At 35.3% G+C, this 112,650-nt stretch overlaps 6 protein-coding genes across 8 annotated transcripts; all 6 read right to left on the bottom strand.

Annotated features, from left to right (window-relative positions):
* Positions 1–7,728: 7,728 nt before the first annotated feature.
* On the bottom strand, positions 7,729–12,194 carry LOC108992258 (transcription factor SPATULA-like). Of its 3 annotated transcripts, none has more exons than XM_018966755.2 (6): positions 11,425–12,189; positions 11,079–11,177; positions 10,902–10,967; positions 10,725–10,790; positions 8,185–8,490; positions 7,729–8,080 (listed from the first exon to the last, which is right to left on the bottom strand). In XM_018966755.2, exons 1-6 carry the CDS (start codon positions 11,878–11,880, stop codon positions 8,000–8,002), a joined length of 1,074 nt encoding a protein of 357 aa, XP_018822300.1. In that variant the 5' UTR covers positions 11,881–12,189; the 3' UTR covers positions 7,729–7,999. The 3 variants fall into 3 exon arrangements, with proteins under 3 accessions (XP_018822300.1, XP_018822302.1, XP_035547039.1); XM_018966757.2 differs by having other exon boundaries at positions 7,747–8,080; positions 10,731–10,790; positions 11,425–12,192; XM_035691146.1 differs by having other exon boundaries at positions 7,747–8,080; positions 10,902–11,174; positions 11,425–12,194.
* An 18,497-nt stretch (positions 12,195–30,691) lies between these two features.
* LOC108992256 (probable E3 ubiquitin-protein ligase RHG1A) lies at positions 30,692–34,312 on the bottom strand. The gene is made up of 5 exons (XM_035690645.1): positions 32,603–34,312; positions 31,506–31,556; positions 31,135–31,233; positions 30,904–31,044; positions 30,692–30,823 (listed from the first exon to the last, which is right to left on the bottom strand). The coding sequence occupies exons 1-5, from the start codon at positions 34,310–34,312 to the stop codon at positions 30,692–30,694; spliced, it is 2,133 nt and encodes a 710-aa protein (XP_035546538.1).
* A 16,534-nt stretch (positions 34,313–50,846) lies between these two features.
* LOC108992263 (NAC domain-containing protein 72-like) lies at positions 50,847–54,821 on the bottom strand. The gene is made up of 4 exons (XM_018966765.2): positions 54,224–54,821; positions 52,801–53,106; positions 51,317–52,061; positions 50,847–51,235 (listed from the first exon to the last, which is right to left on the bottom strand). Exons 1-3 carry the CDS (start codon positions 54,734–54,736, stop codon positions 51,945–51,947), a joined length of 936 nt encoding a protein of 311 aa, XP_018822310.1. The 5' UTR covers positions 54,737–54,821; the 3' UTR covers positions 50,847–51,235; positions 51,317–51,944.
* A 2,424-nt stretch (positions 54,822–57,245) lies between these two features.
* LOC108992261 (uncharacterized acetyltransferase At3g50280-like) lies at positions 57,246–58,771 on the bottom strand. Its single transcript, XM_018966762.2, has one exon. It carries the CDS (start codon positions 58,769–58,771, stop codon positions 57,281–57,283), a length of 1,491 nt encoding a protein of 496 aa, XP_018822307.1. The 3' UTR covers positions 57,246–57,280.
* A 3,324-nt stretch (positions 58,772–62,095) lies between these two features.
* LOC108992262 (polyadenylate-binding protein 2-like) lies at positions 62,096–71,140 on the bottom strand. The gene is made up of 9 exons (XM_018966763.2): positions 70,381–71,140; positions 69,544–69,662; positions 68,496–69,152; positions 68,324–68,401; positions 68,165–68,254; positions 63,621–63,758; positions 63,008–63,184; positions 62,713–62,916; positions 62,096–62,604 (listed from the first exon to the last, which is right to left on the bottom strand). Exons 1-9 carry the CDS (start codon positions 70,631–70,633, stop codon positions 62,353–62,355), a joined length of 1,968 nt encoding a protein of 655 aa, XP_018822308.1. The 5' UTR covers positions 70,634–71,140; the 3' UTR covers positions 62,096–62,352.
* Positions 71,141–99,030: 27,890 nt separating this feature from the next.
* Positions 99,031–100,519, bottom strand: LOC109017948 (WUSCHEL-related homeobox 4-like). The gene is made up of 3 exons (XM_019000128.2): positions 100,217–100,519; positions 99,527–99,808; positions 99,031–99,412 (listed from the first exon to the last, which is right to left on the bottom strand). The coding sequence occupies exons 1-3, from the start codon at positions 100,451–100,453 to the stop codon at positions 99,254–99,256; spliced, it is 678 nt and encodes a 225-aa protein (XP_018855673.1). The 5' UTR covers positions 100,454–100,519; the 3' UTR covers positions 99,031–99,253.
* Positions 100,520–112,650: the final 12,131 nt, after the last annotated feature.

Here is a 112,650-nt window from a genome sequence, read left to right as displayed (position 1 = left end):
ACTGAGTTTCTATCCCTTATCACCCTCAAACAAATGAACAAGCAAAATTGGCAAACAGAGAGATCAAAATTATTTTGGAGAAAACTATCAATTCTAATAGGAAAGACTGGTCAGTTAAACTTCTTGATGTTTTGTGGGCTTATATGACATCTTTTAAAACTAATCTAGGGATGTACCATTATCGATTACTTTTTGGTAAAACTTGTCATTTACCTGTTGATATTCAGCATCAAGCTCTTTGGGGTATAAAATATGTTAACATGTCACTAGATGAAGCTTCATGGTTGAGAAAATTGTAAATTAATGAATTGAATAAAGCTCATTGGGATGCCTATGACAACGCTCAGCTGGCAAAGGAACGCATGAAAGTTCTACATGATCAGAAAATTTATCCCAAGCATTTCACACTTGGCCAGGAAGCTCTTCTTTACAACTCTCGTTTACATATTTTTCCTGCTAAATTAAAATCTCGAAGGAGTGGGCCGTACATTGTAAAGAAGGTTTATCCTCACAGGGCGGTAGACATTGTCAATCTAAAGAATGACAATAGCTTCACTGTCAATGAACAACGTCTAAAGCCGTTTATGACTGCCTTTGATCCAAACGAAGAGATCTTGCTTGTGCAAGATTCCAGAGAAGTGTTTTGATCTTTTTCCCTCTTACAACTTTGTTTAATTACATTTTGTCTTTTATATTTATTTGTTGTTTTGCTTTAATTTTATATCCAATGTTTGATTGTTTGTTTTGCTTATTTATTCTTGTGGACTTTATTTTCTTTCGTTTGATTCATTGAGGATCATGTCTCTCACCAATTTAGTGGTAGCATGTGTGCACAGATTTTAAAAAAGAATTGCATTAATGTGATGCGCATTGATACACATATGATTGACACACACTCTATTTCTAGTATTTTGTGAAACATGAGCATCTTTGTGGAGTAGTTGAACGGAATTATTTTGTGAATATTTATTTTCAAACTTGAGCACAGAGCATGATTTTTTATGCATCATATTTTGTTGATATGTAGCTTGAAACACCGGAATGCTATACTCATTAAGATGAGACTTGGTGAGACTTTTGTAGAACGAATGACAAGTTTTGAATGACATCTTGCACATGCTTATATTTGTAGGGGGTTTGCTATGCATCTGCCTACACCCCGGCACACACTTCACATATATTTTTTTTTTTTTTTACACTCAATGCATTGAGTGTGTGCCGGTGTAGGCAGATGCAAAAATTTTTCCTATTTGTAGTGTTCCTCAATTTACTGTTCACTGATTTAACATAGGAGAAGTAAACTGCAGGACTACCGAGCCTTTTTCCAATTAAAAAAAAAACAAAGAAATGAGAAAAAAAAGAAAGAAAGAAAGAAAGAAAATATATATGAAAGCGATTTATGGAGTTTTTCTAAGTAAATAGCTATAAACAGTTACCCAAGACTTTGAGGGTTGAGTGTTCAACTTTTATAAACAAAGCTGACGTGAAACTTGCTAGTCCCTTGGGTTTTGAGGTAGTTATAATCAGCAATGATTAATCTTACAGTTGAAAAATCCTATAACAAATCATGGCTAGTAATGAGGAACACACAACCAGTTTAACTCCACACACACATTTGAGTTTTGAGACATTTGCCTTAATTCTATGTAAAAGATTGTTGAGATAGTCTTGGTGGGTATAGCCCCTGGGGGTTGAGTAGCAACGTGTCACTTTTGTGAGAATTCAGAATTTTGTTTGATTGCTTTTGTTTGGATTTCGATCTTTATGCAATATTCATTTCAATTAATTTTTACTATTTTGTTCAAGGATTAGCAAAATGCTAGTTGGGGGTATGATTGAGTTGGATTATTGCATATTTTATACATCTAGAACCAATATATTTTATTTATTTCATTACATTATTATTAGTTTTAGATGAGAAAATGGTTAAGATGCATAAATCTAATTTTTTATTTAAATTAATTTATAACATTGTTAATGCTTAATTTTTATAACTTGTGATTTAATTGGGCAATATTTATTTACATGTACAACATATTTTTTATATTCTATTCTTCATTTTTATTTTATTTTGTTTTATTTTTTTCTGATTTTTATTTTATTTTCTTTTTCAGGCCAATAAATGCAAAACATGAGAAAATATTAAAGTAAAAATAAGTAGAATTTTTTTTTTGGTTTTGGGTTTCTCAAAAAGCAACACATGCACACTGGGCAACACACTGGAAAGGAAAAAGAAACAAAACTCACGCACGCTGCATGGAAAATGAAGAAAATGAAGGGCTTTTTCGGAAAAGAACCTAAGGACACAACATGATTTTATTTCTTTACTTTCACTTTGGTTGGGGGATGTAAAAAAAATAGGGAGTTTTGAATTTTTTGATTTTCATTTGGACGCAACACGCATGTAGAGTAACGCTGCGGCTTGAAGAACTACTTTTGGGTCTAATTGCCGCTCCAACCTTCTCATTCATTGCTTGCCACCTATATCTCCATTCATTTGATTTTTTTTTTATTCCCTACTTTTTATTTAATTTCAATTTAAAGTTTATAGAGTATTTTTTAGATTTTTAGCTTAAAAGTTTGGACAATTTATTTGCTATTTATTTTACTTTATATCGTTATTTTTCTTGCTTTTTTAAGTTTTCATTTAACAGTGATTACAATTATTATGTATTAATTTTGAGAATTTATGATTTGAATATAAGGATGAATCTTAGAATCTTGATTTTGGGACTTTTCAATTTTTAACTCGTATTTTGTTAATTATTTTCTAATCTAATTTAATTCTTACTTTAGTTTTATTAATCTCTTAGTTTCATTGCATATTAGATTAATTAAAGCTTAGTTAGGACTTAAATAATTTCAATTTTATTGTTTAATTTTCAGATTAATTAAGATTGTTTAGCTTAGTTGATTCATTAATTGTTAATTTCAATTTGTTAGTCTTTTACATTTCATTTCGATACTCAAAAAACTAAAAACATAAATCTAGTCCATAACTAGTTTCCTTTTCATTTCTGTTGCACTCTACCGCTCATTGCACATATCACCATTTTTATTTTCTCTTTGTGAATATTTTTACTGCCTTTTACACGAGTTTGATTTTAAACAACTTTTTCCGAGAAGACGATCAATGAATTTTATTTTTAATTATTACATGACACCCTTCTGAACTTGTGATAGTCTTTGTGTTACTCATTTTTTAGTGAGTCAACCATCTCAACATCCAAACAGAGTCTTAGTTAATATACTTATTATCTAGCTAAACAAACATAAACATGAAAAATCCAAAATCCAATAAAACATTTTAACTAAAATTATTTAACTATTATTCACAAACTATTTTATTACTATTCACAGATTTCTTATCTCATCTCATTCCCTAAACTAGACCTAAAGAAAACCTAGATGAGAGGCCGACCAATAAACCCATCGTGATCAAACTAATTTGAGAAAGAGATGGAGAGGAAGAAGCGATGGTGATGACACTGATGACAGAGACAAAAATCAGAAGACACCAAAACCATATATGCATGCGAATGTACCAAACTTCCATGTAGTTTGATCTCCACAATCCAAACTTGCTGTGTGGTGATTTTTCTTGCATTGGCTGATTTGGTTGATTTTATATTGTATTGATAATTTGAATTATTGAACAGAAAACTTTAATTGTCAAAAAAGTATTTATTTATGCATTTCTAGTTGTATTTGAGATCTGGTCCACTAAATTTTTAAAAATAAATTACAATGAAAACTTAAATTTATCAAAAAAATAACTAAAATAAAAAAAATTAAAACTTATATTAAAGATATACAAGTAAAACAAATAAATAAAAACTAAAATATAACATAAATTATGCTAAAAAAAATAAATGTAATTGATTTGTAACTTCAATCCGTATTACAAGTAATAAAGTTTTAACTAAAATAATTTTTCTCGTCAGTTATTATTCACTACACACACCTCACACTCTATAAAAGTATAGAAAAAAAGTTATTAAATGTGAAATATAAAGATTAATAATGGCTGATACGTACATGACAAAACCCTTTTAACTATCCAAAAAGAAGTATCAAATTCTCGCAAAGCAATTCATGAAAGAGATTATTAACACACACCTAAGAATCATAGCGTTCATGACGAGCCACATGGGAAATGTGATGATATGTCTCAATCAGCCGAAAAGATGAGAAAAGAAAGAAAATGAAAGGTTTGATTACACATAGAATGTTACATATAAATTTTCTAGCTTGTCATTGTTAGCATATTTGTCAACGTTTGAGGAACCTCATTGATTGTTAGGTTTAATTGGTAGCGAATGAAAAGCACCAAATGAGTTGATGAAATCATAAATACGACAATTACGTTTGATAACAGATGCTACCCGCGGCCACATGACTCCTAGCCATCGAATCATCTCAGCAATTGGATTTGTCTCTAATGCATTTGTATTTTTTTAATTTTTTTTAGAAATATGTTTTAAACATCTTGAAAGTGGTTATCTCTTATAGTATTGGCATTGAATTAGCTAAATATATTTTCATCTTTAAATTTAACAAATATCATTCATATTTACTCCACATTAAATTAGTTAAATTATTTTTATCCAAACTATAAGTTATAGTAAATCTATTCTTCCTTTCAAATATGAAAAGAATTATAGCAAATCTAAAAATATTTTTTTAGATTATTATATTATAGATATGAGATTTTTTATTCATATGAGATTTTACCATCTATATACATATGAGATTATTAGATTATAGATTATTAGATTGTGAAAATAAAAATGAATATGATTTGTTGGAAGTTATTGAAGATTATGAAAATAAAATAAAAATGAATTAAAAATATAAATAATAATAAATAATAATATTTTATTATTATAGAAACTGTTATGACTAATTCAATGTAGATTTCAAGTTTTGAATGATTAGCTAAAGGTAAAAAAGTTACATATTAGTTAAAATTTGAAGAATAAGATGACCAATTCAATGCTAATTCTCTTAGTGGTGCAATAATTCAAGATTTACAATAATCTGATTTATTATTTGGAAAATTTGGTTTTAGATGTACAACAGATGGTGCAAAGATTTCATAATTGCACAATAGAGCATGTTTACATATTTTCAAATGGTCGAGTTCACACACATATGCAAGATATGTTGATCATTTAATGGTTTGGTGGGAGTTTGTTCCCCTTATATTTAGCAAGTCATTTGGACTGAAAAGTCTATGTAATTTTTCAATTTATGATGAAATGAAATTATGTTTTTCCTATAAAAAATAGATCATTTAGAAAAAAAATTAAAAAAAATACAAATTACTTGAGCGGTAAAATTGAAGGGTCAAACTCAGGCAGCATAGTATAATTTTTCATCATTTTGCCCCTTGCAAAGTTACCACTAGTTCAAATTAGTTTTTTGTGTGTTTTTTTTATTTTTAATTTTTAAAATGTTAAAGAAAAAAAAGACACAAATACACTAGTGGTAACATTTTTAACCATTTAAAAAAAAAAAAAACACAAATACCTTAGTGGTGACTTTGAGAGGACAAAAAAAATGAGGCTAACTAGTATTATTCTTTTTGAAATTTATAAATTTTGGCATGATTAGAGAATTAATTCGATTATTCGATACTTTCTTTTGGTTTATTTTTACAATGCAATTAAAGAATATATAAAATTTAAACCTTTCATAATTATAAAATAAGTTGCTTATTTTGAATTTATTCACGAGTCCTTGAAAATTTAAATCTTTTAAATTTATAATATATTTTTAATTGATGAAGAAAATGAGCAAATATTTTGAAGGATTAGATTATATCGAGATGATTGAAATAAGCTAGTTAAAATAAATTTATAAATTGACATTATTTTATATGATATGTTAGATTATCTATTTTATAATAAAAATAATTTTACAATTTAACGTACAACGTCAAGTCATCTTTAATTTATAAATTTACTTTTATAATTTTTTATTTTAACTAAAGCAATTCTCGTTATTAGACAAACACATTTAACTATTGTAATTAACTTAGAATTGAATAATTTTATAACAAACATCTGGTCTGATACAAAACTAAATAGTCCGACAAATTGTCCTTCCTGATTATTTTGCGGCATGTTGTGTTGTGCCCTTACCAGCAGCACACGTGACAATGACAAGCACCAACAGCAATAAATTGAAGCACGTGATCATTGTCAGCTAAACTTATCGATTGCTCTCATTTTACAAAATTGAGTACCATCAACTTTGGATTCTTACAACTGGTTTTTTTTTTTTTTTCAAGAACTAAATAGAGCATATAAATCCTACATTATCCATGTATAAATAATATAAAAATTAAATAATGTGTATATCTCTTTCGTAATTATAGAAAATATTTAAGATAAATAATTATGAAAATGTTAGTTAGTTTGTTGGTTTGGAGGTGAGACAAAATATAAAATTTTTATCTTATCTCATCTCATCTCATCATTATAACAATAAGTGTGTATGCAGTACATATATATGATGTAATATATATTATATTATGTAAACCCATTAGTTTTAGGCCTTGTTTGGATTAAAAAAATATTCTGAATTTATCTCATCTTATCTCATTTTATCTAATCAGTACAACTTTCTCAAACTTTTAAATAATAAATAATAAATAATTCCACTTTTTTTTTAAATCTCAAAATAAAAATTATATTAAAAAATTATATTTTAACAATATTTTATTCAACTATTAACTTTAATCTCATTTTATCTCAACTCAACTTACTATTCAATCCTCTCCTGATTTTCTTTTTGCCGCTAACTACAATGACCTCTATAATTAATTTTGGTTTTTCAGTTTGAAAATGGACAAAGGAAATACTTGGCTTTAAAATATACTTAAAAAAAAAGGCATTTGATGTTTTAAAACTTTTTTTTTTTTTTTAAATAATACCCAATAAACAAGTTGAACCGAGTACCCAACTTGAGATCTATTTGAGTTCAAGTTGAACTCGAATTTGGTTTCAATAAAATCATGCCGAGCTTGAACAAGTACTACTTGTTGATTACAACCTTCTTAAACTGATAGAAATAAATAGATATAATTATTTGTATTATAATTTTAATATTTTCTTCACATGTTGACTAGACTCTAATTCAATAAATAAATCTAACACGTGAAATATTTAATTAGATGAGATAGAGTGTAGAGTTAAAATTTGAATTCAAAACCTCTACTTTGATACTATGTAAAATCATCACTTGTTTCAAAAACTTAAACTGATGTGAAGAAATAAATTTAATTATTTATATTATATTTTTAACGATATCAATTTTGATAGTTTGAGATGTAAAGCATAGAACACCTTATGATTGGGAAAACCATATGTTGTCTTAAAAGGATCTAGTAAGCACCACTCGAAATCGACTCTCATTCTAGCATAGAGAAATTTTAGATGAGAAAAGAAAAGAGGAAAAGAAACAAAGATGAAATTTGAGATGAGAAAAGAAAGAGGAAAAGAAACAAAGATAACGTAAATTAAGTAGTTTGACTATATGTAATTTGGTTTGGCATCTTAGGTTTTTTATGTCTGAATTTTGGCCTTCTTTGATTATGAATATCTGTAACCTCCAGGTGTCTAGTTATAATTACGGTTTTCCTCCGCCATAAGTGAGTGCTATTAATAAAATTGGAGTACCGTCCTCTTTTTTTTTTTTTTAAAAAAAGTAGTTCAGAATATATATCTGTAATGCACAAACCTCAAGCCAATATGTCGTTTTTATTCACCTCTATTCTATTACACGTATCCATTGTAGGCGTATACAGGAATTGCATTGAGACAAATATATAAGACAAAACCAAAGTAAATATAATATAGTGCAGAAACAGTTATAGCCCATGGATACAAAAACCATGAAACCTACAGTATATTCCCATAATTAATTCAATTAGAGTTGTTTGAGATGGATGCAGCAATTTTTTACATCCTACCTCTTTGAGGACAGTTCATGGTTAAGACATGTTTGATGCAGAGATCTTTTCAATCACACTGGTATCTGATTCTAGCTGTAGTGTTCTATCATCATCAATTTCCTTCAAATTGCAAAATGATTAACATTAAAAAAAAAAAAAAAAAAAAACAAAGGAATTAATCTGAAAACTCTGATAATGTAGTTAGCTCTTCATGGTAGAGTTACCTTGGAATATGAAAGATTTAGCGGTTCACAGTGTGCCTGGGATGATTCTTCAAAACCAAATGAGGTTTCTAAAGTGGTGGCGTTTTTCCCTGAAGATATAACATATGGCTGACTGGGGAGGGTGCATTGGTTGCCAAGATTGTAAACAGATTGCCTCCAGCTTTCTTCATTCCCAGGAAATGTTCCCATTCCACTGCTTGAATTCAGATATCCATTTCCTTCACCAAAGCTGATTCCCGTCCGAGGCTGCTGTACTCCTGGTAAGCACATCGGGTGCAAACTCAATCCGTTTCTCATTGATAGCATCTGTAAAAAAAACCACAAGAGAGAGGTATATTGAATTGTTGTGAAAAACATAACAATCTCTAAAGTACCCAAACGTAACCAACTTATGCGTTGGTCCCAGAGAGGGCAAAAACACAAGGTAATATACACACAGTAGTTTCACAGAAACCACAGAGATTGTAAAAGTGAGCCATTCAAATCTGAAGACATTGACCAAATAATCATCATTTTTCTTTCTCTATGTTTTCTTTTTCTTTTTCCTTTCTTTTCTTTATCAATCATCATCAGACAACAGAACTATTATAAAAAGTTTGTGCATCACTACTAAGAAGTACTTTGATTCAAGGTTGAGTATAAACAGGAGAAAGGAAGGTCAACAAGAGAACAAGTTCCAGACAGACACTAAGGCCGCGTTTGGATTCGAAACTCACCTCAATTCACCTCAACTCATTTCATCATTACAACTTTTCCAAATTCTCACACAAAATATAATAAACAATTCAACTTTTTCAAATCCGAAAACAATAATAATATTAAAAATAATATTCTAACAAAATTTTATTCAATTCATCTAAAACTATCTCAACTCATCTCTGAATTCAAATAGGGCATAAGGAAAAAAAACAGAGAGAAAAAAGTGATGGTTTAATGCAGGAGATAGTTTTCATTAAGAGCTGAACAGTGAACAATTTTTTGAGTAATCAACTGCAAACAGGCCTTGCGGTTATTATTAATTTATGATAAAATTTTGAGATCACCAGCAATAATATATTTGAAGTTTGCAAGGTAACATTGTCAACCCACTGGATATAGTGCTTAGCTAGCTGGAACACATTGAAAAAACTTTAAAGAAATTTTTTTACAGGTAAAAAACTTTCAAGAAAATTCTATGCAATTGGCACAGTAAAAGCACTATATATTGGATAAAAGAAGCACGAGGAAAATTGCACAAGACCTTTTTGGCCTTTCTCCTGGGCTTTGGCCCCAGGGATTATTGCACAAGATCTTTTTGGTTTATTTCCAGCTTTTCCCCCTTTCTGTAGAAGTGTGGAAACTGGTATGGGAATGTTGTTAGGGATTGTCACCCCTATACCTCAATCTTTTTGTTTCTAATAATATTACTACTATGATTATGGGGAAAAAAAACACTTCATAAAATCTACATTGCTATAAGGGTGACTCTTTGCTTTAATCAGTCATTATGCAAAATTATCATCTCATGCATAAATCACATCCACAGATCATATTTCTTGCCTGTTGAATACTTGGAAGGGGAAAGCAAGGGGTGCATGAAAAATGTGCAAACATGATACAGATTCATGTACGAGCAAGTCATGTACATGCAAAAAATAAATTTTGTACATACAAGAATTTCCTTTTACTGGTAGTTTAAGAATTGGTTAGTGGTTGACTGGTTATACAGGACTGCCTGTTTCTAATGGCAAGAAAGTCATCCCATGAGATTCAAGAGGAAAACTCTTTCCTATCTGAGTTCAACAAGCTCATAGATTTTTCTTCATGATTCCTACATTGATCAATTTGTTTAGTACCTATAAATTTAAATTTAAGAGTAACACAAACTAGAGTCTCTTGCATGAAACATTGGTGAGACAACAATGGGGCTCCTCATGGTGTGTTTTCTATTTTCTTCAGCCCAAACAAGTTCACCAAATGAAACTTGTCCATCATTATGACCTCTGTACGTCATAATGACTGTACCATTGCCTCTCATAACTTTATAATTCTCCCGTGTCCTCACCATGACCTTGTAAATTGAAGCGCCTTGTCCAACATTGGTTAGAATCTGTTGAAATTCCTTAACCACAATTGTTGTAGTGTAACAATAGAAAACAATAAATGATGGGTAATTAAGATCAAGAGAAGGCCTTGTACAATTGTAATCTGATCCGATGATGGTCCAAATTTGCCAAATCTCAAGCTTTGTAGAGCATAAAAAAATCCGGTCCTACGGGATGTCACGAAAATGATTGTAACTAGTTTGCATGTTCCACAGTTCCTAGCTGGAACTGTCCTTGAACAAAAAATTCTTCTACTTGCATCCCCAATGGTTGTACATGCAAGCTAGATGCTCTTCTTCAATTAACCCCATATAATATAAGAATAGGCATTTTATCATTTTAAATTGGGACCTTAAGATGGGGAAAAAAACCTTTTGCAAACAACAAAAAGGAAACAAGCCAAAGTTATCAGTTGACATAAACCCAAAAGACCATTGACTGAAAGAGAAAACTCACCTGTACCTGAACCTGAAGCTGCTTCAAATAATCGATCGCTTCATCCAGCATTGAAGCCTTATCAGTCTATCACAAAAAATTGAAAACAAAAGTACTGAAGCAACTTTATGAAAAGTCCAGCTCAAATAGTAGAAGAAGAAGAAGAAGAAGAAGAAGAAGAAGATAGATTTAATGTACCTTATTAGAATTTGGAATTAGGTTCTGTAAGGCTTTCATTTTCTCATTAATCTTACTCCTCCTCCTCTGCCGACCAATCAATGAAATTAACACGAACACAGAAATCATAGTTCCGCATGGAAGATTGTAAATTAACGCATTTCTACGCACAAAAAGATTGTAAGATTGTGGGCCAACCTTTTCTGATAAATTATGGACTTCAGCAGCTCTGCTCCTCTTCGATGAAGAACGAAGTGGGACTGGCTTGGCTTTTACTTCTGATCCGCCCGCAACCTTCTAAGTTGGACATCAAGAATCCACTTACTCTTAATTTCCCAAAATTAGAAAGAAAAATTAAAACTTTCAATACTTAGTCTTAATTATCTAAAACCAGAAATAATTCATTGCACTCTGCTGGCCTAAAATTTAAATTTGAACTCTTTGAAGCCAGAGAAAATAATTGATTAACCATTCGAGGAATTCAATTTCTTTTCTTTTTCAAGATTTTCCCAACAACCAAACAGAAGTCGGAAAATTAAAATACCTCACTATCACAACTAAACTCGCAGAGATTATTCTCAAACGAAACTCTCCTTTCCTTCGCATTAGAATCCACAACGCCAGCCGAAGAAAACGTCTTTTCATCGCTCACTTTCGCGTCGGCAATGAAATAACCGCCGGGATTGGAGATATTGACGCCGTACGAAGATTCAACAGCGGCACCCGAGTTTCGGTCTCGGACTCGGCTCTCCGACTCCGACTCGTACCGGTTAGCCGATCGAATGAACCCCCGACAATTCTCCCCGGAGAAAAATCCTCCGGCGGCCGACGTGGCCTCCGGTGGTTGTGGTAGTTGCGGTAAATGGTGTAAATGCCCGTACTTGGTCTTCGAAGAAGAGAACGAATTGTGGTGCAAGAACTGGTCGAGAAAGGTAGACACAGACATTTCTTCGGACACCGGGGCACCACCCGTAACCGAAGATGGGGCTGCTTCGTACATATCAGCCAGGGGAAAGGAAGAAGAATAACCGGGGGCTACGTTTCTTGTCCGCGTCTTCCTTGGGTGACAGAAAAACTGTCTCTGATCATACGTACCCTTTTGGCTTTATTCTGAACTTTTTCTTCTCTCTTTCTTAGCTCCATTTAAGAGGGTTTAAGCTTCTCTAATGGAGGTTTTTGAATCTTGATTACTCTCCCGCCCTAATCACCATAACAAGAAAGATTGCATGTGGGTTTTTTTATTGGATTTTCTGTCACTCTTTTTCAATGAATGAACGCCTGTACTTCGTCAGCACGAGGTGTAGAAGTCAAAGAAATCGTATTCTTCACCGCCTCATCCAACCTAACCTCTACCATAGCCTGCATGCAGACTTTATGGAGCTACAGAAGGTGCAAATCCCGAGGCTACTTTCGTTGTCGTGTTGCCAATATACTCCAATAAGGTCGATCCACACGCCGCATGGGCCATGTACGCGGTTGAATTTTCGAGTAACTTTTCTCTTTCTAAAAATGAATTTTACGAAATTGAGAACATACAATTTCTTAACTCTGTTTTCAAATTTTCTTCGGGCAATGATCCACGATTCGTTTGTTTTTATTTTTATCATGTTATTATTATGATTTTTTTAAATTTTTATATAAAATATAATAAATAATTTAATTTTTTTAAAATTTAATTTAATTTTTTTAAATATAATAATATTTAATTTAATTTTTAACTTTCATTTCAATTTATCGAATCTTAATTCAAAAAACAAACGAGACTAAGAGCAGGTTTGAGGGTGAGATGAGAATTTTATATTTTATTTTTAAGTTTAAAATATTATATTTTAATATTATTATTATTTTAGAATTTAAAAAATGTGTATTGAGATTTGAAAAAATTAAATTATTTATTATATTTTGTATGGAGATTTGAAAAAAGTATAATGATGAGATGAGATGAGATGAGAATTTTGTATTTTGTTTTGATTATCAAACCTGCCCTAAATGTTGTACAATCTTTTTTAAAAGAGTTAGAATCATCATTAAAAAATTATTATTATTATTTTTATATAGATCTTATATTTACTTAATTTTTATAAAAAAAAATTATTTTACACTTGCACACTCTACAACTATAAATATCATTTATCTTTTCTTCTTGTTTAAAAGCACTAGTAGTAGACTAAACTTAGCCAAATTTTGACCAAGTTTAGGTAGGTTGCACAAAAATCCACTATAATTGACTCAATAAATAAACAGTAATTTCACCTCAAAATTTATCAATAGTAATTGACTCAATCTTCTTGTTCCTCCCGCGCAAGAAGAAAAGATAAAGAAAAATTCATCTTACTCCCGTGCAAGAAGAGAAAGATGAAGGAACACCAGCTTCAGTTGATGGGCTTCAAGAAATATAACCATTAAAAAAATATAGTCGTTGAAAATAAAGTTGTTGGTAAAAATACTGCAGAAAAAATATATCTATTATGAATATATGACTATTAAAAAAATATGACCGTTAAAAAAACATATCAGTTGAAAGAATATGACCATTGTAAAAAAAATACCGTCAGAAACTTATATCCGTTAGAAATAATATGAATGTTAGAAAATTAATGTGTATTTTTTTAATAACAAATAAATATTCAAATTATAATTAGAATTAAAATAAATAAAAAGGTCAAAATTAATATTTTAATAAAATAATAATAAATTTAAAGAGTCTATTATTTGATATTGTTAAAAAATAATTAGTTAAATTTATAAAAGTGAATTGTCTAACCAAATTTTGGCAAAACTTTGCTGAATCTCAGCTCTCCAAACTTTCTCTCACAACGAAAAATTTACAACTCCTAGTCATTCTTGCTCTGTGCTGCAAAATTCATGTCTTGTGTTCTCATTATTATTATTCTTGTTACTTATAACTTGTATTTAGCTTCTTGCTCATAGTAAAAAAATCTTAAGACTATAATATTTATATGGACAATTATACTATGTCAATCCAAAATTAGTCAATATTTTATTTTGGACATCCTATGTTAACCAAAAAAAAAAAATCATTTTTTGTTGATATTTGTATTGAGGATCTACGAATTTCATGCTTGTATTTTACTCCGGGTAGTTATCTAATTGGGTCTTGCCACCAGTACCGGGAGAAGGAGCTGATAGTTTGGAAGGCCGATAAGTCCAAATGTAATTTTTTATTTTTTGTTTTTATTTCAATCATTTTTTATATATCTTTAAATATTTAAAAAAAATAAAAAAATAAATTTATTAATAATCACTTTTTTATAGGATTCTAATCGAGCCGAGCCGAGCCGAGCCGGTCTTGTCTTTGATTTGCCGAACTCTGCTCGACTCAAAATACTCGAACTCGAGATTTTTTTTTTATTCTTTGTTCGAGCTCGACTTAATAAGTTAAACTTTCAACTTGAACTCGAGCTCGAGCTCGAGCTCGAGCTCGAGCTTGTCCCACAAACGAGTTCAAGTTGAGCCGAGTTCGAGCTCGAGCTCGAATTGTTTTTTTTTTAATAAGATTTAATAATTAATAAATTAAATAAATAAAAAATAAAAGATCTAATATTAAATTTATACAACTAACAAGTGAAACCTCTATTGAATTATAAAATTTAAAAAAAATTATAAATAATTAATATATACCTAGTTGATATTTATCCAAAATAACAATATATTACAATATATTATATGCTCATATATATTATAAATACATACACTTAATATGATAGTATATATCTATTTCATATATGGTTTCCACACACTAGTATATGAAATTATTAAATTTTATCAACTAATTATTATACAAATTATAAAATATACCTATGAACGAAATATATTCACTACATAGACATAAGTAATTATATTACATATTATATATTTAATTATAAAAGTGGTGATAATTATATATTATTAGCTAATACTTATATATATGCATATATACATTGGTGTATCGTGTATGTATATATTTATCAATATATGAAAGGGTTTTAATCAAATTGAGTTAATGAGTCGATTCGAGTATAAACAAGCGGGCCATAACAAGCCTTACTCAAGTTGAATCGAGTAGGTATCTGCTTGCACGAATGATCTTTTTTTTTTTTTTTTTTTTTTTCACGAGTTGAATTTGATTTGAGTTTAACAGAGGGGGGTATCAAACAGACTGATTCATTTACAGCTCTACTTCATTAATTATTAAGTAAAAAAATGTAAAAGATTAAAAAAAAAAGTCCATTTTGTTGGTAGGGATTCTTTGTTCAAGTTCAACTAGCATTTTCCTATCTAATTTTAGCATATTACAACAAAAAAACAATCTGAATGCACCTAACACTAGGAACCCAAAGAAGTTTTGACAAGAGAAATGAAATTTTGGCAAGAGAAATATTTTAGCCATAAAAGAATGTTAGAAAAATAAATTCACAAACTGACATGGATTAATGTAATATGTAATTAGATTGTAACAAAATTTTTTATTATAAAATAAATCTAACATATATATCGTCATGTTAATTTTTTAATATATTTTTTGTGGTTGTAGCAATACTTGATTGACAATGCTGGAAAGACATGCAAAATTTAATACGTAAAATAAGTTTTGTTACAAGTCATTGTATCCAATGCAACACTTGTTTTGAGATTTATTATAATTATATAAGAAAAAAAAGACTACAAAACTCGTATTTTTTTCATTTTATAAATTGACGTGGAAGTTTCTACATTATTATTGATATGTTGTATATGTTAATAAATAATCTTACAAATAGAATTTTTTTACATAAGCAGGAGTAGTAATTAGACAGATCAGTAAAAGGGTATATACATTAATCTCATAAATATATATATATATATATATATATATATATTTATATTTATGTCCACAGAAGAGTTTTAGATGGATGCACTTGAGGGCTGAGGGAACCAAGTTTTGGGGGAGGGCTTCGACTATATTAACATTAATGGTAATTCAAAGCAAGAATAGAATTCGATAAGGTTTGCCTCCTCCCATGACTATGATAATAAGCTTTTTATATTTGATTTGGGTGCATGCATGCAACCGGAGACTAAGGGCTCGTTTGTTTTCAGAGATGAGATGAGATGAGATGAGATGAGTTGAGTTGAGATTAAAGTTAAAAAGTTGAATAAAATATTGTTAGAATATATTTTTTAATATTATTGTTGTTTTGGGATTTGAAAAAGTTGAATTGTTTATTTTATTTTGTGTGGAGATTTGGGAAAGTTGTAATGATGAGGTGAGATGAGATGAGATGTTTTTGGAAAACAAACAAGGCCTTAGCTTCTGAGTTCTGGGGGCAATATTACTAAGTCTTGTCTCATCAGTACTGTTCCATATATATAAATATAATTTAATTTACTTTTGACCAATCATATTAAATGAATGAGTATATTAGTGCATAAAATCACTTATAATTAGATTTTTCTTTTATATATATATATTTGTTAGGTATTTTGGAGCAATAGTACTATTGTGAGGAGGAATTAATGATGATCTGGTGATCTTGATAAGTAAAAAGGTGGTAGGAATGAATGGTAGTACTGTAAGTGGGTGAGGAAGTCTTCATGTAATCAATCATGCACATTTCCAGCTTGTCCAACATTGATTACAATCCTCCAAAACTCCTCAATCACAACTGTTGTAGTGCCATGCATGCACATGAATAGAAAACAATAAATATTGATGATGGGTACGTAATAATTAAGCTGATCAGGAAATGGCCTTCATGTGCAATTATAATCTGGACCAATGATGGTTTGAAGTTATGATTCATTAAGGCTTCGTACAACTTAAGAAATTCATGACATAATCAGATCTAGATCTGGGGTTATATCATATAAAAAGATTAAACCTGTGTCAAATGCTTAATTGCACCGGAAAAACCTGACCTGTTAATTCTTTCATGGCCATTAATGGAGAAGAAACTTGACGTTTATAATTTCCACTCTCTTCTTGAATTGGGCTTGATCTGCAGCTGTCAGGATGGCACTCTTTATAGCTGCAGGACGACTCCAATATTCTGGGTCATGTACACCTTTCAAAAGAGCAGCAACACCAGCAACGCGAGGACATACAACACCAGCATCGATGCCCCATGCATTAACCTATAATCAGGACTATATATAAAGATAATCGTCCTTGATAAGACTGGCCTACTGGTGATTTTGGCGGCCAAGCGCCTAAAACGAGTGACCCAGGTGCCATTACATCTGGATTCAAGATACTTGGAAAGCCTCGAGAATTAAGGACCCAGCCTTGAAGCATAACTAGCCACATGCAACTGGTGCAGGCTTTGTCCCCAGAATAGTATCATGTTGGAATATCATGCATTGACCCCAGGATTAGAGTTTACATATTCAAGCAGAAAGGGTGCATCATTTGTGCTAATTAATACAAGACAAGCACAAGAAATTCCTCCCGCCTTGAATAAATGTTGGTCATTATCTGCAATTAAGACAGCTCCCTGCATGCATGTTAATTTGACTCAATCATAAAAAAACATTTGCATGTCAAGATTTCCAATGTCGCATACCATAATGCCTTTAGGGATGTCGGTTAATAGCACGCGATCATCAAAGATAATTCGAGAAGCTCCTATCATACACCAAAGGCAAAATTTTGTAAAGAGGTGTTACTTGGATATAACTAGGCTGGTTTGTGATCCAACAATTCCTAATCTATTCTCAAGCATCAATGACCCAGTAAAGATAGGATCAACGGAGTCTGCTGTGACAATCAATACTCAAAACCCATGGAAATCCATTAATGTGTAAAGTCAAGGCCTATGGCTTCATTTCTTGCTGAAGTTGTAACCAACGTGTAAACCCTTCTTTGTAGCATTAAATGAAGCTGTTGCTAATAAATCTTGTTCTAGTAGTAAATCATCCATGCCAAAGGATGTGCTAATTAATTATATTAACACAATCAACAGGCTAGGGTGTTAAGGACGTGTTTCAACCAATAAAGTAACCTCAAATTTGCCTATCCATGCCATGACCCTTATAAAAGTGGGCGTTTGAACACCGGACATGGCATTGAGTGACAACTCGGCATCCTCTTCTCCTTCACTAGGTTCGGCCTCCTCATTTTCAAATTCTTGGCTTGAAGATTTTTCATGTTCATCATCTTTAATCATAACAAAGGCTTTACCTAATTTACAAGAGTGCTCCTTACTCCACTTGTCTCCACGTTTGAAGCACAATCCCTTCTTAATCCTCTATTGAACCTCCTCTCTAGAGAGTTTCTTAACCTCATAAGGCTTAGGCTTAGAAACTTCCCCCTCAACTTTACTCTTCCAAGGTGATTTGGTTTGCAAAGGTTTTGAAACTTTACTTCCCACATCCTTGGAATACTTTCTCTCTATGGTGTTGCTTTCTTCAAGGATTTTGGCCATCCTCATGACCTCTTGGATTCTTGTAGGTTGCTTCAACTTGATTTCATTGGCTACCCAAGGCTTCAACCTATCAATGAATGTACCCACAAGTGCCTCTTCGGACCACCCTCTTACTAAGGTTTGCAATTGCCGAAACTCTTCAATATAGTGATGAACATTGCCTTCTTGCTTCAATTTGGCAAGTTGCTCATGATGATTAATGGTGGGCGATAGGCCAAATTGTAACAAAAATTCTTTTTCAAATGCAGTCTATCCCAATCTCTTCTCATCCTTCTCATTTTGGTTATGGATTCACCTCCACCATTTGCTAGCTTTTCCTTCCAAGTAAAAACATGCCGTAGACACCCTCTCTATTCTCGGCACCTCATAAGTGTGGAAGTAGTGATCCACCTTGTCAAACCATTCATAAGGATCTCTCCCATTAAATTTGAGAAAGTCCACTTTAGGTCTTTTGAGTCCCCAATCATAAGCCCGGTTTCCCCTTCTTTCCTCATGGAAATCATCATCCTGTCTTCTTCCATGGTTGCCTCCATTTCTCTCATAAAGATTGTGTCTTCTATCACCACGGTTATGATGGCCCCAAGGCCTCTCTTCCTCATAAGCATATTTGGCCTCATGGCCATCTTCATATCTTGGCTCTTCATACCTCACATCTTGATGTCTTCCTCTAATGCTCAGGCTTCTATGGTGACTTCCACCTTGAATCCATCTCTCAATCGCAACATTATCATGTTCAACATGTCCACCTCTTCTCAACTCAACTCTCGATGACTCTTGCATTGACTGAGACACACTTGTTTCAACACCATCTACAAAAGCATCTTGCCTTTGTCCATTAGTCTTATACCGTGGGGCTTGGCCTTCAACAATTCTTCTTTTAATCCTTTCAATGCTCTCATGTGTTTCTCTTATCATAGTCTCCATAGCTCTTCTATGCTCTTCACTATCTCGCGTATTGACATTCATAGCCATCCTTAGTTCGGTCATAATGGTGTTGACCTCACTAAGAATGTCCATGACCTTGGCATTGTGCTTTTCAAGCACTTCAATTCATTCCCGGTTGGAACTCTTGTTCAACTCGGCTTCTTGATTGGACCCGGGCATGGTACTTGCAAACTACACTCTTGAATCACTTGCAAGCTAACTTGCAAACTAAATTTTTCTGGTTGATGAAGCTTGGACAGCAACTTGCAACCACTTGGACAGTAGAATGGCCTCAAAAAGTCCAACCTTGAGTTGTCCACCTTCGTGGGTGGGAAACCCCTCTTGCACACTCACGGTCCAACCTTGGATAGCAACTTGCAACTACTTGGACAGTAGAATGGCCTCAAAAAGTCCAACGTTGATTTGTCCACCTTCGTGGGTGGGCAACCCCTCTTGCACACTCACGGTCCAACCTTGGATCCTCCACCTTTAATGGTGGTCGATCCCTTCAATAACACTACTCCGTCCTCCACCTCAACCCCCAAACTTCGTATTTCACAATTAATAATAAAAATAAATGGGATCCAATGAGGGACTCCCCCAACCAACTTACAAAGTCTTTGGGTTAACGTGTCGTTTACCACTTTGAGAAGTTAACTTCTCAAAAATCACCAAGCAAGAATCCTCTCAACGAAAGCACCAATTAATGTTAGGGACTTCACTATGAACTTCATGTCTAGGTTCTCCTTGTGATGACCGAATGCCCGTTCCTCTCTTGCTTGATTCTCAAACAGTGGTTGCCAAGATGTCAAATTTGTTATGGTGAGGTTAGATGTTTAGGCTAGAATTGGGGTATGGAATGTTGGAAAGATGATGGAGTGTATGGGTTCCAATGGATGAAGGAGGCGCACGACAATGGTAGGGAATTAGGGTTGGCACCACTTAGGGTTTAGGTTTAGGGTTTGGAAGATGGATGATGGAGGCTAGGGTTTTGGAATTACGGTTTAGTGATTGGGAGGCTAGGGTTGGACGGATTTGATAGTTGAGCGATTTTAGGAAAGTTTCCTAAAATCTTGGGATTCAAATGGTGAAGTATATGGCTGGCTATAGGGAATAGTAAGGTGCAATTAGGGTTTCTAGAATATAGGAACACTAATATGGAAATAGTGGGTGGCGGCTAGGGTTAGTTCAAATTAGGCAAGTAGTAGCCGAATTTGAATTGGAACCAAAAAGGAAAGTGTGTTTTGGCTAGGGTAAAATGGATGAAGCAAATAATTTATGGAAAGTTGACAAACACTTGGGTTGGTCGAAAATAGGGTTTGGATGGATTGGAAGAGCAATGGAATGATGAACACTAAGATCACAAAGATGAACACTCAAGAATAAAGAAAGAATAGTTAAGAATTTGAATGAACAAAGATAACAATTCAACCAATGATTCATGGATTGCACACTAGTTGAATAAACCTCATATATTGATAATGACACAACTTGGATTCACGAATTGCACCAAGTTGCAAGAACAAGATAAATGAATTATACCTATTCAATGAATTGCAATGTGTAATCCTCTCTTTGGGATTCACAAATTTCATCCAAAAAGTCCAAGTGCAAAGACACTGTTTATGATCTCTCAAACAATAATCCTCTCTCTAGGGTATTTGCCAAAAGATTCTAAAGCAAGTAAATGATGCCCTATTTATAAGCAATACAAATTGAAAACCCCCAATAGATCCATTGAAAATAAATAAATAAAAGAAATAATGATAGTGGCATGGACCAAGCTGGCCGTGGCATGCATGGGCCCATGGTGGGCTAGGATGGTGCATGGTGGTCTATGGGTTGGTCCATGGCTAGGTGGCACAACATGGCTTGTTGATGGGCATGGCATGGTGCCATGTATGGGCTTGCTGATGGTGAGCCATGTGTGCGTGTTGCATGGCCCAGGTTGGTGGCCTGGGCATTGGCTCTGCATGGCCCAAGCTGGTGGCTTAGGCGTTGAGACTGCAAGGCATGGGCTGGAGCCATGCGTTGGATGGCATGCTACTAGCCTTGCATGCAAGGCACGGCTGGAGCCGTGCGCTGGATGGCCTGTGAGGGCATGTCACTAATCTCGCTAGTGTGCGGCAGGTGGGCTGGGGCATGTCTGCTGTGCGGAGCAAGGACGCGCGCATGAGTGTTGTGCAACGCTGGGGGCACGCGCATGACCCTGCTGCACCTGGGCATGCACAGGGCCACTCGGCGCAAGGGAATGCGTAGGGGCATGCGCATGCCAGGGCCACTAATCTCGCTAGTCCGCATGCTAGGCGCCCCTTGCTTGCCATGGCACGAGCCAACACATGCTTGTAGGCTGGCCAAGGGGTGTGTCCTCGTCATGACCAAGGCATGGATAGCATGTCTAGAGGTATCTTTACGTGGGGGGGTCTAATATTTCTCCCCGTGTGGCTGTCACACGCCGCAGCGCCATAATGCATCTGTTGGCTACACACACCGCACCAATAGATTATCCACCTCAAGATCTTCCAGATTTTCCCCACCCCATATCACAATCACCGACGCATGGTCTCCACGCGCCACCCCAAGTATGAGTGGAGAAACTTGGCCCACCGCAGTCTAGTCCATCCGATGTCAGTCTTCCTACTATGTTTCTGCTTTCCCTAACCGATGATTTTGAGGAAGAGAATACGAGTCTCTTCAAGAAACATCTCCAGACATCAAACCACAGTGTACCTTCAACTCCCACTGCCTCTAGCGATGGTTTCATAGTTCGCACAACTGTGGGAATTGCAAAAAACCTTCATTTAATACGACACCCGCTTTGCAGGGTATGGATGGGACCAAGTATTTGGTCCTAAAATCTCTTTTTTTTTTTTTTCTTTTTTTTACTTTTGCGCTATGATTGTTGTAATAGGGTGTTTGTTAGGGAACCCCACTCTCTCATCTTGTATCTCGTCTTCCTTATCTGAATGATATATTTGTTTGCTTAGGAAAAAAAAAAAAAAAGAATTGCACAAGGAGGAAATTGAAATCTCGTCTAGCCTCACTCAGAAGTTCCCTTCCACCTGGTTGAAACTTTTGTAGTCATTTGATCATCATTGAAACTCTCACTCTCTGACCATACTCCACCTTCAAAGACACCAATAATGACATTCATCTTTTCCAAATTTTGAAATAGACCATAGGCTAACAAGAGGAATTCACGATAATTATGAGTGGTATCAAGCTTTATAGTCTTGTTTCTGTAAACTGAAATGAAGGTTGGAGACATATTTAGAGACTCTAGTTCATCTAGAGAGAGGAGCATTCAAACCATGAAGAACATGATGATAGGTATATATATAAGTACTAGTGAGGTCACTCGAGAATGAAAAGATGTAGTCCTAAAAAAAAGGTACTAGTGAGGAGGATAAATGGCCACCTAATGCTAAAGGATTTGGAGTGTGGAGGGAATCAAAATCAATGGAGTGGTACCGCCAATTATAAGAAGAGTAATGATACACCTATAATTTTTTTACAACTCATTTTAAATCAACCAATATAATTGTAACACTTCATTAAAAAATAGGTAATGATACACCTACAACTTTCTTACAATTATTTTACAATTCATTTTAAATCAACTAATGTAATTGTGTCACTTCATTAAAAAGTTATTTCAAATTTACATAACTAACAAGCTTCATTTTAAGTATAGATGTAAAATAGTTGTAGACTAGTTGACGGTAACAAAGACCAGCTTGTTCATTATATGGGCTATATCAAGATGGAATTTATTGAAAAATCTAAATGATCTTCCTCTACAATATATATGGTTCACGTTTTAATTGATTCTTCTCTGTATTTATTATTATATGCAGGTACACTTTCAAAAAAGCTAGGCCTTGAGAAGCTATATATTCGGCTCCTTATAAGAATTTAGGATTCGTTTGAATAGTGAGATGAGATGGGATGGTTTTAGATGAGTTGAGTAAAATATTATTAGAATATTATTTTTTAATATTATTATTGTTTTGAGATTTGAAAATTTTGAATTGTTTATTATGTTTTGTATGGAAATTTGAAAAGATTGTAATGATGAGAAAATGTGAGATAATTTATGAATCCAAACGAGGTCGTCTCATGAATTAATTAGTTTTGTTCTTCTATAGAAACATGATAGAACTAAAACAAATTAGAACTTCTTCATTCTTGTGTTTGGCAAGAAATGTTGAAAATCGAAAGATAAATTAAAAGGTTTTTTTTTATAGTTATTTTAAGATTAAAAAAAAATCATGAGAAGAGTGTTTTGTATTAAATTTGTCACTATGCATAAAATAATATTACTATTTTTATGACTTTATAACTTAACGGTATTGATCTTCTAAAATAAAATTAAGATAAAAATAAAAATAAAAAAATAACTTAACGGTATTGATCTTCTAAAATAAAATTAAGATATTAAAAAAAATAAAAAAATAAAAATAAAACTCATTGTTCCACCAAAGATGTAAGAGAACACAAAGAATTGCTACACTTAAACTCCACAATGAGAGAGCATTTTTTTTAGAACATAAAATCAGCATCTTGTTCAACCTTCAAATACTTCAATAAATGCTTAAACACACTTGATTGCAACAACTACCATATTTAAGACTTAAAACAAGTATTGAAGATGAAATAAATGCAAAAATCAATCGATCCCAAATGATATTGATTGAAAATTACATCCCACATAGGAAACATATTTTTGAGGTATTCTGTTAATAGTAATGAAAAAGTAATGAAAAAATAATAATAGAATATTAGATAATAATGAATAATAGTGCAAAATAAAAATAACATAATGAATAGTAGTGAAGTATTGTCAAAATATCTAAGAATACCTAAGTACTCAAATTAGGTAAAGCTATTCCATCAATTTCTTTTGACTACCCATGTAGATGATTGATCATCAGCTTGCCACTTCTTGCAAAGTCACATCATGCCACATCATCATACATGCTACATCATTCTGCTCCTTTTTAATCATGAAATTCTTCCAGTTGTGCTTCAGTCCCTTGTGGATGACTCATTCAGTCTATATCATCACTTGTTCCATGAAAAGATGATTGGGGAGGTCTCCCTGTCGAAATCAAGATCAACCGCTTCATCCAAGCAAGGCATGTACATGCTAGAAAAGCTTGCTCTGTCCCCTTTGCCTCTTGAATTGCTACTCAATATCCAGACCTTTATCTTAGATAGTTCTTAACCTCACTCCAAGTCTTAATACTAAACATGATGGTACGCATTGCTTCCTCTTGTTTGCAGTTGCGGCAAGAGACATGACCAGGCTCTTGCACAACCAAATTGATCATGGACAATGCCCCTAGACATGATATTGGCCTTGCTAAATCAACCAAGGAATCTGGAGAGCATTTAGGCCAAAATATGTTGCATCTAGCCATGGTGATCCCTACATAGTGTTTAGTTTGAGAGAGAGAGAGAGAGAGAGAGAGAGAGCTAGCTTTGAAGGAATTGTTAACTTGTCCATCAGTCAGGCTCTACAAAATGGTGCCATAAATATTTAACAAAAACTCTGCAAAATGGCGAGTCTTCCAAATCAGACTACTCTGAGATGGCCACCACCTGTCCTAAATGAACAAGACATTAAAATGTGATGTGATCATCTACATTCTGTAACACCAATTGTAATGGATCAAACTAGAAAATAATGGAAAGCAACAACTCTGATGGAAAATTCATATGTATTCAGTAGAAAAGGATAATGCTCTCTTCGAGGGAAAGCTTCTCCATAGATGAAACAGAATAACAAATTGAATATCAGGTTCTGGATGCTTCGTTAGATAGTTACTATGCTAGATATAGTAGTGCTATTGTAAAGACAAAATTGACCCTTACATTACTCGGTTACAAACTAAAGGAAATAAAAGAGCATACGAAAATAAAAGAGTATAAGTAAATCATGGATAAAGCCATGGGCCCATTCGAAGCCCACATAAGTCACCTTCATCATTCACTAGCCTTACCCCTTGCTTAAGGCCCACTGCCCTCATGTCAGCCCACTCCAACTCGTGTCTTAACTTAAGGAGAGAACCTTCTGGAAGAACTAAACCCTAAAGTTGTCGACATCTCTAACTCAACACTTCAACAATGTTGTTCTCCCCCTTTCCATCCGGCGTGTAACAACTCTCCTCCCTATCAAAACACCTTGCCAACAAGGTGTGGGTAATCGGTGCAAAGTTGCGTGTATGGTTCCCAGGAAGCCTTATCTTTAGTCTGACCATTCTAGCAAACCAAGAACTTGACCATGGTAAGTTTCGAACCTTCTTCAATCTACGATTGATAACTTCTTTTGGTTTCGATTTCAAGATGCCATCTTTGTCAGTGGGTGGAAGGGTGGGGATGATACTAACTTGGTTTCCTAACTTCTTTTTCAATTGTGAGACATGGAAGACGTCATGCAGTTAGGCCGATGGGGGTAATCGAAGACGATAAGCTACTTCTCCAATTTGCTGCACCACCTAAAAAGGCTCATAAAAATGCGGTGAGAGTTTCAAGTTTTGATGACGGCAAAGTGATGATTGTCTATATGGTTGGAGTTTTAGGTAAGCCCAGTCTCTGATTTGAAAATGTTGTTCCTTTCTATCTTTGTCTACGTATTTCCTCATTCTCTCCTGGGATCTGACCAAGTTTTGTTTCAACCGGGCCCAAAGTTGGTTTCTTTCACGCAAGGTAGTCTCAACCTCCTTTAATCTCACTATGCCTACTATGTAGCTTGTTAGCTTAGGTGGTGTGTAACCATACAGGGCCTAGAAAGGTGTTATTTTACTCGAGGCATGCTGGCTCGAGTTATAGCACTATTCTGCCAAGGCCACCCAGTTAGACCACTCCTTAGGTCGATCACAGACATAGGATCTCAAGTAGTTCTCCACCCATTTGTTAATAGCTTCGGTTTGCCCATTTGTTTGCGGATGGTAAGCCGTGTTGAATGTTAACTTAACCCCTTGTAAGGACAGTAGTTCTTGCCAGAATCTGCTAGTGAAAGTTGGGTCTCGATCTGAGGTGATTGAGTTGGGCATCCCATGAAGTTTAAAAATGTGTTTGAGGAAGAGGTGGGAGATAGTTTTAGCAGTACATAGATGAGAAATTGGTATAAAATGAGAGTATTTAGTGAACCTGTCAACTACTACCCATGGGCATTAAAACCACTTGAGTTGGGCAAGCCTTCAACAAAGTCCATGGTGATGTCAGCCCATAGTTTTGAAGGAACTGGAAGAGGTTGGAGAAGCCCATTGGGAAGTGTGTTATCCTTCTTGACAGTTTGGCAAATATCGCACTCTTTCAAGAAATTTCTCACATTAGATTTCTGGTCAGGCCAGTAAAAATCCCTCTTAACCCTATACAAGGTTTTGTCAAAGACCAAGTGGCCCCCTAGGAGACTACCATGTAGTAAATCTAGTAGCTTGTGTATGAAGGAGGGGTTGGCAAGGATGTAAACTCTGTCCGTATAAAATAGAATGTCACTCTTCATTGTGTAAGGGGGTTGCAGTTGCCCCTACTTGTGTTTCTCCCAAAGAGCCTTAATTCTGTCATTGCTAGTGTATAAGACCTTTATCTCATTCATCCAGTCTCAGTTTGGGAAAGAAATAAGACACACCGTCACCTCAGGTTCCCTCTCTTGCCTAGATAAGGCATCAGCTACTAGGTTCTCCTTACCCGTTTTGTACTCAACTACGAAGTCGTACCCCGTGAGCTTAGCAATCCATTTATGCTGCATAATTGTCCCAACTCTTTGTTCAAGCAAGAACTTCAAACTTTGGTGATCCGTTTTGATAACAAACGACTGGCCTAGAAGGTAATGGCGCCACTTTTGAACAGCAAAAACTAAGGCCAAAAATTCTTTTTCATATGTAGAGAGTCATGGGGATCTCCCTTTCAAAGCTTGACCAAAAAATGCAAGGGTTCTCCCTTCTTGCATAAGTACTACACCAATGGCCTCACCCAAAGTGTCACACTCGATAACAAAGGGTTTTTGAAAGTTTGGTGGGGCTAGAACTAAAGGTTCAGTCATGGTTGTTTTGAACTTATCAAAGGTTGCCTGAGCTTCCTCATCCCACGTGAAACTGTCTTTTTTAGTAAATTGGTCAGTGTTGCAGCTATAGCACCATAGCCTCTCACAAATCTCTGGTAGTAACCTGTAAGGCCTAAAAAACCTCTCAAGACTTTAAGGGACTTAGGTGGTGGCTAACTCAACATAACCTTTATCTTTTCAGAATCTGTCCGTACTTCCTGGCCAGAAATTAAATGTCCCAAGTATGCAATTTCTAAGCAGCCAAAATCACATTTACTCAACTTAGCATAAAGCTGGTTGTCCCTTAGAATGTCAAAAGTGAGTTGTAGGTGGTGTAGGTGGGCTTCCTTGTCCCTGCTATAGATAAAAATATCATTAAAAAAAAACCAAAATAAACTTCCGTAAATGAGGTTTAAAAACCTGGTTCATTAAACTCTAGAAGGTTGATGGTGCGTTGGTTAAGCCGAACGGCATAACCAAAAATTCATAGTGCCCCTCGTGTGTACGAAATGCGATTTTAGGGATGTCTACAAGTTTCACCCTTATTTGATGATATCTTGACCTTAAGTCGAGTTTAGAAAACACTTTGGCCCATGTAATTCATCCATTAATTCCTCCACCACCAGAATTGGATATTTGTCCTTCACTGTGACATGATTGAGGGCACGATAGTCCACAGATAAATGCCATCTGCCATCTGCCTTCCTTACCAGCAAAACATGTGAGGAATAAGGGCTTTGGCTAGGTCTGATCACACCTGATTCTAGTAGCTCCTTTATGATTTTTTCGATTTCATCTTTCTGAAAATACGAGTAGCGATATGACCTAATAGAAATTGGTTGAGTTCCTAGTTGGAAGGTGATATTGTGGTCATGAGATCTGGTTGGAGGAAGGCCATAAGGGAGGGCAAAGATGTCAGGGTACAAGTCAAGTAGGTGTTGTATGGGTTTAGGGATAATGGTAGATGGTTGGGTTTGAGGGATTTGTTCAATGAGCTGCAGTAGTACCCTTTTGTTTTCCAGAGCAGTAGCTCTATTAAATGGCCCTTCTTCCATTAAAGTGTTGCCTCGCAGCCCCTTTAAAACAAACACAATATCCTGATATGTAAGCTACATTCTGAGGTTATGAAAATTCCATAGGATCGACCCTAGCCCCTGTAACCACTACACACTAAGCACAACATCGCACCCTGCTTGCACTAACAAGTACATGTCAGTAGAAAATCTCTTGTTTTGGACAACCATTTGGACATTTTTAATTCTGCCCTCACTTTGAACTTGGTCCTCATTTGCAACTTTCACTTTAACCTTATCATCAGTCAGCACATGTAAGGATATTTTGGATAGTATAGAAGGATCCAGGAAGTTGTGAGTGCTTCCTGAATCAATGAGAATGGTTACTGGTTGGTTGCCAATTTTGCTCACAACTCGCATAGTCTTGGGATTCAAGGACCCGATAATAGCACGCAAAGTAATTTCTGGATTTTCACCAGCAACTGAAATTTGTTGTGTCTAGCTGGCCCCCTTCCTTATTAGTGCTCATGTCAATTACATCATAATTCTCCTCTATCTCCTCAATTAAATACAGCTTTGGGCTTGAACACTTATAAAGTTTAGAGTCACAAGAATAACACAGGCCTTTAGCCTTGCACTCTCTCATCTCTTGTTGGCTAACTTTATGGACTGTGACTATGGCTTTGGGTTGGTTTGAGAGGGTATTTGTAGTAGGAGGCTGTGAGTAGGATTTAATGTAGGCTGAATCATTAGTCTGTGTGGTTGTGTTGTAGGGATGGCTACGGTATAAAGGCTTTTTCTGGAGATAATTTTTTCCTCTTGAATTTTTGCAAGTCCATAAGCTGTGATTAGATCAATGAGGGTAAACATTTTGACTGTTAGCCTTATATCATCCCTAAGGCCACTGAGAAAGCAGCTAAGCTTGTAATTCTTAGATAACCCACACAACCTGTTGGATAAGACTTCAAAATCAGCTTTGTAATCTTCAACACTACTCTTCTGTCTCAACTTTACCAATTATTCCATAGGATCATCATAAGTGGTTGGGCCAAATCTAACTATTAATGCATTAACAAAGGCATCCCAAGTAATTAATCCCCCATATTGTTCCAAGTCCTGGAACCACACTAGTGCCTTTCTTTTCGTGTAGTGAAACTAAACACAATTTATTTTGAGGAGGAACATTATGATAGGTAAGAAAATGATTTACTTTAAATGGCCAACCATGGGGTTGTCCCCGTAAAAAACTGGAAAGTCCAAACGAATGGATCTAGGATGTATGTCTACACCATGGGTTACGACTTGGGCATTACTATGTTCCTGCTGATCATTGTATTGCTAGTGACTAGAAGAATCTCCTAACAAAGTTGTTTTAACACTATGCAGGTCTTCTGCCAGAGTGGAAAATTGTTTCATCATCGTCTCCATTTGGCATCTCATAGCTAACATTTCCACTTCGATTGTATTAAATTGGCTGTTAAAGTTTTTGATAAGCTGGTCTATAATTTTTTTCTGGGCATTGAGTCCTTCCTAGAGATCTTTCATGCGGGTGTTTTCAACCAGGGTAATAGGACAGGAAAGGGGCTCTGGATACCACTTGTAATGGATCAAACTAGAAAATAATGGAAAACAACAAATCTAATAGAAAATTCATTTGTATTTAGTAGAAAATGATAATGCTCTCTTCAAGGGGAAGCTCTTCCATAGATGAAACAAAATAACAAATTGAATATCAAGTTCTAGATGCTTAGATGGTTACAAAGCTAGATATAGTAGTGCTATTGTAAAGACATAATTGACCCTTACATTACTCGATTACTACAAACTAAAGGAAATAAAATAGTATAAGTAAATCATGGATCAAGCCCTAGGCCCATTCGAAGCCCATAAAAGTCACCTTCATCATTCATTGGCCTTACCCCTTGCTTAAGGCCCACCGCCCTCACGTCGGCTCACTCCAACTCGTGTCTTAACTTGAGGAGAAAACCTTCTGGAAGAACCAAACCCTAAGACTGCCGAAATCTCTAACTCAACACTTTGACAATGCTGTTCTCCACCTTTCCATTCGGAGTGTAACACCAATTGGCTGAATCTTTAATAAACACTGTAAAGTAAATCCTTTGTTGATAAATGGGAAAAGTTTGAAACTAGTTGTACTTATTCACTTCGCATATCCGCGGCCGCCTCCACAAGGAGATAATTAAGATAGCTTGGCTTGAATGAAACTAGAGATAATTTCACACTGGCTCTTGGGAGAGTTGTGCCAAGGACCAGGTTCAGATTGGCAAGAACAAGGAATGGTGAAGCAGCCAATAAGCATCCGAGTATTTGATTCACTAACCCAAATAGGCAACATACATAATGTCATGGATACCTCTGATAAATACGAGAATAAATAGCCAAAAACTGATTGGTCGCCTCTCATTTAGTCAGGGCTGTTGTTTTACAAATGGGGCACAAATTCTTGTGCATCAGCCATTGTTTTATACAGTCAACATGAAAATCATGGCCACATTCTGGAGTTCCAAGATCATCTCCCTCACTGTATTCCTCCTGCAGATCATGGAACAATAGTTCAGGCTAAGAAAAGAAGACCAAGAAGGCTCGAACGAGTCAAATGGATGGATCATTACCTGACAGATACAACATGGTTCTGCCTCAAGCTGAGACCCGACAACAATAGAATATTTCCGCCGTCTCAGACGACCTGATATTGTTTCTTCACTCAATCCTGTGCTCACATTTCCAATGCGCTCTTCCAGAGCCAATAACTCCTGTAAATCCAATAAATGTTATATTACAACAACAACAACAATCAATATAAGCGGGTAAACAGAGTCTATATCAGTTTTTTGTATACTTACCTCATAAGACATGTTATCAACATCTAGTCGCATATCCCTATGCCGATCATGAATATCAGCCACTCCAAAAAACATTGACTGATCAAGGATCATGACATCCTGACAAAAATGTAGAAGCATATGTCAGCCACCATCATTGGGTAGCAAATCACAAATGACATAACAAAATATTTATGTACAGTTCTTTCTGGTGAATAACGAAAAATGTAAGGAACACAAGGTCGTGTACATGGACCCCTAATGTGAACAGTGTGCATAGATCCCGTGTCCCTAGCACCACTTGTGAATAAAATGCCCTCCTAGGCCTTTCTAGAATTCTCTTTATGAGATCGTGGGGTGCTCGGTGAATACACTGAAGGTAGAAACCTAACCTCAAATCGCAAGTTCTCGCCCCTACGCATGAGACCCAAGACATTGCGAATCTGCTCCAAGAAAAATACAAAGAAAGTAAGCTTCAAATGAACACTAGTTTGCCCTGATGACATGAAAGTTTAGAATCAAATAGTTTTAAACAAAAAACCACCATTAAATTATTTTATTTTATTTTTTTTTAAGCTTTAACCAAACTATTCGACGAACAACCTTGACTCAAGTAACTGGACGTGAGAACATTCAGAAAGCAAAGATGTTACTATTCACCAGAAATGTGGGCCCCATACAATTCAGTCAAAACAGAGTTCTTTTCAATAGAAAAGTTCCATGCATTTCTAGGGTGAAAACCATTAAAAGATCAGCTTGCTTGGCTGTAACGAGAATTAGGAATGACATTGCACTTTTAGGAATCAACAAAATCTAGTTTTACCCCAAAAACAAAATCTGATAGAGAGATGAAGGCATCATTGGTTGCATTTATGTAAAACCTGAATCATAGATTCACAATAAGTTTAAACAATTATCACACTTATTAAAGCAGAATGCACAACCCATTTTGGAGTACTGATGAAACACAAATCCATTTGATCTGATGAATGTTGCCATAGGCACAAGAGAATAGGATGTCATTAAAACTTGACAAAGAATATAGCTTTTTGAAAATTGAATAGATGAAATAAGTTAAAAGATGAAACTGAAAAAAAGATTGAGAAGGATGATGTTTGCTACTACAATTTACACCAAACTTGCAGGAGTTGAATAAAATACATGACCGTCCCAATCATAATGATCATCATTGTGTTAAAATCAGCTCAGGTAATCATCTTACGAGAGCACTTGTGATGATTTGGAGCGAATTATTAATGATTTTTTTTCTCATTAAATTTCCCATCCATGCATATAAAGATAGAATGGTAAAGAGGTTAATACAATAAATAATAGTTAATAGAAGTGGTAACCCGCATGTGTCCCAATCCCAAACATTTGTTGTTTAAAAAAATACGGGTGTGGTTGGTACCAGACTTCAAATGATACAGTCAATATTTAAATCTCAATCAAACATCATATAATAAAAAGCATGAATTCTAGGACAGACCTCAGATACAAGTCTGCTACTTCCTTCACCAGCCACAGCATTTGCTCGCAATAAATAGGGGATTCCAGGTCCACCATCACCTTGTCTCTCCACCCACAATGCTGACCTTGGGTGTGACTGGTGATGACCCTGGTTACCAGGTCCAGATGAAAACCCCATTTCTTGTGAGGAAACAGGACCTGAACGCAGTGGGGAATAGTTACTGCTTTGTCCTCCATGCTCAGAACCAGTAGAAGAAAACAGTGACCGGTGAACATATTTAGATAACCTTCGTGGATATTGTGGAGGATTCAGTTGAGAAACTAAAGTAGGTGCAGACGATGGATGGACACCTAAACTGAGGTCAGTCTGAGACGTAGATGCAACATTTCCAGGAATTCGCAAGTTTCCACCAGTTGAACTTCTATGTGCTGGATTTCGTACCAAATTTCTTGGTTCAGGAGCCGGCACAAACATTGGATGTTCTAAAAGGTTTCTCACCATGCTTCTTGAGCCTGTTTCATTATGCGGTACAACATCTCTATCTCCAGAAACATTAGAGCTTGTGGAACTAGCAGTTCCTGAGCTATGTCCTCCATTCCACCTAAAACCTTGCACATTTCGTGGAAATTCAGGAAGATGGATCAATAGTGGTTGACTGTGAGGAATCATATTATCTGCAGCAGGTGTTGACCGCAAGTCCAAAGAATAATCAACTGGAAGAAGTCTTGGTGGCAGTTGGGAAGATGATATACTGGAATGCCTGACAGCCCTCTCTGTAGGGATTAAAGTAGGGGGAATAGAATCTGGTTGAATTGAAGGATTTATCCTCACACGAGATGTTCTATGGGAACTTCCCGCTGAACTTGGATCAGGAATGCAACCAGAAGCAACTTCTGTTGCGCCGAGCCTGACTCTTGGGGTCACCTGTTCTGATGGAGCAGATACACTTAAACTCCTGCTCAAACTAAAATGAGAAGGAACAGGAGACCATGCACTATTTTCTGTACACTGAAAGTAGCTAGAACTTCCAGATACAGAAGACTGTCCAACATTTGCTTCAAGAGATTTTCTTTTACAGGACACACGCTGACCCTCCAATGAACAACCTGATCTGCCATTATTCTCTACCACTAAAACTCCACCAGTTCGTGAAGGAAGTAAATGATGATCAGAACCACTAGCAGGTGGAATGCACTGATTTTCTAATCTGCTAGACTTGGAAACATTAGGACATCCCGAGACTCGGCGACTGTCACCACCATGACTCACAGAACCTGTGTTTAAGTTGAGATTCTGAGTAAGCACATCAGAATTGGAACTTTGCACATACAGATGGTTTGAATTGGCATTTTCAGAAGAAAATGCATTAGACGGTTCATAGCTCCGTTCTTCCAACCTTAGACCAGCCCCAGGACATGCATTTCCTGAAGATGACCATCCAAGCTCTGCTTTCTGCTCATCACACCTAACCTCACTCTGGGTGTTGTTAGAACTAGGCTCACCCAAACTCCATCCATTCAACACCGGTCGTTCACGGTTCAAGGAATTCAAATATGCAACATTAATATCACCAGGTGATAGTACATAGTCCTGTATTTGGTTTCCGGCAGGATTCCGCATATTATTCCAGCATATCTGCTGATTTATAGCAGCATTACTTGATGCAGATCCATGGTCAAATTCCAACGTCTCAGGCAATGCATCAAGTCTCCCTCTTTGCCCTTGCATTTGGACCGATAACAATTTTGTAATAAGTAAAAATCTTGAAGAAATTTCCAACGTAAATTGTAAGCCAGGTACACTTTTTACACCTGAAACAATAAAGGAACAAATATCATTGGATTTGGAAGTCAGAAAGCTCTAAACAAATTTACCAATTAGCACTATACTCTATGCACTTGTGTATACTTTGTTATTGGTGATTGTGGAGGGGCCTGAGAATTTTTAATATAAATAAATAAAATTCCATTCAAAATGTGTTGCCAGCTTGACCTAAAGGGAAGGTGCAGATTGAGTCATGATCTTATCATGAAAATGTCGTATCTTTAGTTAAATCTGGCAGGTTGAAGTGTGATTTAGGTAGAGTAATTCTGTGGTCATGGAAATGCCCTGATTTGGTCCTCATAGAAGTCTAATCTACTGTAGTCTCAAGCAAGGAGAAGCAGATTGATTAGCATTGCCATTCACAGAAACCTTGAAACCAGTTCCTGTAATTTATCTTGCACTAGAAACTTTATGCTCAGCTGCCCAGTGTATATTATAACATTATTTCCATTTCAAGTCTTCAGACTTCTGTGTTCAACGGAAGAACGATATTCTAAATTAGTGGTCATTTTAACAACATAAAGTGTTTCAAAGCCAAGTATTAATGATTTCCAATCTTGTGAAAATTTTGGCTGCATTGGTGAAGTTTCTTCAAACTTGAGAATCAGGAAGATCCTTATCTCACTTAATATTAGAAGGAATAGAAGGACTCATCCTCACCTTCCTGTACAATCCTATAGATATAATGGCCTCATCAAGTTTCTCAGATATTAAGAAACACTATCAATGAAACTAGATTTAGGCCACAACAAAAACAGCCACGCAATCCCCAACACAAAGCAACTCTGAAAATCTGAAATTCGTATTATTGGACTCAAAGGGTGTAGAATCATCTAAACATCAGTTGCAATTCCACAGGTCAACATATTGTTCACAAATACTGCAAGCCTAAGTACCCAAAACATAGAAGGCTATTAAATAACCCTAGAACAATACCAAACAGAATCAAAGCAACATTAATTGAATAGGGATGAGAAAGAAATCAACAGTTTGCCGAGTATATCCGACACTCACAATCACAGCCACCCAAAACCTCTACTTGTAAAACAAATAATCATGAAGCACCCAAACGAGACCACATTTCACCAAAGGAACTGATCAAAATCACGTATAAGCAGACACCCACCAGGGTAAAGACTTAATTCAACGAAAAAAAAGAAAAAGAAATCGCGTGAAAGTTGCACAATTGCAAACAAGGCACGCACGAAAGCATTCTAAACAAACTTCAGTTACCATTTTTTTTTTCCTGTTTTCAAATTTTGGCGTAACACAACCATACACACTGAATCAGCATCCTACAAATAAAAGTAAAGACATAATGTGAAGAATGAATAAGAAAAAGAAAACAGCTCTTAGACAAATGATTTGAAAAAGCAAAAGGCAGATTAAGACCATAATTAAAAGAAGGAAAAAAAAAACAGATTTCACACTCAGAACCATCTGGGTATGGAGCTAAAATAGCATTAAAACCATAAAAAAACAAAACTTAAAATTTTGCTTTACAAAAAAACCCAAAAACATGACGGAGATTTCAAAAATAACAATCAGAACCCGATCTTGTGACCGACCGATCAATCAAAAACGGTGCAAAAATAAAGGGAAAATCCAAGGAAAAAAAAAACTTACCCAGCAGATGGATCTATTCATAAATCTTGGGCCAAAAAACACAGAACTAACCCAGAAAAGATAATCAAAGAAAGCTATATCCCTGTTCGGCTGCCTCTTTAATTTTCTCACACTTTCACGAGGAAAAAAAAACCAAGGAAAGAAAGAGATGAGGCGAGAAAACCAAACCCAGGAAGGTAGAAACGGAAGAAGAAGAAAGAGAAGGAGAGAGGTCTTAAAGGCGAAGGATTTGAGACAGAAACAAAATGTGAAGAGAGAAAGAGGTAGAGATTAAAGATGACAGTAATCTATAATTTACGAAACAACCCAAAGGAGAGAGAGAGAGAGAAAGAGAGAGAGAGAGAGAGAGCGGAGACATACACAGAGCAGTTTCCTAACGTAGAATTGAATAGAGGATAATAAATAGAAAAAACAGGCGAAAAAAAAAACATAAAAGCAAACCAACAACTGGTTAGAGGCAAAAGTTATAGCACCAGTTATTCGGGTGTACGCAATATATTACCAAATGGTTCTTCATTTCCTCGTGACATTTCCTCTCTCTCTCTCTCGCTTTCTTTCATCTTTAATTATAAAAACAAACAAAACCAAAGAAAATTAATCAACTGACCCGGCTCCCAATGCGCGCGCCATAGGCAGGCAGGCAGCCAGGCTGCCCCAGCCTCTCTCTCTCTCTCTCTCTCTCTCTCTCTCGGGTGTTGTTGCTGCTAAACTTTTGTTATGTTATGCTGTTTCCATCTCGTTCACGCCAAGCACCTGTCCTCTCCCACCCTCCCCAGTCCCCATCACATGCCCCGCTCTTTCCTCTCCCTTCCCTCCCACCCTCCTTTTTTGAAGACTCCCCCCTCCCCTGTGACTTTGAGCTGTCTTGAGTTGTGAGTCGTGACCATAATTAAATCCATTGCATTCATGTTCTATAATTATACACACCCGGCATGATTAATAGGGTAGTGATATGCTTACAATTTATTTATTATCTATTTACTGTTTATAATATATATATATATATTTTAAGATCCTTAATTATTAAAAAAATATATATAATTTTATCATTAATCATTTCCTTAACCATTATGTAAAATAAAAACTTTTTAAAAAATCAAATAAAAAAAATAGTAAATAAATAGTAAGAGGATTGTAACCCTCTCATTTCTTGATTAATATCATAACATAGACACGATGAGGGTGAACATCGTAATATCATATCATAACATATATGTATATACAATCATTACGTCTTTAAGATATTTTTAGATTACTTCACAACTATTAAAATAATTTATTACTATTCATAAACTATTTCACTATTATTTATAAATAATTTGAAATACTCTTAACACACAAACGGATTCTTAAGTTTGTTGTCATCATTTTCTTATCTTCCTTCCGAACGTTAACATCATTACAATAAGATATTAAGATTTTTATATAAGTTGTTCACATCCTCCTCTTGTATGCTTGTGTATAATGCTTGTGTAAGACTTTTATCTGGCTGCTTGTATGATTTTTGTATTTACCAATAGGTTTTGGTTGAATAAAAACCTCGTGGGCATAATTAATTTATAGGTCAATGACCTAAAAAATGAATGATCATGGGGCCAGGGAGGAATGACTTGACCATTCTATGTGTATTGAAGAGAGTGGATTATCAAGAATTGGGTATGGTGGGTGACTTTGGTGCTCATATTTTTTTTATTTTTTCAAGTATTATGCTTTGCAGTCTCTACGTGTTGGTACAAAAGCAGCTGACATCGTTTAACTTTGCTTAAAAGAGGTGTGAATTCATGGACCTAATGTCTCTCCTTCATCAGTATCTATCCCTTCAGCTTCTGCCTCGTTATCTCTCTCTCTTTTCCATCCCTTACCCTTCATATCTCAATCGTGGGCCTCTTATTCTTTATATTTATCATCATTTTTGTCCGCTCCTCTCTCTTCTTTTTTCTCACCTTTCCAAGATGGTTGCTGCGTATTTTAGTCCATAAAAAAAAATTAAAAAAAAAAAAAAAGGGACTCCCCATCCTCCCTCTATTTGGATTGTTGTTTATGTAACCCATTGCCTAACATAGCTTATTCTTTAACTAATAAAAGGGCCATAAGATAAGGGTGGTGATTCCTCCACCAAAGAGAATATTTAGAAGTTTTTCATTCTCTTGACAAATGAAGAAAATCAGACACCCTAATGGGTTTTAGCCACGGAAGATACCACGGCTCAACCTATAAAAAATATATATTTATATACTTTTTAGGTGTTCCAATCATGTACCAAGTGGAAAACAAGTTGCAATTTGACTCTTTGCATCACATAAAATAGCTAGCTAGCCACGAGTAAACATGTCACAAGGTAGTGGGCTGTCTTGACCAAATGGGTGAGTACTGAGTAGGTTTCCAGTTAGAGAAATACAGATCATCATGTTCATTTTAAATTTATCGTCTCCAGTCATATTAATATCATTTAGATGAACAATCACTTAAATTATCTTTCTAAATGTTGGGCGTAGTGATTGAATGAATGAATTTATTCTAAGAGAGCACAGCTGATCATGACCCCTCACCTTACATGCAATGCATGGATTGAGAGATCACCCACTTGTATCAATAGGTGGGTGAGCATATGGGGAAGGCCGTGGAGGTTGTACCTATGAAAATGATCATGCATGCATGCACACATAAAAAGGGGTCATCACTAATTTAAAGCCACACACATATATACATGATACATGAAAGGGTGATGGAGAAAGGTTTAGTACTGCATGCTAAAAGGGTATATAAATCTGTAACATTATAATTACAGGCAGAATGATCATGATAAAAAGTTTTGGAAGGATCAAGATTGCCTTTTACCCACCACCATGCACCACGTACAGGTTGGTATCACAACGTTTCTAGACTCGAGTTTAATTTCCTTCCTCGTACTTCAAATTGCAAGACGATGAATGTTAAAGAAGATTAGTCTTGATCCCATGGAATGCGCATGGTAACCTAGAAAAAAAATAAAATGCAAACGATTTGTATAGTTTTAAAGTGTGTAAATCTCGGACTCTCATGTGTTTACCTTTGAAAAAAGTGGATAAATTTAAAATTATATTAAAAAATCTATTTAATTTTTAACTTTGTATTTAAAAAAAAAATGAAATATGTAGAACTTGTATATTCTAAAACTATATTTAGTATTATTTTTTTTATATATATTATGATCTATAACTCTGCTCTGTATATTTTTGTTTAGAATTTGAAAAAGTTAAATTATTTTTTGTGTTTTGTTTAGAAGTCTGAGATAGTTGTAACGATTAGGTAATAATTAGATAAAAAATTTAAAAATTTAAAATTGAAAAGTGTTTGTGTTTATGATGTTTGTATATTGAGATGAGATGAAAGTATCTTACTATCCAAACCAGGCCTAAGAGCTACCCCGCTAGGTAATTAAAAATCTCTTTGCAACCATACTTAATAATGAAAGTTATTTATTTTCCTATATACAACCACCTTGCATGAGAGGAGGATTTCCTTCTCATTAAGTCATGTAGGAGGTCCATTTTTCCTTCATAGAGTGGTCGTGAATCACCACACTAGGTGGAGGGAACCTCCTCCCTTTCCACGAGTTGATCGTAAATAAACTTAAGACAAAAATATACCCCTTGGGATGCTATCATCGAATGAAGGATACCTCCTACCTCCACCCATCCATGAGGTGGCCACGAGCCACCTCAATAGGTGAGGGAGTTGCCCTTGCCACAACGGGGGCAAAGTCTCCCCCATGGATGAGTATCATTCATTATGGGTTGCTTTTTTTTTTTTTTTTTGAGTTCTCATTTTTATTATATTATTTTTGGTTGATTTTTTTTTTACTTACCATCAATGGATGATAAGTTTTTTTTTAAAGGAAATATCTTCTTCATTCAAAAACCAACTCATAACAAATGAATAATACATGAAGGAGCCTCCTTCATGACTACAATTACATCAAAATCAGAAAGAGAAAGAGGATTTCGAGTTAGAGTGTGTGCGACAATGTTAATATCCCTCTTGACATGATGTACAGACCAATGGGCAAAGAATTGTAACTGGACCTTGATATCACTGAAAAGTAATCCTGCTTTTGACCAAGACTCATCTTCCCTTTGAATTGCTTGGACAATCTGAAGTGAATCTCCTAAAATGATCTTGGTGAGTCCCAGTTGTAGACCAAACTTGACAGCTTCAAAAGCTCTGACGGCTTCTGCCAACAGAGGATTAGGGAACAAAGACACGCTTTGTCTCATAACTGCAGAAACCAACCCATTTTCATCCCTTACAATGATACCTACTCCCACCTTACAATTTAACTTGTCCACAGCTGCATCCCAGTTTATCTTGAAATAATTCTTATGAGGGGAAGTCCAGCTTTGAACCCCTATATTGATATAACTAGGCTGCCCAGGTTTCTGGGAATGTAGTTCCTTCATCATCTGCAAATCCTCACTTGACGGCTTCATTACCACGTTTGGGTGCTTGAACTCATTTTGGAATACCACCATGCTCCTTCTATACCATATTCTCTTTGAAACCACTACAATCTCTTCCATGATCTCAATATATGAATTGATGCACAGGTCTACAATCAAATCTAGGAAAAGCCTCTCTAAGTGAGGACTTTTTTGTAGCTTTGTAGAGTACTGACCCCAAATGTCTTAGCTACAGGACAACTCCACAGGGCATGAGTAACTGATTCCACCTCCTTGAGACATATTGGACATTATGGCTTCTCCACCACTTTCCTCTCATACAGATTCAACATAGTAGGCAAACCCTCTTTACATGCTCTCTACAAAAATTGTTTTTCTGTTGGAAAAACCTTCATCTTCCAAATAGTTGACCAAATTTTGCTTTTCCCTGTACTGCTAGATGGTTGCCCCTTCAGTTGATCCACCAACTTAATGTGTAAATGGTAGGCACTTCTAACTGTGAACTTGCCATCTGCAGAACCTTACCAAACCAGTCTATCATATTTATTGCAACTGCTTACAGGCATCCTTTTTATGGCATTAGCTTCCTCTTGTACGAAAATATCATCAATAAGAGATGTTCTACAATGCTTGGTAACAAACAGGGTCAACAAAGTCATTCACTTTAGCATTAGCTTCTAATACTTTGACAGCATTATTGATCTTGTGATTATAAGCATTGGAAAGCCATTTATCCTTCCACATATGAACATCACTGTCATTTCCTATTCTCCAAAAGGTACATTTTTCCAATAGAGGTCTAGCAGCCAAAATGCTTCTCCAAATGTAGGATGGTTGACTACCTAGATTAGCCTCCAAAAAATCAACCTTGGGAAAATATTTCCATTTCAACACTTGAGAAGCTAGTGAAAGAGGATACTGCAGTAATCTCCGCCCTTGCTTGGCTAGCATGGCCATGTTAAAACTCATTAAATCTCTAAACCCTAAACCTCCAGCAGTCTTAGCTTTGCCCATTGTATTCCAAGAAATCCAATATATTCTCCTCTCTTACTCTTGCTGATCTCACCAGTAATCTTGCATTGCTTTGTTAATACTCCTGAGCAAGATACAAGGGAGCTTGAAAACTTCCATGCTAAAGGTAGGAAGAGCTTGCACCATGGCTTTAATAAGAATTTCATTGCCTGCTAGAGAAATAGTTTTAACTTTGTTGCTGCTCAGTCTACTTCTGACTTTGTCTAAGATATTCTTGAATGAATTTACTCAGGACCTATCAATCATAGCAGGTAATCCGAGATATTTCTCATAAGGCACAAAAGATCTAACTCCAGCAATATTGAGGATCATTTCTTGGACCTGTCTTCGAATATTTCTATTGAACTGAATAGAAGTTTTCTCCTTGTTCAATTTCTGACCCGAGGCCCTTTCATAGAGGTTGAGAATGTGAATCAATCTACTCCATTTGAAAGCATTAGCTTTATAGAACAACAAACTGTCGTCTACAAAGAAAAGGTAAGTGATGCTAAACTTTCCACAAGCAATAGGAACCCTTGAGATAGATCTTTGCCTTTCTGCATGAGTCAATCTTGAGCTTAACACCTCAGCACATGAGATGAAAAGGTAAGGGGATAAAGGGTCCCCATGCCTAATGTCTCTTGAGGGTTTGAATTCTTGTTGAGGCATTCCATTAAAAATAAGAGAGTAAGAAACAGAATTAATACATTGCATCACTAATCTCACCCAACTCTAAGCAAATTCCATCTTCAGCATGATAGCTTCAAGAAACTCCCACTCAATTTTATCATAGGCCTTACTCATATTGAGTTTCAAGGCCATATGACCCTCCTTTGCAGATAACGTACTACTCATGAAATGCAAAGCCTTAAAGGTCACAATAATATTGTCAGAAATTAATCTACCAGGCACAAAAGCAAATTGGGTTTGAGAGATAATACAAGGAAGAATTTTTTTTCAACCTGTTTGCAATGGTTTTAGAGATAATATTGTAGAGGACATTACACATGCTGTTGGGTCTAAAATCCGTCACTTTAGAAGGAGATTTAATCTTGGGGATTAGAAAAATGTATGTTTCATTAAGCTTAGCAATCCTGCCATTAGAATTCAACACATACAATATCGCTTCACATACCTCATTGTGAATAGTCTTCCAGTGTTGCTGATAATAAATAGGTGGGAATTCATCAGGGCCAGGTGAGCTAAGGGAATTCATTTGAAAAACAGCCTCCTCTGCTTCTTCAGTGGTGAACTTCTTCAAGAGTTTTTTTATCCATATCTTCAGTCACACTGGCTTGTAGAGTCCTTAGACACTCATCAATACCTTCTAGATGAGAAGTAGAGAAGAGGTCATAGAAGTAATGTTGAAACTGGTCAACCATAGCTTCTGTCGATGTGAACTCTTGGTCACATTAATTTCTTATCCTCTTGATTGTGTTGGTCTTCCTACGTTGATTTGCACACTGGTGGAAGAACCTTGTGTTTTTGTCTCCTTCTCTCAACCATTTCTGTTTAGCCCTTTGTTTCCATGTAATATCCTCATCTTCAAGAAGCTTGTCAACCTCCATTTGTAGAGACTTAATTATGAGAGTTAGGTCGCTCTTATTAGACTTCTGAAAATCATAAATATGTTTCATTTTAGTGTTTATGATTCTCTTAGACTGCACAAAACTGACTCTAATCCATTCCTTTAATTCATTCTTGCATTTTATTAGGCTATCAGTAGTTCTCTGCAACTTATTAGAGCACAAACCTAGTCTATGCCAAATATCGTCTACCAATTTGAAGCACTCCTCCCTTTCTGCCCACTTAGCTTCATGTCTAAAAAGTCTCTCACCCCTGACAACCTATTGTGAAGTAGTGGCCATAGTGATCATGAGTGGTCTATGATCAGAGCATTGGGCAGCTTCTGATCTCAGTATAGTATTAGGAAACATATCACCGAGTTGCCTAGAGCTTTGTCTAGTATTTCCTTTGTGAACTGAGGTCCTTCACGATTAGTGCACCAGGTGAATTTGTCTCCATTATAGCCTAGGTCACTCAAGCCATAGTCATTCATAGCAAGTCTAAACTCCTCCATTTGACTATATGGTCTCAAGGTAGCCCCATATTTCTCCTGCTAGTGCAGTATTTCATTAAAATCCCCAATGCAAATCAAAGCCATCCCTACTGGTGGTTTCAGTGCCCTTAATAACTCCCAACTACCTAGCCTTTTACTAGTTATGGGATGACCATAAAACCAATAAGCATCCATTCCATACTCTCACCCTTAACATAAACTTTTAGGGATATATGATAGTGAGAGTATGAAACTAGAGTAACATTCAAATCATCATGCCATAGAAATTCAATTCCTCCCTTGAGTCCTTGACTAGCCAGCATAAAACTATGCTCTAGGCCTAAGCCTTTGCTCACTTTTTCAACTTTGCTTCTATTACATTTTGTTTCAATAAGAAAAAAAACTACTTTTGGGAGCTTATCCTTCACCATATGGTGAAGCTCACGAACTATCTGAGGGTTCTCAAGCCCCCGACAGTTCCAATTTAGGTAATTCATAGTTGTTGGTGGCGCTGCTTAGCAACCACCACCAAGTCTTGTTGTTGAGCTAAGTCACTCTTCATAGCTAGAGTCTACTGCTTCTTGAAAGAGCTATCTTCCATTATTTCTTGGTTGACCATACCTCCATCCCTTTTGAGAGAATTGTTAGTACTAAACCCTTCATTAGAATCTTTGAGGGCTTTATTGAAGAATTTGTCACGGACTCTCATCTTCCACTTAGCCTACTTCATGTATTGGGCTAGATCCTATAAATGGTGTCCTAAAAATTGATCCAAAGATCTGGCTTGGCTAGCAATAGACCCCACTGAGGAGGAAAGATTTCCATCTACTATACTATCCATCTTAGACACCCCTATCATCTCCTTAATTGGCTCTCCCAGATTGACCTGCTTATCCCTTTTAGAAACTTCCTTAAAATAAGTTGGAACCTCAGATATAGGTCTAATAGAGGAAAGAATTACATCATCGCCCACTGCATTAGGGAACTTTCCAAAACTCTCTTCTTTCCTTCCTAGCCTCCCCATCACTTCCTGCCTAGCAGGGGTATCTTCTTTTATTCAAAAATTGATCCTGAGAATCAGTGTTCACCTCATCCTCCTTTACTTGCTGACCTTGAAATTCTACCTTAGCCTTAGTGCTTTCCTTTTTAGGCTCCCCACAAGAGTCTTGCTACTGCTGCCAGCCTTGTTGTGGTGGTTGATGAGCATCACCATTGTACCTTCTGTTGAATTGGTTACTATTCTTGACCTAATTCGCATGTAACCATGGACCAAATTGGTTCATTCCCTCAGCTTTGGAATCATCACGACTGGGACCTTGGCATTGCCCCACATGTTCGATGACCCCACATTGAAAGCAAAACGTAGGGAGTCTTTTGAACTTGAAAGGAATCCAAAGGTGATTCTGATCCATAGTTAAAAGTCACTCTTTTGATAATGGTTTGGCAATATCGATCTCCACCTTAATACGTAATAAATTGCCCCAACCGAGACCATTCTCATCTGTCTCCATTTCCAACACCTTTCCTGCACCATATGCATGTTGTACACTTGAATCCAAAAAGTTTTATGAGAGAACGAGATATCTTTCAGTGGAGTTTTACCATCAAATTCTTTCAGACTAACCAACATTCTATCAAACGACCACTGCCTACCATTCAACACTTTATTTTTGTCTTTGACATATTGGAACTCTACCAGAAACTTGTTATCCCCCACATCCTTGAACTGCATCCATCCTTCTGGTCTCCATAACCTTGTCATTGTAGTTCTAAACGCCTCTATGTTGATCGTTTTGTCTACTATTATCAGGGCTAGCAAACAAAACTTGCCTTTAAACAACTATTTCTCTAGTGCCCGTTGATCAATCACGACCGCGTACTCCTCTTGTTCTATGAGGCTGAAACCAGGCCACAGTCTTTGTAACTCACCCTCCATGCACCCTCTTTAGACCAAGTCTAAGAGACAAACCTTTACAAAAGTAAAGGCACCACCTCGCCCTCAAGAAGGAAAGGACCCACCTATGGAAGATAAGTTTAGTTTAGTCACATAACCAACATTCAATGCAAAAAGTTGAGAATTTGGATAAGAAAGAAATGTATAATTTCCCAAAAAAATTTCAATTATTTGTTGAAAAAATCCAGGGCCTTTAGATTTTACATTAAGCAAGAGAAAAAGAGGAAGGTAGACTAGTGCAGAAAGGTCCAGTTGCAATATTCAATATGAGGACAGGAAGTAGCATTTTCCATACAGGAAAGTACTTAAGAAATGCAGGTTTCTGTAATTGTGGCTTAAATTTCAAAGCTATGCACAGGAAACGGTGCAAGCTATCAAAGTCCGTTCAATGTTGGGAACTTCATATATTCATTGCTTTCTTAATTGCAATTACTGCTCTCACCAAACCATCCTCTTCCGATTTTATTTGGTTATCATTAGCATTTTTATTGCCTGGTCATGGTGTCATGCCAGAAAGGTAAAAGCCTCCAACATTGCCGGATTAAGATTAAGATTACTGCATTTTAAAATTGAGGTGATTTGAGATGATTTTTAAATAATAATAATTTATAAATAATAATAAAATGTTTATAAATAACTCACTACTATTACATGCTTAAATTATCAAACACAACTTAAATTACATGCTTTCACCTTGCAAAAATGCAGCATTACTTCATTTGGTAATGCTTTGGTTTTTTTCTTTTTTTAATATATCTTTTAGCAATTTATTAATACAATTACCATTTATTTTGGTAATCAAATTCTTTTTCATCAATAAAAAATCATTAAAATAAATCAATCATATAAGAAGATGATGGCAAATAATATTTATTGTTTCTCCATGGTATAAATGTTTTGGATAACATTAAATGAATAATAAATCATGTAAGGCTCACTTGATATATCTATCTCTCTTACTTAAAGTTCTCAAGTTTGGACAAAAATTTAAGAGGATTTTAATCCTAAACACCTCAAATAAAAAGCACGTTACAATTAAAAACGATTGGGTACATGAAATAAAACATAAAATTAGGGTATTGTTCTTTAGCGAAGCTAGAGGGGAATTCATGTTGTATTAGATAATAAGGAATAAATATTGATAGAAATTATTATTGAAAGTATATATTTTACACATATGATGTGGTATTATCTAGACCATATATCTCTTCAAATGAGTGTTAATAATAATCAACTAAAAACAGTCATACAGTGAATATAAAATATACATTATTATAATAATTTATCTCTAATATTATTCTTTTTTAATGTCTCGTAAGTGGACAAATGAGCTCACGTTTATTAATGTGTGTCACAAGCGTCAATGGTGAGGGTTGTTTCTAGAAATTCTGATGCCGAGAAGTCAATTGGTACGATCTATGTACTATTTATAGATGTATGGTGGCACTTTGGCCACTTGAATGGTTGAATTAGGTGTAGATCTACCATTTTTTAACTTAAAAGTAGGAAAAATAACAAATAAAATATAAAAAGGTTTACATGAAAGTTAAAATCCCATGGGAGTTTGATTGAATAATTCTATTTAAAAATCTTCACATCACACATTATCTATACGAGTAATTGATTTTAGAGGGACAAAAGTTCTTGTTTACTTGTGCTAAAAAGAGATGTAAGAAAACACAAGATTTTGATAAAAATAAAATTATATTTATTATCCTTTTTTTATCATAACCCTCTTTAACATTTTTAAGTGTTATATGTGTTTAGTTGTTGAAATCAACTCAATTCATATAAAATCAATTATTAATATAATCTATTATTTTTTTAACTTTTTATAAAAAATAAAAAAATAAAACTCATCTCAATTTAATTCATATATTCAAACACATATGTCAACTTATTTATATTTAAATACATCTCAATAGAATTTAAAAAATATTATTATTTACATATAAATTCAGATCATATAAAATTATCTCAACATTCAATAGCAATCTAAAACGACATTTTAAAGTTTTAGGAGAGCTAGATTGGCAAAGAAGCAAACAAAAGCAAAAATCACAAATGGACAAACAATCAAGTCCAGAACATCTATCTATCCTGCAACGTAAAAAGTGGGGAGGAGCCATTTTAAGGAGATGGAAGAAAAACGTGGAGAAAATAGAGAGAGTTTGAAAATACATCTAAACTCCTCTTAACATCCAAACATATTTAAATTCATTTTAAGTAAACTTTACAAAATTCACTCTATCACTTCAATCTATTATTATTTATAAAGAACTTAACTTAACTAAACATATAAACACAGCCTTGATTAAAACAAGGTTGTTGTTGCTGCGTCGTGTAGAATGGATGAATGGTACGTCCATCACTACGAATAGAAATATAAAAAGGGGTTACGTAGGTGACTAAACTTTCGGATCCTACCCTACCCGCCACAGTACCCATCACCCCCCAAGTTTGACCTGATTAAAGTTTAAACACATCATCTTCGACCTACGTTTATCCCTAGGATAAATTATATTGAGTAATGATATTTGATGCAAAACTAGCCGTGCATTTAATAATAATTTATTTTTATAAAAAAAAAAAATTATATATAACGTTATTCTATCACTAGACAATAGACAATAGTTTGCTAATTGAAGAAAAGAAGGACAAGTTTATAAGCTGAAGCCTAAAATCCATTTAAAAGTTTGACAAGTTCAGTCGTCTTGCCACCCATATTCAGTCCGCTTTACCAGAAAGAACAAAGTGCACAAGGAAAAGTCCAAATCCCATGAAAGATCTGGGAAACTCTTGCTCATAACTCGATAACCCAAACAGCATCCTTCCCATCTTTCATGCCCCCATGTAAATAGAGCCAGAGGAAACTGTCCCCCATGCCTCTAAACTTGCATTACTTTACACATGAAGCAGCAGAATTAATTAAAATCACATCCTCAATCCGAAGCAATCACTATAAATTGACTCTTTTCTTCTTTTTTCAGATCGTAGCTGTGAACTAAATATGTATGCCTAAAAACAAGCCAACAGAAGCACATAAACACCACCTCTCAGCCTCGAAGTTTGCTTTAGTACCCTGACCCTCTACAGCAAATAGGCTTCCACATCAAGCTTAACTTTTATGTTACCATATCTGCAAAGGCTCACCCACACTGGTCGTAGCATGTCCAGGCCATTAAGGTTGTTTGGAAATAATTTTTTATCTCATCTCATTTCCTTTCCAAACAATTACTTAAACACAAACACTTTCAAATTAATTATTATAACTTTTTCAAACTAATTATTATACTTTCATAAACTTCTAAACAAAACACAAAAAATAATTCAATTTTTTCAAATCGTAAAACAAAAATAATATTTAAAAAAATCATATTATAATAATATTTTAATTTTATAATATTTTTTATTCAACTTTTTCTATCTCATTTATCAAAATCCAATAAATATTTAACTCAAACTATCTCACTAATATTCACAAAATTCTTATCCCATTCCTCTAGCATCCCCTTAAGGCTCCATTTGCCACACTTATAATTTTTTGTTATACAGATGAGATGAGATGAGATAAAAGTTAAATAAAATATTGTTAGAATATAACTTTTTAATATTATTTTTATTTTGAGATTTAAAAAAAAAATAAATTTTTTATTATATTTTGTGTGAAAATTTAAAAAAATTATAATGATTGGATGAGATAAGATGAAATTATTTATATAACCAAACAAGGCCTTAGACACGAAACTCCTCCCAGTTGACCCTACCACGGAATAATACAAGCTAGGGGATTCCCTGATCATAATAATACGGACTCCTCGTGAACCAAGAGATTAGAGCCTAGAGGCATCATCTCTCTCCCTCTCTGGCTGTGGACTACAAACAAAACATTCCTATCCGATTCAATAACCCACAATCTTCCCCAATGGGCATCCTGCGCTTAATTATGTAGGACCTAAACCCTCCCCACCCCAGCAAGGGAGAAAAGAAGAAAAAAACTAGACTCTTGGTGGATGGTAGGATCCTATTTTGTAATAGGACTCAATTCACCATCCACCCAAAAAATGATAAAACAATCTCACGATAAATTAGAACCAGAGCATTTGATCTATTATGACAACAAACACAACAGCAGAAGTAAGACCTCTGCCCCAATCTGCATAATGTAATAGAAGGAAAATACATACAATACAAAGCCTTGCTCAAAACTAGCCGATTTTATGGTTTACCTAGGTTCTAAGAAAGAATTTGAGTGGGAAATGTTGGTATGTAACAACATTCCGAGTGATAAAATAAGGAAAGTCCTCAGTTTCAAAATGACTGCTGGTTAGTAGCTACACCAAGCAACGACTCCATCAAATTTCCCTACCAATTCAACCATAAGCCAAATATTCATCAACATGTTTCTTACACTTGATTCCCCGTAAAAAGAGGCATCTAAACAGTAAACACCATCCAAAGAAAATCCAAATATGATCTCACAAAGAAAATACCAATCACAGCGGAAAGGTTTAGAAATTTCCTTTCTTATAAAAGACAATATAATTAAAATTGAACTTGAACAAAACAGCAAGAACCGTATTGCAAAATGAAGAAATCAACAAATAGGGTCAAGCATTAAACTTGCAACTACTATCATTTGAACGTTTGTTAAATTTCTGCCACCAACAGCACTAAGGATGCATTTGGTTTCCAAACTCAGCTGAACTCAATTGAGTTCAGTCTAACTTTAAACTGAGAAACACTCAATTTTCAAATTACTAAACTCATCCCAACTCAAAACCTTCTTACACGTGAGACCCACAATCTTTTTCAACTTAAAACATCTTTATACGTGGGACCCACAACAGTTTTCAATTTCCCATAAAAAGTACTAAACTCATTTTAACATCCAAACACACTTTAAACTCAGTTTAGATGAGTCTCACATAACTCGTTCCACTACTCAACTCACTACTATTCATTAAAAACTCAGCTCAGCTCAGCACAACATCCAAACGCAGCCTAAGAGAACATACCGATTAAGGAATAAAATTACACAAAATTCAAACCAAGACACTTTATCAAACAGGTTAAATTACCCACTTTCACATTCTCCTAAAGATAATGCTCCTCAACCATCACATAAATTGAAAACTTTTACTATTTAACTCTTGTCGGCTTAGTAACGACGAATACAATCATGTGTACTCGGGTATTTCCAAGCTTAACATATTCAATTATGTGATAAAGAAAGAGATAATATAATACCAATTTATAATTACACATTTTCCATACCACATAAAATTTCACAAGGACCTCCACAGAAAGCAATGCAAGAAACTGGAGTTAGTACACTACAAAGCACAATTCAAGCGATTAACACCCCCATCAATATATCGAAATATTTTTAAAAAATCCAGAATTTTATAGTGCTAACTCTTTGGCAATTAAAGTTACAAAACAGAAATAGAGAAGGAAAAGGAAAAGATACCTTGCTGAGAAAGGCTTTGGAGAGGTTACTTAATTAATATGAAACAAAAAGAGAAGGCTCTGGATAGGTGGTGGAAAATTAAAGTTTACCACCATTGCAAATGATAAAAAACAACCTCCATCATCAAGGGAACAACAGCAGCATTATCAAGTCAGGTGACGCAGTTGACACTCATATAACTTACTTTAAACTTACCCTTCTTGAGCATAATGTCTTTCAGTACTCCACTGGAGAAAACTGCTTTCTATCAGGCACAAGAACAAATCTGCAAGACCAAAGAAAAGTTGATGAATGTTTACTTAAATGAAATTGGAAAGATAATTGCAAATAATAACATGGTCGCTACCTTCGAAGGCCACATCTTCCTGCAGTGAAATTTGCCTCAACTTCAAATTTGACGTACAATAACGTACTAACTTATCGTACTAACTACCTTAAAAGGCCAAGTGATCCTGCCGTGAAATGTATGCCTTAACCCTTAACTTCAAAGTTGATGTCAATAACACACTAACTGCCTTAAAGGCCAAGTCATCCTGCTGTGAAATATATGCCTCAACTTCAAAGTTGACTACAATAACATACTAACTGCCTTAAAAGGCCAAGTCATCCTGCCGTGAAATATGCCCTTATCTTCAAAGTTGACGTACAGTAACACACTAAATATCTTAAAAAAGGCCAAGTCATCCTGCCGTGAAATATGCCTGAACTTCAAAGTTGATGTACAAAACATACTAACTACCTTTAAAGGCCACGTCATCCTGCTGTGTCATATCTCCCAACTTCAATGTTGACATACAATTTTCTAATTTATTGTTACTCAAATGGTTTTCTAATATTTAAACCTTCTCATCTTGTATGGAGTATATAAACCCATTCCTGAAACAATTGTTTCCAGCAATAGCCTGAGCATTCCAATAAGTATTCGCATATCTTTGTAATCAGCTGATTCAATGCCAAATGAATCAATTACAGACTTACGGCACAAGATCGGCTAACTCAATGAAATCTTCCTCTAAAATGGAACGTACTTGCTGGTCAGTCAGACCTTCAAAACACTCTGCACTACTTCCAGGAGGCACGGATGAGCTCATCTGCAAGCAGGCCACAACACAAAAGGTAATGTAACAAACTTGAAAGGAAATACACTTCTATTTATTTCCAGATGTAGACTATACATGCCAAAAAAATAAAAAATAAATCTTATACGTATCTTATATATACCTACAGTATAATTCTTCTACTGCAAAGTAGAAGTCTCAGATAACCTCAGAAGTATATGTTTTGCTCACTCTTGGAGTAAGATCCACTAAAACATTTAAAGGTAAAAAGTGCAAGAAAAAAGAGGTGGATTGAGTATAATTTCTGAATAGTAAAACGGATACAGTTGACTAAACTTTGCTTTTGTCCTGCAAGCATCCCACACATATCAGCAGCATGTGTGGTGGTAAGAGAAGCTATGCCTATCATCATGTTCAAATTGCTAATAAAATATTACAGGTATTTAGGAAAAATTTTAAGCTATTTAAAACTGTATGTTACTTTTATTTATGAATGAATTTGCAGATTATTGCTTTGTGCTAGACGTACTTCGTTAAAGGAAAAACAGTGGGAAATGTTTTGTATAAGAATCTTACAACATCTTGCAATAAACATGGATGACCCTAAATTATATAATGTTAGAGCAAACATGTGCAGCAGATGAACATAGAATCCAGCATAGATACCAAACCGGCATGCAAAGCATATAGCGAAATAAAATGACTCATACTGAAGATGTATTCTTTTCCATGCATGAGCACAAGAGAGATGTTTACTATTTAGATATGTTACCTGCTCCCTAGGCTGCGCCCCTGAAGGAAGTGGAAACCTGTCAACAGCAACCGGCCCAGGCATGACCAGATCATCTAGCTCACTAACTGATCGCATTGGATATTTTGGTATCTCTTGGTTCCTGTTAACATGGTTGTCATCATGCATTTTAGGTTCAAGAGTATCAGGTGTAAGATATCCGTCATGCTGAATGCCAATGTGACGCACTGCCGAAACACTCTCCTCGGCACAAGAGCTTAAGCCATTTTCTGATATGCTATTTCCAGCACGAGATTGGGCAAATACTCGACAAAGGACAAAGGAGGCCTGCAGATGGATAATAGTTAAAGTGTTACGAAGGAAACATAAGAGCACTTGATAACACTGACCAACACTGCCTACCTTGATCTCCAAAACCCAATCTAGAATGAAAAAGCACCATTATCTCAATGAGTACTTGAATATTATCATAGAAAACTTGAAGGAAACAATGCTTCATTGATTGGCAAAAAGTGTCGTGAGTGTGTTGATCAGCATAAGATACAATGCCTCATGTCATCTAAGGTAGAAATGCTGTCTCTTGATTACTAGAACACGATATCTATCTGGGGTGATGTATGGAATATATGACAATGGTGGAGTGTTGAGTATTTCTATTGATTGGCCATGTTATTTAGGCTTGAGTTGGCCATCCAATTGCACTGACTTGAATTATCAGGAGGATGCATGATATATATTATATAGAAAAGACAGACAATCAAACCTATTTCTTGATTCAATAGAAGCTCAAAGAGATGAATATGGACCCAAGTAGGTTTGATTACGCTTACACCTATTCTTAAGCCCAACAGAAATGTAATGACGTTAAGGATCCATATGTTTACAGTATTTACTTTCTTTTTTGATAAGTCAATTTTGTTAAGAACGCAAAGGGCTGCTACCCAAGTACGTAGAGTGTATACAGGAGGTGCACCTAAGTACAAAGCATAGGAAACAGAAAACAAAATCTAAATAAGATATACATTTCAGTTCATCACTCATGGATCTTTCCAGAATCAACTAGAAAGAAATAACATTTGATTAAAAACTTGAATTACACTCTTTAATCATACTAAACCTAAATTCCTTGTTTACTGACAAAAAAAAAAAAAAAAATATCATACTAAACCAAAATTATAGATGGAAACGTAAGGGCAACCATCCTTTATTGCTTCGAAGTTAAAGTACCCACAATTAATAAACAATAAATACTACCAATTTCCAGAAAAAGCCTAAAAATTCAATAACCAATTCATACCAAGACATGAAAACAAAGAAGCAAACATCATTCGTTCATTCGCGTCGAAAATTTTCCACCCAAAATACCAAAACAAAAAAGCAATAGAAAATTAAAGAAAATTGAAATTACACCTCTTAGTTAGCAATAAGAACGTTCCTAAAGTACCTTAAGATGGTCAATTAGCGCATACTCGTGCATGACCCAATCGGTCCTCGTCGCGGTCTTCGGCAAATGCCCCAGATAAAATACGAAGCTCGATCTGGTCCCGACGACCACTTCCCCTCCAGGGCCCACCACGGCCCTCACCATTCCCCTTTTCCAGAACCCACTCTTCGTCTTCCGTCTCCCCCCTCTGCTCTCCTTTACATTCCTCGCCGCGTAACAGTACCAGTGCCTCTTCCTCGCCCCAAAACCGTAAGAAAAGCACGCCGCGTCAGGTAGATCGAACGGGTCGTACTTGTAGAGTTCCAGCTCTCTGATCAAATCGTAACCCTTGGAACCGCCATCATCGTCGTCGTTGTTCTTGTTGGTCAGGTAGTAGCAGAGCAGCTGTTGCTGGGAGGGGTTGAAACCGGAACCAGGGTGTTGCAAGAAAGACATCGCTCCGGGGTTTTGAGGATCACCCAATGGATTGCGTAGCAGAATCGAAATGAGAGGGTTGAGGAGGTTTTTGTACATGGCAATGGCACATAGAACGCGTGCGGCTCAAGCTACTCGGACGGTATGTAGTCCCCCGCGCGCGCAATAGCGTGGTACTGAGTGTAAGATCACTTGCAATCATTTAGACATTTTATTATCGGATAATGTTATTTTTTCTTCTATAAATAATTATTTTTTCTTAAGAAAAATATTAATAGAGTCCTTCAAACTTAGCATTCAATGTTCATGTATTTTTTATTTATTTATTTATTTTTATTTAATGATTAAGGAAGTGATTATTAATAAAATTATGTATTTTTTTCATTTTTTTCTTAATAATTAAAAATATTAAAAAAATACTTAAAATAAAATCAAAACAAAAAGAGCAGAAAATTTAAAATACAAAACCCATTTGTACTACGTTGATAATCTACATGCTGATATTTTATTCATCTATATATAAAAAAAACTTTTATATTTCTCACTATCATTTTATTTCACTTTTATTTCTATATATTCCTCATTAGCCACACTATTTTCCTTTTGAAAATATAAAAAACACTCATGATCATAGTTTCTAAAGCATGATAAAAGCTACAATATTATGAGAATATTGTACTTTGAAAGAGAGAAAAAATAGTCACGATAATATTAGGATCTTTGTAAAAAAATGCTTTATAAAACATGACAAAGAGTAAATAGTTCAAAAAAATTAGGGTTTTGTTTTTAATTAAAAAATATTTTTATCTATGTTGTTTTTGTTATTATGAGCATGGAGAGATTCATTACAATTATATATATATATTGAAGATATTTAAAAATATGGAAACATACGAGGATATTTCAAATTATTGAAAGAACAAAAAATATTTAAATTAAATGGAAATAGAATAGACAAGCTGACATAGAATACATTTCAAAATTCATTAGTATAATTTTTTTTTGTTAGCTATTTTAGATAGGAATTTACTTATGCCATTGGAAATGTAAGGTGTCTACTTATTTTTATTTTTATTTTTAAATGTATTATAGCCATAAATAGAGTATACAAAAATAAACTTACCACCAGTACATTTTTCCTAATATAGTTAAAAAAATTACTACTAGTGAATTTGTGTGTGTTTTTTTAAATGTTTGAAAAATGTTTAAAAAAAACCACAGAATGAACTAGAGATATAGTCCAGCGGATTTATACGTTTGATCTACTTTACAATAAAAATAATATTATAATCTAACATATCACATCAAGTTACGTTAATTTGTGAGTATACTTTTGTACGGCTAAAGTTAGCATTATTTCTCCTTAACAAAAAAAATCAAGCTTTTTTTAGAAGGTTTTGCTATATACATCAGCTACTATTCATTCTCACACCTCACACTTGATAGTTTTTTTTTTTTTTTTTTTTTAGGATGTGGGGTGTGGGATAGTAAAAAGTAGTTGATGAAAATAATTATTCTTTTTTAGAACACTTTTAACTGCAATCTCTCCACGACAACCATGCTCAGGACCATTTTTCTGATCTTGTGACTCAGATATATGCCTACTATCGATTGCAAAGGTTTTCATGATCAAAGTCCCTTATCCCTTACATCTTAGCAACCCCAAGACTTATCCATCCTAGTCTTTTCTCATGTTCAAATCAATAATTTGCTAAATATTACTTCACCAACTTTCTCATACTAATGCTTAATTTCATTTACAGCATTACTGACCCATCTCATGTATTTTTATATTCATATCCACCTCTGATGGTCTCATATATTTGTCTCAAGCTCAATGAGTTCAAAATACATTAGAGAGCGTTGGCATGCAAGACAGTAATGTTCATCATCCAAGCATGTGATCAGGTAGTACTAGAGGAAAACATACAAGTTATGAGAGTTATGAACCTAAATTAAGTACCAAATAAAAGACAGAAATAATGTTTACACGGGCTAAACACAGGGAAATGCAAAAAAAGAAGAAGAAGAAGACGACTTGTATGAGAGTTATGAACCTAAATTAAGTACCAAATAAAAGACAGAAATAATGTTTACACGGGCTGAAGAAGAACAAGAAGAAGAAGAACAAGAAGAAGAAGAACAAGAAGAAGAAGCAGAAGGAGAACAAGAAGAAGAAGGAGAAGAACAAGAACAAGAAGAACAAGAAGAAGAACAAGAAGAAAGCACTGTTAATTGAATAAGAAAAGTGTTATAGTACAAAGAGATTCTATAAAAGTAAATCTACAAACTGACATGATTTGTTACAATACGTTAGATCTACTTTACAATAAAATTAGTTTTTCAATTTAACATCACGATAAACAGTGCAATTTTCTTGCCTTTATTGTGGCTATAAGTGGCTAATAATAAAAATATATCTAATGAGATATTCTTGGTAGTAATATTTCAGTGAGTAATGCTAAAAACAAGATCCAAATGTACAAGTCAAGTGCAAGATTCTCAATTTCCTTTGGGATGAAACTGTAGCAATATATCCAAGCAAGAAGATACAATACTTTGTTTTCATGATTTGCTTTGTTTCCCATTGGATGAATATTGCAGGATCCTCAAAAGGGTTAGAGCTTCGCAAACTAAATGCAGCTAATCATGAGGCACAGAGACGGCATCCATGAACTCAAAATTAGACTCGAGAGAACTCATTGTCTCTGGCGCAAGGCACACCTCCAAATCTATGCTTCCCCCACCTTCATCTCCTGGGTATGATGACAATTTCCCATCAAACTTGTTTCCATTCCCACCTCTTATTGCCACTGCTTTCCCCATTCCAAACTCGGTCCCATACATGTTGAATCTGGGTGAACTCCCAATCAGTAAACTGTATCGATCAAAATATCGAGAAAGTTGTGAAACAGTAGGAGACTGCAGCCAGTTTTGAAGCCACCCCCGCACCACCTTGTCGGTGTGGTTATCCACGGCCTGGTGCAGCTGCCACGCCGCCCACCCATGATTGCGTTCAAGCAACTCGCCTGCCGTGGCTACGCCGGCCACTATATGAATGGAGTTCCCGAAGTAGTCCTGAGACCAGGGCGGATCCATTCTTGATCTGTTGTTAATCATCAGCTTGCAACTTGTTATCTGATCTTGTGGAAGACGGCGTGCACGCGTTATGCAGCTCCAGACAAGTGCCGACAAGGACTGGAAGGAAGAGATGTTTTCGGATTTGCACTCAGCGTTGGCTTTTGCTTTGAGTTTGGCTATTGATTCTGATGAGAAATGGAAAATTCTCTCTCTTAGTTCTGGGGCTTGATATCTGCTGATGAACTCATCTTGGTGGGTGAAAGGGAGGTTGATGATTGGACCATAACCATCAGGAAACCATCGTTTATGGATTGGGGGGCGTGAAATCGAAATATCGTCATCAGCCTGAAAGATCTCAGACCAGGTGTTCAAAAAGTGCCAGAAAGAGTTTCCATCTGCAATGGAATGGTTCATGGAACACCCTATAAAGATGCCATCTTTTAGCTCTGTCACTTGAATAGAAAGCAAAGGCAAGGTATGGCCATCAAAGTTGACAGCTTTATCAAGGTCAAAAAACGATTGAACAGTACTGGATGGCACATCAATGGGTGAAAGAATGTCAGATACTTTCACATCTACTGCTGCATGGATGAATTTAGCTCCAGGGCTGTGGTTGCAGTCGACGAAAATCAAGCATGAAGGCTGGCTTCCATTCATTTCTGTCACAAGGCGGCCGGAAAGTGGGTAGAAATGGACAAGGGTAAGGGAAAGGGAGCGCTTAAGCCTGTCCAAGACAGTTTTGAGGAAACCTTCTCGGCCATCTGCTGCCGGAGGCTTTCTGAAGAGAAGTCCCCTCTGGATGTAGTGTGCAGAAAGCATGGTGAGATCCCATGGAGCCAGGTACAAAGGCTGCTTGGACTCCTCTGAAGCATGCTTTGGTTTGATAAAGAACTCTGAGATCTGTCGAACTTTGGGTTCAATCTCCCGATCAGTGTGTTCTTTTGAATAACTCCTCTGCTTTATGCAGTTGAAGCAATGAAGATTTCTGGGCAAGAATCGGTTATCACTTGAATATTGTTTCAGAAGCTGGATGGGTAAGAATCGATGCTTCATGGCAAACACGTAAAAGCGGTAAGCTCTTAATTTGCTCGATCGTCTTCTCAATTAATTGCTTAAACTCTCATCGATCGGAGCTGCCATTTATATCCTTTTGGAAGCATTCCATTATTATGTAAACATCACCACATGTTCTTAAGGAAACGAAAGATCATCGACAAAGGTCATAGTGCTTAATTCCAATAAACAAAATCCCACACCTACGCTTGACGTGTGGGGTTTTATTTTTTCATTTTTTCATTTTCTTTATTTTTTTTATTTTTTTTATTTTTCTTTCTCTTCCCCACACACACATATATGTATGAATGTCTTTCGATGTTAAATTAAATTAAGTTGAATTAATTTTTTTTTTATGAATAGTAATAAATTGAGATAGTGGAGTAAGCTTTGTAGAATCTACTTAAGATGAGTTTATGTATTTAGATGTTAAGATGAGTTTAGATGTATTTACTAGAAGTTGAAAAAGATTGTGGATCCTGGATGTAAATAAGTGTTGAATTGGAAAAGGTTACAAGTCCCTATAAAGAAGTTTTGAGTTGAGATAAGTTTAGTAATTTGAGGGTGGATTTGGAGTTCAGATGAGATGAGATGAGATGAGATGTTTTGTTGAAAGTTAAATAAAATATTATTAAATATTATTTTTATTTAAAAATTTAAAAAAATTAAGTTGTTTATTATATTTTTGTATGAAAATTTAAAAAAGTTATAATGATGAGATAGATGAGATGAGATAAGATAAATTTGTATATCCAAACCCACTCTGAGAGTCAGATATTTAGATGTTAGATTTAATTTAAAATTAGACCGAACTGAATTAATCTTAATTGAATCTAACAACTAAACGAGACCTAAAATTCCCACACGTCAGGTGTGAGGTATGGGGTGAGCAACCGTTGCTGATCAGAGTTCTTGGTCAAAAACATTGTGCGCCGGCGGCTGCCATGCATTACCAATGGACTGAACCTAGCCGAATATTGTGCGCCATCAATGTTTGATATCAAAAGAAAATCAAATATTCTAATCATTTATACTCTCAGTTTCCGTAACAAAATAAAGCACAAAAACCTTTTTTTTTTAGTTAGTGTCTCGTAAATAAACACAAAGTTATTGCATGTGATCACTAATCTTCCGGTACACCATCAAAGAATATCTATTATTTCATCCAAATATTAAAATTGAGAGAAAAAAAAACTCATAGTTATGATATAAACACATTATTATATGAGTAATATTATTATACCCTTTAATTTATACCATTCATTATCCCCTTGACGTGGCATTGTGGTACCACGTGACATATTAAAAATTTTAAAAAAATATGGCGTCAAGTAAAAAAGTTATGTCACGTGATCATACAACGATGAAAAGATGACGAATAAAATGACAACGTGGATTGAATTGATATGATATAAAAATAGACATTCATTATTGTACTCAAGATCTACAGCTCTCTTTCAAAAAGTCTTTGTAACCAGTTGACATGAAATGATGTAAACATTATGAAATAATAAGATAAGCACCCCTCTATATTTGTTACAATCTTGGGGGTCACAAGGCGGCCTGCAAGAGGGTAGAAATGGACAAGGGAGTCTTGACGATTGCAGTCATCTTTGTCATCAGCTGATGGAGGAGGCTTTGTAAAGAGAAGACCTTTCTGAATGTAGTGTGCAGATGGCATGGCTAATTAAATCCCATGGCGTCAAGTAAAATGGTTTCTTCAACTGATCTTCTAAAGCATGCTAATTTGGCTTGATGACGAACTCTGAGAGATTTGTCAAACTTGGGGAAGATCCGACATCGATCGGGAAATTGTGAAAGGAATTCTTTGAGAGAGGCCTTGATCTTGAGTTGAGTGCCTTCTCTGCAGCTTCATATATGGCTTCATGCATATGCCTTGCATAGCTAATCCACTTCCCTCATTATTAAAAGAAAAATTTTATTTATAAGTCGGTGTGAATAACAAACTTAGTAAAATGTTTATACTTTATATGACTTAATTTGATTTGAAAGAAAAATTTTAAAATTTGAATTTTATAAATCAGATCTTACTATTTAAATGATGTGGATGGTGTACTCTACACACCGGCTTGATAATAGAATAACCCTGTTTGGTTTCACAAATGGTCTTAATCCATCTCATCTCAACATTCAAACATTTAAACACAAACACCTTTCAATTTCAAATTTTTAACTTTTTTATACAATTATTATCTGAGAATTATAATTTTCCCAAACTTCCAAATAAAACACAAAAAACAATTCAACTTTTTCAAATCTCAAAATAAAAATTATATTCTAACAATATTTTAATTTTATAGTATTTTATTCAATTTTTTTTCTCATTTTCCAGAATATAAAACATCTTAACTCGAATCATTTCATTACTATTCACAAATTATTGCACTATTATTACATATTTCATATTATCTGTGTAACCAAACGAGACCTCAACTCTTACGTACCATAAAGGATAATACTTTTTTTGAATGCTTCTTGGTACAACTTTTATGGAAATTTTCAAAGAGCTTTACTATTCATCATCTCCACATACCACACCACACTTTTTTTTTATTATTTTTATTTTTTAAAATTTGTTTTTAGTTTTATTCTTCTTAAACTTATTGAATTCTTTTACTCATCATCCATATACTACATATTTGATAAGATTAAAAAAAAAAGTGTGATATATAGTGTATAGAGATGATGAATATAATTTTTCATTTTCAAACTCTTCTTGTTACATGCCGTAATATCATGTCAGAGATTAACATAACATGAATAAGCTAGCTACATGTCTTGAGTGCCACGTAAACTTTGAGAAATTAAAAAAAAAATGTAATATTAACAAAACTCAAGAAATTGCAAATTATAAGATAACATCCGGATTGACATTGATGCAAATTGCATCTAGAATTAAATCAAAAGGATAGAAGGAACACAAAATTAGAACAAAACGAAACATGAGTTTTGAGCCATCCCTGCAAAAACACAAGATTTAAAATTTTGACATTGATAAAGAACTGCTTTTGATGTCGTATCCAGATACGATAGAATGATAACAATTTTGAAGAATTATAAATAAGAAGAATCTCAAGTGAGTTTTGAAAATATACTCTCATTTTCCGATTGATAAAACTTCCAATTCTAAACTGCTAACAAATACTTTATACTTTCAACTACTTAGCACCGAAGAATTGCATATCAAGATAATTCTTTTTTGTTCATGCTACTTAAGATCTAAGTATATTGTTCTTGATTGCAGCAGCCCTAAGTAATGAAGACAATAAAATATTAGCCAAAACAAAAGGAGGAAGTGGGCAATGAGATGGTAACAATAGCTTAAGCTTAAAGTCAAAATCATTCAAATTTTGTTTCCAAAACACAAGCTGATGTAGGAAGATAAGAATCCTACACAATATAGAAATGCGAAGCATAGCCAAACTCCAACTTTAAAATCTAAATAGAAGTAATAATGCCAGGAACAGAATCCAGGTGCCCCCTATTAAAAAAAAAAATGAAGTCAATTCAAATGGTTGAAACCACACATCAAATGTGCCGCCCCCTTCCAATCGACCAGCTCAAGAGACAAGATTGTCATTCAGAGACAATCCAGCTAGCTGATCAGCAGGACTGTTGGCCTGCTGCTGTGCAGCATTTACAACATTCCTCAGGACGTCCATGGCCTCCGCTACTTTTGCCTTCAAAGCCTCTGGCGACTCTAGCAGATGAAGGACCTCAGTCTGGTCCATTTCCAGGAGCATACCGGTAACCTTGGCTGCTGACTCATGCTCCAGCTGATCCACTAGAGGGTATAACGCTTCACCCAGCATCTGCCCACCCATAAGAGAGAGAGAGAGAGAGAGAGAGAGAGCAGTTAAATTCAAAACTTCAAGAGTACTGCAAACTAAAAGTAAAAAAGAACTAAGGTCAGGACCCACCGTCCTCTGTTGTTCAGGCGTAGCATTTGCAAGAGCCGTAGCTAAAGCCTGAATAGGCATAGGCTGTCCAAGCGTAGCGTCTCGCATTGGCCCACCACCAATGTCATAAGGAACTGAGAGCATGCCTCCAGCCAAACCAGACATTGGAACATCTGGCATGTTGCGACCAGGTGGATAACGATAGACACGTCCCCTAGGAAGCATCTGGGCAACAAAACACAACCATTTTCAACGAGGCATGTGCAGGAACCAGAACATAAATGAAAACCATAAGAAAATTCGAATTTCAACCAACCTGCTGCTGCATCAGTGGCACAGGTTGTTGCGTATGCTGCACAGGACCAGCTCCACGCCGGCCTCCTGGACGCGGGCCCTGCTGACCCTGTTGGACTAGTGGAACATAGAAATTTGGCATTGGAGCCCCTCCAGGCCTCATTCCAGGAACTAGTTGCTGCTGGTAACCAAATCCAGCCTGTGAAATATTTTTGCCAATCTTAATGAAGTTTTTGTTACAAGAAAAATGAAATATTATTGCCAAAAGAATCATTATCACCACTCAGAATAGCTGATGAAACACAATCAATAAACAGATACTGATATAAATATTACTGCAACTAATAGAACAGTCATAATATATTTACATTTGACTTCCAGAAACAAAAAATTATGCTCCGGAGATAAATCCATTAAATAATGTCAAATGGAGACAATTGACAACAAACACTGCGAGAGAGGAATATCAAACAATACTAAAATTGAATCTTTATATCAACCAAATAGTTCTAACAAGTGACAAATGATCAAACAATTATGAAGAAATGGTTACCATCATTTTGGATAAGTAAAACAACATATACAAAAACCTAGTTGAACTAATAAATATGCAACGGATTATAAAGTGTACTTACTTGTGGAGGAATTATAGCTGGGGGTGCTTGCCCGTACAAAAACTGTTGACCAAGACCTGGAGCGCCAGGAGGGAAAATTGGCATACGTGGACCAACAGATGGTGCCATTGCAACAGGCCTCATCTGTGAAAATTGTGCCTGAACAAATGAAATAAAACAAGTTCATTTACACATTAAGTTTAAAAAGGGAAGGGGGAGAGATGCATAGAAGTTCATTGAGAACCACACGTCTTAGTAAAGACTAGCAGAAGGTACATGAAACATTTATCAGCATTAATGTCTATGGTCTTTCTTTTCTTACATATTTTTAATTGTTTAGGTCCAATCATACCTTAACTACTACCAATCTTTAGGCTCAAACCTAAATTGACATGGAATCATTATATCCTCATGTTTCGTAAAGGATACATTCGAATTAATTCCATCAAATCTTGAGTTTTGGCTCATCTGTCTATCCATTTTTTTTTTATTGGCACCGGGAGTCTAGGAACAGCGTCTCGATTAATCCCGGAGGTACACAGGCCCTTGGCAAGGAGTTTCCCGCAAGTGCACCTCCGGTAATTTACGGAAAAAATCTCTCAGTCTGATGGCCCCTAGAGATTGTTTACAGATTTGAACCTTAGACCTGGGAGGAGCATACCCCTAAACCCAAGGCCTTTATCACTTGAGCCAACCCTTAAGGATTTCTATCCACAATTACTTAAAATTATAATAAACATGAAATCTCTTTTTCATAATAACATCCAAAGACATTCTATGATCAACAAAGAAATATCTCCACAAAATCCTTTCCTACTATCAAAAGATATATTTAATCTCTGTTACAACCAAAGCTTATTGTGTTGAACCCTAGCTTGCATCCTTTCTTCCTGAGACCTCAAAATCATATATATGTATCCAGAAATTGTCACAATCATAGCCTACTTGCAATCATAATCTATTTGCAACCTTTAATGCATATAGACTTGGCCTATTAGCTTTAGGGGCTATTGAGATCACAGATTTCCGACCTATTAGCTTAGTGAATGGAGTATACAAGATTATCTCAAAAGTGCTTGCTAATCGCTTAAGAGAGGTGTTAGGTAAGATTGTGTCTAAGCCTCAAAATGCTTTTGTGAAGTGTAGACAGATCCTAGATGCGGTTCTAATTGCCAATGAATGCTTGGATAGTAGACTGAAGGCTGACAGCCCAGGAATTATGTGTAAGTTGGATATGGAAAAGGTGTATGACCACGTTAATTGGGATTTCCTGTTATATTTACTGGGTAGGTGTGGTTTTGGTGAAAGGTGGAGGTCTTGGATTAGCTGGTGTATATCTACGGTACGTTTCTCTGTATTGATCAATGGCAGCCCAGAAGATTTCTTTCAGAGTCCTCGTGGTTTGAGACAAGAGGATCCCCTATCTCCCCTACTTTTTGTTATTGTTATGGAGGCACTAAGCAGAATGATCTTGGCGTTGTTGGATAATGGGTTCATTAGTGGTTTCCAAGTTGGCTCTCCGAGCAGGGGTAGCACCACTATCTCTCATTTGTTGTTTGCGGATGATACGCTTATTATGTGCAAAGTTGATCGAGACCAGGTGCGGGCTGTGAAGGCATGTTTGCTTTGTTTTGAAGTAGTGTCTGGTCTAAAAGTGAATTATGATAAATCTAAGTTGGTGCCGATTGGAGAGGTTCAGAATATTAGGGAATTGGCTAACACGTTAGGATGCAAGATAACATCTCTTCCTATGACTTATTTGGGACTACCATTAGGAATAGCTTTGAGGGCATGCTCAATATAGGATATAGTGATTGAAAAAATGGAGAGGAGACTGGCAGGATGGAAGAGAATGGGGTTGAATTACTTTGATTAAAAGTACACTTTCTAATCTACCCACTTATTTCTTATCTTTATTTCCTATACCAGCAGGTGTGGCGGGTCGTCTTGAAAAGCTACAAAGAGACTTTCTATGGGGCGGATTTGGAGAAGAGTTTAAATTTCATCTTGTCAAATGGGAGAAAGTGTGCCGTCCTATCTCTAGTGGCAGTTTGAGCATTAGAAACTTACGGTTGTTTAATTGGGCGTTACTTGGCAAATGGCTCTGGCGATATATCAAGGAACCCGAAGCCCTATGGAAAATTGTGATCAATAATAAATATGGTGGTGTAAGGGAGGGTTGGTGTACTAGAGAAGTTAGAGGGGCCCATGGAAGGGGGCTATGGAAGCATATTAGAAAAGGGTGGGAGGTCTTTCAGCGGCACACTAGGTTTCAATTGGGTACAAGTGCCAGAATCAGATTTTGGAAGGATGCTTGGTCGGCGACAGTGCTCTCCAAGATTTGTTTCCTATACTTTTCCTGATAGCAAGTGCCAAAGATGTCACAGTGGCGTAGGTTATGGAAATCGCTGGAGGGGGAATTCACTGGAATATTAATTTCAACAGGGCGGCACAGGATTGGGAGATGGAGCTTTTAGCAGATTTTTACAGTCTCATGTACTCTTGTCGTCCAAATATCTAGCATGAAGATGATTTGTGGTGGATTCCTACAAGGAGAGGTGTTTTCACTGTTCGTTCCTTTTATAAGGTCCTTACACAAGGGTCGGAGATACAGTTTCCATGGAAAAGGCTCTGGCGAAACAAGGCTCCTCCCAAAGCTTCTTTCTTTGTGTGGACAGCGTCATTAGGCAAGATCCTTATTACAGATAATCTGAGAGAGAGAAGGATAATCATTGTAGATTTGTGTTATGTGTAAAGGAGGGAGTGAGTCAATGAACCATTTGCTTTTGCATTGTGAGGTAGCCAGGACTCTCTGGAATGAGGTGTTTAAAAGGATGGATTTAGCATGGGTTATGCCGGAATCCGTGGTGGATATATTGGCGTGTTGGACCTGTATCCGAGGTATACATCAGATCAAAATGATTTGGAAGATGATTCCTACTTGCATTATGTGATGCTTGTGACAGGAGCAAAATGAGAGGACGTTTGAAGATAAGGAGAGATCTATGGCAGAGCTAAAAATTTTCTTTTTTAGGACTCTATATACTTGGGCCATTGCTGTGGACTTTAATGACATAGATCTTCATGTTTTCTTAGATGCTAATGTGCCTTTGTAGATAGAGCATAATACTTTGTAATTGGCAGTTGTTGCCCATTCTTGTTAATAATACTTATTTTACTTATAAAAAAAAATGCATATAGACTTGGCCTCTTATCACAAAAAAATTATGTCGTTGACCTCTCATTTTTTTTTGGATAAATAAATCTTCAGTAAGGCAAAACCTAACGTATGATTGACTTCTTTACAACATGACTGTAATTTTGTGTCGTCATTCCTTAACTAGGCATACTAGCACCAAAGACTATAACTCACATTAAAGTTCTATTTTAAGGCCTATGGTACATTTCCTCAAGAGTATATTCAATACTTATTCATCAAAATATACTTATTGCAATACAACCCAATAGACGTATTCATGAATTTTGTCGACTTGATACAATTTGGAACAACCTCCTAAGGAAAGCTCAAGTTACATATGAGTCCAATAGTTCAAAAGGGACTAGTCAATGTGACAATTGGAAATCCTTAGAATCATTATGTAAGAATTTCTCCTATCTAGACAATGTGGGCTCCATTCACCATCTTCCTATACAAAGGCCCTTGCCTCTTGCTCTTATTTCCTTTTTGTATAAATAAATTTTAATGTAACTTAATAGGGGGAAGAGAGAGAATTTTATTAAAACAAGCGCAACTTACAAGCCTAAAAGATGAGACTATAGCCCTTAGCGCCTCTCTACTAGCACTTGTAACACACGTCCCACATTATGAATATGAATAACCAGCAGAGTAAAGGTATTTATGGATGCTAAATACCATATCAGTCACTCACTAGGTGAAATTGAGCTATAAGTGATTTTAAGGAAGATTCATAGATGATATTAATCCTTCACAAGAAGAAATATTCATCAAATGCTAGATTTAAAGAAAAATACTGTTTAAAATTAATACAGCTCATATCCACAGAAAATCTAGCTGCATACACAATAAATTTTCCAAAGTCAAGATGCAAATAATTAGAGGTTGTCATCAAACTTCGTTTTGGTATAAGAAAAGGCTTACCAACTACACAATTACAATTGGCATTGATTAAAAAAATGCATACCATTAGCAATATGCATATATATATGACACTTCGGATAAAATTAAAACATCAGTTCTGTATTCTGAAACAAGAGTTTTGTATCAGTTCAATATAAATATATATATATATATTATAGTGGCAAAACCAAACTAGTCCAAAATTTTCAATATAAAATCTAATCCTACTACAATCACTGATTATTATGATCCCAATTTGACTTTTAAAACATCACAGCAGAGACAGCAGCTTCTATTCTAAATCATTATAATCTTTTACACGAGGAGGAAAAATTAATTCTCACTACATTACATACATGTTTGTTGGGAATTTGACTCCTAAATTAATGTAAATAACAATGCAGCAGCAAAAAACTGTTCATCACAGAAAATCACAAGAAACATCCAAGTATGCTCCTCAATATACCTGTAACCTTGCCCTTCTCTCTTCTTTCCGCTGTGCAATTGCAACATAGAGAGGTTTGCTGACAACCATTTTACCATTCATTGCATCAAGCTGAAAGTAAACAATAAAATATCAGTTTCAGGCTGCATATTCAAGACCAACATGAAGAAGTAGACTTACAGCTCGAGAAGCTTCTTCAGAAGTTGAGAAAGCAACAAATCCAGAACCTCTACTAACCCCACTGGGATCACGCATAACCTGCAAAGAGCAAGCAACTTTTTAAGGCCATGACAATAGAAGTCATGGAATCAGAATTTTGGGTTTTCAACACACAAGGAGGCTACTTACGAACCTTGCATGAAGTGATTGTACCAAACTCAGAGAACAATTCCTTCAGTTTTTCATCACTAATACTATCATCTAAATTCTTAACATACAAATTCATCCCTTGAAATTTGTCAACTGCTTCCTTCATACTCTGCTCAAATCTTCCTTTCAGCTCAAGTTCTCTTTCAGATTTTTTCTGTGCTTTTCCAACATACCATTCCTTGTCATCCACCACCTTTCCATTCAGTGCCTCAACAGCTTTGGCAGCATCATCTACATTCTCATAATTGACAAAACCAAAACCCTTTGATTTTCCATCTGCATCCCTCATCACCACAGCACTGGTAATTTTTCCATATTCACCAAAAATTTTCTTAAAGTCTTCATCAGTTGTTGCTTCTGATAGATTTTTCACATACACATTATTAAATTTTGTGTTGCCTAAAGAACTCTCTCTTTCCTGCTTACGAAGAAAGTGTGTGACAAACACTTGTTTGTCATTTAGAAGCATTCCATTTAACTTGTCTATTGCATCCTGTGCAGACTCTTCATTTTCAAATTGAACAAAACCATAGCCTTTAGACTGGCCATTGGCATCAGTAGCTATCTTGCTTGATAGAATATTCCCAAAAGCAGAAAATGTATCCTGCAATGCTTTGTGGTCAATTGCCTTGTCCAGATTCTGCACTCCAAGAAAGAAAGATACAGTTAACAACAAATACAGTCAATGAGCGATTCGCAAACCAGAAAAAAGGGAAATGCAGCAGAAGGAACAAAAACCACTATCATCAATCCACATGACTACACTGTCTGTTTGAGAGAGAGAGAAGCTATAACAATCCAACCCCAAGATGAAGTATTATCCCAAACCAACTAGAGTGCAGGATACCTAAGACCAAACCCAACCTACAAACTCCTTAACAGACTTGCACACAAAATATCCACCTTAATTGGAAAAAATCCCAACAGCAAAACAGTAAACAATAGATTCTACAAATATGCCTACACTTACAGAAATATTGAAGAAACAGGGTGGCGGGGAGGGCACATAAAAATTAGCTCAATACTAATACCTTGATGAATATATTCGCAGTTCCACTCTTACGAATGCTAGGGTCTCGATGAGAATACATGATTCTGATGGGCTTATTGTTCAATGGAGTGAAGTTCAGTACGTTGATTGCCCTTGCCGCTGTAGGTGTAAAAGCAATTATTGAGAAATACAATGTCAAATGTGGATGTACCAGATGAAATAGATATATTATAGTTTCACACCAAAGAAAAGCTCGAGAATAACATTCTTTTATAATTTGAATAGCTCAAGAGTAACTGCTAGAAAAAAGGACGACATAACCATGAAGTACTCCTTTGTGAACACAGCCAAACCAAATTATCGCATGAACCATAATATAGAAAACATTTAAACATTTAAATAAAACCATATGGAATTATTGCGATGATTGCAACTTGTAAGGCTACAAGTAATTACATGCTAATGACTACCGTTAAAGTATGCTTGCACCATTCTGTTCTGTATATGATGCTATTTCAAGAAAGAAAAAGAAAAAATCAATAATATTTTGAGAGTTTGATAAAACATTAACCGATCTGATAGTATATCAAAATCACATGGCCCTCGAACTAAATCTTCATCTAGACTATGAAACGAAAAAGAACTGCATGTAAAACGCAACCTTTGCCACATTAAAAATTTAAAACCTCAACGAAGCATGCATTTCCTTCAATAACAAGTACACATTTTCCAATCATATAGGAAAACTATATGCTAACCAAATAGCTCACTCGTGAAATAATAACACATAACAATCAACCAGCAACTACGTCAATTAAAGAAAAAAATCAATAGATATGGTAATAGCAAGAGTTTAAGAGCCGAATCAAAGACTGACCATCCTGAGGATTGCTATAGTTGACGTAACCGTAACCGAGAGATCGCCGGGTGCTCATGTCCCTGCAGACCCTCACCGACACGACTTGACCGACCTGGCCGAAAAGATCGTAGAGCTGCGAGTCCGTGACGTTCACGTCAAGATCTCCAACGTACAGCGACGTCGGCACAAACTGATTTGTACCGGCGCCAGAAAGGACACCGTTCGGACCCGAAACCGGAGTCTGATGCTGAACCTGAATCTGCGCCGCCATTTCACCAACAAAACAAAAACCAACTTGTATCCTTCTTCCTTTCTATTTTCGTTTTTTTGTCAATCTTTTTTTTTTCCCTCTCCTCTTGTTAATCCAACCTAACCCTAGAGAGAAAAACAGCCACAACTCGGAGACCAGGAGATAGAAGAGAACTTAAGGAATTCTTTTAGGGGTTTTTCTATGGATGATAGAGAAGGATAGAAAAAGGTAAAACCGGGATAAATCGACCAGAGATCCAAACGTAGACTCGCCGGAGACGACGAAGAGAGGAAGCTGAGAATCTTTTGTGTATAATTTTTTCTGAGGTTTTTTTCTTTTTTTTTTTTTCGTTTTTTTTTCCTGGAGGAGGGCAGAACGAACTGCACTGCACAGCACCAGGTCGATGCTGTGTCGTTTATACTGTGAGGTCGGCGGAAACCCTAGGTTTGTTATGGAGATGAAACGTGGACCGTCCGATGGTATGGTTTTTGTTGTTAGCCCCACCTGGCAGTTTGGATCTTGACCGGTGACGGCAAAATCCGGTATGGTCAGTCAGATGACGAAGGAATGAGTGAGCGAGAGGGAACACGTGTGGACACGTGGCGGCTTATCCACTAACCACGATTTTCAAGGTTTTACTTTTATCTTCAACCAAGCTTAATTGTTGCTTTAGAGGGGAAAAACTAGGATTAATTTCAGAGGTGACAATAGGCATGCTTGGAAACAGGTTTTATTTTATTTTATTATTATATTTTTTAAAATTTTTATATAAAATATAATAAATAATTTAATTTTTTCAAATTTTAAAATAATATTCTATTCAACTTTGATTTAAAATCATCTTATCTCATTCACTATCCAAACGAGACATTTGAATTGCATTCTCTAAATTCGACATGGATTTAGTTGGACTCTGACTTGTATAGACTTCGATCCGATTCTAATTTTGATTTATCGGAATTAGAGTCAAAGTCGAAATTGGTACATAGTCGGATTTGGATTTTTAGTTTTGGAATTTTTTTTTATTTTCATATTTAGCCCATTTTAAAAAAGAATATTTTGAGGCATTTCAAATTTTAATTTTTTAAAAAAATTTAAAACTAAAACTAAAATTTAACCCATTTTAGGGCTTGTTTGGAAAAGTATCCATCCCAAAATTCGCATTTTATCTCATCTCATTTCTAAATGTCACTCAAATATAAATACTTTCAAATTAATCAGTACAATTTTTTCAAACTAATCATTACAATTTTTTAAAACTTTTAAACAAAAAAATAAAAAACAATTCAACTTTTTCAAATCTCTAAACAAAAATAATATAAAAAAACTATATTCTAACAATATTTTAACTTTATAATATTTTTTATCTAATTTTTTCTCTTTTCTTTTCCAAAACCCTATAAAATATTAATTCAAACTATCTTACTACCATTCACAAAACTCTCATCTCATCTCACTCCCCAAATATACTAATATCTAACTTATTTTTATACTAGACTTATTCTAAAGTGTCTAATTACATATTATGATACCATATTATTACATATTATTTTCAGTGTCTAATTATATGTTATTATACATTAGTATTACATGTTATTATACGAATGTCTAGTTTATTTCTAGCTTAATTATATACTAGACTTTCTAGTGTCTAATTACATGTTATTATACTTTAGTAAATTAGTATATGTATTATTAATGTATTATACTAGAGTTATTTAAATACTAGTTTCTAATTTATTTCTATACTTGATTATGCATGGTTGTAATACTATGATATTTACATATACTAAACTATCATTAGTCTATTTATATTATAGTATAAATATATTATTTTATAATATTTAGCTCATACTAGTATATTATTGAATTTAACTATATAAGTTATAGTTATATAACCATATAACTATACTAGTATATAGATAAATGTATAGATAAATACATATTTTTATAATATATGTACAATATCAGAATTGGATTAAGAGTCGAAGTCAGAATTAGAGGGCCGAGTTGGCGTTGGAATCGAATAGGGCTATGCAAATCTTTCGCTAGGTCTGACTTTGACCAACCTCCGCTTCGATTCTGATTCTAACTTTGACGGAGTCAGAGTATTCGAAACTCATAGTCAGAGTTGGAGTTCCTCCGAGAATGTATGTAAGAGTTGGAGTTGGAGTTCGGAGGCATTCAAGCTCTGAATTCCTACTCCGACTTTTTTTTAAAAAAAAAAAAATCAAATGTAAAACGTTTTTTCCTTAAAAAATCTAACTAAATGAAGTCGTTCAATTTCAAGTGGAACGATGTCATTTTCTTCTCCCCCTCACTCTTTTGTGACTTCTATGTTCTCTCTTTGTTTCTCTCTTCCCACACGTCGTTCTGCACCGTTTGACGTCATCCTATCGTCATGACGAGCCCATACCACTGCAGAATACTTCCTGTCAGCCTTTGCGACGTTGCAAGTATATTACCACCTCCTCGTTTGATTCGCATTTGGGGTTTATTTTTTATGATTTCGAATTTCTAAAATTTTGGAATTTCATTGCATTGTAAATCCAATTTAATGCTCTGGTTGATTTTGTTGTTTGAGGGCTACCTAATTTTGTTGCTCAATTGTGTAATCTTGATTTTTGGGGTGAAATTTTTTACAAATTTTCTCCCAATTTCAATACCATGTATAATGGCCAAGCATGTAACACCCCGTATTTTTAGTGTATTTTTAATTGAAGGATTATTTGTTATTAATTTAAAATTTAATTATCTTGTTTTAAATTTTTAGATTTTAGTGGGTTTATTTTTATAATTTTTAATTTGTGAAAATTAAATTTGACATGTTTCCTTAATATTAATTATTGTTATGCATTTAATTTTCTTTTCATATTAAATTAACTTCTTGTTGGATTTAATTATTTATTTTCATTTTAATCACTACGTTTGAATTATTTTATTTCACTTGCTATTTTAAAATTGTTTCCGTTTGATCATTTTTGTGACCCAATATGTGAGGATTGGACCTCATTTCTTTCCCTACATTTTCTCTTTCCTCTTTCTCTTTCTTCATTTTTCTTTTCTATTCTTTTTCTTTTTCTTTCTTCTCCTTCTCCTTCTCCCGCACGAGACCCGTCTCTCCCTCTCTCTTCCCATGCGTTGCCCCTCCTTCAGCCCACCGCCGTGAGCCGGCGGTGATCGACACCGCCCCTCCCATCAGCTTCCCTACCGGTCGGCGACCCCACCCTTCCATTTCCAGACTTCCTCACGCTGCCGTTAGCCACCACGAGCTTCTCCAAGTCGCGGCACTCCTTGAGCCGCTGCGCCACCGTTGCGCCACCTCCGACCACCATTTCTTCACAACTTCATCATCCACCTCCTAGCAACCCAATGGACCCAACCCCAGCTCCGATCCGTCACCGATGAAGCACATCCAACTCCATTTCCATTTTGGGTATCTTTGCACTTCAACCACCCTTTGCTCTGCCACCCACGGCCAACCACCACCACCACTAGTTTCACCGACATTCCTAGGCCCTACCTTATCAATCTCGGGTCTTTGTTTGCACCCGTTCAAAAGTAGGTATTTGAGACCCATGGCCACAGTGCATTTGACATTGTTTTGTTGCTACGTTGTTGCTTCTTACAGTTCTGTGATCTTTCAAAAATTATATTATGGCATTGTAAATATTTTTTTCAAAGAACTTTTGAGATTTAAATGTATTTCACGCTAACTCATATTTACTATGAATTGGTTGGTTGTGCCGGACTGAGTCCGAGGAGTAAGGGGGTCGGTTGGATTGGATGATAGAGTTGCTTGTGTGATTGGTTTATACTACGAGATTTGTTGGCTGTTTCGGATTTAAATATTGGTGTTTTGTGTCTAACGTGGGTTATGGTGGATATTTGTGATTCTAGGAAGTGATGATATATTTTTGGATTATGAAGGTTTTAAGTTTTTAGGAATTAAAATAGGTTTTTTAAGAAACGTATGCTTAAATATCGAGATCCGTAATTGGTTGGAAACTTACGGAAATTATGTGATTATTTTTATAGGTGAAGATTTATAGTCGACTCGACATTTTTTAGGAAAATTCTGAAAAGTTAAGTTGTCCAGGTAAGCGGGGTTCTTATGCTAGATTTGCATAAAAATAAAATGGACTGAGGTTGATTTTTGAAAATAAACATGTTTTGTTATGAAAATATATTTGAACTATCTCAGTTATTTGTTCTGCATTACTCATGAGATTCTGTTTAAGAATAAAGTATTTTCTGGCATGACTAGTGTAGACATGAGCTATTTTGCATTTTGCTTCTAAACTGTGAAAAAGAGAGCGAATATGAAAGTTTGTGCATAAAATTATGTTTTGTGATTTCTGAAAAGTCTGTTATGTTCTGAAGATGTTCTTTACTCTGATATGATGTGATTTCTGAAAACTCTGTTCTGTTCTGAAGATGTTATATACTCTGATATGATATGATTTTTGAAAACTCTGTTCTGTTCTGAAGGTGTTCCGTATTCTGATATGATGTGATGTCTGAAAACTTTTGGCATGACATTCTGAATCGGGATGTAGTTTGTGGATGGTGACCTATTTGACCTGCCACGGGTGCTAATAGTGGCTTCTATTTGGGTTGGTACCAACTGTTCTGTTTCTGATGCACTCACTTTGGAAACAAAGTGGTTTTCTGGTGGTCTTTCTCTTGTGCACACTCGGGACTTCGAGAATAGATAAGGGGAAGATTCACATTCCGTTTCTGCTCGGTTAGCTACTGGAGTTTGCACAACCCTACCACGGGGTTAAACATAGCCTCTGATGCGATATGATGCTCTGGTACGATGGTGGTCAGTTATGCTATGCCAAAAGAATTTGAATAAGAATATTTTTGAACTTTCGCTCTGATATTTTTATAACATGTTCTGACTCTGCATTCTGAAAATAAAATATTTTGTTCTGCATTCTGAAATCTGTAAATACTCATGTTTGCATACTAGTATATGTTCTCTGCTTAGTGAGTTGTTGATAACTCACCCCCCTCTTATCTCCAATATTTTCAGATGATTGTTGTATATTTCAGCTGAGGATCGGGATTATGAAAAATTGGGTAAGATGACTTAAGAATAGTGGATTAAGAATATAAAGCTTTCAATGAGTATTGGTAATTTTTTATAATTATATTGCTGAAATGTGAGTATAAGTGACATGGAGAGAAGTTGGTAATTTTTTGGGGTTATTGTATTGAGGATTTTATATACGAGTAGGTGTGGTTAATTAAATTTGAAGTGTTTACATTTGATTTAAATCTTTTGGAAGAGTATTAGCAATGTTGGAGTTGATTATCATGTAATATGAATTAACTCTCCGAACCCTCGGGGACGGAGCGTTACAAAGCATATTGAAATTTGATTTGCAAATAAGTTGCCATATCAGAGTTGAAGTTTTCCATATTGAAAAATATAGCTGTATTGAAATTTGATTGGCTGTTTATAACTATTATACTAGAGTAAATGTGATTGGCAGATTTCCCTTAACATAAGATTTCAACTTACACTATTTCAAGTCTCAACTCTCAAGATTCGAATGACCCAAATGAAATTTCAAATCATTAAAAAACTTGTAACTAATGGAAATTTGTTACTGTATTAACTAAATATTTATTCCACGTTTGGTGGTTCTTGAAATTGTTTAATTTGCTATTGTAAGAACCATTTTCTTGGTGGTTCTTGTAGTTTCTATGGACAAAAATGTTGTAAAATGTATTATATCATTGAAAAAACCAATATATTATATCCTAGTTGCATGAATAAGAAAAAGTTGGTAAAATGCATGATACAGCCAACTGATCATCTATTTAAGTAGGTCAATGCCTTTGCCTTGCTACCACCAGCTTCTTATAGCCCCATATATAGATCAGCACCAATATTATTGTCTGTCACCCTTGCATGCTCATGCTGGCATTGACTATAGAAACATTTATAATTTGGTTGGTTATTTGTTTTTATTTTGTTTTGTAATTTGTTTTACTGCGTAGTTTACTTGGTAATTAGCATGAAAACAATAGTTAGGTAGTATGAAAATAACATGATTTAGGGACAGCATGAGAAAAAACATCATGTAAACCATACCTCAATCATGGTTAGGCAGAAACCATAGACCATGATATTTATTGCTTTGGATGATAAACTCACCATGCCAACAAGTTAATCAAAGACCATCTAGCCACTGTCAAGAAAAAACATGTAAACCGCACCTTCTTTATACATCTCATTGTCGGTTTTTTTTTTTAAAAGAAATCCTGGCTGAATTTTTTTTATTTTTATTTTTTATCACCTTTTGTGACGATAAACTAAAATTTTAGATGGCTGATAAGACCATAAACTAAAAGGGTTGCTTTTAATAATCATATTCATTTTTGTTGGGACTTGCAAAAATAATATAAATAGAAGAGCTTTGTTTACATAACGCACCTATCACATAAATTTTTCTTACGATGCTGAAAAGCTAAAAAAAAGATTTTGATGATCTATTGTATTGCCACACTTTTTAATTAATCTGCTACAAACAGCAATATTATGCATGTACTATTAAATCATATAATATGCCAAAACAAAAACGATATGATTCTTATATATAGTAAGTGTCTCTAGTCCTTTCCAATGTGTTACATTAATGCAAATGGATTTTCATAAAAGAAATTATCAAGAGTCCACAAATGGGCCATAATTCAAAAATATTTTCATTTAACAGAGAAGTAAAACATAATATATAACATGTTGTATCTTTATATATATAATATATATATATATATATATATATACAGTACATGTTTTTTTTCAATTGAAACCCCTAAATTGAAATTTCAGAGGTTTTACTTGAAACTCCTAAATCAATTTAGAGTTTCGGATTGGAACCCTAAATTAATTTAGGGTTCCAAATCCGAAGACCCAAAAACTACAAACTACAAACTACAAAAAATATATATATATATATATATTCAAACACAGTGAGCGACATCAATTTCAAACGCATGTACAAATCAGAATCCACAGCACACAAATTCACAATCATTCTTATCTTCCATCTCTGATTCAACCCATCCTTCCTCCAATCTCCAATCCAAAACTCAAAAAAAAAAAAAAAATCTAGGTTCGGAAGTCTTACCTTTGGAATTTGGCACATCGAAGTTACAAAGTTCAAACGACAGTGGTGCTCGTGCAATCGTGCCAGAGAGAGAGACTGAGAGAACGTGAGAGAGTGAGTCTGAGAGTGAGAGACAGAGAGAGAGAGGAGTTTGAGATGACGTGGGAGGGGGGGGGACCTAACTTAAGTTGAAACAGCGTTGTTTTACTTACTTATGGGTTTTTTTTAATATATATATAATTTAAATTTAAATTTTATATATAATTATGCCGGTTGGGAGAGCGAATCGGGGCTTAGCCCCTTCCGTCCCCCGGCCTCTGTTGGCCTCTAGTGGTGCAGGCGGACCCCTCGCACCCCACATGAGCGAGACGGAACCCCAGCCCCGCATGGGTGGGGGCGGGGCGAATGGGGTAGTGCAGCGGGGTACGAGGCCCCGCTGCCCACCACTAGATAGAATTGTTTGTATAGATGATCATTTGTGATGAGATGCCTTATACCATAATTGACAAAAAAGGCTTCCGTAAATTTGTTCACACTCTTGAGATATGATTTCTCATGCCTTCACGGTATATAGTGATACGAGATTGTTTGAAGATGTATGCGAAGGAGAAGGCGGAGATGAAGGAGATTTTTATTACCATTGGCCAGAGAGTGTCATTTACGACTGAGACATGGACGTCCATACAGAATATCAGATACATGTGTATCACAGCCCACTTTATTGGCAGTGAATGGACGTTGCAGAAACAGATTATTGACTTCAAAAAAATTGTTGATCACAAGGGTTCATCCATTGAGGCGGAGATGAATGATTATATAAAGGATTGGAGAATTAGAAAAGTGTTTTGTATCATAGTTGACAATGCCAGTGCCAATGACAATACAATTGATTGGTTCAGGCAGAATATGACGGTAAAAAAAGATATCATTCGTGAGCACGAGTTTATCCATGTTCGATGTTGTGCTCATATCATCAACTTCATAGTTGCTAAGAGGTTGAAAGAGGTTAATGATTCCATTACCAAAATCCGCAACCTTGTGAGATATATGAAAGCTTTACCCAAAAGGCTTGATAAGTTTAAGGTAATAACTGAACAACTTGAGATCTCATGTTCTAATATGTTGTACTTGGACGTTCCGACTCAATAGAACTCTACATACCTGATGTTGGATGTGGTACAGAAGTATAAAAGAGCGTTCGAGCGGATGGAGGTTGAGGACTGGGGCCTGAGGTATTCTTTGCTAGAGTCAGTAGGGGGGAGAAGGGGGCTCGGTGCGCTGTACATAATTGATTAGCCAATGTGAGGTATTTTGTTGAATTTTTTAAACTGTTTTATGACATAACTATGCGGATATCTTGATGCAAATATACTACTACAAACTTGTACTTAGACGAGCTCTTAAGGCTTCATAACCACTTGCAACAGAGTTGTGTTGACATTGTGTGATTATTATTTGCTATGTCTACGAGGATGAAATCTAAATATGATAAATATTGAGGGAATGTTGAGAAGATAAATAGATTATTATTTGTGACTGCGATCCTTGAACCCCGATATAAATTGGTCATTATAGAATTTTGGATTAGGGACGTCCTTGAGGAAGAGAAGGTTGCAGAGTTTATTAGAGAGCTGAAAAGTGATATTGATGACTTATATACCCACTACAACAACAATAGTCAGTTTTCAACCGTACGTGGTAGCTCCTCACACTCGACTAGCTCAACATTTTCCTTAGATGACACATATGCATATAGTTCATCTATTTTGATGTGGCAGTATCATCAAAACCATGTATCGAGGAATATTATGCTGTGTAGGGCTGAGATCAAGCGTTATTTTACGAAAGATGTCAATGCACCTGGTGATGCATTTCATTTATTAACTTGGTGGAAGGTTCATTCCGCCAAGTTTTCAATCCTTTCTCGAATAGCCCTAGATGAGCTAATCATTCATGTCACTACGATTGCCTTTAAGTAGGTGTTTACCACCGGAGGTCAAGTGTTGGATGCTTATCGGAGTTCATTGACACCGACAACCGTGGAGGCTCTGATTTGCATACAGAACTGGTTAAGTGAAATGCCCATTAGACTTAGGGGTAAATTCGGTCCGATCCGGTTGGTCTTGAGGTGGTTTTATGGACCGGACCAGACCAATTCGGTCCATACTTTTTCCACCCGGGATCAGACAAAAATACACAAGAATCGGTTCATTCTGGTCCCATTCGGGATCGAATGGTCTGTTGATCCCATTCGGTCCATGCCTTCTAGAAATCAATAAAATGAAATCAGATCCCAAGTGCAAAACATCTAGACATTTCAACATTATGATGCAATTTTAGCTTTCAGGAAGCAGTTTAGGAACCCCACAATGAATTATCAATCAAATAAATCACAAAAACAAAATGTCGTCGTTTGATGTTTAGCACAGATATTGTAAATTAGTTAAAAAAAATACAATATTTCTCACATCAAAGAAAAAATACACAGATATATTGTAAGTTTGGGATGCGGCGGTGACATGGGGATGAGCGGCGAGAGAGAGCTGAGATGATGCCGTCGGCGACTAGCAGCTCTCATGGTCTGGGATGCGGTGGTAACGTGGGGAAGCCGCTAGAAAGTGAGTGCGAGGGAGAGAGGGGGATGTGTCGGGATCTGGGGAAGGAGATATGGCCAGCGAGGAGGAGCTGATGATGCCATCGGCGATGAGGGGCTCTCGCGGTGGTCTGGGATGCGGCGGTGCGGCTGGAGGGGAAAGAGAGGGAGAGGGAAATCGCAGAGGAGGGGCTGCGACTGGAGGGGAGAAGAGAGAGAGAGGGAATAAGGGAAAATGAGGGATCTAGGGTTTTATATTTAATCTAGACCCTTCATCATCTAGGATTTTTAATCTAGATTCAATGCTAGAGATTAAACACTTTAAATTAAAATAACTGACTAAAATAGATAAATAAGCGTATAAATATAATAAAACTAATTCAAAACCAACTTAAATTTAAAACTAATTTAATCGAGGCCCTTCTTCATCATGAGTAGATAAATGGAAAAATGATATGGAAGATAAAATGATTCTTTTATCCTTTTAGCACATAAATTAAGTAAAAAAATTATTTAAATTAGTAAAATTAAGTAAACTATTTAATGTTGGTTATTCTTTTAACTCATTGAAAAAATAATTAATGATAATACTATATATGATACTCTAATAGTGTTACTACTACATATAGTATATATATATATATATATATATATTATAATGATATAATGATGCTACTAATATATATGTTATAGATTATATATTATATAATAATACATTGATACTAAATTATGGACTATACTATACTAATAGTAATATATGGTCATAGACTTATAAAGTCATAATGATATAGTCATTACTAATACTCATTAGTCATAGTGATATTAATACTATATATAGACTTATAGTTATAGACTTACATTGATTTAGTTATAAATTTATAATTATAGTTATAGTGATTTAGTTTAGTTATAATTATATTGATGATGTTAATTGTTACTTTATTATTAACTTAGAGTATGTCAATGTATTATAATTATGATAGTTTTAAGTTAATGCATAATGAGTTATATACAACTTTTTATATTTTGTATATGAAACAATAAGCATAGATAATTTAATTATCCATACACTACAAAAAAAGACAAAATTGCCGGCGTTCGATATGTGCCGGCAACTATCTCAAAAAACGCCGCTAATTAATTAGCGGCGGTTTTTTACCGGCGTAATCAACCGCCGGTAGTGGGTCGTCGGTATTTGTCCATTTCCGGCGTTTTTTCAAATGCCGGTAATTGAAAAATTCATTAGTGGCGTTTGTATACAGTTTAGCGGCATTTATTTAAACGCCGCCAGCTTTACTTAATTAACGGCGTTTATCAATACGCCGCCATTAGTTCGTTGCCATCCCATTGCATAAAATAGCGGCATTACAATAAACGCCGTTGCTAGTAAGTTGCCGGCGCATCATATATATTGGCGGCGTTTATTGAAACGCCACCAATAGTACGTTAGCGACACATTGAAAAAATTAACGGCGTTTAAATAAACGCCGCTATGAATACAAATAGCGGCATTACAATAAACGCCACTGCTAGTATAGTGCCGACACATCATATAAATTGGTGGCATTTATTTAAACGCCACTAATAGTACATTTGCGACACATTGAATAAATTAACGGCATTTAATTAAACGCCAGCACTAATTCCAATAGTGGCGTTACCATAAACGCCGCTGCTAGTACCATAAAGGAGGAAGCGTGGGGTCTTATAATGGTATGTAACTTGTATTAAACCATTATTATTAATTAAATAGGTATATTTTGAAAATTTTGTTAGAAATCAAGACATATACTTGTATAAATTTATTTTGACTGTAGGGCAAATTTAAAGTTCCTGATGACAAATTGGATGCATTCAAAAAATGGATACTGAAGGACCTGGGGAAGAAATGGAAAGACTACAAGCACGAATTGAAGAAAAAGTTACTTCATGAAAAAGACACCTCTGCAGCACAAGTTGTGGCAAGGGCAAGTCCCGATATGGTGGACTTATCGCAACTAGCGGAGTTGGCCAATCTTTGGTTCGATCCAGAATATAAGGTAACAATGCGCACATTTTTCTTATTGATTTAGAAAGTTAACCAACTAGTTATTTTAATCATAATTTTCATAATCTTTGTGATGTTGTAGTCAAAATGTAATAAAAATAAGGAGTGTCGCAAGAAGCAGCTGGTTGTTCACAGCGGAGGATCGAAAAGTTATGCAAGATATGCCCATGATGCGGTATTTATTTATTAGTATTTATTTACTGTTGAATATTTGTTAGTTTTTTGTTTTCGATATCTGTGTTTAATCTAGAATATTGGATGCAGCAAAAATCAACTGGGACGTTGCCAAATCGAGCCCAATTATTTGTTACGACCCATAAGAGAAAGGATGGCACCCACTACAATGATGAGACGAGGAAGAAAGTGGTATATTTATTTTCAAATTTATTACTTTTTAATTTTAATGGATTTATAAGATGAAAAATGTGTATTTTTTTATCATCTATTACAGGTTGAGATGGAGGAACTTTTAACACAAGACACAACTTCGATAGAAATGGGGTCTGGAGGAACCATGACTTGGGCATCAGATGATATTTATTCTAAAGTTATGGGCCCAGAACGGCCTGGACGTGTGCGCGGTTTGGGGTTTGGGCCAACTCCTAAAAGGCAAACTTGTCAACATTCACTACCAACTTCTACGCAAGAAGATGGTGCATTAAAGGAAGAGCTTGATAAAATGCGAAACGAATTAACTGAATTGCGGAACTTAGTAAACACATTTGTGCATGCACAGGTGAGCACCCCACATATGTTTAGTTGATATCAATAAACCACAAATTAGAATTTTTCGACCTTCATTTGAATTTATTTTCAGACTGCAGGACAAAATCAAATAGAGAATGAAGAGGAAGAGAAAGATGAAGAAGAAGAAGAAGGGAATGAAGAAGAGGAAGATGAAGAAGAGGAAGATGAAGAAGAGGAAGAGAACGACGAGGACGATGATTGATGGGATTATAAGTGAAGAATCGCAAATTATATTAATATTTTAGTTTAATGATATTTTTAACTTTCCTTAATTGAGGTAATATTTATGGTTATGTTATATATCGACGTTTGCTCCATTTTGCTAAGTTGGAATTGAAACAGATTGTAAAAATTTTGAACTCAAAGTGTTAGGTGAAGTGGTGGATTATGCATTAATTTTACTACTCTTTTATTTTTGTTGATAAAAAATTTTACTACTCTTTTTGGAAGTTGTGATTCTTAGTAAGATATCTTTTACTAGTTTGGTTCATGACCCATTCTTTGAACGATCAATCAGTGATTTATAAAGAAAAATTATTATTGAAGTCTGTTGATCAATTGTTGGAATATTTTTAAATCCCGTCAAAGCTATATATTATTACCAGCGTAAAATTGATCAATTGTAGGCCTTTTTTTAAATAATATAAACGCCGAAAAACTTAATAATTTACCGGCGTAAAATTGATCAATTGTCGGCGTTTTGTTAAACACCGAAAAAGCTATATATTATTTCTGACGTAACAATATAAAAGCCAGAAAACTAAATAATTTACCGGCGTAAGTTTGATCACTTTTCGGCGTTTTTTTAAATGCCGCCAAAGCTATATTATTACCGGCGTAAAAATATAAATGCCGGGAAACCACTAATTTACCGGCGTAAAATTGATATATTTTCGACGTTTTTGTAAACGCCGCCAAAGCTATATATTATTACCGGCGTAAAAATATAAACGCCGGGAACTTCAATTATTTACCGGCGTAAACAATAAGCGCCGGCAATATTATATTTTTACCGGCGCATAAACAACCGCCGGTAATATAAACGCCGGCAATTCTGTCTTTTTTTGTAGTGATACATCCATACAATATATTATATAATAATACATTGATACTAAATTATGGACTATACTATACTAATAGTAATATATGGTCATAGACTCATAAAGTCATAGCGATATAGTCATTACTAATACTCATTAGTCATAGTGATATTAATACCATATATAGACTTATAGTTATAGATTTACATTGATTTAGTTATAAATTTATAATTATAGTTATAGTGAATTAGTTTAGTTATAATTATATTGATGATGTTAATTGTTACTTTGTTATTAACTTAGAGTATCTCAATGTATTATAATTTATGATAGTTCTAAATTAATGCATAATGAGTTATATACAACTTTTTACATTTTGTATATGAAGCAATAAGCAAAGATAATTTAATTATCCATACATCCATACATGCTTTATGTTTACTTGCAACTTAGGTTATAGATGTAGATGTTAGTAATTTGTTAATGGTGTGAATTAGTGATAGGCTAGTTAATTGATATTCATGTCATACATTAGTTAATTACAATTTACATTAGTTATTTTTAATTGCTTTATATTTACTTACAACTTAGATATCTTAAAAAAAAGTTATCTAATAACTTTCAATAGATGTAGATGTTAGTAATTACTTAATGATGAATTGATGATAGGTTAATTGGTAATATACAATTAATAGAATATTAATTTGTAAATTTGTAACTACATATTTAAAATTTTATATTGTACATGGGGTAAGTTAGATGAAAATTATATAATTTATTATACAATTCTTATATAAAAAATATATAAAAAAATTAAAAATTAATTTATATTTTCAGTCGGTCCGGTCCGAAAACCTCCAATCCAGGACAGGACCGAAGACCGAAACCCTTAGTTTCTTAGGACCGAAACCGGCCAAGACTTTTTCGGTCTAGTCCGGGTTGGTCCGGTCAGTTTTCTTGGTCCAGACCGGCTGACTTTCAGCTCTAATTAGATTAGATACCGTTGATGCTGAGAGTTATACACTTGAATTGGATAACTTTATATGATTTTCAATTATTATTTAAATATTTTTAATGTTTTAATTAATTAACTTATAATTTTTATGATTTTGTAGACCTAATTGTGAACCCTAGCATAATTACGGATGATTGAGACGGACGCACTGTGGGATGGAGAACCCCCTTTAGTGGTGAGAAATGAAATACCATTCGCAAAAAAGCTTTGTTTATAATTACTAATTTGTAGTTTGTTTTATTCCGATACATTATTACATTGTACAATGTACATTGGTTGTGAATTTTGGTTATTTAATTAATATTTGGTTGTGATTGTGATGGTTGTTCGAGGGCTCCTTTATATTTCTTATTTATATTGTGTTTGTCATTGTGCATTTACTTCTTTTTGATTTTGTAGTGTATGTAATTTAATCATTGTATTTAAATTTTTTTAATTGTTTTTAATAGCATTTTATAGAAATTGGAAGCCCACTACAGTGTTAGTTTTTTTTTATAGTATTTCAGAAGCCCAAGTATCATAATGGGCCTTGGGCCATCGGAAGTGGATGTAGCGATTCAAAATTGGGTGTTGAGCCTTTGGAAGTGGGTCTAGGGATTTGGAATTGGGCCTTAGCCCAATCACACTTTGACTCTAGTCAGAGTCAGAGTTGAAATACATGATGATCGAGGTCGAAGGTGGCCACTCCAAGAATAAGAGCATAAAGTTAGAGTAGGATCAAATCGGAGTCAGAGTTGGTCCAGAGATACCTTCGACTCCGATTCTGACTGAAAAATTCTAAAAAATTCAACTTTGACTCTGTTTGTCGGAGTTGGAACGGAGCTAGATTCATAGTCGAATTTTTTAAGTTTTGCTCAGCCCTAATTAATTTTCTTAAAAAGTTGTCACTTTTTATAAGAGGTTCCATATTAAATATGTAATATAACTTCTAGATTTTCTTCATCTAAATCTTAAAATTTTAAATCAAAAGATATATATTGAAGATTGATATTGTAATAGTTATTAAATTAGCTATATGTAACACCCATTCCATTTCTTAGGATTAGGGATGTCACGTGCTTACGTACATATAGTCAGGCAAGAGATTTCATAATTTATTAAATCAATCTAAGTAAATAATTGAAGTCTAGAATTAAATCAAACTGCTCCATCTAAATCTAGCCCACATGCTCGTATTGATCATCATCCTCACCTTGGTGGTTAAAAACATGAAATAAAACTAAAATAAATTGAAAATTCAATAAGAAATGCATCACAACGTAAACATAATAAACATAAGGATTTTCATGAAATTTTTTATGTTGAGAGCTTAAAACCACGACTGATCATATTGATGCTTATGCTATGCATGACATGACTTGATTTATCTGAATTAACTGACTATTCTGACTTATTTGATTTGTATGATTGATTTGATTGGCAAACGCACTTAACCATATGTGCGAGGTTCTACACTGGCCCCACATCCCGGGGCTGTAAAGAGAGCCGCTGAGTAGTATTCTGGCATATTATGGTGGACCACACTTGAGTTCGTGACTTGTACATCTACCCTGAAACTGCATTTGTACCATGCATCTGAATAACCATCTAATTAAACTAATCTAATATTATCTTATATTTGAACTTAAGAAAGCTTACGTGTCTTATGCGACATAAGATGCATGACATATATACTAATATAAATAATTGTAAAATTTTGAATTTAAACATGATGAGGAAAATTAACATGATCATATGTAATGATGAATGACATGCTTGTATATATAATGACATTTGAGATACATAAACACTGGCTTTCAATAATTGGCTTTAATAATAATCTATCTGACTAATTAATGAGTTACTCCTAATTTATGATCAAGCTACTTACCTTACTGTTCTGCTTCTTGAACCTCACTTCGTAGTTCATTACTTATACGTGGTATTAAATGTCATTAAATTTGTCTAGGAAAACATGTCCTAATATCCCATTTAATTAAATTCATATTGTAGAAATAATCAAATAAATATTCTGTTTAATATGAAAATCAATGAATGCTGATATTTTAAATTACTTAACTTCTAATATCATATTTTCACTTTCAAATTATGATTTAGTAGAATACTTGGGCTATATTCAATTCTATTAAAATAAGTCGTGAAACCTCAATTCTTAAAATAGGTTTGCTTTCCTATAATTAACATAATTATTCAATTTTACAAGAAATCTAATAAATACTAATATCATTGAAATATTTTTAACTTTTTCTTTATTTTAAATTCACAATTTTAATAGCATGAATATATCAAATTCAAAAATTCATTTCATACAATATTCTTCAAGTGTTTAAAATAAAAGATTAAACCCTTACTATTTACTAATGAAATCTAATTGTAAAATTAATAATAAATAATATAGTTTAAATTCCATAATTATTTTTTGTAGGGAAAAAAAAAGTATCTATAAAATAGAGTTTATGTGCTAAACAAAAGGAAACCAAGCCCAACTTAATAAAATTTCGATAATAGTTAAATCGAGCCCAACACAAGATTCAAGCCCATTGTAAAAACACAAACTAAACTTAAGAATAGCTGAACTTAATAGAAAAACACATGTGAAAAACCCAAGTCTGCCTAAAATCATTTGCCATATCTCACAACTAAGGACATTAAGGTGATTTTTTTTTAAGAAGAGGACGGTACCCCAAATTTATTGATTGCCCTCACTTGTGGTGGAGGAAAACTGTGGTTACAAAAACTCGATACCTGGGGGCTATAAATAATCATAAAACCCAAACCTAAACATCAAAAGAATTAATAACCATAAAACCATAATACAATCTATTCCAAAATGACCACTACAAAGCATAAATAAACATAAACAACCTGCAAAACAAAGTTAGTTCATACAAAACAATAAAACCAAAACCAAAAGACCAATAAAATAGACAAAGCTAAAACCGAAAATGTGGTAAACCTTGTTTATCAATCCGAACAATACCCTTCAATGATGTGGCAAATCCCAATCATCCTTATAACAAACATCTTGCCCATTCTCTCCCTGACGGACCATAAAATCTACAACTTGATTACCCTCACAAAATTGATGTAAAACCAAAACATTAAGCCCCTCAAGATCTTTTTGTAGCTCCTCCCAAAAATCTCATAAATACCAACTAGTACACTTACCACCTCTGAGCCAATCCACCACCAACTTGGAATCACTGTCAATAACAATGTTTACACAATCAAGCTTTTTGCAAAGAGTAATACATTTTCTAACAATCCTCAATTCAACTTCATTATTAGTAAAAATCCCAAAATAGGTCGAAAAAGCCTCCTTAACTCTCCCTAGCTCATCCTGGATCACACCACCTCCCCCACTACTCCCCGGATTACTCCGACAACTACCATCACAATTTAATTTAATCCATCCCACAAGTGGTTTCTGCCAAGCCACCAGTCTATGACGCCTAACAGAAACCTGCTCAACCTGAATATCTAGAGATGAAAGAAATTTCTCCTCAGTGAGGGACAACTTCCCTACCGTTTTAATGCCACTGCCAATCTCCTAAGCCATAATTTAATGGCAAACCAAAGACTTTGAGTATTCTGAAATTGTCCCTCCATTCTAACCTTACACTTGCTATGCCAAAGTTTCTAAGTAATCAAACAAGGCACCATACCCACTAAAATCCCTTTAAGAGACGACTTTTTAGCACAAGTAAACCAAGACGAAACACGTGCCCACCAAGTGGAAGTTTGCATACATGAAATACCAGAAGCTATACTAGCAAGTTCCCAAACTTGTCTGGCCAGATCCCCCGAGACAAAAGCAAGTCTGACTATCCATTTAAACGAGACACAAAATTTTCTAGAGAAAACAATAGTCATGTGATAGGGGCTAGCTTAAGACTTACCGTGGGAGAAGGTACAAAGGGCGATGATGGATCTTGGGGTAGTGTGAAGTGCCCGGCGATACTTTCTGTGCAGGTGGAGGCAACGGATGGTGGCTTCCGAAGATGTAGTAGCGGTTGGTTTCCATGTAAAAATACCCTGTTTCGGGTGTATAGGAACAAGGCACTACGGTTGGCCATTTCCGGTGGCCGGGCAATGGTGGATCTCGAAAGGAGAAATGTGACGATGGTCTTCCGACTACTGGTGCAAGGTGAGGCTCACGTTGGTTGCATGGCGTCGACCTAAGGTAGTGGTGTCGAGGGATGAACGATGAAATGCTCATGGTGGTTGGCAGCCTGTAAAGGAGTTGTGCTTGACACGAGGGGCTGCTTGGACGTGCATAAACTGTATCAACCGTATGACTTGTTCCTTTGTTGGGATGTGGGGTGGTCACAACCTTTTTTCATTTTTCGTGTATGGCATGCTAGGCATGGAGTTTCCATCGTCGACAGCGTAAGTGCTGGTTGGGTTGAAGTGCTACCCTGGTCTTACACTGGGTTGCTACCGTGGGGGCTCACAGTTGGAGGAATCGCAAGAAGGGCTGGAGTGGTGGTGGCTAGGTGTTGTGGTGGTGGAAACTTGACGTGGAAGGCTTGCTCAGTGTGTTGTTTCCTTCAATTGCTACTTTGTGCGATGCAAAATTGGTAGAACAGATAGGAGGGTATGGAGGGGATGTGGAGGAGCTAGGTTTTGCATGTTGGGTTGCTCCATGTGATCTTGACTGTGATGGGTATTTCTTGCATGTGTTGCTAAAACCGCTTTGAGGGGCTGAGAAATTTATGCTATGTGTGAGGAGGTAGTGCGACAATCCTATATTATGGGGAAGGTGACGACATGTGCATGGCTACATGGGTATATATAGAAGTCGTGTAGGTTTTTATTCGTGTGAGTCTGATGGTTACAAAAAGGAAATCAACTTAGTCAAAACCGAGAGATGCAGGTGTAAGTCGGTTACAAATAGGAAACCCTTCCAACTAAGGAATCACTCGAGAGATATGTGTGATACATGCATGGAGCTTATAAATACACAGGTTAGGGATGCCAAGTAAATGGGCTTGGCCCTTTTCATGGGTCTTTGGGTCCAACTAAATTTTAGGGCTTGTCTAAATATTATAGGCTAAGTCACCTAATAAGCCTAACGACTGATCTTAAATTTCAAAATTGAGCCCAATTTATCCAATAATATTTTTTGGACTTGTAAAATAATTATTGGATCCAACAAAACTATTAATTGTAATTGGACTTTCCAATATAGCCCATCACTTGTAATCTAGGCCTGACAAAATTATCATTATAATTATTGAGTCAGGTCATTACACTATACTTTTCAAAGGATTCACATAAATAATAATAAATTTAGTAAAGTCTTATTACCTTTAGGGTGGAAGAAAGAAGTTGAGGTGACTGACAAAAAGGAAGAGTAATGCTCTGTACAAGTCCCAAATGTATAAGTCTTATACAAGACTTTTTTTTTTAAAATGTGGGTCCCATTAAAAAAAAGTGAGTTTTTCATACTTTTCCATGGTAGGGTCCACTTTTTTATAAAAGGCTTGTGCGAGACTTGTACATTTGGAGTTTATATATATCATTTCTTAAAAAAGAAAGGAGCATCAACTTAGGATAAAAAGAAGGGGAGATGAGGTGTATGACAGAGTGACAAGAGGGGAAAAAAGGAAAAGGGAGGACAAATCCAATCTATAAAAAGTCTTACTGCACATAGTACTTACTACCCAAGTGAGGCAAAAATACTTTGGTACCCACAATGAAGGTTAGAAATTCATGAACCGATAAGAAGAGCTAAGTTTTGCCCATATCATTATTTGCAAAGCCAAGCATAGCAGAGTGTTATGGGTTAAAGTCCTAAATAGCAGAAATGGAGAGTTGTAGCCCTTTGTGATGGAATGTCCCCTAATTGTAAAAAGAGAGGAAAGATGAAGGGTTGGACAATAGGAAATGAGACATAGCAAGGAGGGAATCCAAAGAGGATGGGTAAGCAAGCTGACAAAAAGCAAGATTGGGCTTTGCCTAGAAAGAAATCTCCACAAGCCTAGCACGCCACTTATGGCAAGATAAACACAATCTCATAAGGTTCTAATGTGGTTGATTCCTCGAAGGAGAGAAATACCTATACTACAAAAGCAATATACGAAGAAGCTTATGCAGTGAGGAAACTACAAAAATGGAGAAGAAAAGCGGGTAGATGATAAGTTTTGATGAGTAAGCTTATGCTAGAGCCTAATACCCTAACGATGATGTAATGGTAGTGATATACTAGTTGCGAATTACACAACTAAAAAGATCCTAGTGGATAATGGACATTTTGTACTAGGAAGCCTTTAAGAAAATGGGCGTTGACGAGGACTTAGAATGACCCCAATTCTACTTAAAATGTTCGCTAGGAAAAACAACGTAGCTAGTGGGGTCAATGAATCTTTTGGTATTTGCAAGGGCAAAGCCTTTTCACGATAACTATTATAACATATTTCTAAATAGTCATATGATCCTTCTCCTTTAACACTATAATTGGGCTACCAACACTGAACAAGATGAAAGTTGTCACATCAACATACATCTAATGATGAAGTTTTTAACAAAAAGATAAAATGGGAGAAGTACATAGAGTACAAATCTTGATGAGGGAGTGCTACACGAGTTCCCTTAGGGGAAGGAAAGAAGAAGTAATGACAACGGAAATATGCGCAAGCTTGCAGAAAGAATTATCATTGCCAATAGGGGTAATCGACCACACTATAGAAATCTGGAATGAGTGGACATTAAAACAAGCAGAGGTGGAGAACATTTGGAGTTGGTAGTCCTAAATGTTATTCGACTAGATAGAACTGTGAAGATTGGGACAAGAATGGCGACAACGATCAAGGAAGAGATAATCTATTTTTAGATGACCACTAAGATGTGTTTGCTTGAAGTTAAACCTACATATGTTCTCTTTTAGCTTCGAGTCAGGTGGGCGTCCAAGACACTCCCTGAAGTGCAATGTTTGATTGGAAGGGTGGCGCTCTGAATTGATAGATGCCTTTCCTTCTTTTGTGTCTTGAGGAAAGCACAAGAATGAGACAAGAGTTGCAATGAAACGTGAAGGAATACTTGCGTGCCCACCCCTATTTAGCCAGACATTGGTTGGGAAAACCTTGAGTTTGTACCTATTGGTGTTGCTATAAGCACTAAGCATTGCATTGATTCGAGAGGAAGGGGAAAACAAAAATGAATATACTTTGTGAGCATGACGCTTAGGGGAGTGGAGGCACAGTATTTGAAAGTTGAGCTTTTGGTGTTCGTGCTAGTAGTGGCAGTAAGAAGACTCTAGAAACTCGATTAAAAAGGCATTGCACTGGCTAGATACTTCCCACTACCTTGTTAATTGGACAATAGAGCTAAGTGAGTTTGACATGGAGTACCAGTTGAAGAATATTGTGAAGGGGAAAACCTCACCGACTTTGTTGTAGAATTCAACGATTTCCCAAGCAAAGAGACAATACAGCTAGTATTGAAGCCTTTGAAGATTTTTGCAGATGGCCCATCATGTCAAAAGCTGTAAGTGGACGTGTATTTTGCTCACCGATGATAGCCAAGAGATGAACTATGTGGTCAAACTATCGTTTAGAGTAATCAGTAACGAAAAGATTGAAGTATGAGGCAATGCTGGCAGGTTTGCTGATTATCCACTCGATGAAGGCGATTGAGGTATTGGTTCATAGGGACTCGTACCTGGTAGTGCAACAAATAACCGGAAGCTACAACACCAAGGGTGAAAAATTGGAGAAAAACATGTACGGGTGTGAGGATGTGAGGACCGCCCCCTTTAAAAGAAGAAACTAACTGTTGATGGGCTAAGCGAGACCGAGTAAAGGCTACACAAATTTCAAGAGTGAAGGAAAGCTCTAATGAACGATCAAGACGATCAAAACCTCTAGCAAGCAAGCTTGATGTAAGCACGACCTTGGGTGGGAAAGGGTTCAGGTTAGGAAAGATAGTGTAAGGAAAGGCTTAGGTGGGACTGAAATGGTTAGCACGTCATCTGGCAAGAAATGGTGTAGGCGAGCAATGGTACAAAGGCAATGCGGCTTTTTGTGTGAACAAAGACGCAGACGAGCAATATGTAGCACAAACACATTTTAGGGCGAGCAACAAACAACATGGTGCAAGGTTAGTCGAGCGCCCAGAGAAGTGGAGTGCCAAAAAATAGGATGGAAGTACTAAGAAACTGACATCTCAACTAGAAGCCTTCCCAATGCTGACCTCACAATGAAAGAGTCATGGATTCACTATTCGTCCAACCACAATCAGTGACTTTATCACAATGTTGATAACATTCATCCTCTGCAATTTGGGAAGCCAACCCTATTAGAAGAATCTATCATTCATTGGTCGGGCTTTTGAACTCTGGCAGAGCAAATCATTTCAGAAGTATGCCATTGTCCCAATCCAACGTATATCTGTACAACTAAGGAGCCGCCAACCAATGGACCAGTCTTGTGACTAGCTATAGAGAACTCGCGAGAGATTTCTCTCTCTTTCTGTTCTCCTTACCTGATGTCATCTTCACAAACTATGAACTCTCTCAGGCTTACTCACTCATACACACACACACAAAGACACACACACACACACACACACACACACACTCTCTCTCTCTCTCTCTCCCCTTCTCTATTTCTGTGGGCCCTAACTTCCTAGAGATCAGAGCTCAAGCATGCACTTGGACGTTAGAAGGATACCATCGGGATTTCAATATCTCAATGATGACTAGACTTGGGAAAGGCTTATGAACATATAAGTATTTGTCATGCCGATACTTACAAAATGAGAGAATGATGGTGTAGTATGCAAGCCCTACATATATTATAAGGAGAGTCCTCATTAATTAGGAATGCCTTATACCATTTTTTTTATATGCATGCGATCTTACTCGTGTCATTCCTATAAAGATCTGTTTATGTATTTTCCATAATTTTTCCTATGAAAGAACTTTTACTTAGATTTCCTCAAAATATTATATCTGAGATTTCTGTTAACTTTTTACAAAAAGGATGTAGATATTTTTATTGGGGAATGTGTACATGTGTGTGTGTGTCATGATTGCAAGTCGAGTTGAGATGTTATCTCAATGGAGCTCCATTGGTCACTTAGAAGTGTGCAATGACGGAGTGACGTCCATTATTTTGACACTGGGCATCGACAGGCTTGGAAGGGACGATAATGCTCTCGTACCATAGTCATTACCTCTTGCTGGTGGAGGCTAGAGAACGTCGTGATCAAGGACGGGGACACGAAGCCAGGCGTCGCTTGTAACAAACTCCCACGCGCAACTTTTACTTGCAGTATGACGAAAAGAACCAAAGTGTGTGCATGATAATATAGGGGAGGCCATGGCGCATACATTGAAAATGTGTGTTTAAATGATGGATGAGTAAAAGGGCCTGGGTTCCTTAGTGATATTTGTTAGGGGTGTAACTGGTCCTATTTGGTCTCGTTTTGGATATTTTATAGAATCAAACCGGTATACACCACTTTTGAAAATTTAAGAAACGACACAAGACAAATTAACCACCGAAACTGAAACTTTCGATTTTTTCTATTTCGGTCCAGTTCGATCCTCTTTTTCTAGTTTTACGGGTAAACAAAATCACACTCAAACAAAACTGTAGCAAGTGATCGACTCATATCCCTCATTTTATAATTTATGGCTAAAAAGTTATAAAATTAAAATTTATATGTTATATCAAAATTCAAATGTTATATTAAAAATTATAAGACTAATTCATGTTATATCATAATAAAATGTTATATTAAAATTTATAAGATTAATTTTATGTTATAAGATTAATACACATGAATAATAAGATTAAAATTTCATGTCATATTAATTAGCAATTAACATATAATATATATAATATAATATACAAAATATATTATATATAATATAAAAAAATAATATATATATATTTATATGTATATATCTACCAGTCTGACTAGGTTCGAACTGGTGTTCTAAATATTCAAATCAAAACTAGACCAGCTTCTAACCGATTTTTATTATTAGGAACCAGAACTGAACCAGACTAATTCCAAACCGGACCGAACACACTGGTTTGGTCGATTTTACCAATTCAGAAATTTTTTTTTACGACCATAATATTCGTGGCTAAATGGAGAACTTGGAGTTCTAGGATTTATGGAACTTTGGAATTATGTTTGAAGCTCGGAATGCTTGGATGGCTTTATTGCGATGAAACTATTTTATTTAAGATTGTTTGAAATTTTTATGGTGATATTGAATTCAATGCTTGCTTTATGAACTTTTAAGACCTATGGGTTATGAATAAGTGATAATTGGTTTCCTCGCCTAGTTTGAACTTCAAAAGCACATATGTAAGATTTCTTTCTGTTGCTTCGGGTATTGCACTCCCTGACTTGAGTTTTTATTGCCTGGTTCCTTTCTTCTATAAGTAGATTTTGTTGTCCAGGATCTCTTGAGTATTTCTCCAGCATGTTTTATTTTCATATATCTGCCTATTACTTAAAAGCGTCTATATGTGTACTGCTCATTACTCAACAGTAATGAACAGTGAAGAGGGTTTTTTCTTTTCTTCTTCGTATGTTTTTTTTTTCCGCATATCCTATTACTGTTCATCAACATTAATGAACAGTAAAAAGATTTTTTTATTTTTTTCTCGCATATTTGTTTAGTTTTTTTTTTTTTTTGGTTTGTCGTGTGAATGCTAATGTACGACGTAATACCACAATCGTGCGTGGAGAATGAGAGAGGGGAAGAAAGGAAAAGTGGAGAAAAATATTAGTTTTTGGATTTTAAATTTCAACCCTTTATCTTTAATTTTCAGATTTAATCTAACGGTAGAAGTTTAAATATTGATTTAAACTAACATAAAATAGATAATTAAAATATAAATATTCTATCATACACTTAAAATTAACTTCAATTTATATATATATATATATATCTGCTTATATTTTAAAAGAGGTTATCCTATTACTGTTCATCAACAGTAATGAACAGTAAAGAGGCTGTGTGGTTTTTTTTTCGCATATCCCTATATTGTTCATGACTGTTCATCAACAGTAATGAACAGTAAAGAGGTTTTTTTTTTCATGTTTGTTTGGTTTTTCTGTTTCTTTTTGGGTTCGTCTGTGTGAATGCCAATGTGCGACGTAATACCACAATCGTTCATGGGGAATGAGAGAGAGGGAGAAAGGAAAAATGGGAAAAAATATTGGTTTATAGGTTTTAAATTACAACTCTTCATCTTTAATTTTCAGATTTAATCTAACGATAGAAGTTTAAATATTGATTTAAACTAACATAAAATAGATAATTAAAATATAAATATTCTATCATACACTAAAAATTAACTTCAATTTATAAAATACTAATTTTTCATCATTAAATAAAAGATAAAATTTTACTGAACATTTTTAAGAGAATAATATTATATCATATACTAAAAGTCAACTTTAATTTAAAAAATACTAATTTTTCATCATTAAATAAATGATGAAATTTTACTGTATATTTTTAAGAAAAAAAACTATCTAATTAATTTGAATTTTTAATATAATTTAAATTTCATAATAAATGATGAACATAAGTAAATAATAATTTTATTCTTATACATTAGATTATTTTAATATTCGAAGTTACATTTTATTTTTTTTTTCAATTTGGCAGATCACGTTTACTACAGCTAGTTATTTTATAAGTATCTATATAGTCTTTACTTACTAAAATTTCTTGAACTTTCATCGTTATAGTTCCACTATGATTTTGCCTTTTGAAACTGTAGATTTTGTGATAGATGTCGGCAATTAGGATGAGTATGAGTAGAGAGAACCAACCCAACTCGAGGAATAGTATGGGGGCCTGTCCCTATTTAAGATTTTGACTTCTATAGTATTATGATATTATTTCAAGTGGGCGACGAACAAATTTTCGGTGTATAATTTTTTAACTATGATGGTGGTATTGATGTGACTTATGAATATTCCTTTTAGAGATTTAAATGTACTTCTTTGATACTCATGTTTCTAGTTATGACAAGTATCTTAAACTCTTTCTTCACGGAGTATTTTTAAACACGCATGTCAGACATACAAACAAACAATGTTCCATGGCATGTAAGGGTTTTGCTCTTGTGGTGTGCATCCTGACGTCGTGGCTACCTATCAGGCCATAAGCGAGGATAGAGGGCATCACAAATTTTAGAGCTGACAAGTTAGCCCATCTAGTCTCGTGATTAGGGGAGCAGTTGTCTGCGTAGCAAGTCAAGGCTTAGGTACTAGAATGGTTAGCAATAGGGACAATGGTCCCAATGTAGAACTATCAATTCCCGAGTGGGCACAACCTATACTCGAATACTTAAAGTAAGCCCAAAACGTGATGATGAAGATCCACAAAATGAGTATGTGGGAACCATTCTGGTGGGAGAGCATTGACGATATTCACTTATACTAAAAAACCCTTAAGATAAGCTAATGATGGTTTTAGCAACTCTGTGCATTTCCTCAACAGGGTAGTATTGATATTGTGGAGCCTTTGCCGACGAGCAAAGGAGAGGTAAAGTTTGTTGCGGTGGCGGTCAACTACTTCACCAAGTGAACAAAGATGAAAGTATTGGCGGCAATCACAAACAAATCACATGGTCATGTTACTATGTAAATTTGCGGTTTATTGATACAAAGAGGGAAGAAAAACTTTTACTCCAACTTGCCGTGGCAAACACAAGCAAATGGACAAGTAGAGATTACCAACAAAATCCTATTCTAGATGGTGTGGGCCCAAGAGCTACATGGTGTGCAGTGGGGATATTGGAGAATGGTCCTAACCTTGAACGGAGAAACTCCTTTCGATCGCTTTGACCTTTGAAGAGGAAATAATATGTAATATTATATATATATATATATATATTATGTATATATATTGATGGGTTTTGAGGGAAAATATTATATATTGGTTATACTTAAAAACCATTTATTAAGTAAATGCAAGACAAAACGATGGAAACCCAAACAATGCAGCCAATTAAACATGGATTTTGAGAGCTAGAAATGAAACTAATTTGGAATCCTAATTAATATATATAGCTAACTAATTAAAGAAAAAAACTAAAACTAAAATTAAATTTAGACCAGATGACGTCATAAGACATGGTTTCCAAATGAGAGAAGTTCGAACCCCACCCTTGTAAAAAAAAGAAAAAAATGATGGACGTTCCAAAATATAGATGCCATTCTAGAATACCATATATATATGTTTGTTTTTCTTTTCCTTTCTTGTTGAACTTTCCTTCGTTTTGAAGTCTGCATGCATACTTACTGGTTCACAAACTATTTTACAAGCTCTGGTAATTGATTCAAGAAATACGTACCTAGATCAATATATATGCAACCCAAAGTACTTGATCAAGTGGTAATTAAGTTGAGACTTTAAAAAATTACCTCACACAAGAACCACTTGGGACAATAAGGAGGTCAGATCAGAGGTGAAATCTATGAAATTTTTTTGGTATATAAATAAAATAGTAGTAGTACTCATGTGCCCACCCAACAGTACTAGATGTTACTACTTTTCTAATAAAAGTTGCATGTCAATCATGCAAATATATATAAAAAAAAGGGAAAAAAAAAAATGAAAGAATTGTGATAGTTGATTGATGCCCTACTTTATCAAAGTCTCATGATCAAGATGTGAAATATATCATAATCTTGTAGGCATTAAGGACAGAGGATATGTCCGTTTCCAAACATAAAATATGAAGGGATCGCAGCATAGGGCTTAAGAGGAAGTAAGTGCGTGGACTTCAGTGTCCATATGTTATTCCCTTTTAACCAAAAAGCTTCGATTCAACCACAAGTTCCCTGTAGTCAAAAGAAAATGCTCAGATCTTCGAATAAAGAGAGTGACTAGCCCTTTGATTACAAGTCAGGAATAATAAGCAGTAGAGTACAAAGAGAGAGAGAAAAAAAAAACTTTGTCTTTCTTCTTTCCCGAAACAAAGAAAAAGAAGAAAAAGAAAGAAAATAAAAAAGCACATCAAAGCAGCTTACAGGACTGGAACAAAAGCTCAAAGCTGAGAAAAAAAAAAAAAAAAAAATTCCAAACCCCTTCATCTGCCTTCCGGGTGTAATGGGAAGAGCTCCAGAGTTCTATCTCCCTCCTGATCTGTACATGACTTGCTTTGATCTTCTTCTTCTAAGCTTTCGGATGCCCAGCTTCTGCATTTTCTTTTGTATGGACTAACTTCCTGATCTCTTTCAAATCCCCCCTGCAATATTATTCGAATTAAGATATGAAAATCCTTGCTCATGACTTGACTTCTTTTTGAGAAACTCACGAAGTTTTGAATGGTTTGAAATTGAGCTTATGATCATGCATATACCCTGGTCTCCAAAGTGATAGTGGTGATGGGGACCGGAGTTCTCGGACAATGGCCAAGACCAAGACTGCTGCGCTTCTGCTTCTGCCTCTCTCTGGCTTTGTGATTTTGAAACCAATAAAACACATTCTTCCCTTCGATCTTGCCGTACTTCCCAAGCTGCGCGGTGATTTGTTCTATTTGCTGTGCATTAGGAGTGCGCATGCCGCCCTTGTACAGCATCTCCAATATCCCTATCTGTTCCTGCGTTGGATTCCACCGCGTCCCTCCTGGGTGCGTTTCCACCTGCATTAATTTTTTTGGCAAATATTTTTGCCATAAGTGGTGTCACACGGTCGAACAGCCAATCCTTAAAAAATTAACAAGATACACTCAAGTCTTTATGGTATTCGACGTCGCAATATCCCACATAACTGTTTTTAGACTTTAACGGTAGCATGGAGCAGTATCACTGGTTTTCATTTCCATCATTCCATTATCGATCCTTACATGTTCTCCCACCATTTTATATGAAGTATGTATATCTCATGGGATGATCGATAGGATGTAAGGTTTCTTTTTAGTTATGAGTATCAGTTACAAGAATAAAATGCGTGAACCAATAATGATTGTTACCGCAAATTGCATGCATATGTATGATTGTCATGTACAGGAGTATAAGCAAGTAGATCATCATAAACTTGGTTGTAGTACCTGGGGTGAATCTCGCTTCTCGTCAAAGGAACCGAACTTTGATCTGGGGCCACTTTCAGGCTTGATGAAGCTCTTGAGATCAAAAGCCGCAACACCAGCAGTTGTAGTAGTACTGTCGACGGTATTAGCCAGCTTGGGAGCAAGAGAGCGTAAGCGCTTGCAACCAAGCGTGAGGGAGGGTTCGTGCTCCGGCCAGAATCCACGTGCGAACTGATGTACCTTCATGCTGCTTCCCATGGTGAAGGGATGAGATGATAAGAGTGCGATAATTATATAGAAGAAGAAAGACGATCAGGGAATGAATTAAAGTGATGATGATGAAAGTGGGAAATGAGGTGGGTGCTCGTAAAGAAACAAGACTAAATGATGAGGTGAGGTTGACTTGGGTTTTTCCATGTATAAACAAAGGAAAAAAGAGGCACGAATAAAGAGGTAGAGAGGGATTGAAATGGGGGAACAGGTGAGAGAGAGAGAGAGAATTTGTATATATGAGCGTGTGGGTGTATGTGCGTGTGTGTTGGCCCGTCAAATCGGGTCGTTTTTTCTTGCTTTCATGATAAGTTGTACATGCTTTTCGGTGGCCTCTCTGGCTGTCTTTCAAGCTTTTTCACTATAAAGTGAAGAGGGGGGAGGGAATGAGAAAGATTCTTCCAATCCCAAAACTTGAAAATGGAACTCTTTTGCTTTCTCAAGATACGGATATGGGTGAGAGCCAGACTATGTAACTGATGAATGCCGTCGTCTTTTCTTTTTATGCCTTTGATCAGAGCATGTTGAAATAATAAATAAATAAATCCTACTCACTCAATATGATTGAAAATCAAACCAAAATACTAGTGAAAGCAAGCAAGCTGTGCACAAGAACAAATTACTAATGTACACATTATAATTTTCCTCCATCCACGTTCTAATTATTAAAAACCAAATTCCTTTTTTTCCCCTAAAACTGCATGTGGCTAGCTCCAATTTAGCAAATAGTAAAGCTGATAAACTACAACCTAAAAGTCTCCAACAAAATGAAATTTGATTGCATTTAGGTAGTGATATATTCTATGAATAATAAAAAAAAAATAATAAAAAAATAATGATAGAATATTGAATAATAGTGAAAAGTAAATAAAAAATAATAATAAAATAATAAATAATAGTGAGACATTCTGTGAATACATGAGGTATTCTTAAATCAGTGTCCATATATTTTATGGCATATACCTTCACTTAATTATCCGTACGTACCTAGAACTAGTGAAGATTAACATTGGAACCCATATAATTAATATTGGATCTCATGATTCACCATTCTCATTTAGTAGTCAATTCAGACTATTACAACTTCACCTTAACTCAGCAAGGACAAATGTTAATTACTACCGAAACCCTAATTTGTAGCCTTATTATAAAACTGATCAATTCCACCCAGTAAAGAACCAACATGGGACTTGGTATACTAAATGCACTTTTATCATACTCCATTAACATCCTATCATATTTTTTTTCACCCAATGCAGGGCTTGGTGAGACATAACATGAATGCGTCGCACTTGATCAATCTCCAATGTCTTTACAAAGCCAAAAGGACTAGTTTCACATGATAAGTTGGTAACCATGTATGACTTAGCATTCTAATTACTCATATATGAGTAATTCTTTCTTTCTAGAACTGGAGTATTACAGATTCCCGGCCCCTTTTAAATTTATGGCAGCTGCCTAGTGAGGGTCTCAATAGAAGTACTGATTGACACATGGTTTCGAGCTTAATTAGCGGGTTGGGTAATCTGTGACCTGTCATCTGTAGTCAAAAAGCCAAACTTGATGCATTTATTCTGGATTTTGATGAAATTCACGAAGACTTGGTATTTTGGTGGTTTAGGTTGAGCCATCATGCATTGAACACGGGAATGGCTCAATTCAATTAATTGCTGGTTCATTAATAATTAATTAATTCTGGCTGCATTTTGACAGATTGCTTTAACAGGTCATTTGCACTGTTTTTGGACATGAACTCCTGGCATGGAGACTCTGAGAGGCTGATTATATATAGATGATTCCAAGTATCCGGTTTCCTTATGTGGGATTGATTCATCAACTGTTTCATGCGTACAGCAAGCTCCTAGCTGCATGCTAGTTCGTTTGTTTTATTGGATGTTGTCTTGCGCTATGTCTTATCGCTTCATGTGTTGTAGCATTATTATCATTGCTTGTAGTTAAAGTTTTGCCTTGTTTCTTATGCTTGGTCTCGTAGCATGCAGCATGATGCCTGCTGCAGGTTTTGTAGTTGCAATTTTGTTTCAGTACGTGGCATTTAATTTGTATATTAATATCCTGGAGTATGTCCCCATGCACGCGGCAATCTAGCTACTTGGGTACTCTTTTCTTCAATGAAAATATTCAACTTATCCAAAAACAGAAGAAAGACAAGAAAAAGGGAAGAGAGAGAGAGATGGTGTTTGACAATATGCATTTTGCATTATTTTTTAAGAAACCGCGTTTTGAAAAACAAATCAAGATATAATTTATCTTTAATTTTAATTTTTCCTTTTTCTTAAGCATATTGCTAGTATTCAGCTCGGGGATAAGAAGCTTTGATGCAATTCCACCGTTTCTCACTAATTTTCTAACAAAGTCTCCTGTTTTCTAGAAGAAGTTAGAAGAAAAAGGGCCATATATTGGCAAATTAAACCACTTTCTTTCAATAATATTGATCTTTTTTTCCCTCTCTTTTTTTTTTTGTGTGTGGGGGCCGAGGAGGTTTCAGAACAAAACGATGGGTGCAACACGAGGAGGAAGTCACCCATATGATCTTTTTTCCTCTTGAAAGACACGGCCTGATGATCTATCATTGTTGAAGCTAATTGGCAAAAAGTTATTACTCCTAAAAATCGCAAAGCAAAGAACAGACTCGTGAGTCGTGAATATGCCTTAGTACTACGTACTACTGTTACTTTCATGCAATATCTGATTGTTATTCATCATCAATATCCCCGGCCGGTAACTAAATCATGCATGGTATAAACTCTAATAGCATAATAATGATTCGGTTGTCATCATCCTGATCATGATGTGACCCATTCTCCTCTCATAACCTAAAAGATCTCATTCTTGAATTTGTGTGGGGGATCTTATGAAAGATTATGTTGTTGCGTGATATTTGGATCTCAATCTGCTCGACAGCTCATTAACTTTGGTTTCTTCATGCAGATGTGTACTTTTGATGTCGAACCTAAAAAGTCATATTGTGTAGAAATTTGCTTCAGGTTAGAGAGCAAATTACGCAGTTTTATGTGTATATGTTATAATTAAGCTATATATAATCATCTGTATTTATACGATAAACGGCCTTTACAACTAATTTGTGCAGAGAAACTGAAAAGGTGAAAAGAGTACATGAATTATGATAGTGGCCACTCCAATCATTTTGCTGGCAGATCAGAACCTTTTGCATCTTCTTATATACTTAATTGGAGTTTTGGGAAGTTTTTTTTTTTTTTTTTTTGTTTTCTTATTTGGACCACTTGATCCATACTCGTATGAACATTTTTTTAACATTTTTAGCACGATGTTAACATGAACTTCGGTGTAGTAATCCAAAGCTACAACTATTTTATGAAAAAGGAGGACTACAACTACAAATGGATTACACAAAATAATCTCACAAATTGATGTGATTTTATATGATCCGTCAGATCTGCTTTACAATAAAAATAATTTTACAATTTGACAAATTATGTCAAGTTACATCAATTTATAAGATTACTTTTATGTAATCAATTTGTGATTAGAGTATTTGTGAGCTGAATTTTCTCGATAATTTTATAAGAGCATTGGCATTGGCTTCATCAAAAGCCTAGTCAAATGCAAAATATAATGAATTTCATCAAAATAGAGCTGCATTAGATTAACCAAAGAGATAAGTGTGAAACTTTAACTTACAGTAAATTGATGGGTTTCTTCAAATTTAAAGGGTTACTATTCACTCATCAAATATATTTTTTATTCATTTTTAATCTCTAAATGTCTTTTTTATTCACGTTTAATTTCCAACCGTCTTGTAATAATAATGTAAGAATTAAATTAAATTATTAATTAATATATAATTAGTATAATTGTAAAATATGAAAAAAAATAAAAATATTTTTATTAAAAAAAATATTATTATATTATTATTTTGATGAAGTCAATAGCTAATTCAATTTAGGGTTATGCCTAGTTAGAAAGGTTTTGAATTTATAAAAATTATATATTTTTTATTAAATTTTAAAGATAAATTTGATAATGCGAATGAAAAAAAAAAAAAAAAAAAACTCGAAAGAAAGAAAAAGATGGCTAGGCTTTGAAAGGTGGCTCCTTTTCAATTTAAATGCTATTGGACAGATGTCATTCTAGCTTGACGTCAATGCGTGGGATAATGATGACAATGTTGACATTTGGGATCATGAGCTTGATGAGTCCTTTTTCTTCTACTTTTTATTTTATTTTTATTTTTATTCTTTTGTTTGTTTGTTTGTTTGGCCTCAAGCAACCAAGCAATTGCAGAGATATATTCGATAACATGATACCTCCTCCCTCTTTTGTTTTGGTCGGGACCAATATAATAACGCACATGAACTCCTTAAATCACGACCCAAGATCAAGTTTTCACTTTCAGAAATGTTAACCCTTGAGATCGATCAGCTAGGCACTCATGATTCTACACCAAACCCTAGCAGCTGCTTTGTCCATAATAGGATTGGTATACATCATGATGAAGCACCTTTATTGTTGATCAGTACTGAAAGAAATCATTATATATAGCTTGGACAGATTTCCAGTGCAGAACCTACCTAGTACGTGTGAAACACTAACGTAGGAAAAACGTGAAATTTGATGTTGTTTGGATGTTGGTGAAAGAGAATTAAACTGGAGATTATTTGGTGAGAAATGATCACAAGTCCAAGGAACCACACATGCATGCATGCAAGACCAATCTATGATCATATGTGCATGCAATTACTTAAAGATCTGCAACGAAACTTAATCCTTACTATGATACGTTAAATCAATTACACATGATGCATATATACATGGAATATTTTTGGAAATATTATATATACTGCATATATATATATATATGTAAAAGTTGCTTTCTAGCTCCATTAATCAACAAAAGCATTAGTAATTAATTCAGGATTTAAATGCATCATTAATTGCCAGTCTAGAAGCCATGCATGTTAATTATGATTTTTTTCGAAGGAATAATCATCGATTTATCTGTCTATTACAGTTTGAGTGAACAAGAGACTTGACTAGCTATCCCAATCAACAAGCTGAGCCATGCACACAATTATTTCATGCAGGGATCGACAAACTTTTCTGCATGCAGATGATCACATGCATGCACACTAAAATGTTGAAATCTCTTTGGATTTTTTTACACATGCAAGCAGCAGCCTATTGCCTACACATTCATGTCATGTACGTTCATTTTCTCAGGAGGTTTAACAGGACTGGAAAAATGATATACATGCATGGTATTTTGTCGGTCAAAGTAAAAGATCAGCAAAATTATCATGTGAAGTTTGGTGGCATGATAGGAGTAGTGGATCCCACACAGTGGAGGAAGCGGTGGGAATCCATCATTAGGGGAAGACAATGCCATCATTTGCACGTGTCCATGGACCACATCCCATTTCATAACCAAAACTACTGTAGCTTTAAAAGGAAAAAAACAAAGATTACTACAGGAAATACCAAACTGTAGCTTCAAAATTGATCTCCGTCTATCTACCTCTCATATATGTATACGGTTTTTAACTACACACATACAGTAATAAATCTGTCAGGTCCGACCCTTGCAGAGGATTTCTCAGTTCCTGTCTCAACTTCTTTGGTGAGTAAAGATAATATAATTATCATGGTATGGTAGAAATTAAACTTTCAACCTTTGATCATTTGTAGTTCGGTCTTTTATTTTACTCTCTGGATTCTTATCACAATGCCTCCATTTTGGGCAACCTATGATCGATCTTCCAAACACTCATACTTTTATACGGTTTTATTTATGGTCACTGATCACCACTTGAATTATAACTCAAGTCATAAGGTGTTTAATCTTTAGAGTAGAGAATGAACTGCATGGGCAAAGGAAAAGAAAGCAGTTTATTTGCACCATCAACTACATCTAGGGCAGATTGGACGAGACATGTTGGTAAGGAAAAAGTCATCCATCACCAAAAAGAAAAAAAAAAACAAAAAACAAAAAACAAAAGGAAATCGCAAAATCGATGTGTGGATGGAGAAAGGTACTCTTCACCTACTTTGTTTTTTCTTGAGACTTTATATTTCTATACTCTAACCCTCATTTTGCTTAGAAGCCTTTTTAGCTTGGAAATTGATGGAAAAAGGATTGATGCTAATGTCACTGATCACCCTTAAATGTATAATGGCAAATAAAGTGAATGTGGGTAGGCATCATTGTTTGGATTGAAATATATTCCCAACTAGATTTAGATCATGGACGGGCATCTTTATACAAACACTTGCAAGCAGTAAATGACTTTATGTTCTACAGTGGTAGCTCCCACCTTTTCTTTTTCATCCTTCTTTTCCTTTTTTCTCGAGAAAGAGAAAGAAAGTTGAGGGATGGGATGAGAAGCATGATCACTTGGTGAGAAAAATAGTCATATCGTGTAAGGGAAAGTGGGTGCAAATATGTGGGAAAGTTATGTTGTTTGGGGGAAGTAAATGGATGACAGTCCAAGCACAATTAAGTGAATTGATGGCACTGAAAGATCCTCACTATCAAACTTTTTCCCTTTCCTTTCCTTTTTCTTCACATATTCCTTTGTTTTGTTTTGCTCCTTTTCCTTTTTCTTTAATTCACATGTTCTTTTAACCCCCTTTCTGGCTTTTATTGCACAAACTCGGAAGAGTTAAATCTTGACTGCTCTAACAAGAGTCTAAAACGTCTCTGTCTCATCTTCTTCTCCATTCTAAAAATTTAAGCACAAATTTCCTAAAGTACTCCGTTATTCCCAGCGCGTCAAAATCACTCTCAAATTGGAGGAACTCCAAGTCCAACATGTCCCACACACCCATATATAATGTCATCTGTATCCCAAATTCTCGAATTACTCTGCAATGAATTTCTTGGCTTCCCGCCAAAAGAAACAGGAGATAGAGAGAGTAGAGATCATCAGAGTGTGTCCAATTTAGGTTTGGAAATTAGCTCGATATCGCCAATTATCATGACCAATGATCCATCTGTATGCATGTTGTTGACAGCTTCTTTGCATCTTTATGATCCATGTACTTCCTCTTGGGAGTACTTCTCAGCCCTTCTTTAGGACAGTCTTAACCATTCATGATGCATATATCTATTAGATATGAGCACGATCACATGAGATTATCATAAGAGTAATATTAAATATAATCTTAAGTGTGAAAATTCTACATATTAGATTTATCTATCCGTACATATTAGAAATGCAAATATCATTTTTGTATCATATAAACATGATGTCATTGCAGCTTGTTATTCATTTTAGTATATATACATGTCATCTCCAAAAATAAGTTAAAGTTTCGATTTTAGAACTATAATTTATTGGGATGGATTAAAGTAGGTCAACCGAATAAAAATCATGCACAGTTTTGCAACTATACACGCGTATCCAAGCCTATACAAAAGCAAGTCGTACATGCTGGCCCCTAGCTAGCTGATCTCTCTATAAGTCTATAACACCTTCGCCGCGCGAGTCATCGATCCTTGGGCGCGGCATCAGGCTCCGCAAGAATTGGATACTGAACCAATGATAATGCCAGCTCCATCTTCTACCATGTCAACGGCTTGAATTCGAACTAGAATTGGGAGTGCACGAAAATATCACCAACCCAAGGTTTAACTATCATCAACAATATTATTATAAGGATAAACTCAATCCTACTATATATCCCATTGTGAGTGATAAGCGTTAGGGATGGGCAGCAGGGCCACGAACCCCGCCGCCCTACCCTTGCATGGGTGGGGTGGGGCTCCGTGCCGCAGATGCAGGGGTGGGTGGCCCCACCCGCATCTGAGGCCTCCAGCGAAGGCGGGGGCCAGAGGTAGGCCAGCCCCGCTCCGGGTTTCCCTTGCCCCGCTTATATTTATATATATATTTATATATTAAACCCTCCCTCCCATATGACAAAACGACGATGTTTTGTCTATGAGATTTTTTTTGAAAAAAATTCCAAACAAAACGACGTCATTTTGTCATTATAGATAAAACGGCGTTGTTTGGTCTAGGTTAATTAATCCCCCCTCCCGTGACTCCACTCCCCCCAGCCCCAGCCCCAACCCCTCCCCTTCTCTATCACTCTCACGTCGCACGACTCTTAGTCACTCTCCTTTCATCTTCATCGCTCTCTACCACCGTCACATCATCATCGATGAAGGTAAACTCCAAATTCGAACCTCTTAGTTTTAGTATTTTTTTTTTTTTTTGTTGAGTTATGGAGATTGGATGAAGGTTGGGATTAAATGGTGATGGAGGATAAGGTTTGTGAATTATGTGCTGTGGAGAATCTTGATTTTGCATGTGATTTGTGAATGTGAACTGTTATGATTCGTGAATGATGACTGTAATTTTGTGCATGAGTTTCGGATTGGTACCCTGAATTAGTTTAGGGTTCAAATTTGAAATCCTAAAAACTCCTAAATTAATTTAGGGTAGAAATTGGTCTTATATTAATTTAGGGGTTGCTGATTTTATTGCACGACATTAATTGATCATCAGCTGGATGGATATTGTGTATGTACATGTTGCATTTGGATCTTGCATGCTCGATTATTTGCTGTTACTATATACCTCGGGGTATCACTGCAACAAAATCTGAGTTTTAGATCAGGCAATAAATGTAATTAATATTTTGGGATGTATAGGGTAGAAATGTAGAGTTTTTCTTATATCCAAGTTCACGTAAATTAATAACTTTTGTTAGACATTTCAGGCTGAGCAATTAGTGCTTTTATTTTCCTCTTTAGTCTGGTCAATTTCAAAAAATGAATAGCCAATCAAAATTAAGCAAAAGGAACCTGCCAAGGGAAATTAGTCCAAATACATATGAGTCAGTGGTGGATCAGCCACTCTATGCTCAGTGGGTGCATGCTAGAGCTTTGAAACATTTGTTAGTTATATATAATTTGTTAAAAGATTTTTTGTTTTAAATTATTTCACCCACTAGAAAAATTATTGGGTCACTTTTGAGAATATTTTTTAATTGCACCAAGAAAGATTGTGAGGTTAATTATATTATGTGGATCCGCTTGTGATTTAGAGACAATAGAAGATAAAGGAGTTTATTTAGCCTTCTAAAAACAATACAAAACAGTCTATCAAATAAAACAACTTAACATAAGGCAAAGTTGAAAAAAGTAAAAAGAAAAAAAACAAGAGTGCCCATCCATCTAGGCTTCACATGATTCTAATTCAAGCCTATCAAAAGTGCAAAAATGTGTTTAAAAGAAACCTAATAACAATTGCAAACTATTGACTGTGTGACAAAAAACAAAAGAATAAGAAGCAAATCATTGATGACTTCAATCATGCATTATGTTTATATTGATAAAGGCAAAGCATCTCTCATTGCAAGAATCGGTTTCTTTGATTATCTTTTGGCCTTCCATCATCATCATGTTGCATGGATTTAGTTGTTTGAACTTGGTATATATGATGTTGCTTCATTTTAGATTTTTGTCAGTTGTGAAAAATGAAAAATCCGTCAGATTGTAGTGCTAGCTCTCCTATCCCTACCCCTACCCATACCCCTACCCCAATACCTATCCCTACAGACCCTTGCCCTGCTGCTACCGGGCCTGCCCCTTGCCCTTACAAAGCAAGAAACTTGTTTCTATAGTATGGACCCACTTTATGAAATTAGAGGGTGCATGGTGACCCCAATAACCACCAAGCTAAATGGTGATCCAAATAACCACCAAACTAAGTGTAACTATTGTGGTAAAGTGTATGGATGCTACTATAGGAGATATGGTACATCCCAATTAAAGGTACACTTAGAATAACAATGTAAGAAAAGTCCAATATTAAAATCTTTACAAGAGAAGAGTCAATCTAGACTAGAGATTGGACTTTAAAAAATGGCGGATGAGAATAGTGGGGGTGCAATGTTAAAGGGGTATACTAAGTATGATCTCGATGAGTGTAAGAGACACCTACCTCGTATGGTTATCATGGACGAGCTACCTTATCAGTTTGTTGAGGGGAAATAGTTCCAAGCATATATTAAGTACTTGGAACATAGGTTTAATATTTTTTCTCTCCACACGGTGGCAAAAGATATAAAGATACAGTATATGTCAGAGAAAGAGTCGTTGAGAGGCCAATTGGTGAGTCAAATGGTTTGCCTCACCACCGAAACTTGGACATCGATCCAAAATTTTGATTATATGTCTTTGACTGCGCATTTTGTTGATTGTGATTGAGCATTACATAAAAAATTTTAAAATTTTACCAAGTTTCCAATCACAAGGGTGAGACGATTGAGATGACCTTGGAGGTCACAATAGGAAGTGGGGTTGGCACAAGTGGAGACCGTTACAGCTAATAATGTCTCATCCAACGATGTCACATTGAGGTATCTTAAAACCTATTTTAGAGAGGAAAATAAGACAATCATGGGTGGTGAGTGTTTGCATGTCAGATCTGCTGCACATATTCTGAATCTAATTGTTACTGATGGTTTGAAAGATCTTGATGACTTGATTGCCCGAGTCAGAACTGCTGTGAGAATTGTGAGATTTTCTCCTACTAGATTGGATAAATTCAAGGTTGATGTGAGGTTTGCGGGCATAACATTGAAGAAAAGCCTCTGTACTGATGTTCCTACAAAATGAAACTCAACCTTCTTGATGTTGGAGGCGGCCCAAGAATATCAATCGGACTTTACTTTATTAGGTAATGAAGACATTCAATATGTCGTATATTTTGATGAGCATGAGGGATTAGAGAAGCCTGTTGATAATGATTGGGAGGTGGTTGCTACTTTTGTAGATTTTTTTAGGCTTTCTGTGATGTCACAACGAAGCTATCTGGTTCTTTGTACCCTACATCCCCTTATTTCTATCAGCAAATATGTAGGGTAAAAGAAGAATTGGATGACATGTATGCGAGTGAACAAATTAGGATGCGGGAGATGACATTGATGATAAGGGTGAAGTATGACAAGTATTGAGGAGATTTCAATAAGTCTAATATTTTTTTATATATGGCTGTTGTTTTTTACCCCCAATTTAAAATTGATGACATGGTATACGGATTATGAATTGCGCATTGAAATGCATGGGCGGAGCTTATTGCGGCAAGGGTTAAGGAAGCCCTTGTTAGATTGTTTGAGGAGTTTACTATCTTCAGGGATGGTAATATTCTGACACGTATACCTTCTGTAACACCCCACCTAATTAACCATTAGAATTAACCTTAAGACACCCTTAGATTAAGCTTATAATTTTGGGCTTTAATTTTTTATTATTATTTTATTGCTTATTTTATTATTTTACTTGGAGGGTGAGAGAAGCAAGTTGATTAGTAATTCTATTACGTCCTATAGAACCTTAGGACTTTATGGGCCAAGCCTTAGAAGCCTTTGACCAAGCCTCAGAAGCCTTTGACCAAGCCTCTTAGGAATTAAAGACTTGATAGGATAGCCTTGGCCTAACTATGAGGAAGGCTTAAGGCCTTTGGGCCAAGCTTGGTATAGATTTGACCCATGATCCAATTATGTCAAGGCAAGTTTTTCAAGCCTCAAGATCCCCTCATCCTTGTGGATTTGAGGTCTCTTATAATCCCTCAAAATTTAGAAACAAGGTCCCCACTTACTCAAGCCCAAAAGCTCATGGCCTCTAACTCGCACTCATAGTCCTTTTAAGCCGACAAGGCCCAAAGTTTTGTTTTGTTTTATTTCACTCTTCAAATTGAAAACCCAATACACCATACCATGAGTTTCCTTAAGCCCATGTCATACCCTAAGTATCCAAATTAAGTTTTAAAAATTAGTTAAGACCATTAATCAACTTAGCCAAGATTAGTGATATTTAAACCATGTTTTGAAACTTAATTTTCTTTCTTAACTTTTTTTTAACCTTTTGATTTCAGATATTCTTGTTTTAGTACTCAATTACATCACTCTTAGATCATAATAAGACCCTAGATAAACCTCCACATATGTTTTTAGAGGAAATGACATACCAAACCTCAAATCTACACTAATCGACACACATGTATGCCCTTTGTATGCATAGACTGTTTTGCCCTTAAGCTCAATCTTCTTGTGCCTTTTTCTCAAATGCACTATGGTCTTTTAATACCTATATGATCCCTTATAACCCAGACTAAGCCTTGGATGAAACTTGTTTCAAAAACCAAACCAAATAACCAAAACCAATTACACCTAGGAAA

Source organism: Juglans regia, chromosome 6, assembly GCF_001411555.2.
Source record: "Juglans regia cultivar Chandler chromosome 6, Walnut 2.0, whole genome shotgun sequence".
NCBI classification, from domain to species: domain Eukaryota; kingdom Viridiplantae; phylum Streptophyta; class Magnoliopsida; order Fagales; family Juglandaceae; genus Juglans; species Juglans regia.
The sequence above is the reverse complement of the archived record's forward strand: the minus strand, read 5'-3'. Positions and strand labels throughout refer to the sequence as shown.

Coding starts and splice junctions, on each gene's coding strand:
- LOC108992258 (XM_035691146.1), bottom strand. CDS start 11,880: ATGTACGAAGCAGCCCCATCTTCGGTTACGGGTGGTGCCCCGGTGTCC. Junction 11,175..11,424: donor AGTTTAGTTGTGATAGTGAG/GTATTTTAATTT, acceptor CCAACTTAGAAG/GTTGCGGGCGGATCAGAAGT. Junction 8,081..8,184: donor TAAATCTTTCATATTCCAAG/GTAACTCTACCA, acceptor TGCAATTTGAAG/GAAATTGATGATGATAGAAC.
- LOC108992256 (XM_035690645.1), bottom strand. CDS start 34,312: ATGCAAGGGCAAAGAGGGAGACTTGATGCATTGCCTGAGACGTTGGAA. Junction 31,045..31,134: donor TTGATAACATGTCTTATGAG/GTAAGTATACAA, acceptor TTGGATTTACAG/GAGTTATTGGCTCTGGAAGA. Junction 30,824..30,903: donor AACCATGTTGTATCTGTCAG/GTAATGATCCAT, acceptor CATGATCTGCAG/GAGGAATACAGTGAGGGAGA.
- LOC108992263 (XM_018966765.2), bottom strand. CDS start 54,736: ATGTACAAAAACCTCCTCAACCCTCTCATTTCGATTCTGCTACGCAAT. Junction 53,107..54,223: donor CGCTAATTGACCATCTTAAG/GTACTTTAGGAA, acceptor ATCCATCTGCAG/GCCTCCTTTGTCCTTTGTCG. Junction 52,062..52,800: donor GGGCGCAGCCTAGGGAGCAG/GTAACATATCTA, acceptor GCCTGCTTGCAG/ATGAGCTCATCCGTGCCTCC.
- LOC108992261 (XM_018966762.2), bottom strand. CDS start 58,771: ATGAAGCATCGATTCTTACCCATCCAGCTTCTGAAACAATATTCAAGT.
- LOC108992262 (XM_018966763.2), bottom strand. CDS start 70,633: ATGGCGGCGCAGATTCAGGTTCAGCATCAGACTCCGGTTTCGGGTCCG. Junction 68,255..68,323: donor CTGAAGAAGCTTCTCGAGCT/GTAAGTCTACTT, acceptor GTTTACTTTCAG/CTTGATGCAATGAATGGTAA. Junction 63,759..68,164: donor AGAGAAGGGCAAGGTTACAG/GTATATTGAGGA, acceptor TCATTTGTTCAG/GCACAATTTTCACAGATGAG.
- LOC109017948 (XM_019000128.2), bottom strand. CDS start 100,453: ATGGGAAGCAGCATGAAGGTACATCAGTTCGCACGTGGATTCTGGCCG. Junction 99,809..100,216: donor AGAAGCGAGATTCACCCCAG/GTACTACAACCA, acceptor AAATTAATGCAG/GTGGAAACGCACCCAGGAGG. Junction 99,413..99,526: donor CTATCACTTTGGAGACCAGG/GTATATGCATGA, acceptor ATAATATTGCAG/GGGGGATTTGAAAGAGATCA.